The sequence below is a fragment of the Dermacentor albipictus genome, chromosome 3, assembly GCF_038994185.2.
Source record: "Dermacentor albipictus isolate Rhodes 1998 colony chromosome 3, USDA_Dalb.pri_finalv2, whole genome shotgun sequence".
Lineage (NCBI taxonomy): Eukaryota > Metazoa > Arthropoda > Arachnida > Ixodida > Ixodidae > Dermacentor > Dermacentor albipictus.
This window is the reverse complement of record NC_091823.1, coordinates 11412999-11557177: the sequence shown is the minus strand read 5'-3', so window position 1 is coordinate 11557177 and position 144179 is coordinate 11412999. Positions and strand designations below refer to the sequence as shown.

The 144179-nt window shown below is 44.8% G+C and overlaps 2 protein-coding genes and 1 pseudogene across 3 annotated transcripts; all 3 read right to left on the bottom strand.

Moving 5' to 3' along the window:
* Positions 1-7311: 7311 nt before the first annotated feature.
* Positions 7312-8468, bottom strand: LOC139057227 (receptor expression-enhancing protein 5 pseudogene; annotated as a pseudogene).
* Positions 8469-43729: 35261 nt separating this feature from the next.
* Positions 43730-93784, bottom strand: LOC139057122 (uncharacterized). The gene is made up of 18 exons (XM_070534896.1): positions 93649-93784; positions 91403-91629; positions 90524-90648; positions 90288-90394; positions 89833-90134; positions 87531-87643; positions 85498-85756; positions 82704-82894; positions 81783-81960; positions 74132-74186; positions 70712-70938; positions 68955-69079; positions 68714-68820; positions 64727-65028; positions 57133-57245; positions 55410-55668; positions 49985-50175; positions 43730-43938 (listed from the first exon to the last, which is right to left on the bottom strand). Exons 1-18 carry the CDS (start codon positions 93682-93684, stop codon positions 43760-43762), a joined length of 3096 nt encoding a protein of 1031 aa, XP_070390997.1. The 5' UTR covers positions 93685-93784; the 3' UTR covers positions 43730-43759.
* A 13153-nt stretch (positions 93785-106937) lies between these two features.
* LOC139057226 (cytochrome P450 18a1-like) lies at positions 106938-134127 on the bottom strand. 2 transcript variants are annotated; one of them, XM_070535082.1, is made up of 10 exons: positions 133973-134112; positions 128988-129078; positions 125379-125605; positions 123478-123602; positions 123283-123389; positions 118107-118408; positions 117133-117245; positions 111579-111837; positions 109092-109282; positions 106938-107687 (listed from the first exon to the last, which is right to left on the bottom strand). In XM_070535082.1, the coding sequence occupies exons 3-10, from the start codon at positions 125579-125581 to the stop codon at positions 107506-107508; spliced, it is 1482 nt and encodes a 493-aa protein (XP_070391183.1). In that variant the 5' UTR covers positions 125582-125605; positions 128988-129078; positions 133973-134112; the 3' UTR covers positions 106938-107505. The 2 variants fall into 2 exon arrangements, with proteins under 2 accessions (XP_070391183.1, XP_070391182.1); XM_070535081.1 differs by lacking the exon at positions 128988-129078 and having other exon boundaries at positions 133973-134127.
* Between the last annotated feature and the right edge of the window lie 10052 nt (positions 134128-144179).

The window sequence follows — 144179 nt, the reverse complement described above, 5'->3', positions numbered from 1 at the left end:
TTTATTCAGAAGTTGCCTCCCACGGCTGCTCAGGGAAGCAGTACCCAGAGGAGGTGCCACGCCTGCGCCAACACCACTAGGCAGCAAAAACTTCGCAAGGACACTAGGTACATGTGCGCTGAGTGCAACAAACCGCTCTGCGTGGAGCCATGCTTCAAGAACTACCACACGCTGGAGAAGTATTAGTGCAAAGTAACATTTGAGACTTGCAAAAAAATTTCGCGTGCGCATACTTCTTGTGTATTTTTCTCGTGTGGACATTGTGTATAATAATGCGCCAATTTTTTTTAAGTTCTTATAACTTTATTTGCTATTTTTTATTGTTTTTCATGAATAAACAATCCATATATGCCAACGCCAAACATTTTTTTCTCACTTTACGGTCACCCTAGAAAAATTACAGTAATTTTTTTCGAAATAGCTCCCTCTGAAGAAATTAAATGTGCAATAAAAGAAAATCGACCCTGGGCTGTCACATGTGGCGAAAAAAATCGACCCTCAAAGGGTTAAGCCTTTCGTTAAGATAGCGTCCCGTTAGGCCAACGTATACCTTGCTCCATGTAAGCGAAATCTCGTACACTGCAGTACTTTCATAGGCTAGGCACTCTTGCTTATCTTTTACGCTGCATGTTCCCTGCGCGTACTTCTTTTCTGAGTTAAGTTCCTTGCAGAAGCCTCTTAGGTTCATCGGCGCAGAGAAGAGCGCTGACATATTATGCCTTTATGCCATCTGTTTTAGACGGTGTAAGAGGTTGTGAATGTAAGGCAAAATGAGAGCTCGCTTACGTTTATCCTTATTCTTTATGTCAAACTTTCTCGGTTATGGGATTTGCAGTATCGTTTGCTAACAGATTTGCACGATCACGTTGTCAGGTTATTCCCTTTTCCTTATTCTATCAATTTGTGTGTTCAGGCTTTCTGCGACTGCGTGATAGCAGGATTTGTTAATGGTCTGTTCGATGACCCATTCTGCTATTCTTGTTTTTATAACCTTAGAATGGCTCCAGTCGTAGCGTAAAGTTTGCCTGTCTCTCGTTATACTTGGCCAGCATGTGGTATATTGTCCTAGGCTTATATTTAGGTCCAGGAAATGTATTCTCGAAGTTTCTTGTAGTTCGTACGTGAAAGGTCGATGCTACTGTGTGCCTCCTGGATCATGTTCAACGCAAGATTGACACTAATATCACTAAGTTCACTAAACCAAGTGCGCGCTAGATAATCATCACCGTATTGTAAGCAACGTGCTACTCTATTAACCTTGAATATGTCTGTCAATCGCCTGTTTCGAGCCGCAAGATATAAATCCGACAGCACCGGTTCTAAGCACGACCTTATGGCAATCCCTTATTTCTGGGGAAAAATTAGGCCCCTCAAATTAGATAAATTTAGAGTTTTGGTACGTTCCAGTAGGTAGAACAATGGCAAACATTCGCAAGCGTCTTGAAACTTTGTCCATCCACATAAGCTGAAGCGCTCTTCAACCGTCTTGATTGCAGCTTCCGTCAGCATGTTGTAACACAAGTGTGTGACGTCGATGGGAAGACATTGGATAGGCAGAGGCTTTTTGAGGAAGTCGATGACTTCCTGCGTGTTACTTATTCACGACGGACCGCGCTCCACCGCGTTCGCGCTCCCCACTCTAACGTCGTGTAACTTTCACCAACTGTCTTCGTTTCGTCCCTGTTAGAGTCTTCTGGCACATAGCGCAAGGAAAATGAACGTTGTATCATGAATCCAAACTAACTAGCCTGCCAATTTGCTTCAGGTCGCACTAACGTGTATCGGCTGATGTGAACGGTTACTGTTTCTGATAATTTGCCACCCTGTTACTTGTTACTTATTAAGTACATTTCTACGCGATGCATCTTGTTACAATCTATGGCACAAGCTGCAGAAACAGCGATAGCATCGCAGGCGAGGAACGCCTACGGCGACTCATATCTTTCGTGATTCACTGCGTTTATTCGGAACACGATAACGACAGCCGTGGATCGGCATGACAAAGTTGTAAGCGCATCTCATTAGGAAATCATATAGTGTGCCCGAACGCCGAACGCCTGACACTAGATATTTATTCCCTCGAATGACAATTTCATGTCATCAGGACGTCACTATACTATCTTACTCTGATGAGCTCAACAGAGTCAGCACTAAAGAAAGAATGCGCGGAGTTTCATATTGTTATTATCCTGATATAATACATAGACACTGTAACGACACGGTGGGAGTGGGGACTTTCACTGGAGTGTTTTTAACACCTTTTTCATTGTGCGCGAAATGTACACGTTTCAATAAGGAAACTACTGATAATAATTTCGTCGTGAGCGCTTGTTTCCTTTTTCCTCATTTTGTTCATTTCTGCTACGCAAGAACGAGCAGCCGTCACAGTGACAAATAGACTAAATTGCCGCCTTTTAATGTTACTAGAATAATAGAAAATATTTCTGCACAACTTATGTACTTTAGGACACATTTCTGCAAGCCTATTACAGATGGCTGTAAGGTACGCACTGTAAGTGATTTGGAAACACTGCATGGCTCTCAAAGGTTTGCAACTGCAAATAAATACCACAGGAAATTATTGTTGCACGTAAAAACTCAGGCATTCATCTCAAGTAGTCAGCCATCTTCTATTACTTTGCATAGTATGCATTGTCTCCTGAAGGCGCAGGCGTTACACCTATTCCTGTGTAATTGCCATCTGACTTATTCTGAAACGAAAATAACACATGCAATGCTTCCTTTATTCAAGATTCCAGCAGTGATACTTTTAGACAAGGTTTGCAGCATGGAAAAAAGGGGTGGCCGTCAACACTTCACGTTTCCCGCGCTCTTGCACACGAGGCTGCGCAAGCCAATAAACCCGGCAATTGTCAAGATTGTTTGCCGGAACCCCGCGTTCTTTCCAGAATCCCACTATACTCCCGAAAGCTGCCAGCGAAACGATCGTGTTAAGTGCACTCGTAGTTCCCCCTCCAGACAGAGAAATTTGCATCGAATCACTGGGCCAGAAACGTTGCCGCGTGTTGGTAGAGGACGGATTAGAGTTGTTAACCACTTATCTCTACAACATGATGGAAAGAAGGCGAAGCACACGACATGACATTACTAAGCTACTGTCCAAGTGCAGTACAACATCTGAAGGTGTTTTGTTTTTTTGATGACATAATTTTATAGGAGAGATTTGGTCTTTAGGTGGCACTGGCTACTCGTCTTCGAGTGGCAAACAAAATTAAGTCGGAAAATGTGGCGAAAGACAGCGACTGAAGTGAGAGGACTTCATAGAAAATGTGGCGCAGGAGTGAAGGAAGCCACGGCAGATAGTCAGGCAGCAAGGCACAAAAGGTGAACATGTGCAATTGCGTAAATAAATATACTTGAAATTCTTCGGGAACAAATGCGCAACTTCACAGTTTTTAGACGAGTGCACGAGGGCTAGTGCACAAAGAATATTCCTTTGAGGTCAAATTCAGCACAGACTTTGATTTGCATTTTTATTTCATACCCAATTATGAAAATTAATGGCATGGTACTGTAAGGACGCCCGCCAGTCCATTTACGCGTCTACGCGTGCGACCTCCCAATGGATGGGAATACTTATGTTCTACCGCTCCGAATGCATTTACACAAACTATGCAAGACTGAGTGTTAGGTTGAGTTATATAATTAGACAAATTAGCGTGAAAGCAAACTTTGGAATAGGAAACTCAGGAGGAACCCTTTGAAGACGTTTCGCTGCGCGTTTTAACAGGAAATTAAAGCACTAGATATCTTGCGCACGAAGTTCGAGCCAGGCTGAATAATTCAAACATTGCACCGTCTTCATTCTTGTTCTTTTCAACGTATTATGGACAGCTTGAGATACTCGAGCTAGAGGTGAATAAAATACATTCACAGATTCGAAGAATATTTCATGCATTAAATGTTGGAGTCTTCAGTAACCATGCCTTTCTTTGTGTACATGTTTAATGTCTGTTGAGAAAACTTCCGAGCTTATAATCTTCGCCTGTTTTCGAATACCTAATCATTCATAAACGTTGCCTTTGAAATGCTGCTGCAGATATTTTTATTCCAGAGTGACTGCGATAACCATACTAATACCTCTACGTTGATTGTACGCAGTCGTGTTTCGCCAAAACATGGGCAATATATAATCAGATTCTTTCAAATCATTTGGGAGGTATGCCTTTCGAACTCTTAAATATTGGTCGTGACGAGTGAAATTCCTCGCGAAGTATTATGCCTAGCCGAGTGCGTCACTATGAAATACAGCTTTAGATGGCTAACTCTAGCTGGATACACTACCCGAAATAGCTTCTACGAGGCACAGGCTTACTTAGTGGGCCTTGAAGGTCACTGTCAAACAAAGGTTTTAACATTTCGGCAAGAGCTGCAATAAAACGCTTTGCATCGTTCTCTTTTTGAGTATTTCCTGCAGCCCATCTTCAATTTCTTGTTCTTAGGCGCCGTTTCTAAATCTGCCGAAGAACAGGATTGGCTAACGTGTTTTATTGAATACTTCAGATTGTGGTCATCATTAGTGCCAGAGGAACTTCGTCCTGCTCTATCGTATCATCTTTCTGTGCTATGCCGCGACAAGTCATTTCGGCGTATTTCGGGCCATTTCATGTGTATGTTATGTTTTGCTCTACTCTTGTCCTACTTAGCAGTCGCGTAGCCAGAAATATTTTTCGGGAAAGGGAGGGTTCGGTGGGCACGCACGTAACCATGGGTTGAGGGCGGGAAACGCACGTGTTGTCGCATGTCGTTTTATGCTTATGCGGCACGTGCCCATGCAGTGTACACTCCCCCACCTCCTCCTCCCTCCTGGCTACGCCCCTCATATTTGGTTGGAAATCACTTTCCAAGTTATGAGAACATTGCTGACGCTCATAAAAGCAGTTCTCGTCTGGCCAGAAGGTTGCTGCTTTGAAAGTGCAATAAATAGTTGCACTTCTTTCTCGTAAACTCGTTCACGATACATTTTCATCGATAACCGCATTGTGCTGACTCGATGTATGACTGTTGTTTGTAAATTTGAGTTTTTCGCTTGTCGTTTCATTCACACGTCTCAATAACAAGTTTTTTTGTTATTTCTTTCTCTTTGCATGATTCTGACTATAGTGTTTATATATGTTTTAGCTGTCCCTATCCCCACCCACTTTTGTAATACGCCGAAAGGGGTCTTTAAAGGTTTAATAACTACTGATTATGGGGATAAAAATAATTGCTAGATAACATCACTTGTGATGAAGTCGTGTCGGTTTAGAGACTAGTTTAGAGATTAGTGTCTGACGTATCTGACCCATTTATATTATTTCTCACACAACGAACAAACATCAAGTAATAACATCATTCCTGATAACTTTACCGCAGCCGCTTAGATATCTGTGTAGCTTGCATTTCGTGCTTTTAAAGTAAGCGTCAATGAAATTTTCTATTAAGGCAGAAACGACCGATTCACTTGCGTATAGACTAGTGTTGTTTAAATAGTGGTTGTAGTATTTTTGTTTTTTCTATTCTCAAAACTGAGTACATTGTCCAACCAAGGCTTTGCGAGTCACAGGCGGTTCACTGTCCGACACTGATAGACACTTGTAGACACCTAGAATGCGTTGCGCTAAAAAGAAACCGAATTCATCCCATTTTGTTCGATGTGGTAGCTTGTCCGTACGGATAATTCAATCAGTTATGGCGTTCCATAGTCCGTAATTTGAAGGCGCGAGTAGCGCACCTTCGCGCAACACCTTATAGGTAGTATTTATTGACGTCATCAAGGAGTACTTGCACGCTGAGGTGCTGCGCAAACAAGGAAAGTAACAGCCCAACAGGCGTATTTTGCGCTGAACGAGGAGGAGGAGGAGGAGGAGGAGGAGGAAAAACTTTAATCTGGTCCTGTACAAGGTGTTGCCACCTGCCTCGCTAGTTCCATGTTGGGACCGGGAGGTCAAGCCTCCTAGCCCTATCACGGGCGTACTGGAACGACCGACTGATGGGAGTGATAATCCCGGGAAAAACGGTCACCATCAAAAAGCAAGACATTGTACGCGTCAATGTACAGCGGTGCACTGACGTCATCGTGGCTGCGATGCTTGAGTACTAGCACGGAGAGAAGTCGAGTCCGCGACGTCACATCCAAACTATCTACAAGGCGCTTGTTTCGAAAGATTGACATAGATATGGCTGCCGAAGCATTACGAAGGAGAAAAAGTGTCCGACGATTACGATACTCCCTAATGCGGAACTTGAGTGCAGCTCGATACGCGTTTTCATTTCGCAATATATTGGAGCAAAGAATTTGAAATCACCGCACCGACTAGCAGTGGGCCAGTGCCGTCAGCGCCTTCACAAAGGGAGAGGCAGTGTGGGAACGCTGGCATGGGGGGCGGCATTGGAGCCAGCTGTGGACGACGACGAAGTGCGCGAGCAGTGGCGCGAGCGCGTTCGCGCGGTTATGCCGAGGGGCGCCGATGCCCAATGCAGGAACGGGGTCCCAAGAGCTGCGCTCTAAAGAAAAAGCACACGACATTTTCTTGCAAAAAGGATGCTTTTTTCGACTGAGCCGTTGTGCGCTTTGAGCTCCGCAGTTAGAGTAGCCTGCTGGTTGGCCGTACCCGAAATACAAGTTTCCCTCTTGCTAGCCAACACGTTTGTATCACAATTCGGCGTCCTTTCGCGTGCTTCATTCCTTATATTAGCCGTATGGTAAGTTGAGTACTGTATATGTATATCGTTCTACACTTCAATAACAAGGTAAGAAAATATATGTAGGTTAAGGCACAAACTGAGTGAACCAACTAAGCAGGCCATACATGGTGGGTCCTCAGAAAGCGTATAGCTAACTGGTCATAAAATGGGGAGAAAATCTATCGAGGGACGACTGTCGGTGCCAAGCGACAGCTTCCAGTTAGACCTGCTCAGATATGCTACAGGGGACACTTAGTGGTTACATTTGTTAGTTATAGCTACGAGGAATGTGGTCTATGACATTGCAATCCTTACAGGGCCAGCCTGTGTTACAAACTACATTAAAACGCTTACGAGGGTGCGTATCATGCCCTGGTTGATATCAGGACAGGCATAATAAGTCAGCACCGCTGATTAGCCTAGGGGATCGGCCCAGCTCAGATTACGCTGGATCCAAGAGCGTTGCGGTTGATTCGGCTAGACAGTCATCCGCGCAAAGTGCAAGGAAGAGCCAAGCAATGCTCCAGTTTATTAAGCTACGAACTTATTGGCCAATCAACACCCAGATATTCTATTGAGGCTCGAGTATTTTGAAGCGATTCAACAAAAAATGAATCTCGGAGCTGTACCGAAAGAAACACATAGGATGCATGGTTTATTCTGCCATGATTAAAGTATTCTCTCCAAAACGCAGAATTTGGTTCACTCGGAAAATGACAAACAAAACAATAAATCGGAGTCATGTAATCAGACTCTTAGCATACAGTGACCGACTGCACGCTTTAAACACAAGCAGCCACGCGGTAAAGTTTGTCCATGTCTTGATACGTTGTTTGATAGCAGCCTCGCAACTTCTTTAGCAGACATTGTAACTCGTACTTTGATCTGAACCGGACTGCCGTGGAGAAGATGAGCCGTTCCTGCCTCATCTGTTCACATAACCACGCATCCTGCTGAAGATAAGACGTGTACAACAATCAGCACGACGCTTTCAAGAGCCTTAAGCACCGAACCATCACAACCGTGTTTTAATGTCACTTAAACGTCTCACTGCTGCTTGCCGGCAAGCGAATCCTTCAATGCGCTGTCGAAGGCAGAGGACGCTTTAGCGGCCATCTTTGCGTATGCGCTGTCGATCTGCCCACTGCTCTTGAGGAAGTACGGGCGAATCAGGCAGTTGTAGATGCGCGACGAGCCGTTGAAGCGCGCAGGCAGGAAGCAGTACACGAGAAAGACTACCTTGACGAGCCAGTAGAAGGGGAAGAAGCGTAGGATGCCGTCCGCGAAGAAGTCCAGAATGGAGAAGCAGGCGTACACGACCCAGTAGGTGAGCCAGCGGGTGTCGTCGTTTCTGTCCGCCGACTCGATGGCTCGCGTGGACGCGTACGCTGGGTATACGAGGCCCACGATGTTGCAGAGCAGCTCGGCGAAGTAGCCGAAAATGAAATAAAGCGCCGAGAAGGCTCCCAGGACCAGCATGAAGTAGGCGCGCTCAACGCCCGTCTTCTCCTGGGCGAGGTCGAATACTTGCTGGATGCGCTCGGGCAGGGCCGCCACTACAGCCTCAGCCTTCTGGCAAGCACACTTCAGCACGGCGGACATGTTTTCGTTCGCGGTGGGCGACTCCCGTTCGAGCGAACGCGCTGCGTCCTTTCGGCTGCGATGGGCGAGGAAATGTACTCGAGTCTGCGTCGTGTTCGGGGCGGCGGATTTATCTTTGCGCGTGCTCAGATAGGGAGCGACAAGTATAGGTGGCCTTCCTGATTAGAATTTTTACGCGCTTATCTCTTGTCCCCCGGACCCAAGTACACGTACCCTACTCGATAGGCGCGACTATACGCCTCCTTTCTCGTCGTCGGTGTGGCAGAGTTCATTAACCGCGACACATTGTTCGTCATGCCCCTTATACTGCAGTCTAGTGTGAACTGCGGCATACAGTTCCATAAAGTGGAATCCATATAAGGTGCCATGATTTGACCACGGGCGTTAACCTCTGTGCAATCTCGCGTGGGATTTCAGCCACCTAGCTCGCTTACGGCGCCTTGGGAAATGCGTAGTAACTTCAAGGGGATATTGCGCAGCCACGCAGTGAAGTACGTATAGTAATAAGAATAGTCAGAATTGTCCTCGATGTTTCATTTATCTATATTCATGCTCACTTTTCGGAAGCTTCGTAGCCGCATTAAGCCGAATGCAATGTTTGTTTATTTGCATTTTACGCACTCACAATATCGACCAACTTTCAATAAATTAATGGTTATGTGTAGTTGTCAGGGTGTGTTGCATTACATACAACGGCAGGTAATGTATATAGCAGTGGCGAAGATGTCAAGGCTCGCTGGAAGTAATTGCGTTTTATCTATTGATACAGCTCATTGCCACCTCGAGGCATCGCATGTGCCATGACGTAATATTGACGCATCGGGTCATACGATATTGAGCTTACTGACAAGTTACTGACACGTGCGCGCGTGCGTGCTTGCGTGTGCTTAATTACCCTCTGCTGTACGGTCGGTGGCTATAGAGCGGGTAAAACTTTTAATTTTAAAAATAAACTGAACTTCAGCTCTTCATTATCTTACGTTGCCAGAAACACCAATCTATATACGGCGTCTCTGAGCGTTGATGACGGCTTCTATTACTTGAAACCACACGCGGGCAGGGTGAGAAATTTTTGGCTATAAAGTAGTTGTGGGGTCGGGCAGAGGAGTTGGGAGAAAACATAGATTCATGAACGTAACGCCCTTAACGCGGTATCGCTCTTGCGCCTAAATATCCTTGCTGCCATAACGGACGCAAATTTCAGACGTAAGCGTGCGATTAGAAAAGAGCAGTACAGACTCGACATCACGTTACGTCAACGATGGATGGTTTAGTGCGTCGAATGCGTGCGCCGCGATTCCGACATATCAGTGCATCTTTAGCCAAAGCCAAAGCAGCCATCCAATGTGACGATCATATATAACCAACAACTTATTGCTTTCTTCGTCGCCGGGCCGCGGAAGGAGAAGCGTTATTTTCGGATGGCGTCAGCAAGGTGGCAGGAATGCTGCACAGACACAACGAATCGCGCCTTCGATCAGCCAAACAATCTGGCAGATGTCGCTACACGCTAGCAGTAATGAAATGCTGCCGCGGCAAAGCGAAACGAAAGACATTTCACTGTTATCACTTTTTTTCTGTCTTTTTTCCTGTTCAGGCGATCATTTCGCTTCCGCCTGAGCTTGTCCTCGTCTCAAGCAGCAGCACTCAGCAGTATATACATTGATCAAATACGTCGTAAATTAGCGTGCCGTTCTTTGTTTTTTTATTTGGTTGCCGCCTCCGTGAAGACCAGTGAACGAAATGCGCACGGTGAGTGAAGCCTGACCGTGTTTGGCAGTGCGATGGATCTTATCGAATTCTTGGAGTGTCATGGACAGGGATACAGAGCGGCGGGCCCCGCCTCGCGCGTGCTCTCTTCCGTTTTGTTTTTATTGGGGTTGGCGTATTCGAAGTCGGGATGGAGGCTTGGGGTTGGTTGGCTGCCGCATCTCCGACGGGCGTGTTTGGTAGCGCCGAGGCCTTCTCCCCAAGCGGGTATACGACCTCCTTCAAGCACGCCTCAGCCCGGCCGGTTTGCTAACCGGGCGGCGAGTGGTAAAAGCATCAGCAGGAGCCCAGCGACGGCAGCAGAGTGTTCCGAGAAATAGGCTCTTCCGCAATATCTCGCTCCAGTGAATGAAATAGCCTGTCTCGCGTAGTGTCGGCCAGCGATGCCCTCTGCTTCCTAGTTCGTGTGTTTCTTTCCTTCAGTCTTGCTGGGCCGCCGAGATATCTAGGCTCCGGCGCAGATTTTGTGCCTGTATATATTTACTGTACTTAACCTCCTATACAGGCTGCATCTTTGCCGAACAGCATGTTCTCGTCGGAATTCTTAGTGACATGCTACATTTAGAAGTCTGTTGACGACGGGAGCGATCACTGTTATAGAGACTTGAATGCACAGCGTGGGATCACAAACTCGGGAGGCATTTAGGGCATATGGTTTGACCAAAGATTGGCTTCCGTTCTAGAACACGTGCGCAGGCATTAGAACGTGGACGTGGATGACGATGACGAAAACATCTTTATTGACGGAAAAAAAACATTGGGAAAGGTCCCCTAGTTATGGGTTCCTATGGCGTCTTCAGCGATGGCCCGTGCCCGTCGGAGCAGTGCCCGGCGCACCCAATAGGCGCCGTTGCGAAGGACGCCTTTCCACTGCTCTGGGGCGCGGGAGGTCCGAAAAATGCGGGAGAAGAGAGGGAAGCAGCTTGCGGGAAAAAATTACAGCAGATGGTCTATAATCATTGCTTCACATCAGAAGCTTCTAGTACATTGATTCAATAGTCCCAACATACTTGCTCGAAATTGCAGGGCCGGTGTCCTTTAAGGTATCTTGAATTAAGGTGAGTGGGGCGCGGCAACTGCTTTTGCCCTATTGACGCGAAGAAACGCTGGTTTGCACTTGGGTCGTTGTGAAACAGGGTGAAGTATAGAGAACAAGACATGCAGTGGATTTCGGGGGTAAAACGAAAGACCCGTGAAGAGTTGAAACGGAAAGCAACGGGTCGTAGAAGAATAAGAACATTTGTCTGGTGATGCTTGGTAAATGCACCCGCCTCTGTGAAAAACTGCAGCGCGTTATGGACTAATGGAGCGTCGCGAACATGCCGTGTTCTTCCTATAAGTTTGGAATTGCGGGGGCGGTGAGTGGGAAGACAGAACTGGAGGGGAATGAAACGATCGTGCATTTCTGTTGTACGAAACTGTTTCATATATATCTCTGAGTTTGCTTACTCCAAACCGGTTGTAAAAGTGTCGAATGGAGGTAATTTCTTCACAAAGGAAAGAAAAGTAAGCGCTATGACTTTGTTTTCGCTACCGGAAAAGATAATTTGACTTGTACGCCGTGATCGACGACGTCATGGTAAGTCGATGGAAGATGTCTTTATAGTTCCCCCTTTATTACACATATACATTGCTCGCATTGGGTGTAATATTACGATCCTGAACTACATTGTAAATATTAATATGATGTGATGACAAACGGCTGTGATGCTTGCCAAACAAGCACAACGAATTCTACTACCCAGGCTTCAAAAGATAACTAAGTTCCCATTTCCCAAGTTTACGTTACTACAGGCGACAACTTTTTCAATTGAAAGCATCAATCACGTAAGCCGGTTCTAAAGGTACTACGCTCTCCCCCCTCCTCCTTCTCCGCCCCCGCTCTTCCCCTTATCAAGCTTTTATTGTTAATTTACCAATATTATGAGCTTGTACTTTTACCTTGCTGCCGCTTCTTCTGAATGGTCTGCGTGACCGAAATAGAAAAAGTTGCTTGGGACTGAAAAAAGCTGAGATGTGCTCCACTCTAAAGGTTCGTCTTGATCCATGCCACTGATCTATGCGGTCGTTATCTCGGTTTAACCACGTGATCCTTGCGCACCGTTTGACTTGGAGGGAAGTATGTGCCACTGTATACAGTGTTTTCACACGGCTGAATGGCCGCCTTCGTCGATTCTCGGGCTCTCACCGTAGTCATTCAGAGCCCCAGTGCAATGAACACGAAGCTCAAGATGCTTTTGTTTGTTCTCGGTAGACAAATACCTTGCACAGGCAACAAAAGAAACAAAGGAAGAAGAAAACTATTGCAAGTGAGTCGGTGAAATGGAATGGCATCCAAACAGAAATCACACAGCGTGAGAGTGCAGCACTGAGCCTCAGAGGCCGATGATTACACCTCATTTTTCGCCGCCTTCGACGAAAGGCATCGTCGTCAATTCATGAACTCGCCACTTGAGTTTGAACTCCGGTACTGTTGCTTGTTTTCTTTTCTTTCTCCCCTGTTTGCTTCTGCTCACTTTCCCGAAATAACCCGTTGCTTGGCGAGATATCCGGAGCTTGTCGTTGAACGTGCGTGCGGGTAATTTGTGCCTTGCAGTCGGGGGATACCGCGTATATAGATCTATTTCTGATTATGTGCAGGCTGCATGGTTATCGCGCCGCAGGGGAGATCGTGAATAGATGTGATGCATGGCTACATTGCTGTGTTCATCGTGTATTCACATACATGTTAATGCGGAGCCGAAAATAGGGAGGGTTGTAACTGCCGTACGAAGAATATGTTTTCCTAAGGTTATATTCCTTCGTTGCAGAAGCGTATGTTCGTGTTTGTAGTGGGGTCTGCCTGAAGGATGGGAGGTAGGTGATGAAGAGGCCCCAATCGCGCCTCATGCCGGTATATACGCAGGTATGCACGTTGCCCCATGCCCCCCCCCCCCCCTTGCTAAAATAGGTGCTGCTGATCAATGGTATGCCTCAGCGCAGCTCTCTGTGTAGGTTGTTAAAAGACAAAAACACACAATTTTGCGGCCTCATGGCTATGGAATAGCGCTGTTAAGCACGATGTCGCGGAATCAATCTTTACCGCGGGGACCTCATTTCAATGGGATCGAAAGGAAGTACATCGGGTGCACGCCAAAGAACCCCTGGCGGTTAAAATTACAGTATGTGCACGTAAATAATGCAACCAAGAATAGGACGTGAGTGATGACTTTCGGTCACTCAGAAAAAGAAAAATTATATACATTACGAATTTCAACGCGAAGTGATGCCATAAAGAAACACAAACCACGTATTATAAAAGTGGATGGTCGCAGGTCTTTATTCTATCCAGGGAACTGCCTCACGAAATAAAGTGAAAGGACAAGTATTGGCGTTATTGTTACTGTCAGCGAATGCGGCGTCGTATTTCGTGACACCCACCGAGGTTATCGGACAGGCAACGCTCCAGAAAAGCCCGCGACGCAATCGAACTTGGCAAAGCCTTTCGCGGATTGCTCATTGACCCACCGCGTGACATCGAAGAAGGCTCATTTGACGCGCCTGTACAACAGCGCCAACCATCATGCTCAAGATTTGGAATGGCACAAAAAAAGAAGTAAGGAAAGAAACAAGAAAAAACGCGTTATATGTGCGTCAGGAAACTGATTATAACACGAGACTTTCCGAGGCCGGATATTTATTTCAAAAAGAAAAAAAAAACATCCCCGTCATATTTGCGTAATTATCCTTTACAGCGTGCCTCATAATCAGATCGTGTTTTTCACACGTAAAGCTTGATAATTAAATTAAATTGAAAGGACGCACGTCATAAACCCCGACAAAATGTTGGCCTTAACTCTTTGTAACAGCAATTATGGTTCATTTCTTTCTGCGCGTTCTCAGCAATATTGTAGGTGAACTTCTATTTCATTCGTGATAGACTTCGCTGTATTATGTCGCTAGTAAGCATCATTACATTTTTGTCATGACTTCCAGCATCCCGGCACGCGTACATTCAGAACTTAGGCAAGCATAGATGAATGACCTGTAAAGGCTTTTCTTGAAGCGGCAGGCACACTGCGTACTTAAGCGGCAGATTGCGAAACGAATGACGTTCTGGTTCGTGTTACTTGAGCACATCTCTCGCACATTATACTGCGCAAAAGTCTGTGCGGACGTATCTGGGTACGAACCAAGTAACACTAGCATGTCTTAGGCTGGTCGCAAGTTTTATAAGGGTAGAAATTGTTGTGCATGAGGAGACACTGATTTTTTGAAGCGTTCTTTATTGTGTGTCCGAGAAAAACACTGTTTTTCTATATATTCTACATTATTGTGCTTCTATTGTTTCATTAGGCGGCAAAAAAGAGCACTACATTTTGTTGACATATCGATCTAAGAATATTAGTGTATATCCTGAGGCCATGGCTATCATGCACCACCATGATGTGGACGAGTTTAAGTGCGATTGGTAGAGACAGCAATAGAACAGGACGAACTACAACAATGGCTCCTTACATAATTTCAAGCAAAATTCCTCGCCAATACTGCTCCTCCTCCTCTTAACTCTTCTTGACGATATGCTCTGCGTAAGCAATCATAAAATCAACAGCGACGATTACGGCGGCAATACCTAGCTACAAGATCACGTTTCTTATGAATAATGACTAATGTATTTTTGAGAAGGCAATGACTACGACCACGACAACAGTGGAGTGTCTGCTCGCCCCTTGAAAACTAGAAAATATTGTATCGAGGTGTTGCACGAAACACAGAGCATATGTCAGCGTCCATTATAGTCCTCGCTGTCGCTGTCACAGCTTCTAACTTTTAGCGGCGGTATAGCCCAAATTCTGAAACCTCATTTAGCTTAGTGAGGAAGCCCTCATAGCGGTTAGGCAGCCTCATGTGTGGCTTTCTCCGCGGGGAGGCACCTCCGCAAGAAACCTTCAGAATCTAGCAGGTAGCAAACCAATGCGCTCAGATCACTATACCAGCTGTTTCAGGTCACCGCGCAGGTAATTCTGAAGGCTTTCTCACTTCGGTGCTTGTAATGGAGGCTTCCTTGGGGATCCCATACCGTCAGGAAGCACCGAAGCTACCTTCACGCTTCATTTAATTCCTCGCTCTTTTCTCTGAACGAGGGTTTCTCGGGAATGTTTGCCTACGAGATGGTCGTTTGCACACGCGCGATTACTTAGGCCTTGCTGACTGGCAGGCGAGATAAAAAATGTTAAAAATCCGGCGGCTGCGACTTCCAACAGACGGGATCCTCCTGTATGAGACGTTCAAACTACAACATAACTTCTTTGTCTATGGCCTCCGAGATAGTGTGGTGTGCGTTGCTTGCCGTATGCGTCTCGAGGTCTTGTTCGGCTAGTACAACCCCTGTCGTTATTCCTACAGCACCGAAAAAGTTAGAACCGATATGTGGAACAGTGCCCAATTGCCACCACCTCCCTGCCTTTCCTTCTTCCCTTCTCTCTCTCTCTCTCTAGCTGTCGAAGCATCATGAGAAAAATCTAAAGTGCAACTACGAGAACGAGAGGGCGAAACACTCTGGGCCGGGTACTTGCTTGTATATACAAGCGGTCGGCACCCCTTTTTATGGGTGCCGCCACGTTACCCTCCGCAATATGTCCGTATGTGCGTTAGTGTTGAACGTAAATCATGAAACAGCGTACGCGTTTATGTGTTAATTATTTAACGCAAGAAATATTTCTCTTTATTTTGCTGAATAAAGTCGTTCGCATGAGACGTATGACAAATGCCTTCGAACCCAGGCGGACCCGTTCCTTATTAAAGAAAGGGTTCCTTTCGTGAGGACGGGTGTAGGGAGCTTTCAGAACACAATTGTTTTCGATAAGTACATAACGTCCTACAAATGGTGAATGCAATTATTAAACGCAAATCCGACCTTACGGAACACGATCTAGCCAAAATCCCGGAGGCAAATACCTATTACAGAATTATGTACGCGTATCCGTATCTCCTCCTCACCAAATGGCAACAAAATAAATTTTAACCCACGACACCAAACTATACTCACGGAAAACAAGATTTTGTGTATGGCGGCCGCATTTCGATTGGGACTAAATGCAAGAACGCCCATGTACTTAGATCTAGGTGCACGTTAAAGAGCCCCATATAGTCTGAATTATTCCGGAGTCCCCCACTACGGCGTGCGTCATAATCAGATCCGGGTTTTGGCACGAAAAATCCGATAATTTAATTTTTTTGACAATATTTCTTGCCCATGACTCCGGTGGGTGATCTGGAGTGAGCTCGTATCAGGTTAAGGAATACGAATGGCACACGAATGACCATATTCGGTATAGACGACTCTCCCACGTTCGCCCGAGATGGCTACCTCACTAAAGATACTGGTTCTTTAAAGCAGAGTCGTAAGACACCACGTGGCCAGATTATGTACGAGGCATAGGTCACGTGCCTTGTTCTATTCCAGCCTTTGTTAGAATAGTTGTCTCTAAATGTTGTTTAGCAATTACTGTCAAAGTTCCGATAACACGCGAATTAATTAGTCTGTGGCCTCGCAGTTTGTATACATAGAGTCAGGTAGAGGTCGTCGTATAATCCATAGCTGTGAATTTTGCAACGCAGACGACAAATACTATGGGCAGAGGTCGACCTCTGCCCTCGTTACTGTTACTGTTAAAGCTGTTACTCGTTACTTGAGTTGTTTTAGTGTATCGCGTCGAAAATACATTTCAGATCCTTGTGCTAGACACACACTCTTCGGCGTGTTCTATGCACGTTATCTTCATAAGCGCGAAATTGTAAACCAAGCAACCAAGCATAGAGAGGAAAAAAGAAACAGGAATAGCAACTTCGCTCACAACTGCGCCTGAAAGGTGTCGAACACCTGTCTATACAATTCAGGAACGATGTCATATGGAACTGAAGACAAAATGGAGGGAAGGAAAAGGGCAAGGAAAGAACAAGGTGATAAATAACAAAGACTAAAGTAAAACAATCACAAAGGAAACAGCCTGCCAATGTAGAACATAACCAAGGATCACCGTATGTAGCGCTAATTCCAACACACACACACACACACACACACACACACACACACACACACACACACACACACACACACACGCGCGCGCGCGCACACGCACACGCACACAAACAGACACACACACACACACACACACACACGCACGCACACACGCACACACACACACGCACACACGCACGCGCACGCACGCACGCACGCGTACGCACGCACGCACGCACGCAAGCGCGCGCGCACACGCACGCACGCACGCACGCACGCACACGCACACACAGCATTTCGATAGGGGCGAAAACACCCGTGTACTTAGATGTAGGTGCACGTTAAAGATCCCCAGGGGGTTCTTTAACGCCGTAGGCTTTAATCGCCGTAGTCTCCCACTACGTCGTGCCTCATAGTCGAATCGTGGTTTTGGCACCTTAAACCTGATCATTTATTTTTATCAAATTTACCGTTGTAAGTTGGAGGAATGTTTTAAGCCTGCTTCACCTCCGCCGAGTGTTGGCTCGGTATTGCCCTATCTTCGGGATCGGTCTACGGTTTTTGGTCTGCGGACGCCGAGTCCGCTGGAAACTAGCTGCATTCAGTTTCTCTGTAATATTGATTTATATACTGTTTATACAGCTTTGCTGAAGTCGGGAATTCCAAATATAGTGACGTTTAGTTGATGACAAATGGTACCTGAAATGTTAATTTCTGTTTTCCGTAGTTAGTCTGAGTTATAGGTCCTAATTTTCTACGTGTTCGCAGATGGTATATTACGGCAGGCCTGTCTGGTAGAGTGGCAAGTTTATTTTGGTGAATATATCGCACTAGACGATAGTAATACATTTGATAGTCTGGTAGAACAGTATAATTCCTGAATAAGTGTTCTGTAGGAAGATCCCGCAGACTACCATGATAATATTTATGTACTCTAAGGGCTTTTGTTTTTGCAATAGAAGCTACCTGTTTAAATTTCAAGAAGAAGTAGTCCCCACAAAAGAATACGATATGATATTTTGGAATAAAGAAGAGCATACTACGTAGAAATTTGGACACGTGTGGTGATTAACTTAGTAATTTCATATAGACATCCTATACTTTTACTGAAATATTTTACTAAATTAAATACATGCCTATTCCATGAGAGGCTTTCATTAAACCAAGCACCTAGAAACTGGGGATTGGCAACTTTATGATATTGTTTTTGTATTTAATAATTACACTACATTGTTCGCTAGTATTGATCGGCCTAAATATTGTGTGCGTAGTTTCGGTAAGATTCATGCTTAGCTTATCAACACATTCCCCAACGCATTCAAAAAATTATCTTTATCTATAATTTGGTAAAGAACATTCACTGGAAAAAGTATTGGTGTCATCAGCGTACGTGACCTGACCATCTTATTGATATTCGTTATATCGTTAATATACACTTTGAATAATAATGGCCCCAAAATTGATCCCTGGGGAACGCCTCGTTGTGTAACCATGGTAACTTACGAGCAGTGACCGACTCTTACAAATTGAAGCCTGTTCCACAAATACTTTTTTAATAAGAAGGAAGGTTTACCACGAACTCCATAATCAGCCAACTTATGCAATAAAATATAAAGTCATACATAGTGAAAGACTTTTCGAAAGTCAAGAAATAAGCCAAGAGTATATTTCCGACACTCAATATTATCACTTTTCTTTTTAATCGACAACAGTGCTTGTTCAGTAGACCTTCGCTTCATAAATCCATATTGCGAGATCGGTATATTCGCTAATTAAACTATTAATTATATACTTTGCGGCCTATATTGCAATTTACAAATTGTAGCCGTTGAGATTTCAGGGCGTGTCCACTTGAAATTAATTTCCACGATACCACAAGTCTCGAGATATTATTTCCCAAAGTGTGTGACGAAATACATGGGTGTTCCAGTTACGTATGTGCGTCAATGCATAAAAGAGCGCTTTGGTAAAAAACTTAGTGGAACTGCAGTAGATTTTTACGGCAAATTTGATGGCTCATATTTCCAAACTGGCGTCATTCTGGATGTTCATTGAGTGGATACGCCTTGCAAATTCACCCGCTACAATTCTTGAATTGCAATATGGGCTCTAAAGTAATTAATTCAGAATAAAATTAGTGATGTTCTTTTTAATTTGTGGAATAGGTGTTTCGAGTTCTCGTGCGAATAATGTCCGCCTCTCTAAATAATCCAGCACGAGCACTAGAATTATGTCATCCGCAACAGGTTATTTTTAAAAATTCCGTAAAAACTTTAAAATTATCACCCTGTATATTATGCCAGGAAAGGGCGCTCTTGCAGAAGACCACAAAAGAACAGCCTTAGCGGTTGGCGCGGTAGCTGTGGCGTTTTGTTGCTCAACACGATATCGAGGCTTCGATTCCCCTGTGGTGGCGGTCGATTTCCTGCAGTGGTGGAAAGCAAAAAATGCCACGGCGCTCGATTGTCAGTTGACATTTTTGTCGATAATAGTGATGTGATTCACGGAACGACTGACCGGACCGTGCAGTCAGCCGCAGCCAGACAACCAGCCTAACCCAACCATGCCAAGGCATGGCACTTACGAGAAGGCCAACTGATTAATCGATGAATGACTGGGTCAATACATTTTCAAATGCGTGGCCTGCTATGGCGTCGACAGCTTGCTGAATAGGCCGAACGCCGTGGAAGCTAAGATGGGGTGACGTAGCATCCTGTCAAAGCTTTGTAACAACGAGTCCTGTTTTGTTTGTCCTTGCGTCATGTGAACATAGTGGAGACTTAGTTTTCTTCTTTACATTTTTTTTCTCTCTTTGTGACGTGTTTCTGAGCAAGAAAACCAGGGCAGTTTATCACTGCCGGTCGGAAGCGTTGTCGTGAGACGCGGCTCGTGTTTTCCGAGTCGGTAGTGCTGGAGGAGGTGCGTATAAGTGGTGAGACGCGTGGGTGCGTGCTTTCACGTGCCGGCATGTGTACGTGTAGTTTGGGCTTAACTTTGTACGGCAGGCAACAGTTTACATTATTCGAAATGTATGAGGGGCTGCCAGGAAAATTTGAAGGTGTACCTAGAAAATTAATTTAGAGGAATCTTTGAAACAGCTCTATCGTGTTCGCTGTCTGGTAGGTGATGTGGCTTAGTTCATAAATGCCACACGTTTGTCCGTGCACAATCACTATACACTCCTTTGAAGTGAGTATAACTACAATATTACTTTTCTGCCTCTGAGGCAGAATACTAGGATGTGTCAGATTCAGTGCACCGGCTCTAAAATCTGTTTTACCAAAACCTATTTTGCATTTTATTTTTTCCTAGGCCTTGCTGCTACTTTTTGTAGGTGTTCGTTTTCACCTAATTCTCAGTATTAATAATTGTCGCTTCGCGCGAGACGCACATAAAGCATTCAAAATTTATTGTTCATTGTCGCCAATGTTATAGCGAAGGAAGAGTTCTGAATCGCGTTGTACATTCTCGAATGAATACGCGATCACCAGCGATTGTTCTGGAATATGTAGGGTGACGCATGTAAAGGAAGCGATCGAACTCGACCCATGAGATTATATTCGACGACCGGAGACTCTGCTCGCCGCTTTCAGAGCGATTCCGTAGTCTGTCCGTTTACAGAGCATATGCTTCTCTTCCCCGAAGGATTGTGGGGGTCTCTAACGTGTTCTTGGGACAAAGGAACGACAACTTATTAGTGCAAACAATCACAAGGGCCTTTATTGCACCTTTCATACACTAATGCTTGCTAGCCGACTCACAATACATAGAACGTGTCGATGGGCGCGCGGCAAATCTGGGAAGTCCGACTCACCGCGACCGGATAGCGAGCGAATATGTTCGAACTGTGCTGGACAGCAACGCCTGGTCGTTCTCGTGTACGATCACGTGAACAGTGGCGCGTTCGAACGAGGCCTCGCGAGACGGTCTTGCAGACGCATGGACCGGCGCACGCGCGGAACGTACGCGCCGCTTGCCGAACCGGAGCCGAAGAGCCCTTTGCGCCCAAGAAAACCCCGCCGTTAGGTCGCGCTAGCAGTGCAACACTAGCACCATCTCTCGTACTGCTCTGCAAGCACACCGACCGCAGCCGTAAAGCCACGCAGTGGAGCCGGGTTGCAGGAGACGGGAGCTATGCGGAGAAAACAACATGTGGCAATGTTAGCGGCTTATTTTCTATTTTTCTGTTAAAGACTCCCAACTTCCTTCAACATTCGCACCTTGTGTATTTTGCGCTGGCGTGGGAGATAGAAGAACACGTGAACTAGTGCCTCTTGAAGGGCCCTCCTTGAAGTCTTCCGCCAAACATTTGCCGGAGGTGCGTCGATGAAGGGGCTTTAATGCCCCATCGACATGGTGCCTCTGTCTCTCTTCCACATTTAAGGTTAATAGCTTTGTTTGCCTCTTTCGCCCATTTTCGTCGTTGGGTGTTTTAAGTGGTGGCTTAACTTTCACCGCCAGATGATGGGTTGATGGAATGATAGGCGGCCGGAGCGTACGAACGCGCGTCGCATGGGTTTCGCTTCCAACAATCGTTTCCCACCATTTTTTGAATGTGGCACGCTTTCGACGACTCGAGAAGGAAGACCTCGACAAACGTCCCACGCCAAGACCAAGTTTAAAGTCATGAATCTAGGATTTACCTTTCGATGGCATTTCGAGTTTCATAAGAGAGGCGATCGCGCTAAACCCTAAAGCGCATGTACAGACACCCATAGAAACGCATATGGTGCGCTAGGCCTAGGTGTGGTCATGCTTAGCCACCTGTGCGCCACTATGGTAGTCGACACTGCCGAAGCCATGGATATTCAACGACCCCCGCTTTTGAATCCAAGTGCTCCCAATAGGGAGAAAGATGATGGAGATTATCAAGTCACCTTCTCTTTCCGACAGAGGAAACTGCTCGCCAAACAGCGAAAAGCCGAGTTGGCGTTGAAGTAGCAGCAGCCTCCCTGAGCAGCTACCGCCCTGCCCCAGTCGACTCCAGCCAAAAAGACGAAGAAGAGGAGGCGGAGGCACCTTCCCTCCCTGCCAAAAGAAAATTTAAGTATTGTTATCCGGCCACGCCAAGCGCTACCCATCAGAGACATGACTGCGCCACTGCTCTCTGAAGCTGTAACCGGAGCCTGTGAGCTCGGCGTAAACCAATTTCTGCTGCGCCCGAAGCCGGGATCCAACCTCATTATTGTTTCAACACCCAGCCAAGAGGCACGGACGCCGTTCACCACGTAACCCGGCTCAAGGTGAGTGGAACCCTGCACGAAGAAACCGATTACGTCACAACTGGGGAGAATACGAATAAAAGCGCGGTATACGGAATCCCGCCTCACAATTCACCACAGACGCTCGTCGCCAACCTCTGCAAACGCACGCAGTGCGTGGAGATCTTGCGCACCCGAATGCTCGACGAAAGCAAGTCGGCGGGTATAACCTTCTATGCCGCCCCCCCCCCCCCCCAACTCCAAGATTTGCATATAACATGGGCGACGAACTGACCTGTCACCTTTATAGGAGCACTGTGCAGTTATGCAGTACGTGCAAGCAGGCGGGACCCCACCTGGATGTGTGCCTCCAGCAGCACCTGCCGGTCCGCCAGCAGCGCGGCGCCAAGGAGCCGCAGCCGGAACACGACTGCACCTCCAAGTGCAGCCCGAGTGGGGAAGAACACTTGACCGGAGCCAAAGAGTGCCGGAAACGTCTCAAGGCTCCACCATCTCAACACAGCCTACGCCGCAGCTCAACAAGAAACCGTCGCAGGAGCTGCCTCACCCGAAATGGTTAGACACCAACACCAAAGACGACGAGGACTGGCCCCTGCCAAAGAATCGTTCAAGATAGAGATCGATATATAAGGCGAATATGATCCCGTTCGAAATCCCGATTCAGCAGCGGCGGCAGGAAACAGCTGGTCGTCAACAGCAACAAGCAATCAGCTGCCCCGGCGACCTACGGTGACAGCAACAAGAGGAGCAACAGTGGCACTCGCCAGAGTGAGCTGATCTGGCCGAAGACCGTTTCTCCCAATGATCCAATAACCGAAACCCCCTCCTACGAGAAAATTATAAGTGGGCATAAACAGCTGGTCGCGGAGGAAAAAACAGCTTAGAGAACATATTAAAGAGGGGCACGGAAATTCCCAAAAACTCATAGCAGTCCTAGAGGCCAGACTTGACGCTCTAGGATCACCGGGCCATCACCGGGCCCAGTCGGTGATCGAGGCGAAGCCCCAACCACGAAGCCCCAGCCACAACCAGCATTGCAACGCTGGTTTCCAAGGCCGTCACGGCCACGCTAACCCATTACGACACAATCGAAATGCAGTATGAAATTATTGGAATTCTACCGCAAAAGCGGGGTAAGGAACACACGCTCGTGCTAAACGTCTACAGCCCGCCCAAAAAGAGACGTGGAACTTTTGCCGAAATCTTAGCAGAGGTCAAGAGCATGGCGGGCACCAAAGCTCAAGCGGTGTTGGTGGAAGACTTTAATGCCCCCAGCATGACTGGGGGATAAATGCAAGACACTTCAAGTAACTCTCTCTAGACCTCGACGCGGCATACGTAGGATACGAGCTCATTACACTGCCGTTGGGGCCCTCCAGTGTCGGCAACATCGTTACCAAAGTCACGAACGCAGACCTCACGTTTACACTCAATGACAGGCACTCACCTTGGGTGAACCTAAACGAAAACCTGGACAGTGATCACAACATTATTTGCGTTTCGGTAGCATCACCAAAGATTCGCCGTGTAATGAATGGCGACGTGGTACTGTCGGACTGGACACCTTTCCGCACGCGCTCACTCCTGGAGCAACCGCCAGAAGATTTCAAAGACGGGCAGGCTCGATCCGCGTCTCGCACAAGGCAAAGTCTAAAAAGATTAGACGCACGATGGAGGCACCGACGGTCAATCCGAACCGGCTTCACCTCTGCGAACGCAGACGAAGCATGCTAGAAATGGCAGAGGCAGCGCCTCAACCGACGGCTCTGCAAGCGAATAGCCTCTGTGTCAGAACAGGCAAACGAGTGCGCGGCAAAACTTGCCGCCGTACAGTTTTGCGGATCCCTCAGAGGTACCCTAGGTACCGCCAAGACTTGGACGATACTCAGGAGCATGCTGGAACCGGACAAGATGTAGTCGACAGCACTCATAGAGCCCCGCTGTAGAAGAATAAGAGACTGGACTAGCGCCATCAGGCATATAGGCTCGACGATGGCAGCCGCGACATCAACGCAGTCATCTGTTTAATAAATAGCAATTCTTTGTGTACCTTCTGTTAATACAACTTGGTCACTCGGACGTGATACCACATCACTAACGGTATACATCAACCAAGTTTCTCCTCGACGCCATGGAACCGGCTGCCGAAGAACGACGTCTCGAAGAAAATGGAACGTCTTCCGTCTAATTTAAACTTCCCAATTTCTGGCCCAAAGACTGTGAACTCTGGTTCATCCACATCGAGGCGCAGTTTCGCCTTCACCGAGTCGCATCTCAGGCGGCCAGGTACGATAACGTCGTGAGTGCGCTTAACCCGACCACTGCAGCTTTGGTCCGTGACATTTTGCTAGCTCCTCCACCCAATGATCAGTACGATACCCTTAAGCGGGAGTTACTACAACGCACCACTGACTGTGAGTTGCGACGGATTCATATAAACGCAAGCCAAGTAAATCGTTCCGGCACTGACTTCGTCCTCCTCGCGGCCCCTCAACGCACAGACCGTGAACTTCAAAGACTCCGGTCTGCCAGCGCTTCGAAGATATCTTACTGCCTGGCTGGAAACGTCACAGTGATATGCGACATGTCTAAGCGTCATCCTCAACCGTACGTTCCACAACAATGTCGGCAGCAATTTTTTGACCCTCTACACCCCTTATCGCACTCGGGAGTACGTGACAAACGTTTGGTCACTTCCCGCTATCTGTGGCCGCGTATGAACCCTGACATCCGTTGTTGGACTCGGGCAGGCATACAGTGCCATCGCGCCAAGAGCGGGCGACACACTATGAGCGCGCCTGGTCATTTTCTCCAACCAGATGTTCGTTTCGGCCACGTTCACATTGATAACGTTGTCCGCTACCACCGCCCTTGAAGCAACGATACATACTCACTTGTATCGACTGCTTCACACACTGGCCTGAAGCAATGCCACTTTCTCACATTACTGCAGAGTCCGTAGTCCAGTCTATCTTAAATACCTGGATTTCTCGTTAGGGCGGGCCACACACCATAATGAAAGACAGAGGAATACAATTGAGTCATCCCTCGTTCAAGCTCTCTCCCGCCTTCTGATGTAACGCACATACGAACGACAGCTCATCACCCAAGTTCCCATGGCATGATAAACCGCTTCCATCATCATCTAAAAGCAGCACTTCATGCACAGGACTCCATGATTTCATAGACAGAGCGCCTGCCTTTGGTTCTACTAGGTCTTCGCACAGCTCCCAAAGCAGATGCACAGTGTTCCTCAGCAGAACTGGTTTTCGGCACGACACTTCGCATACCCGGTGATTTCTTCGCCTCGCAAACGTGATCTCCTTACCTACAATCCTATAGGGCAACCACCTTCGCATTACAATTGTCACTGTTATACCACCGCCGCTTCGTAACAACTGCAGAAATGTTTACATGAGGCCATCTTTACATCATAGGAGTCACGTATTTATCCGTCACGACGCTAATCGCGCTCCTTTACAAGCTCCTTGCCACGCTCCCTTCAAGGTCCTCAAGCGTGACGCGAAGTTTTTCACACTTCTTGTGAGCGGACTCGAAGCGACAATTTCCATAGACAGCATGAAGCCAGCTCATCTAGACTCTTGCAGCGTCATCTCCACAACTGAAACAGCTCCTTCTTGAACAGCTTCAGCAATTAAGCAGTGCCTTCATCGCTAGGGGATGGGGGGTGAGGTCTATGTAGTAGACAGTACTCATATAGCCCCACGGTTAAAGAAGATACTGGACTAGCACCATCAGGCATTAGGCTCGACGATGGTAGCCGCGACACCAACGCAGTCATCTGTTTATTAAATGGGAATTCTTTGTGGCCTTTTGTCCCTACAAAGACAAAATCAGCCATAAACAGAGCTTTTCAGTACATTACAGATTCCTTTCCACGCACAGACAAAAAATTGCTACAGACACTAAAAGACAGCTGCGTCAGCAGCGCGGACGTCCCACCTTGCCCCCTAAAATTTGACTGATCCAGGGAACGTCGAACTCAATGCCCCTATAACGCTACAGGAGGTTTACGCAGTGGCACAAATGGCCAAGCAAAACTCGGGCCCAGGATCGGGCTGCGTAACTAGCGCAATGATTAGGAACCTCGACGAAGAGATTTTAGATCGGATTGCAATGCTATTTCACGACTAGTGATGGTCACGAGGTCACGTCCCTCCGGAATCAATAGAGGCCAAGATCATAACTTTTTTAGGCTTGTAGCGCAGCTCCGAACGAACAAAAAAGGAGCGTTCTTAGCTAAACTACAAGCCTAAAAATGTCATGACATACCAACTCGCCCAAACTACTATGCTTTTGCCAAGATCAAGACCATTCCCAAACCGGGAAAGATTCCAGCCATCGGGACTCTGTGACCCATCTCACTCACGTCTTGTATGGGAAAAATTTTCGAGAGGGTGGCGTACACCCGGCTCCAAAGGCACATTGAACTGCAGAATTTGTGTCCCACCACGATGATTGGATTGCGACCCGGGCTCTCGACACAGGACGCCTTCTTGATGAAGTAGCAGGTCCTGAGTCGAGTCCCTGTAGAGGTTACAGGACTCGAGTCCCTGCTTATGTATAGGTTACCTTCTCGGAATTGAGCGAGGTGGGCTGTGGCGAACGGATCTTCAACTACATAAAATCTTGTTTCCCGGTCGGACGGCGACCATTGGTATCGGAAAGACGAGTTCGGACCCTTTCCTCATGTCCAACAAAGGCACGCCGCAGGGAACGATCGTACCACCCCTGCTTTTCAACATCGTAATGCATACGCTAGCTCGCGCTCTAGACGAGATCTCAGAGCTTGGCTACACGCTGTATGCAGATTACACTACGCTTTGGGTGACGAAAGGATCGCTAGGCCAAAAGGAAGAAACGCCGTAGAGGTTCGCGACACGGGGTCTCAGCGCTTGCCGGGAGCAGCGGACTTCGCTGCGCGAGGGAACAGTTGGAGGTCATCCGCGTGCAAAGCTGATACTACAGGAATAATTGAGAGATAAACCTAAGCGTGGACAGTCACGCAATCGCTGAAGTCTCAAATGCCTGAATCTCGAGCTCTTGAATCCAGAACAATGAAAAGGTCACGCACACGATCGCTACACTAAACACCACGTCAAGGCAGATTGCCTGAATAACTAGGAGAATTACATGTCATAAGAAAGGCATGAAAGAGGGAGTCGCCATCAGGCTCATCCAAGCATTGGTCATGAGCAGGATAACTTACAGCTTACATTATTACACGCTCACCAAGACCGAGGAGAGGCAGGTGCATGCCATCATCATCAACGCGTACAATGCAGCCCTATAGGCTGCCGCGTTACACGCCGACAGAGGAACTGCAACCCTTGGCTTACGCAACACGTACACCGAGATAAACGCGGCGGTATTGATCTCGCAGAGGGACCGATTGAGTGTTACATCTGCGGGTTGAACAATCTTGAGCAAGGTGGACATCCCGCCACATCCGCGGCATCTAGATGAGGTGCTGGTGGACTTGCCGAGAGAAACAAGGAAACACATTTCGGTGGCTCCGTTACCGAGAAACATGCGTCCAGGAAAGCGCAGAGAAAGATGAATTGCCAGCATATAGCGGCTCCGCATACAGATGGAATTGGACCCTAGTACCACGTACGCCGACGCGGTCATGTACCACGAAGGCCGATACCACGTCTTGACAGTTGTGGACCAAAATCTCAGCTTCCCAATGAGTTTTTCGACGCGCACCACTTCGTCGGCGGGGGCAAAGTCCACGGCCATTGCCCTGGCCATCAGAGAACGGTAGCGTGAAGGAAGGTCGTCCATAATAATTTAGATTTGGAAGACGCATGCCGCCTTTTTACGGCGTGTCGCGTGCCCGTAGCCGCGGCGCGACTGCTCATACCTACCATCACCGCTTGGTCTGCTGCTCGGGCCAGGTCGGACTACAGGGCAACGAGAGGGCCCGAGCCGTGGCAGACGGACCGTCCCCATCGCCCGCGATTAATATATTATTTCGCACTACAGAAATTTTGGAAAAATCAGTGTTTCGAGCGTCAAAAATACGAGAGTCCTCACAAGTGCCTCTCAGGGGTAGAGGCTGTCAATCTGAGAAAGATGCTGGTGTACGGTTATCCGCGTTTGCTAAAACTACACGTGCTACATCCGATGCTATACGCAAACGCGTGTCCGTGGTGCAAAGGTAGGAACACACGCTACCACATTTCGTAGGGGTGTTAGAGTGAACTCAGAAGTCTAGATAATTACCTATGTAAACCATTAACCCACAGTTTAGAGAAATAGGAGGTACAGTTCGCCAGCGCGGACCTAGAGGTTCCGTGGGCAGCCGAGGACAGTGGAGCCCAGTAACTGGGGCCCCAGCCATAAAAGCTCCAGGAACATTTTACTCCTTCAGTAAACGTTTTCAGCACCATCATCATCACCGACGATGCAAAGGGCGCGTGACACAAACTGCGGGGCCGCGTTCGGGGCGAACGCCAAAACTATTTGGGACGTACGGGCTCTCGCGCAAGAGTGTTGGGTGTCTGACAGTTTAGACGTTTAGATGCTTTGGTAGAGTGCTTGCAAGGGATAGCCCTCCTGTTTTCCAGCCATCCTCTCTCCCTGTGGCGGTTCTGGCAAATAAGCTTATTGTATAGCCCCCTGTACTGCCGCTACAAATGTGATGGTTAACCCCTCTGTTCTCTACAGAATTACACTCTGATACAACGAACGTTCTCATGCAACAAAAGTAAGCCTTCAAGCATATAATTCTTTTAACAAAGTGATTGGCTTTCTAGAACCACGTGGCTATTCCTTTACACTGGCAATAAAATAGTGCTAATTTCTGCATATATTTTCTTGCTTTTCCCCCTAGAACCGGAGTTGAATAGTGCATAAGCACAGTCTCAACTTTGTTGCGCACCGAAAAACTAGCCACAGCTATAACCAGGGCCTTGCCTTTTGCAGTAACCCCTTTCACAAGCTCGCGATTGGCCAGTGGTCGCGCTTACAAAACAGTATGAAAAACAAGCAGAAACATTGCGCAGTTGTTTGGTCAGCAGGCTCACAAAGAAAGACGGGAGATACTGTTATATGTATAGCTTCACGCTTTCACTCATAACAATACCTGAGTACCTGCACTTGCTCAGAACAACACCTTAAAACGATGAACAACCAAACAGGCTATTACTACTGAATCCGGTAAAGAAATAAAAACAAATCCTCTCTGAAAAAGCGGAATGGCGTGCAGACATTGCTCGTTACAAGACGGCGCGAAACCGGCATTTATCGCCCATCAGTATGGTTAGAGTTAGATGCTCGTACATAAAAAAACATAAAAAGCACAGTATGTTGTGTAAGCAGAAAAATGGGCGATGAAAGCCGCTTGACTCCGAACAAAAGGAAACCTGTTGCCGACGCAAGCTCTTGCCTAGAATGCTGGGTCGGCAACAAGAGCTAGCGTGCATAACTGTTTCGTCAGCACCTCTCTGGGGTTGCCAATAAGCAACACGAGATGAAATCATGAGAAAATAACAATGTGTTTGATATTGGCTACTTCTTGCTTTCGTTTCCTTCTCGTGCGCAGCCATTTTGGTTGTATTTTGCATCCCTTTGGTTCGATCTACTTTCTTGGCTGCAACCGTGTCCCCTATGAACATTGTAATGGGAGTACCTACCCGTCTACATGCGGTTATCTCTGCGTATGCGGTGAATGGTTCCGTGCCTGTGCGTGAGCGTGAGCCGGTCGACGTTCGTACCCTTTGGGGCAAGATGAGAAGGAGCACACAAGCTGCTTTCGAGTGGCCTTAGTGGTGGCCAAGCACACATTTTCTGCATAAAAATGTTCACTGACTTCAAATGTTCAACGGGAAAGCCACATTTTACATATTAACATGCCATATCCAAATCCACACACTAGATTTAGCGCAGCGCATAGACGAAGACAGCAACAACCCAATGCGCTGCATACAGGGTTCGACAGAAAACGTGTCGAGTCAACATACCAGGCTTATATTTGTAAGTGTTGTTCATTTAAACGGTATCTAGTCGGACTGAGCAAGAATGGAGGCGGGCGGTGTCAGCTCGACTGCGCAAGGTAGGGACTCTAGCCGATACACCAGCAACACGCATGCAAATGCCGACAGGTCGGGTCGGTGGTGCCCTGCCGGCAACGACGAATGGAACGCACTGTCTTCTCTCTCGCCTCGTCGCAAGCTGCCGCAGGGATCTCAACCAACTTTTCAGTGCGAAAGTACCATGTGCCCCATCACACAAAAGTTCGTTGTAGTCGGCGGCGTGACCGATGGATAGTACCAAAAATGGCCGAAGGGGCAATTATTTAAGACACGTAGAAAACGTTATGATTGACGTCAAATTTCTCAGGGAGGTCTTTTTTGATTGAACCGAAAACAAAAGAAAGACCTGCATTCACCCTATAATGGGCATGGCTACTCCTTTTCTCATAGCAGAAATAACAATGTATAAAAATTATCTAGGGGGAAGATTGAAAGAAACGACTTCACAGGGTTAGAAATCGAAAACACACAGTCCTATAGATCCACGAACATATAGATATAAAAGGCGAAGGCAAGTCGCACTACATTGAGTTTGTAAACGAAGACACAAAGAAAGTTACAGAAGTGGCCGCGATGTAGACTGCGAGGAGCATGTGAACAGATGAGGAATTACGAAGTTAATATAATACACGCACAGAATATGACAGTCAAGAATGAGTCTCAGCACCGAATACAAAAGAGTATGACACGTAATACACAAACACTAATAATTAGAAATACTGGAAGGAAGTTGCAGTTACATCGTGTGTCTATTTAGTGCGATGTCCAGGATTTGTTAAGGATGCCTGTATATTCGTAAAAATGTTCGAGTGCATTCAATGCTTTTCTCTGTGCTATTTTCGATGGTCATGGGCCCAGCAATTTTGCGAGCGACAAAGTTCGGTGGGGATTAATGGAGTGGAGAGCTTCTTCTCGCTGCCGTCGTTGCGTCGCGTATATAGGGCATTCGAGGAGGAGGTGGCGAACATCCTCATCCTCGTGGCAACAAGAGCAAGCTGGGAAAGAAGCCCATTTTATTCGATATAGGAAATGTTTGGTATATGCTGTGCCAAGGCGCAGTCGATGAATTAGTGTCCTGGCACTTTTCGAAAGTTCAGCATCCGGCCGGTGTTTGAGTTGAGGGTCCACTTCGTAAACAATCGATTCCTTAGTACGTTCATGGAATTAGGTTCTCATACACAAGTCCTTCTTTAGTTCCCTTAATATGCGTTGCGTGCCCATTGGTGTTAAAGGGGTGAGTTGAATGTCTGCATCATTATGGGCCGATTTCGCCAACGAGTCCGCTAATTCGATGCCTGCTATACCAGCATGTCCTGGGACCGGCTGTAATATCTCTTTATGTTGTCTTTCAGTAGCCTGAGTTAAACTCTTCAATACTGCGTATGTTAGTCGTGCGTTTGGTTGGTTGTCATCGATATGTTTAAGATACGCTAAAGCCGATAAGGAGTCCGTTCAAATTACCCACTTTTTTGGTGTCTCATATGTTTTGATAAAGTAAGGCTTAGAGGATTGTCACTAATTCCGCTTTTGTTGGTGACGACGCGCGTCCTAGCCGACATGCGTATTCTACCTGTAAGGATGGTATAACATAAGCTGCAGTAGCGCTTTCTTGGACCTGTAAACAAAGTAAATTAATGGCTTTGAAAATAAGATTTGGCAGATTTCGGTCAGGGTGGCAATCAAACCCGGGCCTTCGGGTTGCGAGACTAGCACTCTTCCCCGACGCCATGGCATCTCCATGGTTCTGGCTAAATAAAGGTGTACCTAGTGCGTGCATCACTGGGCATGTGACAGCGCAGCCAATGGGGATGAGGTGGTTTCGCCTTTTGAACGTACAAAATGAGTGCGCCGCCTCCACCACGTCACTTGCTCTTCGCATTTCATCGCTGCTGGGTCTGCTGCGATGGACTCTCGATGCTACGGCATAAGTGTATAAAATGAGCCGGTCTGTGGCAAATATATGCGAAAACGCACACGCCGAATCAGCAGAAAGATCTTTAATGCATGCCAATAACATCAATCGAGAACATTTCACCAAAGGGACTCCAATGCTTTCGCACTCCTCAGGTAAGCAGTATTAGGTTTGTCTGCAATTTTTTTCTCGTTTTGATTGTGTCTTTTTTCTATGATATTTAATTTCTATTACCTCTTGCCCCAGTACAGTGTAGCCAGCCGGTATACACTGGCTAATCTCCCTCTCGTTCTCTCTCTCTCTATCTCTCACTCTGCACCCATTGGGTGCATGAACTCGTGTAAATGCGGTCACGTCGGGCTGTCTGAGTCCTACTTCTGAATCGACCTGCTTTTAGTGGATAAGGTAACCAGGCGCTATTGACGAAAGACGGTGAAGGGAGGAGTAGATTTTAATGAACAGAAAGGAGGAGAGGTCAACCTGGAGAGCGTGTCTCTAGCCTGCTACTCTTCACTGTGGAAAGGGGAAGTGGGAAATACAGGGAAAGGTAGGTGGCGGGTGAATATGTTATGGTACAATGAGATACTATATACACGTTGTCCAATATACGGGTGCGCACTGAAGGCGCATACACGTAAGGGTAATTTTGTCCATACAAAAAGTAATATTGTCCCAAAAAGTTATTGCGCAAACACATTTCGTACTGACTGCATGAGATCGTCTAGACCAGTCTCACTTAAAAAGTTCAAAAGTGATTTTATGCCACGTTGGGCACAGTGAACACTCCTCCACGCGCCCAAAAGCTTTTCTTCTGAAAAGGGGCGGGAGTCCAAGCTGTCAACTATTGATTTGAGGGTTCGTTCGGCCGCATATTGAGGGCACACACAAAGTACGTGAGATATTGTCTCGAGAGTGTGACAGACGCTGCATTCAGGGTCCCGTGCTTGTCCAATCTTGTGAAGGTATCGGTGGGTGTACGCCACACCCAGCCGTAATCGATGAATGAGTGTTTCCTGGCTTCTCCGCAACCGAAGTGGAAGCCGGAATTGTAATCCAGCGTCAAGTCTATGAAGGCGCGCTTGTCGATGTTCTGGGTTGTCCCAATGTCGTGCCGTAGAAGTTTTAAGGGAGGTATGGAGCAAGGCGTTAATGTCATACCGGGAAAAATGAATTTTTATAATAGTTCCGTCAGTGTGCGCCTTTTTTGCTTCCGCGTCAGCCTGTTCGCTTCCAGCTATTCCACAATGGCCAGGAATCCACTGCAGAACGATGGTATGCCCGGAGTGAGACGCCTCAGCAAGTAGAGACATGATGTCATGAACCAGAGGACTATATGTGGTTCTGTCACTCATATAATTGCTGATGAGTTGGTCTCAACGCGGGTGCCGATGCGCAGTTGTATTTTTGGGGGGAAGGCGTCCAGTAATTTTAACGCGTCGTGTTGCATGACGCTGATGTCTTGTATCTTGATGGATGGTTTGCCGCCCGTATTTCATTTGCTTGCTTTCGCACTGCCTGGCACATGCGTATTGTTCAGGCACAACCCTTTCCATTGGGTGACATTGAAATATCTGGCAACCGCTTCGCCACGAGCCTTTCCTCCTGTGTGGCTGGTGCGAGCCGCCACGGGGCTGCTTAAATGCGTTGCTGTCACCTGCTGTCAAATGATTTGGCGATCTTTTAGCTAGTTCTCCGAAAGATTTATGTCATATCACATTCTGCAAGGTCGTCAGGGAACCACTGTTTAGCCTTTGGGTGCAGCAGTTACTATACAGTCAGACGAGATTCAACTGGCTCCGCAAACATACGACACCAATCATTAACCGCTGTGCGTGTCGCCAAGCATTAGAATGTTTGCGCCATCCACCGGCGTATAGTTCTCACGAATCTTAAGTCTACTACGCTGTGCTTACGTTGACCTCCTGTAAGAGGCCAACATAGGCAGGCATAGGCTCAACACAGGGATCACTGTATTTGGTACACCAACATTATACGTAACTTGCAGAAGGGTTGAAAACCTAGCTTGTTGGTACATTTTGAAACTTATTTGGAGGAGCTTATATACTGTACATAAGCATTGGGCATCTGCATTGCTTCTTTTTTCTGCAAAGCAGTAATATCCACCGGGGATCACATGAAAAGAATGCAATGGCTATTCGGGCAGACACAATTTCCACAAAACGGTTGACGGCGTCGTGCACAGGCCGAACAAGACCCGAACAAAAAAACCGGGCTTTTATCCCTTGATGCACATACATTTAGGCTCGAGCCCATGCTACCGCGTTCCTCATAATGACATCGCGGTTTTGACACGTAAAACCTTAAGATGTATTTTTTAGCCGTTCCTTGCAGCTTGTACAATGTGAAAGTGGTCAATCGACCGATTTTATCGGCACCTTTTATCGGCCGGCTGCGCATGCATGCATAATTACCACATGAATGGCGCATACTCTCGTTGTGGGTCCCGTTTAGTCACCTTCCATACTCACGCTATGGTCCGGTTAGATATCACTGTTTTGCAGGGCAAAGAGGCAATGCAAATGCACAAATCTTATGTAGAATAAGATCCTCTAAATAAAATTCAAAGTGTACAACAACCTAAGTTTTCAACCCTTCTGCAACTAATGTATAATGTTGGTTTACCAACCACAGCGATCCCTGTGTTGAGCCACGCCATGGCCTCTTACAGGAGGCCAACGTAGGCATAGCGTAGTGGTCAGGTGTTTACCAGGGCACCACCTAGTGGTTGCTATCCTCCTTTTAGCATATTTAGGTTTAGGCATTCCCACCCTAGGTTTACGCCTTCTTTCTACGTATGACGTAGGGGCAATGGTGATGGCGGATGGATGAATGTTTTGCGCCGGCGCGCCTATTGTTATCGTGGGCAATGGATCGTTTGTCATTGTACTTCGGATAGTAGCTATGAACCGCGCGCACGCTGGCTTTAAACTGCGCATCGCGCATTTTGGCCCTGTTTTGAGAAAATGTTTTTCTTGCTTCACACGATATTTTTCGACCGACTCGACATAGATTACTACGCATGAAAAAAAAAAGTAACATAGTCTAATGGCGCAATACGACCACGAATCATCATGCCGCATATTCGGTCGATGCGTTATAGAACGAATACATGTATAAGCCAGCAACTATCGCTAAGTGCCTGCTTCGGCCGTTCGCGCCGTGCGCAGCTGGCTACTCAGTAGAAACCACGTACAACGAACGAGGTATTTGCGCAATTTAACTGCACATAATAATGTGAACGCTTGTCAAATAAAACAGCAAAGCTAATTTGACAGCAACCCGGGTCCATAGGTGGGCGTCCTCTAGAGTTAAAACACGAACGTTAAAAGCTATGCTTTTGCTCGTTGAATGCGGAAGAAGTGATTTTGGGAGCCGGAAACACGTCTAGACGTCGGGTTTTGGACACCACCTATTCGCGGCGCCCAATAATGAATCAACGAATAAAATTCATTCAAAATAGATTGCCTGTGTGTACTATTTCGGGGTGCAAGAAGATGGGTAGGGTGTAAAGCAGAGGAGCGAGGGTGAACATCAGCGCCGAAGATGAGACGCTCCTAAGAACCTCCGGGGACAACAACAGCAGGCCTCGCCAGTCTCTTGGGCGAAGTCCCACATGGAGGGCAGCCCTAGGCAGCACTGCAGGCGGATCGATCTACTCCTCCAGAGTTCTGCAGAGTTTGGTAGTTACGGGCGTCTTGGAGTCCTGGACAATCCCAGAGCATGTGGCGAATATTGGGCGGGAGTCCCTCTTGCCAAGTCGAGCACGTGACCTTTGGGGGATGCGACTGCGTGACGTGAATTTGGGCCTGAAGTGATGCGCGCTTCACCACAGGCACGGAAGACCGCCGCGTGTCGAGCACGTCTTCGGTGAACGGAAAGCTACTGCGGGATTTGGGAGTGAGCATTTGTGCACCTCTCGGGAGGCCTTTCGGTAACTGGCCTTCGCTAGGTGCCACTGCGTCCCGTAGCCTCATGTACCGGGCGGCAGAAGCTCTAGCCCACTCACAACCGGGATATCTCGGCAGAGGAGGGGTAAAAGCGGTTGGTACTGCACCGGAAGAGCGGGAATGCATCAAGTCGCTCGCCACTGCATGGACAGTATCATTGCGTTGGTTGCCCGCGAGGCCCAGCATGCAATCTACCAAATCCCGGCTCCCAGTTTTTTCTTCGATCTTCTTGCAAACGTACTTGACGGACTACGCATTCGTGCGTATTCTTGGTTAGCTGAATAGTAACCTTATAGTCTGAAAACAATTAGCGTACATTGTTTCGCCAACGGGTAGAATTAAGGATGACTCCCATCAATCAGATACCATCTTGATCGCCAGCAGTTCGAGCTCTGCAAAGGCTAGTGAACATTCGTACTTAAAGAACAAAGTTGTTTACTACCTTATGTTTCCATGACAGGTAAACATCGCCGTGTTTCCCCCTCTAAGGCTTTGTCCCATTCCATGTCAGTGTGGATGACAGTCCCTTGATATGCACCGTCCTTAGCTTCATTTTTCTCGCCTGGCTGTGGTCTTGCTTACTAGTAGACTTGAGCAGCGTCTTCGGCGTACGTACGTAGACGTCTTCTCATGTACACGTAGCCTTAGATGAAGACCATGCGAAAAGAGGTGGCGTATTTCTCTTCATCTTATGTTTTCCTGAAGGTAACATGTAAACTTTGCACAGACAAGATAGGCTACATGTTCCATCTCCTATAGTTCAGTCATTTATATTTCGAGAACGGCGCAGGTATTCAAAACACTTTTGGGCATCGTTGCTAAATAACGTCTTCAATAAACCGCAATTGACGTTGGAAAAATATCCCAAAAGTGCTGCCGCCGTTCCTTCTTTCCCTCTGTCTCTTTCGTTCATTGCCTCGCCTAATGGCGGGGTTATTTCGACTAAGTTTTACGAACAACTCTCTATGATGTATGGGATTAACACTTTTGCTCCGGTAAGCAACCCATAGCAGACACCATGCGTTAGAACCCCATGCCAGAAATGGCCAACAATGTCTGATTCGCCCAGCCTCAAAGCGCTCACGTGCCTGTCTTAGCGATCACGTAGGACAGTGCTCTCACCTGGGCTACTAGCTATCCTCTTTGGACCAAATAGGATCGAGAATCAGTGCCGACAAGAGTGTTTCTTTATTATAAGTACTGCTTTTTTTCTCCCTCTAAGGATAAGGCACACGTCTTTATACAGCACCACATCAACAAAAAGTGGAAATCATGACGCTGGCAAACTACACTAAAAATAAATAAAGAAAAACGAAGGAACGGCATTGCTTTTTCTCCCCGCACAGGCACCGCCCAAATCAGAAGCTGTCATCATTGCTGCCTTGATCTGGCGGCCTTGTACTCATCTGCCTGAACATCGTCCGTTGCGTGAAATACCCTATTGCTTGTGGGGAACAACAAAGGCCTCACGATTATATATTCAATTGTGCAGATCATCGCTGTTCCTTCTGGCTATGGAAATTGATCCGCTCATGTTTATCGAAGCGAAACCAGGAGACGATGCTTGTGCAATTGCCTGAAGTGCCCTAACAAAATAATAATAATAATAATAATAATAATAATAATAATAATAATAATAATAATAATAATAATAATAATAATAATAATAATAATAATAATAATAATAATAATAATAATAATAATAATAATGATGATGATGATGATGATGATGATGATGATGATGATGATGATGATGATGAAAAGGAGAAAAAAGAAGATAGAAAGACAGAGAGACAGAGAAAGATGGACAGATAGAGGGAAGGCAAGGTCTACTTGTTATTTTGGCGTCTGTAGCATCCATCGCGTGCGCCCACTAGAAATTCGCACAACCAACTGATTATACGCGTATAACTTAGTGGGAAATTTCGCATATAAGACCGTAAATAGGACCCATTCTAGAATACACTAAGGTAGTATAGCACTATCACACGGTGACAAACCGTTACAAATTTGATCGAGGCCAGCGTTTGGCTGCTAGATTTATCTTCACCAAATATCGCCACTGTCACTCCCCTGCTGTAGAGTGCCACGCAACGCAAACCTTCCTGCTTTAGAAATAAGGGCAACAGTTGATGGACTAAAATTTTTCTTTGTCATCATTCGCAACGAACTTAAAATTAACGGGTCAGATTTTTTTTATTATCACCGAATGAGCACTTCACTCACACCCATAGCGTTTATATAGAACCACCATTAACGTGTAATGACGCTTTTAAATAGTTACTCTCTTAGGGAAATTAAGGAATGAAACTTGCTTCCCGATTCATTGATTTCCTCCCTTCGTTTAAAACATATCTAAATGAGTTAGGTGCATTTGTTTATGGAGGCCGCGCAGCGTTCTTCATTCATTCAAATAAGTTCATTCGGTGCCCTGCGATTTGTTGGGGTGGGCCTGGACCCCACCTAGGGATCGGCCAAGTGTTGTTGGCCCTTGGCGGCTTCCTCGGCTCGCCCGACGGCCCAGAGTTGGTGCTGCAGGTCCGAGCTGAGCAACGCAGGCTCTCAGCGCGCGCGGAGGCTGTCGCTGTTTAAGGCTGCACCACAGTTTGCCTATATTACAGCCGTACATTCCCATAGAATATGCTCCAGCGTAGCTCTAGAGTCGCAATGTCTACACTTGTCCGTCGTGTATAAATCTGGGTGCATTAGGTGCATAATAGCTGAACCCGGACAGGATCTGGTTTGTAACTGCCGCCATTAGACAGACTGGTCTTTGCCTAATTTCGGGTGCGGCGGCAGGAATGTATACGCTTCTGCAATCTATGGTGTTGTGTAATTTCATGAAATGTGGTCATTCGATCTCCCCACTCCCACTCATCGGTAGTCGGTGAGGCGGGGCTAACCGAGGCTCGGTTCGTAAGTTCTCGAGCCATGTGATGCACCACCTCATTGCGACCGTCTGGTAATGTGTGAGTGGGTGTCCAGATGAGATGGACACTTCTGTCGTGGTTATTAGCTAGTTTTAGGAGCCGTAGTGCCTCTGGGGAGATTCGACCGTTGGCGAAGTTTCGCATGGCCGTCTGGGAATCACTGATGATTATGCCCGCTTGTGTTTGTGCTATGGCTAGCGCAATAGCTATTTTCCTCTGCAGTTTCTTCGTGTAACGTGTTGATTGTAGCGCTCGTCGTGCATTTTCCCTCCGAATTTATTACCACTGCTGTGTAGGCGCGCTTGTGTCTGTATCTAGCTGCGGCTACAAATGTGGTCTCCTTACTGTTACCGAATTTCTTCTGTATACTGCGTGCTCTGCTTTCCCGTCTACCCGGATGGTGGGTAGGATGCATATTCTTGGGTATTGGAGGGATGGTTATCATGTCTCTGATATGTCTGGACATATCTACTCTGACGCCATGTTGGGTATGATACCTTATACCTAGGCGATCGAATATCTGCCTACTTGTTTTAGTTTTGGACAGGCGTTCATATTGTGCTATTCGGTGTGCCTCGATTAGCTCATCCAGTGTATTGTGGAGACCTAGCTGCAAAAGTCTATCGTTGTTGGTGGTGATGGAGAGTCCGATTGCTTGCTTGCAGATTTTTCTGATTAAGCAGTCTAATTCGTGTTTTTCTGACGAGTACCATCGTAGGTACGATGCCACGTATACTATTCAGCTTATTACGAACGCTTGGACTAGTTTAAGCAGATTGCCTTCTTTCATTGCACTATGCCTGTTGGCTATTCGTTTAAGTAGCCGCATGATTTGAGATGTTATATTGTCTAATTTGCGTATGGTCTCTCCCTTGTAGCCGTTACTTTCAATGATGAGGCCCAATGCTCTGATCTTGTCAACCTTGGATATGGGCGTACCATCTGCCGTAGATAGGTGAATTTGCAGATTGTTTCGTTCCTCGTAGTTGCGTGGTTTTCAGCCACGTCACGATGGTACATAAATGAGGAACTCAGGTTTCTCTGCCGAAGACGCCAGTCCGGTTTTTGCTAGGTATTGTTCAACTGTTTCTATTGCACGTTGTAAGGTGTTTTCAACCTGTCCATCGTTGCCATCGCTAACCCAGGGGGTGATACCGTCAGGGTAGATGGTATGATTGAGGCCATCGATTTTCTATAGCTTTGATGGTAATCCGCTAAGAGCCAGGTTAAACAGCATCGGTGATATTATTGAACCTTGGGGCGTACTTGCGCTTTCGATCTGTAGTTCTTCGGAGTTAAGGTCTCCTATCTTAATGTGTGCCTTTCTGTTAGTAAAGAAGTCTCGTATATAAGTGTATACTAGCTGGCGTAAGCCTAGCTCATTTATTCTGTTTAGTATTGTTTCGTGGGTAACACTATCAAAACGCTTTCTTTAGGTCCAATCCTAGGATAGCTTTGGTGTTCCGACTTGTGCCATCTATAATTTGATGTTTAAGTTGGAGCATTGCATTCTGTGTGGACAAATTTCTCCGGAAGCCCAACATTGTAGGGGGAAGAACGTCGTTATCCTCGATATAGTTGGTCAGTCTCGTTAGGACAACGTGCTCCATGAGTTTGCTCACACAGGACGTGAGTGAAATGGGTCCCAGGTTCTGCAACTGTATACGTATATAGCCGCTTGCCTGGTTTAGGTATTAGAATCATCTGGGCCGTTTTCCATTGTTGTGGTATTGTACCGGATTGCCAGCATTCGTTCATATACATGGTAAGTTGTTCTAGAGAGGCTTCATCGAGATTTCGGATCGTCTCGTTTGTTATTTTGTCCATTGTTCTTGATGAAATTCTTCGATAAGCCGTGCAGTGGTTACGACGAGTCCCGTGCGTTCGGCTTATTGCGGTTCGTATTGTATGAGAAATGGGTAGTGCAACCTTATGTCAATGGTCTTTTATTTTATTGATGTGCGCGTAATTATTTTTGACAGCTCTTACTATTTGCAGTTACACTCCTGTTGTGGCCCCTTTTTAAGGCTAACAGTATCAATAAGCAAATAAACAAATACCACGAACGTCGAACAGAAGGGGAGGCTTAGAAGGACTTTAACTTTATTTTATCAAAGCAAGTGTTGGTTTTCTTTTTTTGTTGCGATAAGTATATACACAGTAATCGAACGCTGCTACATTTAAAGGCCATCAGTGAAAGTACATACGGTTAATGTGGGGGAGTCGGTCCTGAATTAGCGCGACAGTACTGGTATCTCATGACGTTCTGTGAGCATCTTTTACTTAGTGGCACGCTCAAATGCCAACGTAAGCAGTTGGGAATGCACGCAAGATCACGTGGAGTGGCCGGGAACACTTGCTTCCTGCTTCTTTATCTCACTTTTGAATTCGATGTATATGCGGACACAATATCTGCTACACTTTGTTAATGTTCGTGCTTAAAGAGGTTGAAACGATTTAAGGCAGGGGTCTCCAAACTACAGCACGCGGGCCGCATTCGGCCTGCAGGGCCTTTCGACTGCCCAGTGGCAGGCCCGCATGCTAGCCGTCTTGCCCGCAAAGACTCCATTGCGCATGCATCTGAGAGCGCTTGTTCCTTGGAGCCTGCTTCATGGAAGTTACGGGATTACGCCACCTCGTCCAAAACAGCACCAACGAATCGAAAACCTCACCATCGCGTGAGGAGAACGCGACGCTTCGAGCGGCCGCATCAGAAGACGCTTCGACATCTTCTCGACTTTACCCACGCGCGCTGGGCCTGCAGAGCTTTCGCCATCTTTTCGCCGTCGAAACCGCTGCATGTAAATAGCTGTATAGCGTAAAGCTCGTTTCCTCGTCCCTCGTTGCGCTGTTCATGAGCTTATCATAACTTGGTCAGCCCCGGTCGCGCAAGCTAAGATCCCATCACCACCTACAGCTCCTCGACCTTTCAGGCATTCTTTACCTTGTTTTCGTTCCTCTTTCTTGCCCGTATGAGGTTTATAAGCCAGCTTTCACGAAATACGCCTTTCAGTTGGTATTCAGGTTAGTATGATGCGTCCTCCCGTTTTGTAAAGCCACTTCTTGTTTTGTCTCGTTTTTAGCGCTGTTTGCTTCCGAATTCTCGTCCAAGCGGATAACGGGGTGTAACTCTGGCTACACCAGCGACGTTCAAAGCCTCAAACGGTGACCTCAAGGACGAGCGTGAAGCTAAGGAAAGCCTCATAACTGCCTTGTTCTTTAAAACTGATAATTTATTTGGCATTTTTAGCCATCTTCAACTAACTGGTGGGGAATTAACTTATGCTGACGTCACGTGGCCCACGTAACCACGTGTCGGGGCGCGTTATCTTTCAGCAGGCGGCGATGGAAGATTGCCGGCGGCAACCAACGTACGATTAGGTTGGGGCCCGTTTGTCGCCAGACGCCATCTTTTACGTAACTCTCGATCTGTTGATGTAACTCGTCTTTAAGGAATAAACATTGTCGCAATGATTATTGTTCAGAAAACATATCCAGAAAATACAGGGAATTAAAGTTTCATGGCTGCGATCGCAGAATATATAAATAAAAAAAAATGGGGCAGTTTTTAAAACGCGAGTTCGCGCAACATCTTTATGTCTCACTTTATTGAAATAGGCCTTAACTTCAACTTACACTAGTCGTCTTGTTTGGTAACTCTTAAAACTGAAACACCTTCAAGCTTGAAGTAGCACAACACACAGGACAACAGGAAACAGCACGAGCCCTTTCGGCGCTGTTTTGAGCACTGTGCTATTCTTGACAATGCTGCGCCAACCGGTGCGTGCTTCTCCACTCGTATACGCTATTCAAGCGTAAACACTACACACAAAAGTCAACACATAAGCATGAAAATTCTAGAGTCCGACACACGATACACCAGCAAAACAAAGGGCGCTTCGTAAAGAAACGGTGACCTTTGCCAGACCACCTTAATCTCTTGTGGATAGCTGCTTTGTACAGATAAAACGACTGAAAAAAATATTTTAAAAAAAACATAAGTGCTATCGGTAACAGTAAGGAAGCTTCTTTGCACCACGAACGGTTATTAATACTTCAAATCAATATCCTCACGGAGACTATGCAGTAAAAGCTAAATTACAATCCTAATGTTCTTATTTTGCTCATTTACTGAACTTTATTCCACTAGGCAAACGCAATAAACAAAGGAAAAATAGAGAAATTCTTTCAATGACGCATGTCAAATTATTCAAGTGACATTTCAGTCTACGCCCACTATTATCATTTAGGTTTACACATTTATTTCCCCTCATTTTTATTTATCTCTGCATTGACCGGCTTTATAGACGCCACCACTGGTCACTTATGTGGCCCTATAGCCGAAAGTTATGAGACTTCTGATTAAAGTCTCCGAACTTATTTCTTTATGTCTGAAGTGGAAGTCGAAGTCGAGTTTATTTACATCGCCTCCTATAACTGTTTTGATGCCTAAGTAAAATACTTTGACTTTGACTAAGTGACTAGTTGAAAGTACAAGTTAAAAATGAAAATGAAATGAAGATGACAAATCAGATTCACCAGTAACATTTAATGGAATCTTTCCTACAGTTTCTCACGAAACCTTCAAAGCAATGCCGCTAGAAATATTCAACGTGAGATGAAACGCAAGGCTTGCGCGTCGTTCGGCGCGGAGATGAGGACCTGCTGAATATCGAAAGAGACTGTAGTGCCCTGCTTCGGAAGCACCTTGAACTTTTGGAGCACCGTGGTCACGTATAGGAAAATTTCCATAAGAGCCAGCGATTCACCTGGGCACGCGCGTCTTCCTGTAACGAGGAGAGAAGGCACAGTGATGCTTTAAGTGCATATTGAAGTCAGCTTGCCATTCCCACAGATATCCATATACCATCGGTATAGCCCGGTAAATGGAAGCAAAAGCCAATGCACGGTTGGCATTTGCTTTTGCTTCCATATACCGGTGGCACGTTGGATGTGAGAAAACGTTCAATTTCCGAGCGATTAGTGACAGCAGTGAGCAAAACGCTGCAGCGCTATTTTGTTCACGTGCACAAGTGCGCCATTCTGTTCACGTGCAATGGTGCTTTTCTGGAAATATATAAAAACAAACCAAACTCATTAAATAAAAAAAATAATATATGATGTTTTACGTGCCAAAACCGCGATCCGGTTATGAGGCATGCCGTAGTTGGGGGCTTCGGAAATTTGGACCACCTACGGTTCTTTAACGTGAACCTAAATCTAAATACACGAATGTTTTCTCATTTCACTCCCATCGAAATTCGGCCGCCGTGGCCGGGATTCGATCCCGCAACCTCGTGCTCAGGAGCCCATAGTAGAACCTATGACATTTCATTTCCCGCTTTTCGTTATCAATTTTTGAAAATTCCTTTTAAGACAATCAAGCCCTATCGAAATTGCGCTTCCAATAATCACTAGAACTTAACTTTCTCTCTCTGAAATGCAATAAATTTCATTAAAATCGGCCAATGGTTATCTCCGAAAACCGTTTCTGCGTTGTACATGTATTTCAATAGGCTGCATGGGAGTTCGGCCAGAGTTAAAGCTTCCTCTTAAAGGGTCCCTGAAACAGTTCGGACAAACTTTGTAGGAGCGTAGGGTACAGCTAAAGTTAATCATTCACACCCCAATTTGTGTGAAGCGTCTCATATTAGAAGAGCTACGGAGGAATGCAAGTTACCCTCCTCCACAGCCATGCATTTCTCCTCAACTCGTTCGCCAATTGATCTGGGCTAAGCTCCGCCTTCACTAGATCTGCGTCGGGACGGGACGCCGTCTCGTCCACTTCCGGTTGTCTTGGAGCCAGCGCGAGAAGCCTCTCCAACCTCTCCGCCAGCCGCCTGGCAGTCGATCCCAAGCGAGAGCTATCGAAGCAGCATACGTTGCGAACGTTCTGTTGTAGCGCCGAGCTTGTACGGTATTCCGGTAACCACAGAGGAGCTGCGCGTTTTGACGGATGGGTGGAGGCGTAAACTAAAGCCCCCTCACGATACGTACTATTGCTGTGATGGAGCTTTAGCGTAGACCATACGTGAGCGGCCCGATCGGCCTAGGCGGTCCAACAACCTGGTGGCGCACAGCTTACCAAGCCAAACAAAGAGCTAATATCACTGTAACCAAGTGTAAAACATTTTAAACATTAAGAAAAACATGTTCACGATTACGCTCCTGCCAAGATTTTACGCCAGCAGCAAAGTAGAATTCACCTCGTTATTGTTATATTAGTTCTTTGTTTGCTTGAGCTCTGTGCCACCAGATGGCTGCACCATGAAGACCATTCACGTTTGGAGAGGATAGGATAGGAATAAACTTTATTTGTAACTCCGTTCATATCGTGGAACGCGCAAGCCCAGTCCGCTTGCGCTTATGTTTACCCGAATACCGGACATGTGATAACGATCTATTGAGGTAGTAATCCTCCAGTGCAAATAGGCGGCCGCAAGCACGCTCATTCTGGCACGGGTCGGATACTGACAGCCAGGTGCGCTGTAGAGCCACTCCGCTCGTCTGCGGCCTTGCAGAGGGACCCGGTGTCGCAGCTTTACGTGTTGCCAATTGCTGCGTTTGCAGCCCACAACGTAACAAGAGGAACCATGGTGCTCGCGAAAACAAAGATCGACACTAACACTGAGCGCTGAGCTCTCTTCAGCATGGAGCATGTTATAACACAGGCAGGCTGCACTTGCTGTGTGCTGGAAATTCTTGTGTATAGTGATAAATTGTCCTTGTGCATCCTCTTTCTGTTACTTTCTTTTTTATAGAAGCAAATTAACATTCCAACTATTACGAACAACATTTGTTCGCCATAAAGTTGAAAAAATTATCGGTTGTGAACCCTTGGCAAATTAACCGGAGAGCTCGCCCTACTGGCATCATATGCCCCTTCGCATCACCTGGTCAGGGGCGACTGAAAACTCAGCCGTGTGGCGCGCTGCGATCGGTAGCGGTGTATATTTTTAAAACCTTATAATAAATTACACGTTTTATGCAGAAAACTTAGTTGCGTCAATTAATGATCACAAGGACCTGTGATAACGACTTAGTACGTTTGTAAAGTACCTTCAAGATCGCGGTCACCGCAAGGCTAGAGGCCTTAGGCATGCATAACACGATCGAGGAGCTCCTGGACGCTCACCACACAGCCCAAGTCCGTCGTCTCTCGCTAACCCCGGCTGGCCGCACAGTCCTCCGGAAGCTCAGTCTCGAGGCTATCCCCGAAATTACAGAGTACGTTACGATTCCTCGAAAGGTGAGGGGGCATATTTATGCCCCACCTCTACCCCGCAACATGGACCCCGAGTTCCATCAGGGCCGTCGGCAGGCCCGTAGTGAAGCCATTTGGCGACGCTATGGCTCGCACAATGGAGTGGTCTACACAGACGCAGCCAGACACCCTCGCGGCGACCTCATGACTGCGGTGGTAGCTGATCACAACGGAGGACTGCTAGAACATACAACAATCACGGCTGGCCGAGTGGTGGAAGCGGAGGAAACCGCGATTGCCATGGCCATGCATGCGGACGCAAATACCGTCATCAGCGACAGCAAGCAGGCCATCGGCAATTTCGTCCGTGGTAGAATTTGCAAACAGGCGTACCATGTCCTCACACGACGCCCCCTAAGCGGCTTGAAAACCCTCGTGTGGACCCCCGCTCACGCGTCTGTGCCCGGCAACGCGTCGGCTCACAGTTTGGCTCGAGATCTCGCGCGCCGAGCCTCGTCCGCGGATGCGGACGGCGTGAATGAGGAGGAGACACACGAGGAACCCTGCGAGACTTATTATGAAATAGCCCATCGGTATCGCTTGAGGCGTCGCGCGCTCCCACCACCGGCCAAGCAACTCGACAAAACGCTAGCGGTCGCGTTTCGGCGACTTCAGACAAATACATACCCACACCCAAAATACATTAACAAAATCACAGGGGGCAGGGAAAGCGACAAATGTAGGCTCTGTTCAGAAACAGGAACACTCACACACATAATATGGGAATGCACCTCGCTCCCGTTCTCTCATCCCCCCGTCAGCAGCGAGACTGACTGGACAGCCTGGCTCAGTTCCGGGGACGTCGACCGACAATTGGAACTGGTGGACTGGGCGGAAAAGGCCAAGCAGGCCCAGGGCCTTACTTGAGCCCTAGCGCTCAGCCACGTCCCTCTTTATCCTTCCCCCTTTCAATAAAGTTTATCACCACCACCTTCAAGATCACTTCAGAGTCCATTTAACTGATCTTACGTTCCACCTCGATGTTACTTTGCTTTATGTAATCGAGAGTTGGACGGAAGCCCGTCTTGTTGGGATGAGACATGACAAAGAAAGACGTCTTGTCTTTAAGTTTTACTTAGTCGGTGTACGGCTGTCTTTGTCATACTTTGCTTTATCTATTAATTGCTTATTTCTGCGTACAATTTAACACATGTTTCTCTAACTGTCCCCCCTACGATAATGCTTTCGAGCTGACATAGCTAGGTATTCTGTAAATAAATAAAAAAATGAATAAATATAATAAGCCCGCACTTATCAAATAGATCAAACAAACGTGAGATCGCCATTTCTAACTTTATTCTTCTTCTCTATCTCACGGCTCCCTCTGATGTTCTCCGACTTCGCTTTCGGCACCCTTCATTAAATAAATAAATAAATAAATAAATAAATAAATAAATAAATAAATAAGAGTACCAGGCTGAACGCCCAGACTGTGGAAATATTCAGCTTTCTTTCAATCCTTAAACGTTTGATGCTGACTGTACGCTTGACAGAGGAATAAATCAATGGCTTTCAGCTGCTCTAGTTGGCTCATACATTCCGGGAATTCAACAAACATTTATTTTAACAAAATCAGCCATCTGTCGCCTTCTTTGCGTGTTGTCGAGATAAGCGTCTGCTGAACTCAGGGAGAGAAGTCAACTTTACAAATATAGCAAAAAGGATAATGCGACATCTCTATGAGAGGGAAACAACAATTAACAGGGTTGTCACAAATTCTTTCGTTCCTAAATCAAGCCATTTATGAAGAGGCGAAGTACGTTGCCGTTGCATACAAAGCATTATTCTGTTCGTTCTAGCAAAATTAAAATTGGTCTGCTGTCCAAGGCCTAAATTCTGATCAGTTATCTTGATTTAGTTCGCTCTCAACTTCGTTTCGACAACTTCACGTTCCAAAGATTTATGCGTGTGGACTACACCTAGCGTTTTCGCAGTGCCTCTCGCTGCTGTGGCATTCGAACTATGCTTAACACCAGACCACGTATGTACCACCTGCACACGGAATGTAAGATATGCGCTTTAGCTTTCCACCTGCAAATATTAAGAAATGTGTTTCTTGATCCCAGCGGGACAACATCAATTAGAATCTAAATTTATCACACTAATGTGTCAAACGCTTGCTAAATTCAGCATTTCTACTGTACTGAAATTCTTACCATATCGACCGGTTTTAACGTTGCAGTTTATTCCGTTCTTCAGTTGTGCTCATTTCAAGTTAACTTGTAGTCTCTTAAAGGACTACTGGGACTTGTGTTGAAATTTGGTGCAGTTCTACCATACGCTCATAGCAAATGAAAGGATGGCATTTGGCTAGTGTGAAGGCTAAGAAATATAAGATATTTTATATTGATGCTATAGTTGGTGGTGGGGAGAGGGGGGGGGGGGGGCAGGCCATACGTTGGACCTGCAGTCATCGGCATCATTGTGAAGTCCTGACACACACAGAAATTCGCTAACGCCATGCAGCAATAACAATAACTAAAATAACATTCGTCATAACAAAAAATAATGAGGGCTGCGCTCGCGCGTGATAGCCACAAGGATCGCATCAAGCAAGAGATGACGTCATGACACTGCGCCAAGACGTCATGCTGCATCCACTCCTGCGTACCAAATTCTGAAACTGATTCTTAAGAAGAAAAAGAAAACAGTGGATGTTCTGAATTATTCAGGACCCTATGACGCTTGTCAGTATGTTTTATAGGGTCGACATAGGGCTTGAAGCTTCACTTACAGAGGGAAAAGAAACTCAATACATGATAAGTCGAAATGGCACTGCAGTACTTATTTAACGTCGAAGAGAGAGAGAGAGAGAGAAAAGGCTCGGATGTTAACCAGAAGGAAGTCTCTCGTTTGATAACCTGCACGTTGATTGTAGAAGAGGGGGTTGTAAAGAAGGGAGTAGGAAAGAGCGGAAATAAAAAGAGGAAGTAGTATAGGCGTTAACTAAGTCTCGTGGATCGCAAATATCATAACAATGCTTAGATGTAGAGTCCTGTCAACGTAGGACGATTATGTCGTCCGGCAGAGGTTAGTCGTCGAAGTTGTTTAAATTGTGCGCAATGCTCGCTTTGAGACGTCCGTCATTGCTAAACCGGCAGCAGCAGCAGACGAAGACGGCGACTTTATCACGCAAGTGCGAATTTCTTAATGTTTGCCATGATGAGAAGAAATTAATATCAACATTTTAATGTTACCATTCCCCTTACTCGCTTGCCGCTTATGCATACCTAGTACATTAAACGGAACGCGAGTGCATTCTGCTATTCCAGAGAGTTGCTATTCGAGTAAACGCGTAGTGTCACCACGTGAACATTTCTATTAATATTTCGCGGCCTCTGCGCTCTTGTATCTATGTGCAAGCCTTGAATGCAGCGCTGTGTACAGCGCTGTATGTGCAGCACATCTCTCGTGTCCTTGTCTTTTTTTACGCTGTGTCCGTTGTCCATTGAATATAAGGTTACGCAAACCATCAATATCGAGCGCCTGGAGTTACAGCACTAATTCTACGTTCAAACGCAGGATTAGTGCTGTCAAGTAGCTATTCCGAAGATAAAATTTCTACTCACCCAGACTGAAAGGCATGAACGCCGGAGGCCTCTCCTTCAGTTTCGTGCCGTCAGTGCTGAGGAATCGCGTGGGATCGTACTTGGACGGGTTGAGCCAGCATTCAGGATCATTATGGACGGCCCATAGGTTTGGCACAATTAAGGTGCCAGCGGGAATGTGATACCCTCCAATGACAGTGTCCCGACCTGCGCTGCAGTTAAAGGAAATCACGAAGTGCAATAAGCTTCAGAAGAATCGCATGGAAGAGAAGCACGGGCTGATTTCACGAAGCTTTTCTCTCGTAAGTGATCATTTACTTTGGCTTGCGGCCTTCACTCATAATATATATTGAGCACTGCGATTGCTTGGAATTTGCCCTTACAAAGAATTCTAGCGTACGAACGTTTCGTGAGTACGGAGCAACATCTTCAGCTCATCTACTGCAGGTATATAGTGGGTCTAGTTACTTTCAATGAGAGATGTGTGAATGTATACCCATGCCACAGTTATTGCGTAAGTTTTAGCGTGCATTCCCAAAACAGAGTGCGCGATATCACAGCGCGTAGCACTGCTTTATGATCTTGCTTGACTTCTCAAGCGAGCAGGGTTATATTGTATACCTCGTGGAATAGCATGATGTCCGCTACCCTTTTCCACGTAGTCAAACAATGGAGCAAGAAAAGGCAATTGTCATCATCATAATCATCATTGTTAACCTATTTTATGTACTCTGCGATACAAAAACTTTTCTCAAAGATGGCCAGTTACCCCTGTCTTGCGTCAGCTGACACGATCCTATGTCTACAGATTTCCTAACTTCATCCCCTAATTTTAGGCCGTACAGGGTTGCGCTTCCCATCCCTTAGCACCCGTTCTTTACCTATAGACCCTTTTCATAGCGATCCCGTGGGTTCCGCCATGTTTAATCACGTGATCAAACATGCTTGCCTCAGCTGCCTCCGTGTTTACAAGGGATATACATGACGCCAGTGCCGCTCTATTTCGGCGGATATTGTAGAGGTGACTGTGTGGACGAAAACGAAGCTTTCGCCACAGCTTCAGAGGGCATGCAAATGCTTTCATTACGCCTTCGCCAAACGGCGCGAGCAGTGTTTACGGTGCTGATACAAGAAGTGGGCCTAAAAATGTATATTACAAGCTGTCCAGACGTTCCACTTGTGAATTTGGCTAATACGATGAAGTAGCGGATTGTCATGTTTCTGACTTGGTATAATTCATTAGTGCGGTCGCTATCCGATTGTTTTTTTTTTCTTCCTGTAATCTCTCGCGGGTGTGCTCAGCTGCGATAGATAAGTTCTTGCTGCGCACAAGGCTTGGAACGTAGATGCTGTGAGTTTTGTAATTGTTTGTAGCAAAGATAGATTATCGCTAGTCACTCGTCTACTCTATATGGACTGTAGCGAAATGTTCAGCCTCGAACATTCGTGTGCTTATTTTGTTGAAGCGCAAGCTAAACAAGGTCAACAAAAAGGCACATCGGACACACACACATCTCCTTGTTCAGCTTGCGCTGCAACAAAATAAGATATGCTGTACCAACAATAATAATATTTGGGGTTTTACGTGCCAAAATCACTTTCTGATTATGAGGCACGCCGTAGTGGAGGACTGCAGAAATTTTGACCACTTGGGGTTCTTCAACGTGCACCTAAATCTAAGCACACGGGTGTTTTCGCATTTCGCCCCCATCGAAATGCGGCCGCCGTGGCCGGGATTCGATCCCGCGACCTCGTGCTCAGCAGTCCAACACCATAGCCACTGAGCAACCACGGCGGGTGCTGTACCAACAAGCCCTTATAGCTATCCTAATCGAATTGTTGCGCTGTCAGTGTAGTCGCCGTCACCCATGCTTCGAGAGCATCGATTCAAGTGTGCGCCCATTCACTTATTCCTGATATGTTGGCGATAGATTGGGCGAAAGTTTTCGTCGGAGTTGGGGTGGATCTGTGTAAATAACGTGCGAAAAACTTCTTATGCAGGAAGCGGCGCTATTGTCTTTGTTACTGCGTAACGAGTGGTATTCACTCTTGCCGACGTTCCGCCTTTAAAGTCATTTTTTTTTAATTCAGTGACACGCCGTTGGTGGATAAGTGAATTTGTTTATCCTCGGGCAAAGTCGTGTATCTCGAAAGGCCGGCAACACAGGCAGTACAGCGGTCCATGAACTTGGTGCCACAGATTCATTTAATTTCTTGATATGACACGCAGTCACTGTTTTTGCAGCCAGCTACTGCACACATCTTCCCTCTACCATTCTACATTCTGCAGCATAAATAGAGCACAAAGTGTTAGCGAACATCCACTTCCTTTTCCGACGGCTTATAGCACAGAAGCAGGGCACGCATTCAAATCATATTGTATTCGTTGGCTTTCGCTAAGGCAATGTGCACCCCGCTGCCGAAAGCGCCATCTCGTTGCTCCTGAGCAACGTGTTCCGTGAAAAGAATCTATAATAGACCACTTGTTATCTGGCCTACGCGTTACATAGCTTGCTTAACTTCATTTCGTCCTCTGAAAATTGGCTACATTATCTGCTGTTTCCCTTTGCTCTCTAATAAGACCACTTCCTTCCTGTCTCTTAGCGTTAGATAAATCAGACGAACGTGGCAGGCATTAGGAAGTCATGAGCGGCAGTTTACCGCTTTCCTCGAAAGGAAAATTGCGAAATAATTGCATTCTGCCGGTGCTAACATCTGGCGCAGAAACCAACAAAAAAGCTTAAAACGAAGTTGAAGACTGCTGAGTGAACAATTGAACGAAAAAAAGGCACTGTACAGAATAGTACTTTTGAAAAGTGAAGTGAAGAAATAGAATAGTGACGCTTCGACTTTCCTGCGGAAACCTTGTTCACAATGTATCGTGCTCGTTATCGTACTACGTTTGTATTCGACCAGGGGAGCTTTCGTCAAACTCTTAACTTCAATTGAACGTTAGCAAACATAGGGCGGCTAATAAAAAGAAAAAAAATAATATGACAGCATGTTCACACTTATCTAAATGTGGAAGTTTATTTCATGTGCAATACTGAGCATGAGCAGTGAAAGAAAAAGTTGCTTTTAGGCATCTTGACGAAGCTCTCACTACCTGTATCTTTGACATGGGTCAGCATTAGGTCACGTACCTATTCAATGTACGTACATCAGGTGGCGTGCTACATGCATTCAATTCACTGAAATGGGCAAATGTGCACGCTGTAATCACATATAAGAGAAGTATGAAACAGCTACAATAGATATCTGCTATAATATTTCGCATGATTCATTTCAAGGTACACAAATAAACATATTACTATGCACACGCAAAGAGCTTACAAAGAAAATAGAATGAAGTGTAAAATCAGCCCTTCATATAATACAGCCTAAGTTGGTGGAGTGTGAAATACTCTATATTTAAATTTTGTTCGTAAAAATTATTTAATATTCTAGGAATGATAAAATACATCCTGTCTTCACCGTAATTAGTTCTGATGGGACACATTTCCCAATATTCGAAACGTCTACTGTTATATGTATCTGCGCTTACTGTTTAGGTTACACAGAAAGCGTAAATAATAATATTTTTTTTCGTTTCATTTTGTAGCGCATAAGAGAGCTTAAAATAATAGAGGCGGTCCAAACTAATTAGGCCACACTTCTTAATTAAGGGCCGAGCCGGATGATTGGGAGTGGCATTAGCAATTACTGTTATTATATTGTTTTGAAGTCTTGAGTTTTAATATGTTTGTAGAAGTGGTGGTTCTCCACACGAGTCACACGAGAAAATATTATGCGATGTAAGACATAAATAAAGAGTGATAAACTGAACGCCTACTCTTTGTTGGTAATAGGTCCTGGTATGGTATGGCAAAACTTTATTCTGGTCCTTCGGAACGCACGTCAGCACGTAGCGGGCCGCTCCCACGTCGTGGCGGTAGATGAGTCTTAATGCACGAATTGCCTTGTCAGCGATATAATCAGTATGTGAGCCCCGTGACATATGTTCAGTAAATGCAACACCAATAGTTTTTGATGTTATTAACGACTTCCGTAGGGCTTCCGTTTAATACGAGTGGACGGGGTTGTGCAAAGTGCTTGCTTTTTTGCCTGAAATACAACTTCATGCGTATTGGAAACATTGATTGCTAGCCCATTACACGATGCTCATTCGGTCAGCTTAAGAAGAACCTGGTTTCCTCGTTGGCATAACCTGTGACACTCTTCGTCGGCTATAAACAGGCTCGTGTTGTTGGCATAGATATTATATTTAACATTTCGGTCCACTTTAGCTACATCATTTTTGTATATATTGAAAGAGGTATGGTCCTAAGATATTAACTTGCGGCACTGCAGACGATGGGCATTTATATGCAAATATAGTGTTATCGATAGAAACATATTCCTGGCGGTGGCTAAGGTAAGATTGGAGAATTTGACGAGCTGCACCACGAAGGTTGTAGAATTATAATTTCTGGGTGGAAAGGTTTCCATTAAGCGAATAAAATGCATTTGTGAAGTCTATAAAGATCCCTAATTTATACCTTTTCTACTCAATTTGTTGCAGTATATATTCTTTTTGATTAAGGTGTGCCAGTTACATGGAATAGTTTTTACGAAAGTCAAATTGAGATTCTGTGATTATGTGGGGTTTATCGGTAAAAGGCGCCAACCAAGAATAAAGAGGTTTCTCGAAAGTTTTGGAAAGTACAGGCAGAATTGAAATCGGTCTGTAATTCGCTAGCTCATTTCTGTCCCCCTTATAAAGCAAGGCACTAACTTAGGCCTTCTGCAGTTTACCAGGGAGTATGACATATGAAGTACAAAGGTTGCTTACATGGGCTAGTTGATTAGCAATTACATCTGCGACAAATTTAACGGGGTGCACCGCAATTCCAAGGACATCACAACAACTACTATTTCTTAACTGCATAATTAGTAGGCCATTCTTACAAGCTTCACACCAACAGGCTCACTATACTGTGTCAAAGCACACGCAATATACAAAGGAAACCAGGGCGCACTGATCCCCGCTGGACCGGATTTGTTATTTCTCATGGGCCGTTCTTGCCATCGCAAAACCTCAAATAAGAGAGCAAGGATGAGAAAACCCGTATGCCTCATAATCCCATATCAACTAATCTTACATGAAACATACAGTAACCTATATAAAAACCCGTATGCTCATACATGTCACATGGCATTATAGTTTATGGTATTTGTGGGACATTAGATTTTTTATAGCGTTGTAGCGGTGGTTTTTTATTGCTTTTGTGACGAACTTGTTCTTACAACACTAGTCCGGTCAAAATACATCATTGTTGCCACAAAGATGTCTTGATTTCCGTCTGTTAAATGGGCACCGCAACTATTCGCGTTGGCGGAAGAAGTTTTGTGACGTGGTCAACGCCAGCGGTGCCATACGTTGTACTAAAACTCGGTAATAACTCACGCCCTGTGTATGCTGATGGGGGCCATAGTTCTCCAGCGCAGAGTCTCCAGTATGGAAGCCATCGTGAACGGCATGCTGTACCTGTCTTGCCACTGAGGCGATCTCTTGTGGCCTACGACGTTGTCAATCTCACGCTGCAGTTGTTTCTGGTGGCCATCTGGATCATTGGCAGCAATATATAGGTTCCAGAGTATGGTGCTCCTTACGGTGTTGGTTGACGCACCATACAGGTTGATTGTGGTACCTTCCAAGTAGCGTACTGCAATGAGCAGCAAGCTCACGTCAAGGCAAAGAATACTCTTCTTTGTGGTGCATAGAAGTAAGACAACATATATTTTATAAGTATTGCAGTGTGGGGAGCAAGATAGTTCACTGGACGTCTTCGTGGCTCTGTAACCAAAGTGTACTTTCTAACGAGCATAAAGAGATGTCGGCACACTGACAATAGACATAAGAGTAAATTAGAAGAGTCGACGGGTACTGCTCAACATACTGATATTTCGTTGTTGAATTCATTCAATGAATTAGCAGTATAGTTGACACTCCTTTCCTCAAACGTAAGCAAAGGCAACGAACAAATTGATCGCTCGTATCTCAATACCAAATGAATAGCAAAGGACTCTGTCAATATATTGTGATTCTCGTGCAATGAAGCGACACTGCGCTGGTCACGCAACTGCGCTGATCACGCATGCGCGCGGAGGCTCGTCATTCCAGCCGACTACACGTTTATACGCCAGGAACACGCGAACCAGTCGTTGTAACAGGGAGAGATTCTTGTCCGACCGAGCGTTAGTACCCACTACGTACGCGCTGGGCAACAGCACCCGTCAGAGGTAAGTTCCTGAGCGTTGAGTGCGAGGTATAATAAGAAGGAGTTGATTGTAGGCCACGAAGCCGCTTAGTTTTTGCAAAAATGTGCAGTCAATTAGTTGCGATACATATTTTTACGATACAACATAGGTGTAAGAGAATAATTATTATTATGTGGAATTATTATTATGCTATCACATGAACACATCAGCGTGTATTCTCAGAAGTTTTCAAGATCACGGTCACACGTGTGCATATAAAGGCGAACAGTACATGCATCATGTAGGGTTTATCGCAATGGTCATGTTCAGTGATGACTATAATGGCTATAATACCACCTTTCATTTAATTACTTCCTCGAGAATTTTTCATTAATTTAGAACCTGAAGCAAGAAGAAATGGCGCATACACGTCTGAAGTGGCTTCCCCTTGGCTTCACAATAGTATGACGGAGAAGTCTACGTAGTTATTCACTTTATGTAAAAGTCTACGACACCATGCGAATACTTCGACCAACTCTTGGCGAGATGGCGAACTAAAACTGATTTAGGCACCCCGTGTTCTAGTACACGTCCCTTTTGCTTTGTTGCATTCGATTAGTAAGGGCTCAACATATATATTCTGAAAATGACCGCCTTACCGCAGAGAACTTCAATGCCTAGCAATATTTCTGGCGCTTAAGCAAATCCAAAACAACTAAACAACCATCCTGTTATAGTTACATTGCCTAAACAAATGACAGCTTTACTAACTTGATGATTATCTTGAATACTATAACGAAGACAATATTACCTACAATGACGTGGCCTCTTCGCCATTCTGCTCGTTGCACTGCATTACGCCTCATTTAGAGTAGCCGCGTACCTAGTAAGGTGGCAATGTTATTTGAACCAGGTCTATAGTTACTTACTAGAATAGTGGGATTCGGTGCCTTCATGATCTTGAATCTTCCTCAAGTATCCGTCCAGAAAATCCCGGTCCAAGTGCATTTCCATGTTTCCTTCTCGTTTTTCCACCTCCTCCCTGAGAGACAGAAAGTTTAAAGTCAGCAGATCTCGAACTGAATGAAGTTCATTATTCCCAACCGTGCAGCTTGACCTCTTAGCGGAAACGGCATATGTCCAGTTGTATGCTAGCAGACATGCTAGGAAGTTGAAGTTGAAGTAGAAGTTTATTTTTCACCACCAACAGTACAGTGTGTTTTACACAGAACAGTTGTGGTGTGGAAAGTGGGAAAAAAGCTCCGCTGATGCAGCTTGACTAGCCCCACCTCCCATCTGTAGAAAGCAGCAGAACGACAGCACAGCAAACTTCATACAGTCTTAACGTATGATAGAAAAATAAACAAAAGAAAGAAATAAAACTTGTACGATAATTGTCAAGTAGACATAATTATATGCGCTCTTGGGCGACTACAAGTACATCAATCATTCACGCACAAAAAACCAAAACCAAAGACCAGACAATTGCTGCAGGGTAACGTTACAGTAAGACATACTGTAAGCAGAAAGGAGTGCTTTATTTCGACAGAATTTTTCTAGGCTTGTAGCGGATTATGTGAACATGTTGAATAGCTCTCTTCCTCAAAGGACATGTAAGTGATCTTCTGTAAGCTTGAACATATTGGGTACATGTGGAATGGTGAATTTTAACATTTAGAGTCCGTAATTCGTTCGTGTTCGGGCGATGTGCCCGCGTTCAGAATTTTGGGTGGGACGCAATGAAATGTTCGGCTGTAAATTAGCCAAAAACTCTTAAGTTTAGGCTATTTCTGCGAATTTCAGACCTTAACGACAACGATTGATGTTCATAGGCAGCACTGAATTTTAAAACCTAAAACTTCACAAATAAACGAGATGTATGATCTTTATAGCCAAAATATGCAACAGCCAGCAGTGCACATTGCTGAAGTGTATATAACTGTCTCTTCAATTTTTGAGTTCCAGATGCCCATACCAACTGGCAGTAGCGTAGGTGGGAACTAAAAAGCGCATTAAAAATATGAAGTTTCTGGGGAACCGGCAGGAACGACTGACACCTCCTTGGCATACCTAGGGCTTTTCATAGCTTAATAAGTAATTCTTCAATGTGGGAATCCCACAGCATCTGTTGATGAAAGATAATACCTAAAGTTTTGACAGCCTGTGAAAGTTCAATTTCAAAATTATTTTGTAGAAGTTTATGCGAGTATGTGCAAGCCGTTCCTTTCGCGCGGAAAAGAACGGCCTTCGTTTTATAGCTGTTGATTTGTAGCGAATTACGACAAGATCATTCCGATAATATGTCTAACACTTCATTAGCTGCTTGAATCAACTCATCTACGTTTGTTCCTGTAAAATATAAGCTCGTGTCATCTGCCTAGATAATGTATGTTATTGATCGATTTATGCTTACAATATCATGAATATAAAGGTTAAATAAAAGAGGACCTAATATACTTCGCTCCGGTACACCAAGTTTGATCTTTTGAGTCATAGATATTCCCCTATTTATTGACACACACTGGTACCGGTCGTTAAGATAGCTCTTTATTAAGTCAAGTGTAATGCCTCTGATGCCATAATAGGGCAATTTTTATAACAAAGTTTGGTGATCAATCCTATCAAACGCTTTTGTAAAATCTATGAATACGCCTAGCGTGAGCTCTCTTGCTTCAATGTTGCCGAGTACGACCTCTTTCTGATGTAGAAGTGCTGTCAGTGTCGATAAACCTGACTTGAAACCGTATTGTGCCGCTGTAATCGCTGAATGCGTGTCCAAAAATTTTGAAAGTCTAGTGAAAATAATTTTTTCCAGAGCCTTTGAAGATATTGGCGATATCGAGATTGGCCTGTAGTTACTCATTTCGTTTTTGTCACCCCTTTTGTAAAGTACCGCGACCTTGGCCTTTTTCATACGCTGAGGAAACAGACCTGTGCTTAAAACACGATTGTATGTTTGAGTCAAACAAGGTACTAATAAATCGATGACAAAGTTAACCGGTACCATTTTGTGCCGTCATTGTCTTCGCTTTTGCTTTTCTTAAGTTTCATAAAAACATTAGTTACCTCAGATTGTTCTGTGGGGCAAAAAAATATCGAGGGTGTTATTGGCGTTGGTAAAACAGGTAAAGCATTCCTATCGTGAGTACTGCCGCCTTAAATCTCATTCCATGGTGAGTACTGCAACTAAAGTGGCCATTAAACTTATTGGCCAACGTTTTTCACCCAAATATATGTTTGTCGATTTTAATTTCGTCGTTACGGGGCGCTTGTTTGAGCAAAAATATAATTGTGTTTAAGGTATTCCACATTTCTTTGGTGTCTATGATGCCGTCGAAGATAGTAAAGTAATAATTACACTTGGCTTGCGTTAATATTTTGGCAAGATTGTTTCTGTAAGTCTTAAACATTTTTAGTGCATCTAAATCGCGATTTTTCAAGAACACCTGGTACAGCCTGTTTTTTGTACGTATCATTTTTAAGTGACTTATTGTTATCCAAGGTTTGCGTGCATGTTCTGGCTTTGTAAGGAAAATATCGTTTATAGAGAGAGGTAAAAATTCAACGAAACGCTCATATGCGGTATCAGCCGAAGAGCACGCAAGTACCTCGTTCCAACCAGTCGTGACGAGTTTATCTCGGAACTGAGACAGTGCAACCGTGTTGATGTCCTGATATATTATTTCCGCAGTGATGTCTTTTGCCGTATGATACGTGTCAGTGACTAAATAAAAGGGCGAATGGTCACTAAGGGTTAAATTAATGGTACCAGAAGATAGGCCATCAAGTGATAGGTTGGTAATGAAAAGGTCTATAAGTGTTGCGCTGTTTGCAGTAATACGCGTAGGGGTGGTTATTACATTAGACAAAAAATGAGAATCGAGGATTGCAGATAATTCACTTTGCTTAGTAGATTTTACAACCATATCGATGTTTAAGTCACCTCCTAAAATTAAAGTGTATTGATTTGCATTAACAAACGAAAAAACAGCATCTGGGCATTAGAAAAACTCTAGCAATTAGCATCAGGTGGTCTATACACCACAGCAAACAGAAATTTGTCGCGTTTTAAACAGATAACTTCAATATCGGCTGTGGACCATGAAATATAATCTAGGAAGTCGCAGCTAATACACAAAATTACAAACATGCAAATGCCACCACCCCTTCTCAATTTCCTATTCAAGTAAACATCCCTGTATCCTTCCAAATGTATGGTGTCATGATCAGTGTACTATGTCTCAGTTAGCATTATAACCGAGAAAGAAGACCCAAATTCATGTAAAAACATAGAAAAGTCGTCATATTTTCGATGTGCTGACTGCATATTCAAATGCACAAAAGTTAAAGGCGATTTACATCTTTTCACAATAACGAACATCAGAGTGGTCGGACTGATGCAGGATACACTCATTGATTATTTGCATGGTTCAGAATAAAAGTACATACAGTTTGATTTACACGAAATATTATGTGAACATGACACTGCAATAAATACCTGTATTTATATATAGCAGCATACGGCGAAGTAGGGAACAGAAAAACGAAGGATATGGCTTTACCAACAAACTTCATCAGCAGTGACAGAAAATGAAACCATGATTTTTCCTGACGCATGTCACGATACAAGTAGACATAGAAAGCATCCTGACAAAAGACAACGGGCCAACTACAGAATAGTACTTCGAAAGTTAGAAAATAGAAGATAAAGAAATAAAAAAAGTAGGCAGCAACTTTTGCGAAGAGATCAAATGCATGGCGAGCAACTCATGCCTACATTGCCTTCACTCCCTTTAGACTATCGGACAGTGAACAGCTATGTGTCCCCTTGACACATTTGACCGGCCTGATAAGATGCGGCGTATAGCAAGGGCCGTTCTTCAACGCTTGCAGCGCTGCCATATATAGGTCACTTTGTATACCATGCGCCGCTGCCGCACCTGGGCATGTACAGTGTGCCAGAAATGCACAAAAGAATACCTTTGTTTTAATCTGCAGTATTTTTTGTTGTTGTTGTTGTTGATCTTGAAAGCGCTACATTAGGGTGCATGGCTAATTCGTTCTTTACGGCATACATGTAACCACCCGCGGCTTTCAAGCAGGCGACCCAAGATGTAGGCGGCGCTGATACTTCTTGCTCGCCTATACGCAGTGCCTGGGTAGGAACTGTCCCAGAATCCAAATGAAAAGCGCCCAAATCAAGTGAGAATACTTTGAAATCCGCGACGTCATTATAAAGTATCAGTTCAAGGGTTAGGCCTAAAAATTCAAAACACAAGCGCGAATTCCCGATTTTGAATCACACGAACCACAGCATCATTGCTTTCATAGAATAATTACTAGGAGCAACCTGACTTTGTAAATTCATAATTTTCAACAAAGTGCTGCCTAAAGAATAATTACGGAAACAATATTATTATTATGCGATGGGAGGATTCGAGCACAGGACATCACGCATAGAAGTCCGATATTGAAACCATGCGCCCGATAATGTAAAACTATTCTAATCTCTTTTTATTCCAATCTCCTGAGACCAAACTTACGTACCGACCCACGTAAGCATTGCGCGGTAACCCACAGCGTTGTTTTAAAAGCACTATCAAACGCACTCCTCGTTTATAGGCGGTTCACTTTTTTTTTTGCTTTCAAAGCGAATACTACTGCCTAGATTGAGCAGACTTTCTTTCAAATTGGCTGACAAGAGGCGAGAAGCACACTGAAGTGGGGAGGGTTCCAATGGAGCCGAGCCAGCACAGTGAAAGAATATAACCAGACGAAGAGGGTAGTGCCGGAGTCTGCGATTGGTCCGCTTCTCCCTTACTTAGCTTGTTTGGCTGGTCGAAAATCACGGCGGCGTGTAGCGGAATGTTAAAAATGCCGTCAGAACGGATCCTCAGCCAGGAATAGTTGCCAGAGCGATGTCGTATACGTTCCGAAAGAGCTCGATAACGTTATACTGCCACGTAAAAATTTCTATTACATGAAAATAAATCCATGCTCCCCGGCAGCTCCTAGTGGCCGGTGCCAGAGCGATTGGCGGGCAGCCATATTTTATTCCTTTCAGAACAGGGCAGACTCCAGCCATTCAGTAAAAGAAATCAATTTCGTTCGCCATGTTAATGCGTTTTTAACGCGTGCATGTCACTTTGACGAAGTGAGTTTTCGCGCTTTTGTGACATCGCGTGACAGTCAGTCAAAGTGGGCGCAGCCCGAAAACTTTTCGCCAGTAGCAGAGGGCAAATGGCGATAAAGGCGACGAACCAGAAATAATTATTTTTATTTCGGTTTGTTCTAAACACGCCTAATCAGTGTGCACGCATCATATCAGAACATATCAGTTCTCGGGGTTTTCAGGACGTTGCGTGACAGACAGGTGAAGTGGGGTGGCCCCGAAAACTTCTTGACCAATCGTGGAGAGGAAAAAGTTTGAAATGGTATAACTTTACATTATAGCGCCCGTGCTACGCTTTGTTCTCCTTCGCAACAATGCGCACAGACGTACAAAGCAGATCACTTGCTACTAAACAATGTGAACGCATTCTCTGGCTAGACTGTACCTACTTAAGATGTCTTGAAAGAGGCCAGCACTGATACCAAACCGTCAAGCTCCTGAACGCCATGGACGCATGCATCGACAAGCGGCGTAGAATGCACTTACAGCAGCAGTAGTATCAACTTCATTTATTCTTTTTAAAGGTAAAGGGGCAGAGGGGTAGAGGGAGGGAGGGGTCTACTTGACGTAGTCCTTTACCACCCTCTAAGCGCACCCCAGGATGGCCTTCTGAACGTCGAGCCTGGAGCTGCGCAAGGCGGACCCCCACTGCTTCTCACTAGTTATGAAATTAGTAAGGGAGTAATGGGTGATGAGGGCATCGCCACATAATGTGGTTGAGATTTGCCTTGGCTGCTGAGCAGAAACGGCAGGGAGGTGCGGTGTGGAGAGGGGGGTGAATGTCGTGAAGAAGGTGAGGGTAGATAAAGGTGCGATTCGTAGCTGTTGCCACAGCATATCGTGTTTGTGCGCAGATTTACACGCCAACGAAGGAAATGGCAGACGACCAACTGTATAATGTGCGCTGATGTCGTGAAATCTAAGAAGGCGATCACGCGCGGAAAGCGGCGTCTCGAAGGGAACGATTTGCGACTCGGCTAATGCCTGCACCGGGTCCGTTAATCCTCGGGCACTGGTGTGAGCCATATCGTTGCGGGGGAGACCCGCCTGTGCTGGGGTCGAAATGAGGCCTATGTCTTGTATGGGCGGGTGAGAAAGAATTAGGGGAAAAGGCTGGCCGTGAAACCCTGCCCACTCCGAACTTGCGGATGGCTGGTTTTGAGTCTCTGACAATGACGAAGAAATTTGGAATAGCTTAAGCCAGTGCTATGTCCGCTACCTCCGCCTCCTCCGGAGAGTAAGCATGGACAGAGGCGGCCGTAGATAACTGGCCCTGCGAATTGATTACTGAGAGGGGATATGTCGAACCAGTGCTATTTTCGGCGGCGTCGACAAAGAGCACGTCGGTTGAATTGGAAAATTTTCTTTGTAGGGCCTTGGTCCTTTTCCTCCTATGTAGGATGGGATGTATAGGGTACATATTTTTAGAAGGTGGTGGTATATGTATATTTGCATGTATGTGGCATGGAATGGTGTGTTTGCGGTGAGCGAGAGAAGGTGAGGAAAGGCACAAGGAGTTAAGATTGTGTCGTTATAGGTTTCTCGCGGGCAAGCCAGCGCGTTTCGATTTGGCTGCCTAAGAGGCTGAACCGCAGCAATTAGTAGCGATTGTGCGTGTTCGCTGCGTTCTTGATTTAGAAAAGTGTAACTTTTGCTGAAAGTTAGGAAAACAAAGGCAGATAAAGCGCAATAAAAGAAGCCATAAGAAAGTATCAGTCCATAAGCACGAAGATCAGACAAATCCATCTACTACCCATCATTCCCATGGTGGCTCAACGATTGCAGAGCCAGAGTTTCCTCTTTAATTACTGTAGGAAACTGTGTGAAAGTTTTAGTATGACGGGACGGATTTGAATGTATTTTCACTTGCTATGGCCGCTTTTGTTTTTGTTTCTGGGAAGGTTCTCGAAGTTCACTAGGTACCGTGCTGGGTACTTTCAGGATAAAACGTAACCCTTCTTTATCGACAAACTGTTAACTATAGGGCCGATACCCACCGTGGTGGCGTATTGACTTTGGGGTTTGGGTGCTAAGCCCGAGGGCGTCGGCTCTAATCCCGACCGCGGCTGCCTCATTTCTATGGGGACGAAATGCAAAAACGCAAGTGAATGGTGCATTGGGTGCACGTTAAAGAACTCCAGATGGTAAAAATAAATCTGGAGTCCCCTGCTACGGGATGCCTTTTGGCATCTGAAACCCAGAATTTAATTTCGCTAGGGCCGAGCACACGCTGTCCAATGCTCATAATATAAGGAGGAGCTAGAGTATGAACTTTAAGCCTGTCGTTCTTGTTGCTTCTTTTGTAGCTTACCGAAGCTCCGCACGTTGTAAGACTTGCCTTACGGACTCACCTCACTAGCTGAGCGAATTCTTTAAAGAGGTTATTCGTGATGTACGTTCTCGTGTTCGGAATGTACGCAGTGATGAACCGAATTGCTGGCAGGAAATCCACGAGCGATAGGAAGCTTGAGTGGCGCAGAAAGCTGGTGAGAAGTTTCTCGATGAAGCGACCTTCGGGATCTTTCCGGTTATACCGCCTCCCGAACACCAGCGCCGAGATGTTGTTGGCCACGCTGGCCGCGACCGTCTGTCCCACCAACGTCGGTCGACCGTTCTTTGTCAACAGGTAGTCGATGAAGTCCTGCACCTCTTCCTGAATACATGAGACAGGAATAAGAAGAAAGTTCAGCTTCAGGCCAAGTCATATTTCATTATTCGATGCATACACCGCATCTATAAGAGCGCATGGCCTCCGATCCGAAGCGGCCGCTTATCTTCCCGACATCAAGCGTACCGCAATCAGCTTTACAGATGCTAGCGGCAACTAGAATGGTTGTTTGAGTTTTCTTCACTCGACTGTAGGCATGGTTCGGCATTTGTATAGTTCTTCCGGTTGCAAACTCTAGTAGCTCTCAAACCTTTCCTATAGTTGCCTGTTGGCGGCGCCATAAGCCACCGATATGGTTGTTTATGGTGACAGGCATTATTCTCGACCGCTATACATATGTATAATACGTGAATAGCACGAACACTGTAGGGGAATATTATCGGTGCCCTGTTTTATAGGTAGTTTGAATATCAATCAATCAATCAATCAATCAATCAATCAATCAATCAATCAATCAATCAACAATTTATATAATGTGCCCAAGAACGTCACTGAGGTCTGAGTGCTGGTGCACAGAAAGCAAGAACAAGAAAGCTGGAAAAACAACTAACAACGAAATAATGAGACTGTTCAATATCTATCATTTCTGTTTTTAGAAGATTGTCATATTTTCGGCAACCTTTGCAAAAAAAGTTTAAGAGCCTAAATCCAGGATCTGCTTCCAACTCTGGAAGAGTTTATTTTGTGTAATCACATGAAAAATCATTTTAGTGAAGGCTGAGCGAAATGATTTCTAAATTGATGTATATGTGACGCGAGCAGGAGGTTGCGAACGGAGACAAACATGGTTGACCGAACACTGTCTTTATTCTTCGTCTACCTCTTTCTCCACTACTGCACCGTACCATACTATTGTGCTGTTCGTCACACGCTTGCCCCTCCCGCCGAGAGAGTCGTAGATACAAGGGCGGATGTTATCGTCATAATGTCCTCGCATATGGACGATGTCAGTCTGGCAGTCCGGTTACGTCCAGCAGTGCTCAGGTGTCTAAGGCTGGCTGTTGCCCTCCGGCGACATATGCATGCCCCGATGAAGGAAATTTTCGATGCATGGGAGCCGTGGGAACTCAGGTGTCGTTGCGACTTGGAGACACGTGGTGTCTCCTGCTCGGTCCTTCGGTGGACTGGGTCATTATGACGACATACACCTGGAAAATGTCTGTTGTCTTTTTTGTACTTGTGCACAGAGTTGTCGCAGGAATCCTTTGCTTGGGAGCAGTCTTGATAGGTGGTGCTGAAGGTGTGTTCGGCAACGTTTCTTTCTTGCAAAATGTCATATTCGTTGCATTCGTCTCGGGCTTCGTTGCCTTGCGCAATGACGTTTTCCTTGTTGCATCTGTGCTTTCGGCGACGCTCTCCGTCGTCGTCCGTGTCGAAGTTGTCTTCTCGGTCGCTGAAGTTGTTGCTGAAGTTGTGGACGTTTATCCTTGTGATGTTGCGACAGTTGTTGAGGTATCATATCTATCGGAATATGCTTGTGATTACTGGTGCTAATTGACGTAGGGATGAATGAGTAGTGCGTACACTGCCCCTTTTGGTGAGATTTGTCTGGTGGCGAGTACAGTGTGGCAGCCTTCTCAGAAGGCTTTTCCGAGGCTGCCGCAGCGACGTGATGAATGGGGGTTTCAGGAATTCCGCAGTGCGTGATGCTGCTCTGCGTGCGTGACGATTCTGCACTGGTAGCGTCTTGTTGAAGTGTAGTACGCAGATGGCTTGAGAGTCGCGAAGCAGCTAGATCTCTAGATGTATATGACTCCAAATTGTCTTCGCCTTGAAAGGTATGCGCCTTGGTGCTGGCACTTGTATTCTGATTTCGTCCTGGCAGTAAGGAAGTTGACTTCGTTTCATCGGCATAAGTAACAGCTGCGCTTGAGATGGGGCGTTGTTTGGCAGCCGTTGAAGTGTTACGTAACGAGAAACCTGGTGGCGGGCCGCGCGTACGAAACGACGGTTTGAGGGCGTCCCTCTTCTCGGAAGGATAACTACATGGGAACGTTGTCGACGATTTGGTCATACGGGACTTTGGTTGGAATTTATTATGATTGCTACGTGAAGACTGGGGGTGGCTGCGGCAACCCAAATATAATGTTTCCAGCTGTTGGATAATGGGAGAGTCTGGAGCGTACACTTTAAATCTACCGGTCATCTCTTCCTTGATTTTCTCCCACGATTCATCGTTATCAAATATATGCGTTAGGTAGAAGCGAAATGTCTCACCGGTGACATAGTCATTGAGGTTGGTGACCATGCCCTATTCCAACCATGATGCAGCGGATGCGTGGCGCTAAAGGAGGCGAAACAAGTCTTCCACGGGCTCATCGTCCGCTGGTATACGGTATACTTGGGTATGTCCAAGGCGTTAGGTGATGCGGTCATGATGCTGGTTGGTGTCGGTGGTGAAGATGTCCGCTCCTGGCTTACACCATAGTGTTCAGTACTTGCATCATGATGTGAGGTCGATAACGTGGCTGTCAGGTCTTTATCCTGCCGACTTGTGTGACGCGAGCAGGCGGTTGCGGACGGACAAAAACTTGGTCACCAGAACACTACCTTTATTATTCGTCTACCTCTTTCTCCACTATTGCACCGTGCCGTCATATTGTGCGGTTCGTCACATATATTTGTAAGATATTCAGAAGTTTAAAGCTCCTTCTTAATGCAAAAAAGGGTAAGGCGTGCAGACACGGACACAAGACAAGAGAAGTGGACAACACGACCATCCACTTCTCTTGGGTCCGGGTCTGCAAGCCCTACCTTTTTTTGCATTATAAATCCTTGTCAACTAGCTCAGCTTTCTGTCTTTCTAAGCTCCTTCTTACAGCGTTATGCGAGCTTTGAGTGTGTGCTTAATGCGTAGACGTATTAGCATCTTTCACGATCGGGCCTAGAGCGGATCTTTATGTATAGAACGCTGCTATAAATAATTCTCCGCTTTCATTCCTTAATATTTTTTTAGTATTTCATTTGCAAAGGTAACAAATTTCGCGTTGTCTGTCCCGCAGGCATTCACTTGAAGTATTAACACCGGACATGTCACTGACGTAGCAAGGCGGAGGGGGACATGCCTACCATATGACACTATGTCCTGTTTAATCCTGCTGGCCGTAATTGCGGCAGCGCTATTTGAAAATACCGAAATAAATTGCCCAAGAAGCCGAAGATGATATAAAGTTAAATATACTCGGCTATATGTGCAGTGTGCCGAGGGGTTATTAGGGATGGTATCTTGGCTCAGCCTTGCATGCCTCAGACCTGATTGCTGTAAAAAAAAACTCCTCACAGTACATGGAATGTTTCCTTATGAATACATCTGAAAACAGCACTAAAAATTTTCAGTATGGTTTAGGTAAATAAGAGAGAAATGCATTTGCTCTACGTCGCACCTCTGTGAGGTCTCGGATTCATTACTTAAACTGTGTTCACCGCATCGCAACGTACTTTTCAGGAGCTCACTCGCCACCCATCCTGCCTCTTCGAGAAGCGAAGTGCAACTGACTATGGTCAGGGGCAGACCAACCCAATTAAAACCGAAAACGCAGTTCTGTATCTTTTTGCCTTTTGTTTTGTGGCGAGCACTGTTTGTTCTCCAAATCTGTTCCTACCAAATTCCTTAACTAGTCTAACTATGATTAAGGCAGTTTATTTGGTATGTCGATACATAGTTTCTTACTCGGATATGTTCCTCCATAGATTTCTTCGCAAATCCAAGGTTCCTCAGTACATGAAAGGTATACCTTCTGTTCACTTGCCATGGTTCTCCGTTCATAGTTAAAATACCTGTGAAAAACAACCAGCCATAAAGTTAGTACTTTCTATAAAATCGGCCAGGAATAATCTGAGGTCTGCAGCGCTGCACAACAAAGAAAAAACATAGAAGCGCGTAAATGCAACTGTAGATAGTGCTAGTTAACCTCTGACTCCCAGGTAACGAAAGATGAAATCGTCGGGCCTGTAGAGCACGTCGGGATTTGCCAGTCCTTCTCGGATTGACGCCAGGTCGTTTAGCACTACCACATCCTTGGACCCAAGGCGAAGCCTGCAAATGTTGTGTTTTTAGACTGTTTTACAACATTCCGAACTGTAGGAAGAAACAATGACTACGTCTTGCTTGCTTTCCTTTTTAGGGACAGATGTTAGGACACACAGAGGCCGTTACTTGTGCCGTTCGGATAAACGACCACAGTGCGAGAACAGACACATCCACAGGATTCAATTAGAAGGTGAAGAAGAGGAAATCGCTGTGTTGTTGATTAGCTTTTCTTTCAACTCCTGAATTACTGCATACCCATACTTACAAATATGCTTATGGTAGTTTGCATATGTGCAATTTTATACCGTAACTATATATAACTTGCACGTGACCTCACAGACGCATCTTTCCACCACGACGGTTCTCCAAGATGGCACTTGCGCTAGCCATCAATAATGTGCGTCTATGAGATGTGCTGGGAGCTGAGCTCGAACGCTATGCCAACTCTTAAAGCCGATGTTTTAAGGTGGCACCTACGCTTAATGAACGCAATTTCGCTCTGCCGCTGGCGTTCTACGCCTCGTCCTCCTCCACATGCTCCGGATCTGTATTTTTTCCTCTTTGCTCGCTCCGCGGTGCAGGTTTATTCAAGTTTTCTGCGCGATCACGCACTTTCGAAAAGACTTCGGCCATCCGGCATACTTATTAGGGTCACCTCATGAGACCTTGCTGTGGTGCATCTTATATGGTAACTCGTAAATAATTGCAGAGAAAGGAACCATTGCGCTTGTCACCTCTGAGAGGCTAGTGCAAAGTGCTTATGAAATTGGACATTGCGTTTAAGAATCGGCGTAGCTACGTTCAGCACCTAAAGGGCCCGTAAATCAAGGGACACTGCGACTCGGAAGTACCTATGATTCCGTTCTCATTGACTGGTTATTTGGCGAGCCACGCGCTGAAATCTGGAGTCACTATAGCCGGTAAGACATCATGTATACCAGGATTATAAGCATTTCGAGTCGTTTTACCCGTTGCCTTCATAAAGCACTCACACAAAATGACGCAGAGAGCTCACAACACAGATAGATTCCTGCAGCTGCGTTTTTCTCCCTGTTTTTATTTTATTGACATGTTAGAGACGCGTTGGCGCAGAATATGCTGCGTTGGCTGCTACTTGATTCAATAACAGTTCTAGTGGATTGCACATATGCTGCAGTACATGCTCATACACAACTCTGATACCCTTGTACATGTAACGTACACATATAAAATGTTATATACATATATATATATATATATATATATATATATATATATATATATATATATATATATATATATATATATATATATATATATATATCTGTATGTATATGATATATATAAAGAGTAACGTTAACTTTCATGATCTAGGTATATAACGTACATATTATTTACTGCGTATTCATATACCATGCACTACACCGATTGACAGTCTACTTTTTACGCGAAAAACGATTCGGTGCCATTGGTTCAGAGGGAATCTCAATATCAGACATGAGAAACATCGCATAGAAAGTAGATGATGGCTTCACCGTCATTATAGTTAAAAGTTCTAAAATGTCGCAATGCGTTTCGCTAAGACGTTCTGTAAACTCTGTGGGTGCAGCGATGTGCTAATGGAGTACTACTCCTTACGCCGGATTAGGAAACACTTACCCAACAATCGGTCCATGCACTTTGCTGAGCTCATGGAAAATGACGTGAAACGGCTTCCGCATGAATGGAATGTAGCCGAGTATAGGTACACCCTTTGGGCCTGGAGGCAGACGCTTGCGATCATCTCGTTGACGTCCCGCTGTGAGTCGCACGATGAACAGTATACTCACGAGTATAGGCGCCAGCCACAATGCCGAGACCAGCCAGGTTGTTTCCCAAGTGAAGATCTGAAGGTATAAAATTTATTAACAGGGCTGAAGGCAAAATGCAGGATGTAGAAGAGGAGGAAGTAGGTTCGACTGTTCAGCAAGCGTTCAACGTCACCGGAACAGAGAGCCTGTATAATCCTCAAAGGGGACCTGATAGAAAGTATTCGTATCGGAAGAGAGACGGAATGAAATGAAAAGTCAACACGACCATGGGGACCATAGAAAATCTGCAGCGAAATACGCATCGTGGGCGCTGGGGATAGCAACCAAAATTGATAGGCAAGTTTGGGAGGTGGAACAGTTCAGAAGGGGAAGGCTAACGGAAACCAGTAATGCCCCCTCCAAGGTCTGGTCACTGTCCACTTACATAACCTATGCAGGGAAACGGAAATAGGCAGAAATTCGCGCTAAGCTCGATGGCCTCTAGACGCAGGACACTGGCATGCATCAATACAGCATAAAAACGAAAGGAATGCGGACATAAAATAGTCACAGTATTATCTTGTTCGAGACCAACAAACTCAGGCTGATAGAGATACAAGATGATGATAGTGTGTTCGAGAACAATGCGCCCCAGAAGAATTACACTCGTCGCAAGCAAGGTAAAATATACTGTAAAAGCGCGAAATGTTCGTGCATATTCACCTTTTTGCCACAGTTGTGAAGGACGTGCTACACCGCACTTTAACGGCGTAAGGGTTGACCGGTCTGTTATGAAAGCTGTTATGCAACCGGCTTACTTGTCCCATGACACTTTCAGCGTGGAATAGAAAAGCACATGGTTTGCATTTCTGGCAATACCAACTACATTAAAGAAAGCTACACATACAAATCAAGCCCACTTGAAGGCTCGGTCAAACGAGCGCACCGTAAGCGTTAGGCGCGTTCCAAACGTACTCCCTGGTTACAACCTGGGTTACAACCTGGGTTACAACCTAAGTTAGAGTCCTGGTTACAACCATATTTACTTTGATTTATTTATCTGCCCTCCGGCCATATGACATTATAGGGAGGAGGGGTAGCCCGAAACGTCGTAATGAATATAAACAGAATACGGTGAGTGTCGTGGCGCAATTTCTTCGTCTAATAACGACACTCACCGTATTCTGTTTATATTTATTACGACGTTTTGGGCTACCACTCCTCGCTATAATGCAATGTTAGCTAAAATGTCGAGAACATGTTTATTGTTACACCGATTTCTGCGGAAGGCGGTTCCAATTCAGGGTCAGGCACGGAATAAAAGACTGGGAAAAGGCACTTAGCTAGGGTTGCATGATTCAATTCCCACTTAGGAGTGATGATCGACGTGGTGTGACATATTTGGTGGACGAGTAATTAAGGCATCATGGAGAGAGGTGTGATGGTATAGCTTATAATATAAGCATAGCCGAGAGACCTTACGCCGACATAACTAGTGTGGAAGGGATAAGATAGCTTTTATGGAATTTAAGCTAAGGCTTCTTTTATAGTTAGAATAAAACGAACCGAATTGTCTTGGAGTAGCTCTAGTGGTGTAATGATTTTTTCTTAGCTGGAGTCCCAAACTGTTATGCGGATTCCAGTTTAGACCGAACTATAATAATCTTTTATGCAGCATTACCGTAAGAGAAGATGGCGTTTTGAAAAAGTTACGGCGTATGAAGCCAAACGTGCGGTTACTGTTACTAATTATATAATCTGTATGCAGTGCTCTAGTTCGGAGTAATGTAAGTGGCTTGAAGTTTCTACAAATTCTGAGTCCAAAAGTGTTCTGGTAAGGCATGTTATTTTAATTGATTATTTCTTATTCACTCGTGTGTACCGTAACGCTATATAACGCCATTAGCTAGGTATTGCACTATTCAGATATTGGATATAAATCAGTTTCAAGAGCAGAATAATCAGTCTATCTTTGAATTTCTCGAATTATAACGCAATCGTCAGTGAACAAATGGACGTTAGAATACAACCACGAGGAACGGTTTTTGACCAGAAAAAAAGGTATATAAAAAATAAAGTTGACCCGAGAACGGATCCTTGTAGCACCTCACATTGTTCTTTGATAACATTTAATCTAATATATACAGGCGCACAAAAGGAGCACTTACATTAACGAGAAAGTCATGCAGACCACGAAGCTTCATGTCCGAGACTCTGGTCTCACAGTGCGTGGTTTAGGATTTCGAACCGTTTAAGGAAGTTGAACTACGCAGCTTGGCACTAGGATTGGATGTAGAAGCCCCCACTACCTGTTACAGACCTCCTTGGGCGCTATCTCTTTCTTCACTCCCCCCCCCCCCCCTCTTGCACAGGAACAGAGACATTCCCAACATACTCCACACTTGCCTCAGAAGATTGCCTGCAATAAAGGACGGCGCATGGTGGTCGTAACACAGCACAGATGCTGATTTATGAGAAAAGCAGTGTTTGTTTTATCATCAGAAAAAACGCCAGCTGTTGACTGTGTGCAGAAATAAAGTAATTGTTTCTGTAGAATTATTGCTATTTACGTTAACATCGTGTTCTGCGGCTCGAATATTTCACCACCATTACACCAACTCTTTCCTATGAGCAGCGCGATTTATACTGCGACCGCAGTTTAGCGCTCGAAATTTGGTTTGCCTTGTCCGTCCGTCCGTTCATTCCGCTACGCTGACAGCGACCGTTGTCGTCATCGACGACACAGAAGACTTCTTTGTGTCGTCGTCTGCCCACCTCATCATTCCCAGCTTCGCCATTGGCACAGCGTGAAGAAAAAGGAAACTTCTCCGCTGGGATCTGAACCCATGTCAGTGGAGCAATGTGCATTTTAGAGTCATTGTTGTTGGGATTTCCTATCAAGTATGTTGGAGTCAACAAATGATTGAGGACCTAAACAGAGAGAGTGTAAGAGTGGGGTTGAATGTACATATGCAGAAGACAAAGATAATCATGAATAGCCGTGCAAGGGAACAAGAGTTCAGGATCGCCAGTCAACCTCTAGAGTTTGTGAAGGTGTACGTTAACCTAGGTCAATTACTCACAGGGAACCCTGATCATGAGAAGAAAATTCACAGAAGAATAAAAATGGCTTGGAGCGCATGCGGCAGCCATTGTAAGCTCCTGACTGGAAGCTTATCATTACCATTGAAAAGGAAGATGTACAATCCGTGCATTTTACCGGTCCTGACATTTGGGGCAGAAACTTGGAGACTGACAAAGAAGCTTTAGAACAAGTTAAGGACAATACCTTGATGTGGGCGAGTTGGTTTATCTTGACAGTCTTTAGCGCTTCTTTATAGAAGCTGTCGAGTTAAGGACTGAGCAAAAAGCGATGGAAAGAAGAATGCTAGGCATAACCTTGAGAGATAGAAGGAGAGCGGTTTGTATCAGAGAGCAAACGGATATTGCCGATATTCTAATTGACATTAAGAGAAAAAATGGAGCTGGATAGGTCATGTAATACGCAGGTCAGATAACCGGTGGACAATTAGGGTCACAGAGTGGGTGCCAAGAGAATGGAAGCGCAGTCGAGGACGGCACGTGAGTAGGTGGGGCGATGAAGTTAGGCAATTCGCGGGCGCCAGTTGGAATCGGTTGGCGCAGTGCAGGGGTAATTGCAGGTAGTAGGGAGATGCCTTCGTCCTGCAGTAGACATAAAATAGGGTGGTGATGATGATGATTATGATGATGATGAGGATGATGATGATACTAATTTTTGAGTCGAGAGCGCTAGGCACGGAGCTGTCGCGCAATCGTTCTACGCCCAAGCGCAACTGGCCCCCTCGTGAAATCGGCGGTTTGTCTGAAGCCGCCAAACAAGCAAACGAGGAAAGCGCCTGGGCCTCTGTGCTGGCTCCTGTTTGTCCGCAAATTTCGTCTGCACAGTTAGTTAGCACTATGGGCAACGGCAATGCAGAAATTTCAGGATACAAATTGTTAAGCGTCATTTACACTCTTTGAACTAACATTCTGAACACAAACTCTGACACGCACATGCCTGAAATTTCGCTGTTGAAATGTTTGCTGTTAATGGATAGGTAAAAATTTATTAAGAAACAGCCCCGCCTACTATTCAAGAATACGTTAGCATGCATTGGGAGATGGTTATTTGGGGCACTATATTGCACTCTGTTATGGGGGGTGCTCCCCCTCTTACCACCGTGCCTTACCCGCACGCGGAATCCAAGCGGTACTTCGAGCGCCACTTCCTCAAGTAACGCGTTCCAAACCCTGTGCAGCGCCTATAGCTGCCACGAGGGAAGAATGCAAGAACGCTCGCTTTACCACCGTGCCCCATGCGGTACTGAACGATACCACCCTGCCAGCGGTATACTATCCTAGGGTACGGTTACGCGCGGGCTTTACGTTGAAAGCGATCTGCTTTGGGGGCACAGTCTATAAAAGGGCCGAGGGCTCGCAGCTTTGCGTGCGCTGTGTTGCGTGGGCTTTGCGTGCGCTGGCGGCTGCTGCTGTCGTGTTTCCTCCCGCCAGCGTTTTGACAGCGAGTGTCCGCGGTCATCGAGTGTGCAGTGTTCATGTTTGCCTGTGCGCGCCGACCTCATGCTGGGTAATTTAGGTAGTAAGCGAGTGTTTCCCATGGGGCCTTCTAGTCTGGCGGCTGCGGCGTATGACGCGGTAGCACGAGCCCTATATTGAATACGATCTGCCATACGAGCAGTGTAGGCGCCTAGGCGCACCGAGGGCCGATAGCGTCGTGTGCCCCATAGCGCCCATTCGCTTGCGCATCACTCGCGTTCACGAAATGAAACGTATTGCACGGAAATAAAGTGTTCGACAATTAGTGCAAGGCTTTCCGCTCCATACAGACTCATAGAGCAGCAGCGTCAGCGCATAAATTTCGGAGGACCGAGCAAGCAATACTGTAATAGACGGAAGATTACCGCAACAAATTTAAATATCAGAAATTTATTCTTCCTAAATTGGAATAACCCATCTATTTCTTGGCCAATCTCCAGGCGCCACATACGTGATAGAAAGAAGAAACCATTTTCCTGGAGAGATGGGGGTATGTTTGCATGCAATTATTCTTTGTCGTATTCGTGAGAACAGCGTATGCACCACAAAGAAGGATAACACGACAATAATGATAATAAGCTTAAAACGTGGCACATGCCCACTTTAGAGGATGCGTCGCGAGGGAAGGTGGTTGGTGGAAAACAGGGTCGAAAAAATTGACAACGTCAATGCGAAAAAAGTGATGCCGTAGCACGGTTGCTCACAGGATTATACAGCTGCTCACGATATCCACATCCGCCAACTAGAATGAACGTCATGGGGCGCGGCGGAGTCTGGCTGCACTGTGCAGCATGGCGGATGCACGGAGGTGTCCGCGTCCCTGCAACCGCTGTATTTGTTTATTATCTTGCAGTGTGATTTTGGTCTACGCTGTTTTGTTGAAGGAAAGCGAGTGGTTGACGCCGAGAACGTCATTTTAGTCGGTATACGAGAGGTGGATGGTCACGCTGTGTGTGCAAAGACTACGGAGTGGCGGGGGAACTCGTACGAGACTCTGATGATAGCACGGATGTGTTCGGGGACCCATTGGTTGTGGATGCAAAATACTCGTGGATTGGTGGGTTGTCAGAAAAGTGCAAGCATGTTTTTACTATTTTGATTCGCTGTTAAGGCGGAGATTTATAGTCCGGCGTACCGAGCATGTGAGGCAGCGGCCGGCGAAGTCGGATACGTCACGCCGGCGATGCTAGGATTGCCGAAAGTTTCCTACCTGTGCAGTTCGGTGCCTACAGCAGCGAGCTCATCAGCTCTATCAGCTGTTGCCGCTGTGCATGTGCATAAGTGCGCGGCGAGCGAGCGCTTTTTTTTCCTTTGCACGCTATCTTCAGTCTAGAGAGTGAGCTAATCTGAAACCGAGCCTTTCATCATATTGGGAGACCTATATTTTCGTATGCGCGGCTTGGCTACAGTGGCGAAGCTTTTCGCAACTTTCACGTTCCGAAAGTTTCTGTCAGCTATATTACATTCAAGATATGCGCAAGGTGACTGCTACTTCGCTTAGCCGTGCCACTTGCCATAGGTTTCCTATTGTCTCTCTCGTAGAGAACAGAAACGAGAAAAAAGAAACAGTAGGATCTGTTTACAATAAAAACGGGCAATTTTAAACCCTGTGTATGTTTGGATTGTGGTTCATTGCCTGATCCTGAATTATTACATCCCGCTCCCTCCGTATCACCGCCTATAGATGGCAGTTGTGTACGCTTACAAACCAAAATAATCTAGTTATGCGTACATTAACGTTAATTCGCCTCTTGCACGAACGTAAAATAGGTTTGCATGTTTTGCATATTTTTGTTTTATAAGCAGTTCGTTGATTTCCCAAGAGGCGGTAATTTTTAACCGTGCTCGGAATTTTCGCAATCATCCAAGTAGGAAGCAAATATGGTGGCATCCGGAAGAGGCGCACGCTTCGAGAGATCGCAGATCTCGTGATTCCGCTGCGTCTGCGGCTCATTTTATCGATGAGCAGCAGCTAATCTGAGGATGCTGCCTTCTTTTAGGACTTACGACTCTGAGAGCGACGACGACGAAAAGCAGCCCGGAACATCGGCGGCCACAGCCCGGCGCGCCCAACTGTTGCGCTTGCAGTTAAATTTGTGTATTGGAAAACCTAGGGCGCTCAACGTAAAGCTATTCCAAACTTTTCTATTCCACTTCTGCAATCAGCCCTCCGCGATTGGTCAAAAACATTTTGGGACCACCCCTACTTCGCCTGTTTGTCATGCGAGGTCACGAAAGCCGGAATTGCTCCCATTCTGACATGACGTGTACACACTGATGATGCATAATTCACCCGAACAATAGCAAAATAATTAGTTCTGATTCGACGCCTTTTTGGCATTAGCCATCCGCCATTGGTCAAAAGGTTTCAGGCTGCATCCACTTCACCTGTCTGTCACTCGACGTCACAAAACCTCGAAAACTCATTGCGTCGAAGTGACATGTGCGCGTTAAAGATGCATTAACATGCCGAACAAAACTGGATTTTTTTCTGAATAGCCGGAGACTGCCCCGTTCCGAATGAAATAAAAGATGGCTGCCGCCGATCGCCCACGCACTGGCTACTCCCACCTGCCGGAGAGCATGGGTTTATTTGCGTATAACAAAACGTTTTGCGTGGCCGTATAATGTTACCCAGCCCTTTCGGCACGTATATAACATCGCTCTGCGAAGTCTTTTTTGCTGAGGATCTGTTTTAGCGGCGTTTTTAATTGTCCGTTAAATGCCGCCGCGATAATAGACAAGCCATGGCAAGCTAAGTAAGGGAAAGCGGGCCAATCGCAGACGCCGGCACCTCCGTCTTCGCCCGGTTATATTTTTTCAGTGTGCTGGCCCGACCCCATACAAACCCTTTTCACTTCACGTGCTCATCGCCTCTTGTCAGCCAATCAGAGAGCAAAAACCGCTCAATGTAGGCAATTGTATTCGTTTTGAAAGCAAACAAAAGTGACTTCCTATAAACGACTAGCGCGTTTTGATTGGGCTGTTCAGTCAACGCTGCGGGTCACCGCCCGATGCTCGCGTTGGCGGTTACGTAAATTTGACGTCATGAGATTGGAAGGAAGACATATTGGAATAGTGTTACGTTATAGGGCCCCTGTTCAATAAAGAAAATTGATTTTCTTCGATAGCACCTATTAGACGGCAATCCATTTTGTATATCAACATTTTTGTTACATATTTTTCTTAGTAGATACAAGCGGGTTTTTAGAAACTTTGTTCAATCCTATCACACAACCTCGAGGCTGGCAATTTATATCTTTTTATGACATATATCTCGTCAATAAAATTTTTATGCGTGAAAAGTGAATTCATTCTTCTTTTTGTTTATGTATTACATAAAATATTCAATGCAGTTGATATTTTCAGAAAATATATCTGGCATAACCTACAAAGACACATATTTTCCCCATGGTAGGGAAAGAGTTAAGGTAGTGGTTAGGTCGGCGAACGTCCGCCGCAAAACCTCACCGGGCGACGACGTCATAGCGCGTGCCCGCACCGCTTCACCGTAGCTTACCCTCGCCGCGCCGTACGGAGGCCGCGCATGCGCAGATGCGGACTTAAGTCGTGACGTCACCATACAGGTATAAAAGCAGCTCCGCTCCGCCGCCGCGCCGACAGAACAGGCGGGTCTCCGACGAACAAAGAGATGGGGCGACAGAACAAGAGCGTCACTCCCGAAGAAGAGGATGCGCGGGGCGAAAGCCGCCAAGCCACCACTCGAGAACGGACGCGAAGACTTCGGTCCAGTCCCAAATATCGCGCCCGTGAAGCGGCGGCGAAACGTCAGCGAGTTGCAGAAGATCCAGAGTTGCCTGCGTGCAACCAGACGCGTCGACAAAATGATCCGGGCCTGCGAGTCGGGCAGAACTTTCAGTGGCAAGGTTGGTCATCCATGGGAGATGCCGACGAAAGAAATTACTGAAAAAAAAACATTGTACATACTTTAATGACCAAGCGTCCATTACCCTTTGGGGGGCTAACGACGACACCACGCAGAAAACTTGACCGAGTCTTGAAGCACGACTACGCAGAAGAGTTGGCCGAGTCTCCAATCATAACCATGCATAAACTTAGCCGAACGAAGAATAGCCGAAGAATAGCTTAGCCGAACGTGGGGCTCCTAGCTTCGCTGTTTGCCGAGTCTTCGCGCCACTAATGCGGAGCTTCCCCCAATTGTTTTCTGTGTACGCACTAGACTCAATGCCCAGCTTATCAAGATAGAGCAGAACCATAGATTATATTCTTTCGCGATATCATCGTAATTTTAAGGATTCCAAGTTGGCTGTCCTAAGCAGAGCACTGGCTGAAGTCTGGTGATTACGCAAGCCAAATAAAACGAGATTTTTGCTGTAGGCTCTCAAGTTGATTCCCACTGCCATGAATTTTTCGGTGCTCGTGCTCCCGAGGAGACCGAGTGCCGCCTTATACGCCTTGCGTATGGTGGCGTCTATCTTGTTACGTTCCCTCGGCCCCCAGTTGTGGAAGGCGGCCACGTACGTTATGTGGCTAACTGTGAAGGATTGAACGAGCCTAGTCAGGCTCTCCTCCTTCATCCCTGCTCTTCTTCGCGGAAGTAGCGAGGGACCAAGACCTCGAGGAGCACAACGCACGAGACTGACGTAGTGGCCGCGTCGCGGTAAAAACTTGTCCTCCCTGAGTGGAGGGAGCCTAACCGATTTTGCAGGCATTTTTGAATAAAATTTTTCTCTCTCTCTCTTTCTCTCTCTTTCTCTCTCTCTCTCTCTCTCAAGTTGATTAATATTTTTCTCAGTGAACGGATGCCAATCCATGAAGGTGTGTTCTAAGACCAGCAGATTATATGTGCTATAATCCAATAATCTTCATGGTAAAATTTCCAGCGCGCCATAAATTTCACTATGAATACTTAGCAACACGCCCAACTACCAGTTCTGCGCCAATAATCTTATATTTCTTGTGTTGACTGGTGTATCCTGAGGTACGCAGGCTTCCTCGTGGCTTTCTTTTCAAGTGATGTGGTCATTCCACCGGAGGTGCACAGTAATTTTATGTCGAGGTATTTATAGTTACACACAGCAGTAAGACAATAACCGATAATTGAATACGGGTATATCAGCGCCTCTTTGTTTTGTTTTTGTTTTGGCATTGTTACTGAAACTTTTTTGTTGTTGTTGTTGTTTTTCTTGAGTAGAACACGTTGCTGAGTGAGTTGGTTGAGATCTAATGAATACATCGTTGCGCCAACAGGAAAATAAAGACTTAGGAAGACAAGTAGGAAACGATGTGTTTTGTGCTGAACTCCAACTGATTTTATTCTTACACTAGAGTAGGGAGAATCAACAAATGCGCATGAGTACATTAGTGTTGTCTAGAGCAGTTATACAGTGACGTTTCTTAACAGCTACATCTCGTTGTCAAACAGAAAAACAGACGTATCACTAATGCAACTCGTGCCTCTCTCTTTTATGTGATATGCCTCCAAAAGTTATGTTGCTAACATATCCCCACTCCAGCCAATTGTCTTAATCTCACGCAGTAGTGACTGACATCTGCCTGCTAAGCAAACCATGCAATGCGTACATAAATGCTCATTACCCTTGTTTATTATACACGATTCTCGGTCCCGTGCCTGGTCATTCACGCATCTGCCCCTTTGACCCACGTAGGACTTCCCACATTTCAGCAGTACCTCGTATATAACACCCGTCGCGCATTTCACGTATGGTCTAGTGCGGTTTTTCAGGCATCCCGACTTTTTTTCAACGCGCTTTATGCGCGTACACAGTCCAGCCAACTTGCGTGGCACCTAGAACCTGCCACACCTTCGAGTTGTGGGAAAGTTTCTGGATGTATGGCACCGCTTTCCTATAACATTTATGTAGCAAATTTTGTGTACCACATATTGAGCAATAGAAAGCTGTATCGGGATTTTTTCATGTTGCTCTACAATTTTCTCATTCACACTTTTCATTTAATTATAACATTTGAGTAGTTGATTAATTAATTAAAACTGATTATGTAATTAGGGGAAGTGCAAAACAATCGTCTGAGTATCTTCAAGGGACGGCAAACATTAGTTTGGTTCTTTCCAGATACGTGGCATTTGGATAACCTTATATCTGGGTGCGTGATAGTTGGGACGCCCTTTATAAATAGAACTACACCGGATACAGAACCCTGCAACACATGGTTGCGAAGATACTGTTAAGAGGTGAAGCCATTCTTTATCCGGCCGTTCGAGCACGAATAATATACAAAAGAATAGAGAGCGCTGACGCAGAAAATTCGGATATTATACCATATTTCTGTCAACTGCTCCTATTTTAATCCTAAGTCGCCATCACGAGATCAATTGCGAGCGTTTAAGAGTTTTAGGTTATCGTGATAAGAAGCGAAGCCCTTGCGTATCGTCGACCACCGTCAGGAGAGCACGCTCAATGTTGAGGGAGATATTTTTTCCTTCTTCAGGAAGGACCTTGAACTTCTGGAGCACTGTGGTGACGTATAGGAAGACTTCCATAAGAGCCAGAGTTTCACCCGGGCACGCCCTCCTTCCTGTGAAACGCATATTACGAAGACAAAATCAGTGGGGGGACCGTAAAAATAAACGTGTTGTCAGAGAGTATTGTTGGAAATTCATATACTATAATATAACAACAGTATATCCTCAAGGAGTAAGCAACAACTCAAACAGAAACAAAAGGACAATGTTGGCACTGTCATTCGACGTGGCCACAGCAACAACCCTATAAGCCATGTTTCAGGCATCGTCTATTTCGCCAATATGTCGGCCTTTGCTGTAAGGTTTAAACCCACATAGTTCTTTTAACATCTAAGCACTCGCTCTCAGTGCTAGCGTAAGCGGGTAATCAATCGTCCATGAACACAACGGTAGTTCCTGGAAGCATGTTGCCAGGCTTCATCGACATACAGAGCTGCAAGAACGCTACTGCAGTCTTGCAAACTCCTGGAGTGTGCGGTCACATTTTAATGCGCTATGAACACTTACTTGCAGCTGTGAGCAGGTACACATTTACACCCAGTTCTCTCCTAACTTTTATGCTAGCATCCCTTTTCTAGTCTATCTCTCCCTATGTCATAAATAAACACGCGCGCACGCACGCGCACCAAATAATCCCCACCGATTCGACATTACGGCGGTACTGCGTAGCGCGCAAATGTAGGAAAAAAAGGACCATTACTTTCAGCTTCGATTTTATCGTTTAGAGCATCCCTGGCGTCAACTTATAGAGTCCCTGCTAGTATTCTAACCAAAGTTCATACAGTTGTGTACTTACCCACACTGAAAGGCATGAAGGCCAACGGCTTTTCGTCCACCTCTGTGCCATCTGTGTTAAGGAAACGTGTTGGGTCAAACTGGGATGGGTTCCGCCAGATTGCCGGATCGTTGTTCAGACTCCACATGTTCGGCACGACTAAAGTGCCAGCAGGAACGTGGTATCCACCGATTACTGTGTCACGCCCCGCACTGCAATATGAAAGTGAAGTCATGTTCAAAACAACTCGCTGGGTGCAGGCACTCGCGATGGATGCAGAAGGGGACGGGTATAAAGGCGTCACATGTTCACAGATGACGCATAAGCCCTGGACTTGGTCTTGTATATCGCCTCGATTTGTTTCCTGTATAAACTATGAGTTGCGCACGTCGGCTCATCAAGACTGCTTTTATTTTATTTTACTTTATTTTATTTTATTTTATTTTATTTTATTTTATTTTATTTTATTTTACATTTACCGTCTAACTTCATCGCATCGGGACCCGCCGGGGTGGCTTAGCGGCTATGGTGCTGCTCTGCTATAGCACCAGGCTGCGGGATCGAATCCCGACTGCGGCGTCCGCTTTTCAATGGGGGTGAGATGCCAGAACGCGCATGTCCCGTTCATTGGGGGCAGGTTAAAAATCTACAGGGGCTCGAAATTAATCCGCCGCCCTCCACTACAACATGACCCATGATCATATGGTCGTTTTGGCAGGTGGAACCTCAGAATTAAGTTTCTTTTTCTTCGCATCGGACACTTGCGGCACTTTACTGCTGATAACATCACACGACTTGCATTTTTTAGAGCGCAGCTCTTTGGCGTCCGTTCCTGGGTTTCGCGTCGGCGTTGTCGTCGGCCTCGTAACCAGCTCCGCCCCCCTTTCATCCCCCCAGCGCTAGCAGCGACCGACTGATACCGCTGGATGCCGCTGACGCCGCTAGAGATTCAAGATAACGTGACTGCATAGAACACCGTCGCCGCCATGCAGAAAGAGGACGAAAGGGTCCCCCCCCCCCCCCCCCCCCTGTTCTTGTGTGGCGGATAGGGGTTGAGTCACTATCGGCGTCAGCGGCATCAGTCAGTCGCTCCTATCTCTTCCTTCCTCCCTTTATCGTGTTGTCCGCTTGCTGCGCGCGCTTCTGCCCCCATCGTTTGCCGCTGGGTGTACACGCCGCCCCCCTCCCCCCTCTTCCTGCGAGTCTCGGGTTGTGGGAGAATGCGGGAGAACATCCCGTTCCTCTCGCTCGTAACGCGTCCCACGGCTGTGACAATCTCGCGAGGCACTTGTATAGATCTCGTCTTTGAGAATCAAGCATTGGTGTACCAAGTCGAACATATATCAGCCTATTTCTCCGACCACAAAGCTTCCTTCATGACTGTCAAGAACTGTTAGTGGAGTCTTTGTTAAAGGAATACGTGTGAAAAATAAAAAAAAAATTCTGTGATAGCGCATACATGTGTTGCTCGATTTCTTTGCCTCAATCTATCGAAAAGGTGAAACAGCTTATTTGCTGCGCTCAAATTTCGCATTAGGAAGTAACGTAATCGTCGGTAATTTTTCTTTTCTTTTTCTGCCCACGTTCTTCTAGGGCCTTTATTCTCCTTCGTCCCAATGCCTGCAAAGTTGCATGTAGGCGGAGATACACTCGCTAAACACTTCATTTTCATTATAAACATTCACTCCCTCTTCACAGGTAGAAATAGGGGTATTGATAGGGTTAATGGCGTATCAGCGTATTGACAATTTTTGCACTATGAAGTGAACAAGAAGAAATCAGGGGCCAGGAGACGCCATTCTCACGTTTCTAAATCAGATTAGGTGAGAAATTAGTGCTCTCTTGCGCTGTGGCTTTAAATATCTAAATAATGAGTCCTTGCAAAAGATTGGTGCAAGCACAGAGATAATGCACAAGGACTCTTGCTGCATTTCACTGAAGGAATCAATTTTTCGCGATGAGCTTCCACTAAAAAAATGCAACCCAGCATCAATTAATTCTCGGTTTATCTACAAATTATTTGTTCCTGTTCTGGACTACAATAAAGCTGTCGATCCATAGCGCGCAGGTGACTATGTGTTAGTATGAAATACTCGTGGGCCTGTTGCTGCACGTGTACTCTTCATTCACAGGAAAGGCAATATCGAAACCTTGCGTAATCCAAAATTTTCTCGCTTAACTATATCCCTATATCGGTTCGGCAAGCTTTGCACCATTCTAAAGTCTCATTTCATGCGGGCATTCAATTTCCTTTATGAGGCAGGTATGTTATGGCGCGAATGAATGCTCCCTATACAACTTATAATTGCTGCAAAGAAATCTCGAGATTTACTGACGTAAATCTCCGTTGGGTTACTGTACACGGTGTTTCCCTAACCAGTGATTTCATCTAAGTAAACTTTTCTAACCACGCATACACTTCTCCTACTTCACAAACTGGAATTAGTACTTCAGTTTGTATATATATATATATTTTTTTCTTTTTCAGAAATTAAACAGTGCGTAACTGACACGCACACCAGCTAGCGTGCTCTTTGTGCGCTCTTTCCGCTCGAGCCTCCCTACTAGACTGCTTGCGTGGCTCACCATTCGCCTGAGTATAAGCCTAAACACTACCCAGTCACGCTACTCTAATTTACTATGTACACCTTGTATTCATGCTTTACGGCATTGGGTAGCTGGAGCACGGGCAGGGCAATTGCGGGAACTGTTTGACCTAAACCCGCCTCCACCATGCAGCCTATACTGATCCTACTGATCCTAATGTCCCCTAAAGGGCTCCCTTGAAGCTGCACTGGCCTAGCGTCACACTTACACTCGGTGCAGGCTGAGAGGTGACGAAGTCCTCCAGCGCAGCGTCTCTAGAATGGAGGCCATGGTGTACGGCATGCGCAGGCGGTCCTGCCACTCTGGCGCCCTGTGGCGGCCCACGACGGAGTCGATTTCACGCTGTACTCGCGCCTGCTGGCCATCGGGGTCACTGGCAGCGATGTACAGGTTCCACAGGATGACCGTCCGCACAGGATTGGTTGATGGACCATAGAAGTTGATCGCGTTACCTTCCAGATATTTCACTGAAACAAACCAATGCCTCCTTTACTGGATGCCTGCCGCGTTGTCCGGTAGCTCGGTTCCCGGCCCTCTCTCTTTACTCTCCTCCGAGGAAAGGCAACGAGCGCCTCTCATAGCAAACGCCTGCAACTTGCAATCACGTGCTGTGGCCTCTGAGATTAACATGGCATCTCTTACCATCTCGGAGGCCCGCGATAACGCTCGCTAACAGGCGCCCGCGCATATAAAGCGCCGGCGGATGCATTCAGCCACCGCTGCCACACCCGCCGGAAGTTGAAAAGGCAACGAGCGCCGCCTCACGGAATTTATGCTGAACTAACTTCAACTCAGGGAACCGCCGCTACAATGGGAAAGCGAGCAACGCGGCGGGCATATAGTAAAGGAGGCAATGAACAAACCTCAAAGCCATTTCTACAACAAGAAGACATTTGTTGGTATTCGTTACGTTAATTATTACGAACTCAAAAGTAACAGATTGCAATACCATGTGTGTGCGTGTCTGTGTGTGTGTGTTACCAGTAAGTGTGAACGCCCGCGTGTGTGTGTTGCCACACACACACACGGGCGTGCAGGCTACACGGGATTGCCTCTTTGCTTACATTTGCTCACCTCATTACCACCAAACTCTATAACACATAAGAACTATACTGTACTGATAGCGTAAAAACGATTTTCGTGCCACTGCATATAAGCGGTTTTGTTTTAACGATCTTACTAATGATCTTACTAATGATTAAGATCTTACTAATATTTTACGAGTTTTTCTTCGGCACCAAAGCATAGGGCAAATTTACGATTGCCAAATTATTGTGAATAATACACAATAACTTTTCTAGGCGTGAAGAGTAAAAATATATTACCCTGCAAAAAATACAGGTTAATATTGACACGCGCACCTCTTTATCCTTTTTCCGATGGCTATTTCACCCGCTAACTTCAGTGCAAGACGCGTTTGGATAACTTGAACTTATTGGAATGTTATCTCTCATTCTGTGTGTTGCCTACGTTCTCGCCGAACTCTATGTACTTTCATTGCATGCGCGCGACACAACTTGTGTAGTACTTTCTGGAAGCCACGCGGGTACCAATGATTGCACTGGAACGTTTTACGAGGGCCGTACAAAAACGAATACGCTTGACCCGCAGGCCAGGCGCAGCTTGCACGAACATCTAATAATGAAAATAATAACGAATTTAAGAATGCGTTCTCGTGCGGACTTGGCGTTGTCTATGGTACATTGAAGAACGCGTTCTTAAATTCTTTATTATTTTCGTTACTAAATGTTGTGCACGCCGCCCCTGCAGGTTTTCGACGATTGCCGAGTGCGCTCGCCGCTATCGTTGGGCTTTGAGGGCGACCCGTTTTTCTGGGCACAGCTTCAGCCAGTAAAGAGTTTCGTGATTCACTGTTATTGCTGTGTTTTTCACCGTCACTACAACGTCAAAATATGCGGCAAAATAACATAAATTATGGCGTAGAAACACCCGGTAAACCAATTATTAGCTTACCAGGATTGCTTACTTGTATTATAAGAAAAGGCGAATACTAACACACATACTCAGCAGGCCCTTGCCCTTTCTATACTTCATCTGCGTATGAGTTCTAATTTGCACCCTCTCTTCTAATAGCTACGTTTCACCAACCTGACAAACAATTACACTTACTCGTAGTCCAAAGTTCGACGAAAACTCGTCAGGCGAGAGTGATATGTTGTCAAATAAACTGGCACTTTATTCCTTTTGACCTAAGGCTCAAAAGGAATAATGACAACTTACTCGTATAGTGACAATCAGTTCCCTTGTTTTCCTGTATCTTCCTCAGGTATCCATCAATGAAGTCTCTCTCTGCGTAGTAGTCCATGTTTCCTTCATGCTCTTTAACTGCGTCTCTGAAAAGTAAAGTGCCATGACCAACTGATTTCTGTGAAATCGGTGCAGTTCCCGCTACTATAGTCTTGTGCCTGGAGGTCCAAGCACTCTATGTGAAAGCATTACGTTTTAATAAAGACGAGACAATGTTATTTCTGCCTGGAACGTCGAGGAAATTAGTGCATCCATGAATGAATGTGGCTAAAAACCAAGACGCAACGGCTTCACTCCGTTAAAATCGCCGAATACACTCTGAAGTCATGGCAGGATGTCTTGTGAGTCACTTTAGCGATAATGCTTTCCGTTGAAATGAAGTCCCGCAGCTGAAAAACTATTCTGCGCCCACCTGACATTCAAATTTGCTCTCTTAGGCAAACAAATATATTGAACGGCACTTTTCACTGCATAGTTTTGATGCTTCCTGAATTTCTATGACGAGAAAGAAAGAAAATGTTTGGGAAGGTGAAAGCTGAAGTCGACGTTCATCAAATAACAAAAGAAAATATACAGAAGATTGAACTACGACCAGCTGTATTAATCCTGATCGACGACTGCTACGAAATACCGCTGAACCAGATTTTGCCTATTACCACGACGTTGATGGTGGGTGTCGGTGTTGTAAAGAGCGGGAGAGTGCTGTAATATTTGAAGTGGCAAACGAGAGCGAGTGCCAACCATCTCTGGCGATACCTCTGTTTACTCTCACTATAGTGTAAGTACGATGGGATGCAACGGGAGTAGTACGCCATAATACTGCCATAAGCCTTGCGGCGTGGCGTCGTTTTCTGTGCTCTGGTCGTGTCGCTGGGATGCGCAAAACATGCGCGGCGTACTCTCTCTGTGTGCATTGTCGAAATAACACTTACAAAATTATGCCTAGTCTGCTCAAACCACAACACATCTAGTGCTGTAGGCAGTTCAGCGGCCATGTACAGATTAGGAAATAAATCTGGGAGTTCCAGCGTATGTTTAGTCGAATAGGCCACAAAACAATATATAGAAGCGTTTCCTCCACTCTCGGGCTTCTCTAAAGGACCTTTGCGATACAGACGTTTCCGCTTTTTCTTGCTGCGTCTCTTCTGCCTGGCTCGGTGTCTACGTGAGAGAGGCGAGGCGTTGGTATTGGCGTTAGTCCCCGCAAACTGCGAGCTACTGTATTCGCATGAAGCGCGAAGCCAGTGCAATGCACAGTGGCATTGAGGGGGAGGACAAAGGCATTGAGCCGTGGCCTTCGAGATTTGCACTGAGCAGAGCTAATTCTCCCGAGCAACGCTTGGGACCGCTGATGTCGCGGCGCGCGGATGCGTAATCATCCGGCCATTTTCATATTTAGCGCGTTTTTTTTTATAACGCGGAAGAAATAATTACGCGTGACATAGCAGACTGAAAACAACCAAATCAGGTGTTTTAAAACACAATTATTCCTTTTTTATCAAAGTTCGCGTACTCAATTCAATCATTTAAAAATTGCTTAATTCGGTTATGAAAAAATACTTCAAAAAGTTCAGTTATGAAAAACACCGCCAGGTGTGCTACGTCACGGGTCACTTTTTAAGAGCTTGGCTAAGGTTAGCTGGGATACTATATATATATATATATATATATATATATATATATATATATATATATATATAGTGACAGAATTTTTCAACGGGCCAACTGTATTTAGAAAGATGAGGGGCACAAGCCCGCGGTTATCATTGGTTTATTTATCCAACAGTAAAGGTCGGTGGACCGAATTTTGCCACCTATATATTTATATATATATATATATATATATATATATATATATATATATATATATATATATATATATATATATATATATATATATATATATTGCTGCACGTGAATACGCTACAATCTTACATGCAAACAATCATTCATTTGAAGTAATTTGATGCAGAATAAAGCGCATACGCGCATACTAACGCAACGAAGTCGGCAACAAATTGCGGACAACTCAGATACAATAAAAGACAAGGAAGCACGTATAGGGTCATTTAAGTGTGCTACGCTTGGCTGATTGAGCCGCTTGTGCGTACTACGTTCGTGTCAGCTCTATTGTTTACTGCGGACTCCAGCTCTCTCCCTCGCATTTTACAAGACAACATCCGCCGGCACCAGTTGGGCATGAGGGTGTTTTTACCACCACTCGTAAAAGTGTTTCTCTATTCCCTTCTGGACGTCTTGACATCAGCCTGCTCACCTGACATGCTGCGTCAGCTCCTTCATTACGTAGTTCATGATGCGCAACTTCGAGTTTGGAATGTAAGAAGCCAGTGTGCGAACCACAGGAAGAAAATCCATGACACAGAAGAAGTCTGCGTTGCGCAGAAACATGCTGAGCAGACCCTCGAAATAGCGACCCTTGGGATCCTCCAAGTCATAGCGCCGCCCAAAAACCAGTGCCGAGATGTTGTTGGCAACACTGGCTGCGAGTGGCTGAGCTATCCGCATTGGTTGTCCTTTGCCTGATGCCAGAAATTGCAGGAAGCATTCTAATTCTTCCTGAATATTGAAACAAAAGGCACAATGATACACATGCCGGCATCAGTTCAAGCTCAAAGAAGTTGTGAGGTTACGGCTTGAGATTTCAGTACTCACAAATAAGAGAAAAATAAAGAAAGGGACACCAAGAAAACGCCCCACCGACTTTCTTACGTGAATATGTTCTTCCATAGATTTCTTGGCAAAACCCAGGTTTCTCAATACGTGAAAGCAATATCTTCTGTTGACAAGCCATGCTTCGCCGTTCAATGCAGCAATGCCTGTTTAGAAAAAAATTTTAAGAGTTGTGACATCAAATTTCGTGTACTGCAGCCAGCACAGTTTCAAGACTCGCATAAAGAAACTACAGTAATGAGGATGAGGACATACGAATGTATTGAGTCTCGTACCATTCACGTCGAGGTAATTGAAGACGAAATCGTTGGATCGATAGAGGACGTCAGAATTTGAGAGTCCTTCTCGAACGGACGCCACGTCGTTCAGTACAACCACATCCTTGATTCCGAGCTGAAGCCTGCAAACGTCAAGTTTTAATGATGCGGTGTCACACTGCCATGCTTTCGTTAAGCAAACATGGAACCTAATTCCTTCGCAGGTCATTTACGAGCTCAGCGCATTCCTTACTATCGGTAGCCTTTCCTCTTTCGCGGATGGAGATTCTCACATTGAGCTAAGTCCTGCCGACCTATCGCACAAAGCCGGTTCATTGATATCAGCAAGGGCAGAGTATTTGGTGTCAGAAGTGCAAGATCGAGTGAAATTGATTGTGCACTTCCGTTGGCAAATGTAGCACATTTTGTTGAGTCTTGTGCCTTGCATGCAGCCTCAATGTATGAGGCAATAAGGTTTCTTGTTTTGATTTACAAGGCCAAATAGTTATCGCTTCGGAGGACACGCAATTTCCTAAGGAGGAGCAACCCTGTGAGTAAACCATGCAAAAATCCATGATTGATATATGCTGCGTATAACTGACCGCTGCGGAAAACATTCGCGTGCCAGTCCAAGTCGCTGTTTTTGCGACAAGGTTGCTGTTGTTCATGCAGCCATTCCGTAGGCGCTCTCGCTCAGGTAAATAAATAATAGAGATTGTGTCAATAAATGAATTGCGCAACCCCCTTCATAACCCGACACAGCTTGACCTACTAGGTGTGCCTAACCTCTTGGGGAGTTACTTTTGGTTTCAAGCAGTCATTGGATGAATTTTGGCATTATTCGGAGGATGTGTTGTAGCTGATCAATGTCGAAGTATGTGAGTAAAAAAACAGCACCTTATGATTGGTCCATATTTCTCACTCAGCTCTTGGAACACCACGTGGTACGGTTTCCATATGAATGGAAGATACCCAAGTAGTGGAATCCCTCTTGGGCCAGGTGGCAAGCGTTTGTCCTTTACGCGTGGGCTCTTTGAAGCAAAGTTCTTTATCGTCAGCAGCCCACCAAGTATGACAGCCGAGCAGGCCAAAATTACTGACCAGTTGCCTTCCCAAGCAGCAACCTGAAATGAAAGAAGCAACCAAGCAATCACTAAATTAAAATTTGTTGAACTGTCTCCGCGAGAAGTCTTTAACCAACAGAAAAATACGTGACTTCCACATAAAGACCAAATCAACTTGTGCAGTTTAACGTTCCAAAGCAACACACATGTTTGTAAATGTCCCTATAGTTCTCTTCTTCCTGAATAAGATTTCGAAAATAAAATTATGGGGTTTGTCTTTCCAAAGAACATTAGAAGGTAGGAGAAACGCCATCGTGAGGTGCTCTGAAATATTGTAAACTACCTGGGATCAGCTAAAAGCGTGCAGCGAAATGTAAACAGGCGACTTTTCTGCATTCCATCCCCTTCAGAATGTGGCAGCCAAGGCCGGAAATTGAGCCTGCGACCTCGAGCTCCACAGCAGAACCTCACGGCCACTCGCATTTGCAAGTGTACGTTTGTGTAAGGGTAGCTCGAAGAATTATATAAAGGCAATTGTGGGGATATGGAGTTGGTTTCTTTCAGTGAACTTTGTGGACGTGATACGAAAACGTTCCTTGACGCGCAATAAAAACCTTTATCTGTGTCTGTGTCTCTTAGCTTTGAAAGTGCGACGTCCTTATTTTACGCAAGCTTACAAAGCTGTTTGCGCAGCAAAACTCTATCTTCAACTTCTTTGTACCGTAATAATTGAAGCCGAGCAATTTTTTCCAAGTGCCCTAGAAATTCCTTCTCCAGAGCTCCACTTTCCAGTCGAAAGATGATGACGCGCAATAAGCTTAGAACTTGTGCATCATGAAATCATGGCAATAGGTTAAACGGGTGTTATCATGGTCTGTACAAGTATATTGAAGGTATTCGCTTGCGAAGCCTAGCTAGCAAATGACATTAAAGAACCCACACTCTCTTTATCATGGCTAAGCTCGACGTCCAGGTGCGTATTTAACGTTGACTTCCTGCGCTCAAATGTATACATCAATACGTAAGTACGTAGTACGTAACTACTGGAACTCTTGAACTGCACCCTATTAAATTTAAAGAACAACTGTTGCGAAATAATTTGTTGTTGGCATGTACCAGGTGTGAGGAGTCATGAGCGAAATGAGCAGGTGTATAAGGCTTTTATAACGCCTTTAAGCACTCGTATAAGGTTGTTTTTTTTTCTCAAGACACCGTAATTAACTCACAAATTGTGAACATTGCCTGCAGATCAATCTCGGCATACCTTGCCCTACTATTCTCCTCAAATGACAGTTTGGTGGCATATTCAATTCTCCGTAACAATCCATCAGCAATTCTTTCTAGCAAGCTAGCAACATTGTTATGGCCGGTTGAAGTCGAGAGCCTGGTGAAATCTCGTCTCATCGGGAAGAATCATGGCGAAAAACGGTACGAAGTGAACTAGTACAGAGGGGCCACCAGTGCCCTTGCGGAACATGCTGACACAACGTGTCCTTAGATGCTTCGGCAAGACGCACGCGTCCTCATAAGTGAAATAAAGTTGAGGGAAAGCCTTCATCTTCAGTCGCTACATATTCGGACAACTGCATGTAATTTGCATCGAAACGATGGAAAACTTAACCTGATAATACGCCCACACCTTACACCATATAGTCCACCGCACATAGCCTCACACCCGTCCTGCTTCTTAATTCATTGTGAACAAGGCTCTCGTGTGGCATCGCAAGCATCTAGATTTTAAAGGCTGTTTTTCAGACTATTGGCAAGTGTATGGCAATCTTTCCGTTTCATTAACGAGGATAGCTTGAAGCCTGACATTCGTTCGTCTAACGGTGCCAATGTGAACTTGTGTGTGGACGCTCCCGTCTTTCCTAGCTAGCTTTCTCATTTCAGCTATCATTGCGCTTCTGTCAAAATTCCACGCAGCAGCAGAGATTAACAATGTCGCTGTGTTATGCAAAATTCCTCTGCATCAGCAATCACTTTAATTCTGGGGAAATGCAGCGATATCAGAGACAAACTGTGAAAAATTACGTGCCTGTTACGTGCAGTTGATTTATAGCAAAATAATGTACTTACCTTGGGAAAAAATTCCTGAAAAGCAATGTGTTTCATATCAAAATCTGCAAGTCTGGCCTAAGTCTGGCAGGCACCGCATAACCCGCGTCGTCCTTTTCTCAGGCGTAAAGGCAACCGCAGTGGAGCCCGACCTAGCCTGCCCGCGTTCTTATCTACAGACGCCATTACTTTGTTCTTCTGCACCTTTCCATGTGATAAGAGCGAGTTAAGGACCTTAAGTAAATATAACTAGGCCCCACTCGAGGGGCCTTGAACTGCTACAGTGCAAGACGAAACGATAGCTTGGAAAAAGGTATTGTGATACCCGGTGTTCAACGCTTAGAATCGGGTAGCCCATGATAGAATTTTGTTACCATATCATACATGGTGTCTGTAGCCAGAGTACAGCTACTGCGCTTCTGCGTTATTCTACAAAACGTCTAACATTTTTCGGCAGCTTTTGAATGGGCGAAACTTTAAGAGAAAGGTTCCTTCTGATCTCTGTGTGATCTGTAACGACTGAAAGAAAAAAGGCCTCGAGATCTTGTTTTAAACTTCAATGAGGAAAATGTTGCTGCTGTTTTGTAAACTCGCAAGCAACGACGCGCGATATCGCAAAACGCTTTTCTCTCTCAATGACGTTCAATCTGTTTGCAGTGAGCATAGTCTATTGAGCAAACCTAGAACGTTTGAATATGACCATCTCTTTCGCCGTCCCACTCCCCGTTCCCATTCCCCAGTAAAGTGTAGCAGGCCAGAGTAAGCCACCGCTTAAACTTACTTCTCGGCCTTGCCGCTAATAAATTGCTCTCGTTCTCTCTTCTTGAAAATTAGGTGTTATTCGCGACATACCGCTAGCGCCCAAAAAACTGGCAGAACGCACATCACGATGACTGTCGACGGTAACACGTTCAGCATTGATTCAAGATAGCAACAATTACCACGTCGAAACGAGTTACCGTGCATACTCGTGTAATGGCCGCATTTTTTTTTTCGAGATTTGGTGTGAAATAGGAAGGTGCGGCCGTGCATCACACGGAGAAAAAGACACAACATTTCTATTCGTAACTATTGTCGGTGGTATTTCTCTTTATTGAACAAATGTAGTCGCTTGTAGTGGCTCTGGCTATTCTTGATGATGCTGATGATGATAGTAATGATGCTGATGATGATGAAGAAGGTGATGTGGATGATTTGGCATCCCCTTTTCAAACGGGGCAGTGAAAATAATCGCCAAGCCTGCTTATTTTATTCACGTATGCTATACATGTTTTTATCTAACATTTATGTATACCTCTCCTTTTCTTTCCCTTGAAAATCTGGCTATTCCCGTAGCGCGTCTCCTGCCGGCTGGAATAAATGTTGACGCCCAAGAGACCAGCTACGACAGCGTCTCGGAGGCAGCCATTAAATCTCGTAGGCTGTGCTTTTGCTAACCGGAAGCGCCGCAAACTCGGCACGGCAGCCTTGTTTATCCACTGATTAAAAAGAAGCTTCGGAATTGTCGTACAACACAATAGATAACACTGTCAACCTTCTCAAAAATCAAGGGTGCGGCTTATACATGGATGCGACCATTACACGAGTATATACGTTATGTATGAGGCCTGTACTCCAACGGCACTCCTCTTTCGCGCTTTCCTAAAACACACGGTGCCATCTAGCGCCGCTGCTACGAAGCCTGCGCTTGGCTTCCGAAATGCACGGCGCGCCGATGCAGGGCGAACACTTAAAAGCGCGTCATGCGGCAACCTCGCCCCTCTCTGGCGCTTCTTTCTTGACATGTTGCGCCACCTAGGGGTGCGGCCGAGAAGTCCGTGTGTGTCTGTGAACGCTGAGAATTTTTCTCTAGAATTCTGCACACCCAGGAGAATATACTCACTGGCACAACATGGTGAGAGGTCCATTTTAGAGCGGCATGTACCCAGTTCATTCATGATGCAGCTCGCCAAAGCAATGGCGTGAAAGATGTTCACTGAAAAGCAGCACATGGCCAGTGGATTTGTGGCGCAGCCTGCTAGAGGGTCACTTTGGTGTCCTTGAGAACTTATGACGTGGATTTGATTCCGCTCAGCCTCGGAGAAACTTAAGGAATGTTTTTTGTCATTGCAGAGCGGTGCATTCCCCGTGGCGCACATATAGCGCGGGAAGGACGACCGACAAAGACTAGACAGGACAAGTGCTAACTTTCAACACAGCGGAGGAGCATACATACGCAAATGATTCTGTTAAGGGAAAGAAGAACATAAATACTTAACAAAAACGCCACATGCCGTCATGCCATGAATTTGAGCTCTGTAGTTGATAACGCCACAGACGCCCTGCTGAGGCACAGATCACCTGCCCGTGCTATCTCAGATGCTTCCTTGATTTCTCTTGTCAGGCTCTTGCAGTGCCGGTATAAAATGACCGTCTTATCGAGCAGGGGATGGCAAGGTGGTTGTGCAACACACTTTGTACAGTGGACCGCCAGATGACCGTCTGTGGAAATATTGCCCCCTTTATTACCGTGCTCTTGGAGACGCACATTCAAACATCTGCCCGTTCGGCCAATGTACAAATTCCACTCTTGTGTGGAGGGTACTACATTGGTACTACTATATTACTGTATAGAGTATCTCAAGCAGAGGAATGTGATCTATCCACTTACAGCTTTCACAAAATTGTTACATTATTTATTTATTTATTTATTTATTTATTTATTTATTTATTTATTTATTTATTTATTTATTTATTGTACATACTTTCAAGGCCGGCAGGCACAACAGAAAGGAGTGGTAGAGTACATTGCTTGCAGAACGAGAGAAAAATAACAAAAATAATGAAGGAACTATAAGGCACTTTGAACAGCAAGCTTGAAATTGGTGCTGTCACAAATGGTGACTAAGGAGGCGGGAAGGCGGTTCCATGCAGTGGCGGTTCTTGGTAAGAATGAAGAATGGTATAAATTAGTGCGGCAAGTTGGCACTTCAACTTTGTGTTGATGATAGATGCGAGATGAGATGTAGCTGGGTCTGGTGAAGAGATTTTCTTTCAGGAAAGGATTGAGGTAGTATATTTTATGAAAAAGACAAAGGCGAGAATGTTTGCGACGTAAGGAAAGGTCAGGTGGACCTAATGTTTTTTTCATGGTTGTTACGCTAGAATGACGTGAATAATTAGAGAGGATAAAGCGCGCTGCCCGTTTCTGAATGCTTTCAAGTGAATTAATGAGATTGGAATGAGCAGGGTCCCATATGACACACGCATATTCTAATTTTGGACGGACGAGCGTTTTGAACATGGTAAGCTTTAGTGAGGTCGGAGCGGATGCAAAGTTACGTCTTAGATAACCTAATGTTCGGTTAGCATTGTTAGTGATATATTCAACATGCATGTTCCATGAAAGATTGCTAGTAATATGCAGGCCAAGATATTTATAAGAGTTAACAACCGACAGGACAGTACCATTAATAGAATAGAGGGGCGGATCAGAAGGGGTAGAGCGGCAGGAGACACGCATATGTTTGCATTTATTTGTGTTAAGCTGCATTTGCCATTTGTTACACCAATTTGATATACTAACCAGATCATCTTGAAGCTTGCTGGAATCATTAAGGTTAGTTATTTTGTGGTAGATGACGCAGTTTACGAAGTTTTGAAAACTTGTAATCAAAATTGGTGGTGTATTTCAGAGCAGCTTGTACTACACTAATTTGTGTCCGCTTAAGATTTTTTATTAGGTACAACTTACAGCATTATAATATCGTGTTATTTTATTTGCTCAGATGCAGAGCTGAAAACTGGGTATTTGCGATTTCTGAATTTCCATGTATTCAGATAGAAACTCCATATAGCTAAAGCTTGCTCTTAACTGTTGAGCAGGAGTTGCTAGCTGAGAGTGAAAAGACTGTACTATCGTGGCCCGGCGGATGTCATGTGGGGCTAGTGTAATGACACTTCAAGTCAGCATATTTCTACGCAGCTGTTGGTGGAAACGTAGAAGCGAATTCCTCGGAATAAAACATAGAGTAGCACGACCTATCTCATCGTTTCACTGAATTACCAAGCCCGCGTAAACGTACCTAAGGAGTAGATGTCCTTGCACGCTTTCCGTCAATCACTTGAGTGAAGGAGGCAGTTATATTGTAGCCTGGTAATTTGCATCCGTATCTGTTTCGCGAAATAGCTTTTATTGATAACGTCACTTGTTTCACAATGCGTTTTCATTGTTTTCAGGTGCTTTATTTCATATTCTAAGGATACGTCTTTAGTTTCTAGGTCGTTCAGCTATATTTCCTGATTGCCGCGCTTTCCTATTTTATTTGGCCTTGGCTATTACTGTGTGCGAACTGAAAATATGATCAACCCTGCAACCAGCTGAAAGGGAGTGATGCCGCCATGCGCTGCCTTGTTGAGCCTCGGTACCATTCCTATACACGCCTATATTTAACTAACTGTTCCAAGCTTGTTAACTCGCATCCACACTGAAAGGAATAATGGCTGATAGTTTCTCGCCCACCACCGTTCCGTCAGTGATTAGGAAACATGCGGGGTCAAACTGGGACGGGTTATTCAAAGCTGCAGAGTCGTTGTTAGGACTCCACATGTTTGGTACAGCTAATGTACCGGCAGAAATATCATAGCCCCCGATGATTGTGTGACACCCTGCTCTGCTGCTCTGCAAGTCAGGAAACAAAACAGTCGCTAAACGAACATTTCGACAATGGCTTGTCCCAATCGCACTCGATACATATATATATATATATATATATATATATATATATATATATATATATATATATATATATATATATATATATATATATATATATATATATATACGCATACTAAAGCAATCGCGCATGCCGGCACCGACGCGAGACAAGTAATAAGTGTTGGACACTTATTTCTCCAATTCCGAAGCATTTCGTTATGATTCCTCATATGCACTTCCTGATCACTTTGGCACTTCTAGTTGAAATAACTGCATGTAATCATACACATGAAATCCAGATAACAGCTCCGCAAAAAAATATCACTATTATGCATCATTTGCACATTATTTTGAGGTGCCATATTCAGCGTTCGCCGAACCGTTGTGGCAGCATTTCACAAGCTTTTGGGCGCACGCACGCGATTACAAGACCGACACAAAGAACAAGCACGCGCAGTTACGACGGCGACAGCAAGTAGAGAACCTTCACGCAAGTCATACTTAAAACAGTGTTGCTCCCTATGATGTTGTTGTTGTTGTTGACGGTGACGATGATTATGATGACGATGATGGTAATGACCTTTTTTGGCATCGCCCGTTCAAAGGGGGTGATGACAAATGGTCCTCCAGCCTGCTTGAGCTAATCAAGTATGACGCAATATGTGCATATAGCTGTAGAGCATTTTCCTTACCACTCCTATATCTTTTCGTGTCTTCATTAAAACAACTATATTTACATCGAACAGTTCCCTATGACTGGAACGACTCCGATTCTGATCCCAAATCGTTGTTTTTTTTTCACATATATTGTAAATGTCTCTTGCTCAACTCGACTGCTGACTAGTCCATCCGCTTTTATACCGATCGCTTCCGGAAGGTGCGCGTTTCCTACTTGTTCTTGCTGGGAAACTATGTCCACTTTACATTAGGATGCGCTAAGTCGTTTCCGGATACTTTTACTGCAGCAGACAAATGCCTAATCCTGTCGCAAACATTCGCTCCGGTATGTGTTTGTCTTCAGGAAGTCAAATCGAGGCTTAAATAGCAAGGCTTTGTGCTGCCGTATAGATTTTCCCCCCTCATTTATTTCTCAACAGCAAGCCCCAGCACCAGTTTTCATTAGGTATTTCGCCTGAAGAACAGAAAGAACATATTTCAAGTGATGCAGGAAGGAATATAACTGTGTGAGCGCGGCGCGTGGAGGGAGTGAGGCAGGCTGGCCGGGAGGCACGTGGAAGTCCAAATAGACATTCCTAAGACATAGGTTCGTTACTGTCTTCCACAAAAATAATGACACCTTTCTTGTTAGCACTGCTGTATAGCCTTAGATTAGGCAGCTTTCCATAAGCAAACCCTGCGTCTCCAGAGACGCCATTAGGCCACGCAGATGTGTATGTTGTTCATTCTTGGCACATTTCTTCAAGTTATTTCAAATTTATTTTTAATTATTTATTATTATTTTTATTTATCATGATTTTTTACTTATTTTTAGGCAAGTGTATTCGTAAACTACATACTTCTTCGATGAAGTACGTATAAGATAGTACAAGTATTAAAAAAAGCGTGGCGTTATTTTTTCGTTAAAAATTGTGCAGCTTCTCAAAGGTGCAAGCTTTAAATAACAGCGCTAAAATGCTTCGTAGCAACAAAAATATTCTTCATCATCATTATAATCATCGTCCTTTTTTTATTTCCAGTGCAGGACGAAAGCCTCTCCCAACGATCTCCAATCACATCTGTCTTGCGCTAGTTGATTCAAGCTTTCAACTGCAAATTTCCTCATTTCATCACCGCACCTAACTTACTACCGTCTTTGACTGCGCTTCCATTCCCTTGGCACCCATTCAGTAACTCTAATAGTAGCCTGGTTATCAACCCCACACTTTACATGACCTCATCATCATCAGCAGCCTCTTTTACGTCGACTGCAAGACGAAGGCCTCTCCCTGCAATCTCCAATTGCCCCTATCCTGAGCCAGCCGATTCCAACTAGCGTCCGCGAATTTCCTAATTTCATCGCTCCACGTAGTCTTCTGTCGTCTTCGACTGCGTTTCCCTTCTCTTTGTACCCATTATGTAACCCTAATGGTCCAACGGTTATCTAACGGGCACATTACATGACCTGCCCAGTTCCATTTTTTTTCTTTATGTCAATTGGAATATCGGCTATACCCGTTTGCTCTTTGATCCAAACCGCTCTCTGTCTCTTAACGTTATCCTGCACGCAGTGAATAGCACTGGAGAACTTGTGTAGATATTTTCCAAGGTATTTAAATAAGCGTTCTGTACTCCTTTTTACGAAATGTCTCTATGACAGCTGGTATCTCTGCAGAGTCAAATGCCTTTTCATAATCTATGAAAGCTATATAGAGAAACTTATTGTACCCTGCGGATTTCCCGATAACCTGATTAATGACATGGATGTGATTCATTGTAGAGTATCCCTTCCTGAAGTCAACCTGTTCCCTTGGTTGACTGAAGTCCAGTGTTGCCCTTATTTTATTGGAGATTATTTTGGTAAATATTTTATATTATACTGGGAGCAAGCTAATTGGCCTATTTTTTCTATTCTTAATGTCTCCCTTTTTCTGGATTAGTATAATGCTTGCATTCTTCCAGTTTTCTGGGACCCTTACAGTCGAGACACTTCGTATAAAGAGCTGCCAGTTTTCCAAGCATGATGTCTCCTCCATCTTTGATTAAACCGACCGTTAGTCCATCTTCTCCTGCCGCTCATCCTCGTTTCATGTCTTTCAAGGCCCTTCTGGCCTCATCCCTAGTTTTAAGATTCGTTTCTGTATCCTGTTCATTATTGTTTTGAATAGAGTGCTCTTGAGTCGTCTGGGTACTGTAAAGGTCAGTATAAAATTCTTCCGGTGCTCTTACTATATCTTCGAGATTGTTGATGATAGTACCCTGCTCATCTTTTAGTGCATACATTTTGGTTTGTCCTGTTCCAATTTTCTTTCTCACTGATTTCAGGCTGCGTCCAATTTTTACGGCTTCTTCAGTCTTTCTCACTATATAGTTTCGAATATCACTTTTTTTCGCCTTGTTGATCAGTTTTGACAGTTCCGCGAATTCTATCTTATCTCTTGAGTTTGACACTTTCATTCTTTTTTGTTTCTTTATTAGGTCCTTTGTTACTTGGGAGAGCTTCCGTACTGGTTGCCTTCGAAGGTCCGCTTCTGGTGAAGCCTTGTCACAAAGCAGGCTCTTACCTCAGAAGAAAACTGTCAGTGAAGTAGTGAACACTTATTCTACAAAAAAATGTTTTATTCTGGAGTTTACGTGTGAAAACCACGATATGATTTTGAGACACAGCGTGGTGGGAGACCCTGGATTAATTTTGACTATGTTGGGTTCTTAAACGAGCACCCAATGAACGGCACATGGGATTTTTGCATTTCGTGCCCATCGAAACGTAGCCGCTGTGGCCAGGATTCAGCCCCGCGCCCTGAGTCGTAACAGCGCAATGCCAGAGCCACCACGCTACGACAGTGGCTGTATTGATTCAGGCGTGCGCCCATTCTCTTATTCTTGATGCATTGGCAATAGAGTGGGCGAAAGCTTGCGTCGGAACTGGGGTGGATGTTTGCAAATAATGAAAGAAACATTCTATCATCCTTTATTGACAGACTCGTAACATTTAACATCCCAAAGGAACACTGCGGAAATTAGAAGCACGGTGGTGGAGGGTTCTGCATTAATTTTGAACACCTGGCGTTCTTTGAGGGGCGCCTGTATCTGAGTGCTCATGAGGTTTTCCATTTCGTCCCCATAAACATTCAGCCGCCATGACCGGGGATCGGTCACGCGACCGCGTGCTCAGCAGCAACACGCCATATCCACTAAACAACCACTGGGACTATCCTATTACCTAACGCCGACTTCTTTCCTTTTTAGAAAACAACGGTCCAGTATCAATTGTTTCAAATGAAGTCAAGTACCATACGATAATAGCACGTGGCATCACGATTGTCATATAAATACGTTGGCGGCAAAAGATGGTCGGCCAAGTCATCTGTTTGGTTCATTTTATTGGAATGAACAGACATGCCTTTTGTGTTAATGCAGTAAACCTAATGGGTGTTATGAAACAAAATGACCACTACGGACTAAGAATTAACTCCTTCGAAAGGCTGATAACATTCAACATGGAAATCAACATACCCCACCAATCCACCTGTAGTGGAAAACTTGAGAAGTATCGCACTGATCGATAGATGTTAGTACGTATACATGATATGTTTCGTTTGAGCGCTGATCGCTCCCTACCATTTGCATTAACCGTTAACACTGCACTATTAGTGCAGTTCACGAAGTTGAAAAAGGTGTTCATTCGTTTTATAGCCTAACTATGCAATGCTCGAACAAGATGACTACATCTTTAGCAGTGAACATTAGTTTTTTCATATGCTTAATAGCCACTGGAAAGTAAATCTGTCTTGCTTTGCCGTAGATCTATTCTGTCAAGTTGTGCCGAAGAGGTAAGTTGATGTTCTGTAGTTAAGCCAAACGACGTAAACTCTCTGGTGTGTGTTAGGATTCGGGGACACTGTTTTAAAGTTCCATAATACAGCAGTGCTTCTGATTATTCGTCTGGACCGCTGTAAAATTGCCTTGTTGCGAGGTCATCTTGCGATATATCATGCAACCTAGGACCTGACTTGAAAAACCTTTCCGAGAGGCGCTGTCCTGGGAACTACTCAGGCATATATATAAGTACATATAGACTGCGTTCTGACATATGCGCCACCTTCCACGCTAACCTACAATGCGCACATGCAGTAGCATTGAAAACTTACACCCGACTTCGCCTCTGCTACTATTGGCGCGGCATGTACATACCTCTTCGTTCGCCGCTACATACGTTCTTGTCTCGCTTTCCAGCGCCGTAAGAAGCCTCCCTGCCGTTGAGCCGCTCTTCTACAGCTGACATATCCTGCGCGCCCTTTTGACCGCGTCGACATCGACTTATACGGACCTCTTCCCATCACTCCTACTGGCAACCGCTGGATAATCGTTGACATCGACCATCTCACGCGATACGCAGAGACTTCGCCGTTGCCATCTGTATCGGCAAGTGACGTTGCCTCCTTCATTTTAGAACGCATCATTCTACGGCATGGTGCACCACGTGAGGTGCTTAGCGTCCAAGGGCATGTCTTTCTGTCGGACGTTGTCAAAGGGGTTCTGAAGCAATGCCACGTACTTCACCGAACTACCACTACCTACCATCCTCAAACGAACGATTTGACCGAAAGATTTAATGGAACATTGGGTGATATGGTGGCAATGTTCGTCGCTTCCGGCCACTCAAATAGGGACAGCGTTCTTCCCTTTGTTACATACGCCCATAAGACTGCTACGTAGACCACCTTTTCATACTTCTTACTATACGGACACGAGGCTTCCTGCACGCTAGACAACATCCTTCCGTACCACCCTGACGTGAGTGAGTCAACGACAGTCTCTCACAGCACTAGATACGCTGGAGAGTGTCGCCAGATTGCTCGCTCCCTCACCACTGCTGATCAGCGACGCCAGAAACACCATCGCGCTGTCTACAAGGTTCCAATGTTTTGTTCCTCCGACTCACTTGTATGGTGCTGGATCCCGTCAACCAGCCCCAGTCAGTCGAAGAAACTTGTTTCGAAGTACCACGGCCCTTACTGTGTTGTCAAGCAAACTTCCCCAGTGAATTACGTCGTTGACCCGCTTGAGCCATCTTCAGATCTACTACGCCGAGGGCGTGAGATAGTGCACATAGACTGGCTAAAGCCCTAATATAACCCTGCTGTCGTGTTCTGTTCCTAAGTCGCCAGGATGACTCTTTTCCGGAGAGGGAAGTGAATGTAGTGAAGAGTATTATCGATACTTGGAGAAGCAGTGTGTGCCGCTCATGCAAAAGCATGACGGTCGAGAAGCTCGAGGCTTTTGCGCTGTTCCCTGCCTTTGTGTGTTCACTGACTACGACGGTGTCTGTTTCATAAAAGGAATAGATTCCAATCGCCCCTATTATAGCTACAATGTCGCTTGCAGTCTCAACACACGCTGTGCCAGAGATGCAATGGGCAGGCCGCCCACGTATCAAGGGCAGATACATTGCGTGCGCACGTCACGCACGCGCGCACGCACGTTTGCGAAACTACAGCACACAACCTTTATCTTGTAGGCTCTCCGCTTAGCGCAAGTGCATCATTGATCTAACTTAATTCCTCAAGGTGAAATGCGTCAGAAAATTTTTAAAGACTGAGACAGAACCTGCAGACATGATAGCATGGGATTGTAATTTGGTTACACGACAAAGCAATTCGACTATGCAAGAAAACATATTTCTCTTACGCGGAAACCCAAACACAAAGCCCTTTTCCAGCTGCCGTTTGAGGTCTCTCTGAGTAGCCGCAGCCTAACTAGGTGGTGGTGCTGTTTTTTGGGTGAGAACCCCAAGAAACTTCCGACCAACTAAAGGCCAACAGCTTCACTGTAATATCTTTAGTGTGACGCTGCTCCTACCCCATTTACGCGAGAAATGATGCAATAAAGTGCGATGCTCAGTGACTCCACCACTATGTCATCCCCAACTCGCTTAGGAAGGCTTTGTCTTTCATAGGCTTCAAGTAGAGGTTAAATCGCCTTCCAATTTTTCCGTAGGATTGGCATCAAACTAAGAAATTTTGCGGGCGTGAAACATTAATTCTAATGCCAGGTAGAATATGGTCTACTTCTCGCAGTTAGAGGTGAGGTGGGGGGCGGGAAGGGTTAGGATGTCTAGTGAGGGTACCACCTAATTTCATCATTTTTATTGCATGAGCCTTATTTCTCTAATTTTTTTTTCTTTTGCATCTGTATCTAAAAGAAAAATATTCCCTTAAATTGGGGACCAAATTTTACGCACCTACGCACTCCACATTCTAGGGCAGTAAGAAGACTACCCCGAACAACCTTTGTTCGTTCGTTGTTCGTTGTTCGTTCGTGAACCTTCGTTGTTCACTGGAGCGGTTTCCTCCACAATATGACTACCTGATAGGCTCTGTAGATAATACCAAGACATTTGTTGTGCGACATCAGGGGGCCATTACGACCTCGGCCACAGAAAGGTCAACTTAACGACACGTGTACGATGCATTATGTAAGTCGGTGCCGTTTATCTTCACGTGCGCCATAATATACGACAATCTTTGATGTTAACTCGTGCAGTAAACGTCGGCAAAGTGGTCTGGCAGAGGGCATCGTTCCAATATAATTGTTGTTGTTTTCAGCGTCTTAACTAGCTCACGTTGATGTCTGCCAAAAAGCTGCTATGTTGCTTAATACATAATCTTTTACTTCTACCTGGAACACATCCGTATATCCCGGGACCAGCTCTGCCAACGTTTTAGAATTTGTTACTTCAGGTGTTCATTATTAGAAGAGTCCAATATTTTTGTGAACAAGCGAATATTATTATATGGGTGTGCTTAGCTGTTACCGGAACTTGTTTAAAAGACGTTATATTTGTTTTCATTCACTAGCTTCAATAGTTCTCAAATATGTATACACTACAGATACTTTGATACGTCGCACTTCAGGAGCGTTGAATTCTTCAGCACTGGCTTCATTGTTTCGCGCAAAGATACCAACGCATACGTCTGAGGCAAGGACACCATCATATCTATACGGCAACCCGAGCAATTTGTGGCTGCAATTCCGAGCAGGGCAAGAACCCGCTAAAGGAGAATGTGGCGTTTGCTCACATAAATGACCATCTAGTTATCTCTTGTTTTCCAACGGATGGGCTCTTCTTGTCTCCCCAGAATGCGTCCTCCAGCGCGAACGAGCGCTCAGAAAAACGCGAGTTTTCTCTAGGCGGGCCCGCATGTTTGTGTCACGGCGACAGGTCATGTCAGTGTCTGCAGCGGTTAATTGAAGGGGTGGAACGGTGTTTGCGCACAGCACTAAAGAAGAAGGCATGTTGTTGGGTCGTGAATTCGTCAGATTTTGTGAGAGTGAAAGGAGGAATAGAAGTTTGCTGAGTAAATGCGTTCCTCGGCAGTGAGTAGACAAAAACACACGACAGCGACGGCAACAAATCAGCATATGTTATCCATGTTTCTTACTTAGACCTTGTGAACGTTTCTTCTGTCTTTTTCTTTTTCGACCATGGAAGCGGTTTCTGGCTAGGTATCACGCAGGCTTCCTTTCCACAGAAACTACGTCATGTTCCAACGTGGTAGCGTGTAGCTTCAGGCCAAACGAGTAGTCATTTCTGGTTTCTGTGCCTTTTCCACGGCACGTGCATTACTTACGCTACTCTTCATTTCAATTCGGCAGCAAAGTTCGGAAATTCTCCCAGTGGCCTTCTCGAGATTAGTAGTCGATAGAGTAAGGCGAAACTTTCTTGGCAAACCCTATGAAAAAAAAAGTAGTCGTACAACCAACTGGCTTATATGCAGCCCCACATGTACTGCGTCTGCTAATGTGCCCTTTGCCGGCTGTGTTCTCTACGAAATTACTCAGTGAAGCCACAGACGGCATCTAAATTCTTTGCTCTAATAAATATATTTGATGGAGCATGGTTTTAAAGCTGAGTTTTGAGGATCGGACACAAAGAACACACAGAGGACAGTCGTCGAACTTCCACAGAGCTTTACTGCGGAAAAAAAATTACACGAGCAGCAGTTGCTGCGCAGAAACATTGGAAACAACCTTGCCACAGTACACATTGTCAGCACTAAAGTAGATCTTGATGTGTCACATAACTACTGAATGTCCTGATCTGCGCAGATCAGGACATTCAGTAGCTTTGTGAGACGTGAAGATTTGATGATCTCACTTATCAAACCACCTCGAAAGCAGCATTTCTCACATAATTTTTCTTCTTTCGCAAGATATTTCTTGTACTGATCACTCTTAAATTGTACTGGCCGAACGCCATCGAAGTCATGGAGCTGTATAATTTGCTTGGCTCCATTGTTGTCAATCACGGTTTCGGGCTTGACTTCCTCGTAAACTCTCCGTCTTTGTTGCTTTGCGTGTATCGGCTCTATTTTTATAACAGATCTATAAGCATCTTTTGCGTGTATTACATCTAGTGCACAACAAACCTAAGCAGCTTCCTTTAGTTTGCCCTAGATTGGTGTATAAGAACGCATTAAATTGTCAAATATATAAGTAATAGTCAGATGGAAGCACGCTGTTCACCACCGCGGTATAAAACGCAGTCCTTGCATATCATTCACGACAGAGATTACCGCGGGCGCAGTGGCGAGAGAGATGGTTTTGCCTTCTTCGGGAAGAACCCTGAACCTCTGAAGCGTTGTAGCCACGTACAGGAAGACCTCCATCAGGGCCAATGTTTCCCCCGGACACTGTCGCCTTCCTGCAAATGAACAAAGGACGACGACAAAAAAAAAAAAGAGTGCAATGCATGTAACGCAAGAAGAATCATCCGACGTCAATTAAAAGTCAGTCTGCATGCGCAGAGTGTTTGTGTGTCTCAGTAATTATTTACTTGCTGTGTTTGCCAGTGGCCAAGACGCGAAGGGCGATGAATTTTCAATTGAGGAATTATTGACGTCCCGCCTACTTTAACTGTTCAATGCTTAGCATTTGACGACGCCATGATATCGCTTTCCAACTGGTGAATGGTTTTGCAGTGTGCAGTCAACACAAGCACTCACGGAGTCGCAAATTTGACGTCATGAGATTGGAATAAAAACATATTGGAATAGTTCTACGTTATATGGCCCATGATTACGACACGATAGTACTTAGACGGTGCAACATTAGCAACTGTGCACTATGCAGACTGCTGTCTAGCCTAATATACTTGTTTATACACATAAAAGCATTATATGACGGTACCCACGAAGTGGCTTATAAAAACCTTCTATGCTGACCACGTATGTCTCACTCTATTCTGGGTAACAAAAAACATAACTTCACATAAAACCTCAACATATATGGCGAAGAGAAGGAAACATAGGGGCTCAATTTTTATTAATCACGATCACGTAAGCAATGAAGCAAGGAAAGCATAGGGGTTATTTACTGTCGTTGAAATTGAAATGTAGAAAGTAATCAAGAACAGACGAACTAAAAGGGAACTAAAAGATTCCTTGTCGCTGGTGGGGACAGCCCACACGACACAACAGCACAATAGCAACTGCGGAAGTTTCTAACACGTGTTGCGAACGATTAATGCGAAGGCTGTAGGTTGGGTTCCCACCGGCGACAAGTTATCTTTTCGTCCATTTTCATTTCACTTTTCTTTAGTATTTTCTACTCAGTTTCAACTAAGGTGAATTATCCTTATGTTTTCCTTGGTTTCATGGCCTGCTGGCTTTATGCAGTCCTGATTAACATGTAATGTTGGCTCCCGGGCATCTCTAAAGCACATCGATCTGTTCATGAAATGGTGAAATGTATGTGACGAATTGTTCGGTTGCTTTATTTACGTAGATGTTGCCACTCAGTATGTGCGACTGGGTTCATTTTTACGCATCGCCGTGAGCTGCAGAGCCTTTATTAACCGCTTTACTTATGTTTCGCTTCCCATAGATTCACACATTGGGGTTAGATCACGCAATAATTTATCGTCATAACGCTCAGATACTGCATTTAGCACAATGTTTGCTTAACTTTGGCGGTGCCCCGCTGGCTTTCTGTAGCAGTGGCGTGCGGCGCGCGTTGGCATAGTATAGTACGGCATCACTTATAAGAAACACGGGTGACACGGCTGTTTGAAATCCGTTATGAAATGCCTGTCACGATGTGGCCTTACCCGCTCCAAAAGGAAGAAACGCCGCTGGCTTTTCTTCCACCTCGGTGCCGTCAGCATTGAGGAATCGCGTCGGGTCATACTTGAGGGGCTCGCTCCAGTGGACGGGGTCGTTATGAAGGCTCCACAGATTTGCAACAACCATTGTGCCGGCAGTAACGTAGTACCCGCAGATTTCCGTGTCGCGGCCTGCGCTGTAATGTAAAGATCCATATTTCAATTGTCACCATCAGCTGCATTGTTTAAACGATAAACAAATATCTGCATCTACTATATAACAATTCACTTGTGAATGTCGTAGGAGGTAAAAAATTGCATTATTTATTTTTCTTTTAAACGCAGTATATAGCTTTAACAGGCAGAAAAATTTATGTAAATCAATGTAAGATCTTTGGCTGAAAATTCTGTGTCGGTCTAGGTCCACTAACGGGAAACGCTATAGTGGATTAACCGCACTTGTATTTAACATTATTTTTGTTGCCTTTTCTCAACTCAGGGTAGCTCAAGGAGCGGACGTGCGTCTAGTAGACTTATCTATGCACTTTGTATTCATTCGGACGCCCCAACAACTGGGCTTAAATGCGCATTGTTCGACAATGTTTTGATCACGCGAAGCTCTACAACATACAAGGTGCTAAACGCATTGGCAATGCAAAATGAAGGCACAAGCAACTATCTACAATGTATAACATTTGGCTCAAGAACTACGCTTCGCATGCGGATTGCACAATGACCATTTCGCCCTTAAAGCACAATTACGTTTGCTGTATCTAGAATATATTGGCCATTGGGTCTCATTACGAAATCTAAGACTCCTTTTTTTTATTTCTGTGCTGTGCAGTCTCTGTTTGGTACTCAGTAGCATGGCCCATGATTTGTTGTGTTCTCCTTTTTTTTTATTGAAGTGAATGTTAGGAGAGGTTGGCGCCTTTATGTGGTGGCACCGGCTACTCCTTGTCACTTGGCTGACGAAACAAATTTACGCAAAAAGGGAGAATAGCGACACTAAATATAACACTCAGTAGAACACCGGATCAATAAAAAATATACAGTCCAACAGTACATGAGTCGCAAAGGTCTGTGCATGAGTTCAGTCCACGTACGCATATATGAAATCCGATGTTTTGAACAGCCAAAACACACAACAACACTTCAATACACTCCAAGTACAGGACAGAATTATACGCATTGCGTAAAAGTTGCGATCACCACATAAACCAACTATGCACCACGAACAACGTTTATGTAACTAATTTAGCGTATTCGGATTGTCCAATACTTTATATTTTCCCAAAATGTTGGTGTCCTCTAAAAACGTTTTCAGAGCAAGAAGCACTCTTTTTTGAAGGCCCGCAGTTGGCCATGGGCCAAGTATCTTTTTTAGAGTGAATGGTCTTCTGTCTAATATAAACAAATTAGCTTGCAGCACCGTTCTTTGTGTATCGTATTTCGAGCACTCGAGAAGAAGATGATGCACATCTTCGTCTGGATGGCCACAAGAAAACTGCGGACTAGAGACACGTTTTATTCTGTACAAGAAGTGTCTCGTAAACGCAGTACCAAGACGCAGCCGGTGTACCAAAGTTTCAAATTTTCTGTTGTTTCTTAGAGTTTCCGGCATTGATAAGTTTATACATGGGTCTATTGAGTATAACTCCGAGTTTTTAGTTTGCTGGCCAAACCAGGTAGTTTTGCTGAGACGACAAGAAATCCGTCTCAGGATCAGACGGACTTTACTACGCAATAGGGGAAGATTGGTGGTCTCTGCGTTATTGTGCGCTCGATTCGCAGCTGCGTCCGCTGCAGTATTGCCAGGAATACTGCAGTGCCCAGGTATCCATTGTAATGCAATTACGTGGTCCATTGCGTCTGCTTTGGTAAGTTCTTTGAGCGTTTCATACAATAGCGAAGTGTTCAAAGAATTTTTCTTATTGCTCTGTAGTAATGTGAGAGCGGCTTGCGAATCGCTAAAGATAACCCATTTTTGCGAATGTCTTTCTGATGTTATGAAACGCAAAGCACACAGGATTGCAAATAGTTCTCCTTATTTTATATTAGTGTTCTCCTTATATTTGATCTCACTACTCAGCCTGCAGACTGCAATTCTCAAGTAATACTTCTGGCAGTGTTTCTTTGTCCACCGGCCTTATAACGTCACAATATGTAGAAAGAATTAGAGCAAAATGAAGGTGGCTACTTGGGCAGTGCACCATTCAGTATACCCCGCAACATCCTTGCGTTTTCAGATTCTTTCTTTGAGCTGTCCGCGTGCGTGCATGCATTCAGGGCATTTTTCCTTCGTCTTTTTTATTCTCGTTATGCCCTGTTACCCTGCTCACGTATGGGGCAGCCAAACAGGCGCGTTTCTGGGTAACCTCCCTGCAATCTCTCTCCGTTTTCTCTAAGTGCTTACCGGGTAAGCTACGCAAGTACCGGCACCGCAATTCTAATCTCAACGTCATCGAACACTGTTTCCATTAAAGCACTTACGCCCTCTGCACGCCGAGAGGCGCCGTGGTCCTCCAGCGGAGCGTCTCCAGAATGCACGCCATAGTGAACGGCATGCGACGTCTGTCCTCCCAGGCGGGCGCCGCCTCGCGTCCAATCGCAGCGTCGATTTCGCGCTGCACGCGTGCTTGCTGGCCGTGGGGGTCACTGGCCGCTATGTACAGGTTCCACAGGACAGCACTTCGCACAGTGTTCGTAGATGCGCTGTAGAAGTTGACTGTGTTGCCCACGAGCGCTGACACTGCGGTGAAACTCGTATGCTCACATACGTTGATCGGCGTGCCTCATGGAAGGATTGAGTCTGTCACTTATTCCCTAAAATTTCGTGGTAGCCTAGTGAGTATGGCGTTGCGCTGTTGAGCTCGTGGTCACGGGTTCAATCCTGTACGCCCATGCAAATACGCTCACGTACCGTGCATTGGGTGCACGTGAAAGAACCCTAGGGGGTCAAAATTAATCAAGACACATCCGCTACGGGGTGCCGCATAATCCGATCGTTGTTTGGCACGTAAAACCATAGCATTTAATTTTTTCCCTATGGAGCGGCTACGAAGTAACGATAGGAGCACAGTTGCTTTTAATAATTTTCAACAAGAACGGGTCGTCCACTTTCAATTTAGCTCGACCTCCAACATAACAAACGCACGGACATTTCCTTTGTCATGAAAAAATAGAAACGCATGATTGCAACCATAGAACGCAATTTGGCGCTGCACGATTCCAGGGTAAGCGAGGTCAAGAACTCAGAAAAGTGGGTGAGATGTGATGAAATAGTTATAAAGGACTAACTGTAAGCTCTGCACCTAACTGCTATCGCAACTTGTGTACTGGTTGCTGCTGGAATGAACAGAATGACGAAGACCCGTAGTTTTGAAACACATAGAGGTCAAGCGAATGGCATCGTGTCTACGTTGACCATACATTTTCTGGAAGGAGTGGAGGAGTGAAGTTTATTGTTCTTTTCAAGGAAAAGAGGGCACTGAGACAAAAGGCGGTAAGGCCTGACGAGGCCCCAGTACCCATACAGTCGGCAGTAACAATATAAAGTCGAAAAAATGCACATGCAAGGCCCGATAAATATGTCAAAAGAACGCTACAATGCACACAGTGAAACTTAATTTGGGAAAAATACAAACGTGTGCAAGGTAATATGCAAGCACTCAAAGTTATACACGTAGAAGTACAATGCGTACATGACTGGTAAATTAAGACACAAAAGCATGCAACTGCAGCACTTGTCCGCAACAAAACAAGGGAGATGCATTTTCTTACATTCGAATTTCGCCTTCAACCAAACGTGGTTTCATGTTTTTCTTGAACACATTTTGAGATAAAAAGAAACCATCTCTAAGCGAAAATTTGTTCAGGGCGTTGGGTAATTGAAAATTTAGCTTTTGTTTACCATAATTCGTGCGCGTTCGTGGTACGCGTAGTTTTACCTCACGAAGGTTGTTATTTATAGTACTGTCAGCAATAGAGTACAAACTGTTTCTATGAATGTATCGCAACAGCCGTAGATAATACACTTGTTCAGCTTGTAGTATGCTATGTTCAACAAACAAGGGTTGTGTACGTAACTTATGGGGTGCACCACAATAGCCCTCAATAGCACGCAAGGCTCTTTTTTGTTGCAGTAGTAGTTTATGGTAATTTGAAGACGTAGTCGTACCCCATACAAGATTACAATATGACAGTTTTGAGAAAAACAATGCGTTATACATGGACACCTTTAACGAAACAGGCAAAAGTTTAGAAATCCTAAAGAGCAGACCAACAATTTTGCTTAGTTCAGAAGCAAGTTTTGAGATATAAACAGACAAAGACAGATTGTCGTTAAACCACACGCCGAGACATTTTTGAGAAGAAACCTGACCGATTTGTGTATTGTCAAAACAAATCTGGATAGAATAACGTTCCACGGTGTTGATAGGCTTGAAAACAATATATTTTATTTTAATTATATTTAAACTAAGCTTATTTACGTGTAACCAATCACGAAGCTTCAGTAAATAAGTGTTAACCATACTTTATAGGGCGGGTAATGAGCGGGAGGAAAAGGAAAGATTTGTGTCGTCAGCGTACATTACCAGATCTGGAGAATTATATGTATCGGCTAGGTCATTGATATATGTAATGAATGATAAAGGCCCTAGTATTGATTGATCCCTGCAGGACACCATGCATTATTGTCTGTGTATCGGAGGAGATGTTATTTGTTCGTACATATTGGGACCTATTACTCAAGTAACTTTTCAACAGGTTCAGCGCAATACCGCGAACCCCGTAGTCACAAAGCTTCTTAAGGAGAGTATTATGATGTACGCAATCAAACGCCTTGCGAAAATCTAAAAATAGACCAAACATATATTTTTTACATTCAATGTTATCTATTATTTTGTCTTTAACAACTAACATCGCTTGTTCCGTGGACCTATTCTTTATAAACCCATACTGTGAATCTGCAATGACATCGTATTTATGGAGAAAACTGGCTATCCTTGAATTAATAACGCTTTCAAAAAATTTTGATAGAACAGGTAATACCGAAATAGGTCGGTAATTAGACAGTTTATTTATGTCACCACCTTTATATATTGGAAACACTCGGGCGAATTTTAATTTGTCCGGAAAAACAGCTGTTGACAACATAAGGTTTATAATGTATGACAAGACATCGCATATAACGGTGCATACATACTTCAGGGGAATTACTTTTATATCGTCATATCCAGCGGATACATCATTGTTTAAATAAAATATTAATGTAGCTACTCCTTGATGGGTTGTTTGTGCGAGTGCTATAGAATTCAGTAATGGAGTGGTGAGGCCCATAAAACTATCAACCGGAGTATGCATAAAAAGATTTGGTGAACCGACATTAATGAAGTAGTCATTCAGGGTGTTGGATAGCTCGCGGCCAGTTAATTTACGATTAGCTGTAATTATTTCACTAAGTTGTGTGCATTTTGTTTTATTCTTCATGTTGCTAGCCTCTTGCCAAACTTTACAACTATCATTTTGAATACGAGAAAAGTGGCTTGTGTAATAATTAGATTTAGCATTTTTTAGGTCTTTGCTAAGTTTATTTCTAAATTGTTTAACTTGAGAAAGCAGAGCTAGATCTCTGCTATGGAGAAACTCATGACACATTTTATTTTTATTTCTTAACTTTGCGTAAAGTAATTTGTTCATCCAAGGCTTCTTAAAGTTCTTAACATTAATTTTTCTCTCTATTTGTGGGAAAGCTGCGTCATATTGGGTTAAGAAAATGTCAATAAACTCAGTATATACTGTATGAACTTCAGATATCTCGTATATAGATTCCCAGTTAGTACCTTCGATTAGCTTACGAAACTCGTTGAGAGCAAAATCATTAATATCTCTGGTCATATGCGTAACCGCATTTGTTACTCGGTTTAATCTGAAAGGTATAAAACAATATATGGGCAAATGGTCACTAATGTCTAAAGCTAATAGACCACATTCAGTGTGTGGAGACTGAACATTTGAGATACAGATATCTAATAAAATAGCCGTGTTGCAAGTTATTCTAGTAGGCTAAGTGATATAGTTTATACATGCGTAAGAAGAAATGAGGCTCTGCAATACTTGAATGAGAATCATCTGATAATAGGTCAATGTTTAAATCACCCATTAAAATGAAAGGTAGTTTAGTAGAGTCGATAAAAGTGAAAAGGCTTTCCACGAACTCAAAAAATTTTGATTCCTTACCCTGAGGGGGTCTGTACATAGCAACAACGATTATATTCTGTAACGATATAGCTAAGCACTCAACGTTGAGATTTGTGACTGTAACATCGCTAACCACAGAGTGCGAATGACATTTTTATGCGAAGCATATTACGAGAGCTCAACCCAGCTCCTCAGGCGCGGCGGTGTCGCCATGAAATCACGTGACACCGTGACGTCACGACAGAGGAGAAGTGGCTTTGGCTCAACTCTTGCAAGACGGGCTGGGTGGGAATCGAACCAGGGTCTCCGGAGTGTGGGACGGAGACGCTACCACTGAGCCACGAGTACGATGCTTCAAAGCGGTACAAAAGCGCCTCTAGTGAATGCGGTGTTGCCTTAGAAACAAGCTGTTTCTAAGGCGTGCGTCTCTTGCTCAGGCGCACATTTCGTTGCCGCGCCGAACGCTGCTTTGCTCGACGCTCACCGCGTCCAACGCGGGGCGCGTAGTCGCTGCCCTGTAGCCCATTGTCTTACACCCCTTGGCGGGTCGACGGGAACGCTGTCGCGTTCCACTCTTGAAGGCGAAGAAGTAATGCATGAGTTGTTTCTTCGTCTAGCCGAACCAAATATAGCCAAGCAACAGCAGTTCACCAGGCTAAACAGTGGTTCAACAACTAAAATAAAGGCTAGTATGCTTCGCATCCTGGGCTTAACCTTACCTAAGCCACAGCCATTTTTTTTATCATATACAGCAAGGCCACCACCTCTTCCATGGCACCTTGATAAACCATTGTAAGTATAGTCATCGGAACAACACTCGTCACCATCAGTGCCGAACCATGTTTCAGAAAAAAGCGTAACATCAAACTTCACTGACAGCGACCCTAGAAATAAATCAAGATCATCGCGCTTGTTTTCCATGCTACGGATATTTAAATGAAAAGCCGAAAAATGCATTTTGCTGGTACTTTTAAAGCTAGAATTAAAATGATCAGTATTGTATCTAGTGGAGGTAGGTGGAAAAAGCATCGTGACAAATCAGGAATGATGAGCATGTTGCAAAAGCATTGTTATTATGTAGTCTTCTTCGCCAGATCAGCCAGATCCTGAATCCTAACAGCGTTCATGTGTTCATCCTTCCACGTGAAAACCTTGTTCCCGCTCGTCCGGACAAACTTCCATGCCACTTCTTTCTTGCGGGTAATAGCAGCGCCAAGCAGCTGTTTGTTAGCCTGCGTAAGATGCTCGTTCACATAAACGCTGTCGGTCCCAGATGAGCCTAGCTGATCATTTGTAACCTTTTGCTTCCTGGCCTTAGCAAGAAACGCATGACGCTTATCTCTCCGCACAAAGCGAGCCAAGATATTGGTCTCGCCTGGCTTGCGCGTTGGGATCCGGTGACACGTGTCAATGTCATGGCTAGCAACTAATAGCCATGACATTCAAAGAGGCAAGTAAAACAAATCTCTGGTAGAATACAGATGTAATTTCCTGCTAGAAGGCCCTTTTCCGCTCGACTGAGCTAATTGGTGCTTGGACGACATGAAGATGGTTGAACAGTTAAAGCATGGCAAATACTTAACTTTTGACAGCACAGTACACATCGCTAACTATGTTATGTCATTGGTAAGGTGCACACGCACAAACACATTGTTGAATTCGTTTCACCAGTTCATGCCGGTATTGCTGTGCTACGCGCGTTACGTTGCGTGCGCTCGGTTCTCAACTTATTCTTCTCGTCGAAATCGATCTATGCGCCATGATTTTTTATGTAAACCTACACTCCACATTATCGCTTATTGCATTTAGCGCTCAACTATACTTGAGGCTTATGAGAACTTACGAGTGAAGTGGGAATCTTTCCCTTTGTATTCTTCAATCTTCCTCAAGTATCCGTCTATGAAATCCTTGTCCGCATGTTCCTCCATAGTGCCTCCACGTTCCTGCACTTCTTTTCTGCAATACACGACGTACAAATTACTCGAGTTTTTTATCTCAGGTCCAGATTCGCGGAGTTCTTGCACATATTTGCTTGAAAAGCAATGTTTTCGGTGCTGGGAATTTTCTATTTTTTACTGTTATTGATTGAGAAAGAAAACTTAAACACCGCGAATACTCTACCATTGCAGTAATTGCTATCCTACTGCACGTGAATCCTACAACCCACCAAGAAAGCATGGTGCTGACGCGCCTTCTGCATGGCACCGCTCAGATGCTGAGTACCACAATAGTGGGGCCGCATGATTGTACAAGCCATCCCGTCAGCGCTGCATGCCTTCTAATTGCAAGTAGGCGACGGCTGATTGTCGTCGCACTGAGCACTCTGTTCAACTTCCTTTCTGCTTCCTCAACGTCGCACTGGCTGAGGCCACAACAGGCTTTAAAATAAAGAGACAGGATACAAACTTCCCAAGTTGAGCAAAATTCTCATTTTTCAGCTTTTTAGTTGTATTTGTGCCTTAACGACTGTGGCGTAGGATATGCCTCTACAACAGCAAGTCACGGTGCCAGGCTCGAAAAATGTTTCCGTCTAGAGAACCCAGAACCCATGCAGGCGCTATGCCACGCAAAACAAAACTGGGACATGACAGCTGGCACGTTTCCGTCGAAGGTATTGACGACAGCAAAATAGCGCAAAAGGCGGCACAGACAAAGGAGACGAGACACATGGCATTTAGCTTATTGTGCTGACTTGACCTGAAACTGTCAGTTTGTGCCTGTGTTGTTCTTTAGCCTGATTTCTCTTTCTTTTGCTTGTTCTGCGAGAAGCTATTAACCTGTCGACTAAAAAGGCTTTAACTTTGTAAATGAGCTCACCTGATAAACTGCGCGAGCTCTTGCAGGGCAGATTTCATGGCATACAACTGCGTGCCTGGCAGCCGCGCAGCCACAAAGCGAAGTGCAGGTAGAAAGTCTGTGGGGGAAAAGAAGTGTGCTTTGCGCAGCAATCTGCTCAGCATGCCCTCGACGTAGCGACCTTTTGGATCACCCAGCTCATAGCGTTCACCGAAAACCAGCGCTGAGATGTTGTTAGCCACGCTGGAAGCGAGCGCATGGGCCGCCAACATGGGCTGCTGCTTGCCTGATGCAAGCACAGCCATAAAGCACTGCGCCTCTTCCTAGCATAGGATGAGAGACAAAATAAATCGTTATTGATCGTAATCATCTATAATGCTGCAAGTTACACGCGAAAGAAAGCAGACGTAAAACAGCTTTATGAGCAAGATTTCCTGTTTAGCTTCAGTGGAAATGGTCTGACGGGAAGATTCAGAAACAAATTAAGCATACGGTTTCCGAATTATTGACAACAGTGGGAACTTAAACATGCACCATAGGTAGCGCCTTACGTCACATACTCGTATAGGCAACGCAAGGGTGGACTCGTTAGCATCACTTTCTTTTGCATTTGCATAGCTCAGTCTACTGTCAAAAAGAGGGTGCCCACGCCTGGTCTTTAATGGTTTGGAGCCCTATACTCTCCTGCCAATTATTTAGGCTTCGCTTGCCGTATTTACTTAACAATAAGGTGCGCTTTTTTTTCGAAATAAGTTGCTAAAAGATGGCATGCTTGTTAGATTTTATTGCGGAGCCCAGACAACAATAGTGACAAACTATTGTTTTCATTATAAATTACTCTAATCCAATCAATTCACAAATCGCTGCGGAGGTGTCATTCTGGAAACTTTCAAATTCGACCATGTTGTTGAATTCACCATCTAGCCATCGCTGATTACCTCAAAGAGCGGGCACGCCAAAAATTCGATGGCATAACGAAGTTTTCCAACGTCCAGAACAGCACCCTGGATGTAGGACGAATTGTAACATTCCGCGAGCTCCGAAAGCTCACGGGGTACCACGGTCCGCGAGGCGCTTAGGAAATGCGGTATCAGAGGAGGAGGAAAAACTTTATTTGCTCTAATTGGTTAAAAATTAGCGATGGCAGATGTGGGCGGCCATCTTCACGGTCTTCTTCCCCATCTGCGCAGGGTCGACGCCCCTATTCCAGGGCACCACTGAGGGTGGCTACTCGGTGGGCGTGCCTTACTAGTCCATGCTGGACTTTCGGGTCGCTGCTGGAGAGCACCCTCTCCCACTTCTCCGCACTCGGGTCTTTTATTTGAAGGAATTGTTGATTCTGAATGCATCCCCATGTAATGGGATATAAGGTGGGCTTGGCGCCGCACCAGGGGCAAATGTCTCTATACTGGGTGGGAAACATCTTGCTTAGTGTTTTTAGATTTGGGTATGTTCCTGATTGCAGCCTCCTCCAAGGGGTTGCTTCATGCTGATTTAGGCTGTTGTGGGGTAGAGGGTATTTGATTCAGACCCCCTTATAGTAATTCAGCATGTTTGAGTAGCTTTGGTTGACTGGTATGGGTTCCTCAGGGTCGGTTCTTGTGGCCACTCGGTTTGTGTGGTCTCGAGCTGCCTTGTCCGCCCTTAGGTTCCCTTCTATTCCAGCGTGTCCCGGTACCCAGAAAACTGTATGCCTGACTTTGTTGTTAGCCCTGCAAGAGCGGAGGATGTGAAGCGCTCTGCGTCCTATTCTATCGTTCATATATTTCCGACACGTAGCTTGCGAGTCGGTGAGTATTGTTACAGACCTTTCGGATCGGTAGCCCTCCACTGCCGCTAGGGCTACGGCTATTTCCTCAGCTTCCGTTACCGAGCAGTGCTTCATTGACGCGCTGCTGATCTCTTTGTAGTCCTGGCTTATTACTATCGCATCTGTCGTTACTATGTTTGTGCCTCTTTGCTTGGCGTATACTGCAGCATCTGTGTATACTGTTGTATCTTTTCTGGCCAGGTACTTTTCGACGTATTTCGCCCTTGCGTCCCTTCGCGCCGTGTGGAAGTTTGGGTCCATGTTTTGGGTAGGGGGCTAACAGTGTATGTTTTCCGATATTAAGCAGGAATCTCCTCCGTTCTTTGGGTTTCTTTGATTGATTCCGCGAAGCCTAGCCTTATTAGCAGTTCCCTTCCCGTTTTGGTCTGCTGGAGTCTCATGAGCTGTGCGATATTTTGGGCTTCTTTTAGTTCTTCGAAGGTGTCGCTTAAACTAAGTGCCATTAGTTTCTCTGTCGATGTATTGTTCGGCAGGTGAAGTGCTGTTTTGTACGCTTTGCGCAAGATGGTGTCTGCTTCTTGTATTTCCTGTTTGGTGCAGTTGAAGTACGGGAATGAGTATGCGACCTTGCTGACCACCAGGTTGCCAACCAGCTTAAGTGTGCCTCCTTCTTTCATCCCATATCTCTTTTGTGACACCCGCGTGATCATGCATGCTATTTGGGTTGTTGACTGCTTGAGTGTTTTCAACGTGTGGGTGCAGCGCTGGTTGGTTTGCACCCACATTCCAAGGATCCTGATTTGTTGGCTTTCCGGTATCGGCTGCCCCTTTAGCCGCATGTCAAGGCTTTCTTTGCTTTTCTTGCCCCGTGTAATCCTCAGGAGCTCGGATTTGTCCGTTGAGCACTCAAGGCCTCTTTCCCCGACGTATTCTTCCACGCAAGTGTCTGCTTCTTGCAGATTGCTTTCTTTTTGGCACAGCGAGCCTTTAGTGACCAAATAACACAAGGCAGATTAAGATAAGATGCCCTGGGGGTTGTTGAAAGTGTTAAGCAGGCGTCGGACAACTAGTATGATTGATGCCTGGTTCGTCCTAGCCTGGTTTGTTGTAGCTCAGTGCTGTAAATATTGTTTATCCAAGCCAGATCATATCGTTATGACTGTCACTCTAACCATGAAATACTTCTGAGGGGAATATGACGGGCATTTCGTTTATAATTTCTTAAAAGACTCAAAATCGGGTATCCGCTCCAATCGGGTGTTTGTTTCTTATTTATTTTTCTGTTGAATAATAATCTCCTAAGTATTGCAAGAATGTTTCTCTAGATGGTGAGTGAATTCAGATGTGTGCCACTTCTCCAATGTCAAAGAGTGCGCTAGCTTGCCTAAGTGTTGGGCTGCGTCGGTCCGCGATAAAGGTATTGAAACGATAAAGGTATTGATAAAGGTATCGCTTGCATTCTCTCGATCCCTCTATGCAACTGCGGCTGTTACCAGGTCTTCCGCGAAATGAGGAAACAGTGCTGTGCCGCTTACGTTTGGGAGTCGCATTCAGAAATGCTTATGCATTTCTGATTGGAATGGCTGATAGCGCCAAGTGCAATGCCTGCGGTGTCGAGGAAACCATAGAACACCTACTGTGCTACTGCCCATCTTATGAAAACGAAAGGCAAGACCTCTGCACAGCTCTCAATCAGTTGGATGGGAAGCCGTTCACCTTGAAGAAGATCTTGGGACCATGGCCTCGCATATCGCAGCTACAAAAGGCCACAAAAGCGCTGCTGCGATATTTGAAAGCGACCGGATTGAGTGAGCGCCTGTGATTCGGACTGAGTGACCGACTGATATCTCCAGTGGACTTTCTCTTCTTTTCATCTTTCCGTCCCCCTTTGCCTTTCCCCAGTGTAGGGTAGCCAACCGGGCTCAGTCCTGGTTAACCTCCCTACCTTCCTTTTATCATTTTCTCTCTCTCTCTCTTTCTCTAGAAATGAAGAGACAACTTCGTTTTTAGATTTTATTTCAATACAGAAATATGCGTCTCTATTGCCCTTCTAGTACAATGTATGATGGCCACATTTCGACCAAATATATCACCGCTGGGCTTTAAGAAAATGTATGTTTAGGTTTCAGTGGAGAAAAGTAAAAACCAAATAATAAACATTAGTGAAAATTCTGTCTTTCTTCCACAATACCTTTTAGAATTGGCTTTACTCATAACACTGAACGGTTGCCTGACGAGATTTTGTTGAACTAATTACCTTATTTGAAAAGGGCGTTAGAAGAATGTTAAGTGAGCAAGACTGGATAATCTGATCACAGGGGCTGCCTTAAGAAACACGCCTTAAGAGGAAGCTTTAGTTCGGGTGTTCCTATCTAGAAACATGTAAAAGAATTCGTTTTTCTCGGCATCTACTACACCAAAGTTGGCTCGGTTTGTTGCATTTAAAAGAAAAATTTTAAATATAGTGACTGTTGGTTTCGAATTTTCGATTTAAGTGGTCAATTTTTCACTAAAGATGGGCAAAAATTGAACATTTTTAGAAAACGAAACTATCAAGTTTACTGCTCATTAACTCAGCAAGAAAAAACGGTATCACAATTTAGTGAATTGCATCTGATAGTACATCTAAAGCGGACAAAAGTGATGCGTTACACATGAATCTAAACATAGTCAAAAATATGGAAATACAGCTTCTTCCGAACCCTTCTAAACAACGTAACAAATTTACGTATGATAACTATTGACACACTGACTTTGTCCGCTTTGAATCAGCTAACATGCATGCCATTTACAGAACCACGATATCTGTTCTTGACGCGGTGCTATTAATTTGTAAACTTCGTGCTTCCATTTTCTCGCACTTCTGAATTTCTGAAAATTTTTCTAAGAAAATTCACACCCTAAATCGAAATTCCGCTTCCAACAGACACTATAATTTATCTTTCTCTTTCGAATACAACGAATTTCATTAAAATCAGTCGAGGGGTTATCTCAGAAAAGCGTTCTTGCGTTTTACACGTATTTGCATGGGCCGCGTCGGAGTTGGGCCCCAAGCTAAAGCTTCCTCTTAAGCAAATGATAGAAGTTGAGCGAATGCGTGCGCTCTAACTACAGTAGTCACAGTGGTCATATATTGGTTATTAACACTATGAGGTTATAATATGAATGGCACACGCCACTCTGCCAATCATGATAAAATCACTGTACGGATGAGGCGACATTTCCTTTCTCAATGAGAGTGCACACCGCACAAGATGAACGTGTAACCTAATAAGAGCAATAACTAACGTGCAAATAATAAGACATCCGTCATTCACACTCAGTCTTACGCAACAGCTCTTCCTTCACATCAAACATGCTGTATATGTTATTACTTTCGAATCTCTCACTTAATGCTATATACAATTCTGAAAAGACAAATCTTACTTGGATATGCTTCTCCATAGACTTCCTTGCAAAGCCAAGGTTTCTCAACACGTGAAAGCAGTACCTCCTGTTCACTTGCCATGATTCTCCGTTGATAGATGCGACGCCTTGCGTCAAGCAAAAATGACATTCAAATATTCCAAGCAAAGTATATAGACAGCGGCAAAAGACAGCTATCTGTCAATATAGCCATACCTTCTATTCCAAGGTAACGAAATATAAAATCAATGGGCCGATATAGCACATCTGGGTTTGACAGTCCCTCCTTGATGGATGCGAAATCATTCAGTACCAGCACATCCTTGCAGCCAAGCCGAATCCTGAAAAAATTGCAATGCATTGACGACCTGAGTAAGACTTCACTGTCTCAAGCAGATGTCGCCTGTTCTGGCTTCAGATTGTCGTAGACGGCCATATTCTGCTCTAAATGGCTGGTTTTTTTTCTGCAAGCACGTTAATAACAAGAGAGAAAATATTTCTCGTAATAAATTAAGGGTAGAATATTAAGTCTCTATCACTGCTTCAGTTAGTGAAATAGTCAAAACAGTGATGTTCTTAAACAGTCCGCTTCTCAAACTGCTAGCACTAGCATAAGACTGTCATATAACTTGCGATCTCTGCCTGTCCTCAGTCACTGGCGGGAAATGTGAAATCTCATTAGACGTAATATGTCTCGATGTTTGTCATTTTTAGTGATGCTTATGCGTAATAATACGCACTATGGGCCGCTACTTTCTTTAAAACACCATCTAAGGATCCAGGGAGACATCTTGACAATTTCTGCACGTGTTTTATGGACACTACATCATCTGAGCTTAACTCTGAAGAGCGGTGACAGACGAAACACGTATTTCTTGCAGTCTACTAAAGCCTCTTATTTTCTATGGTTGTTCAATATCCCCTTGGCTCTTCTCCTACGTGCATGTCGTTTTAGAAGGTCCTCGATCACATTGCCAATAAACGCGAGCATTTGACTCTGAGTATCAGTGTACAAGTATAAATGTTCACATGTGATAGCATATGGAAGTATTTCTGTAACTGTTACTGGCGGAGACATGCACACAGCTCCACTTTTCCCATCATAAAGATTTTATGAGGCTTTTTGTTGTCTCTGAGCGTCCCTCTGATCCTTGTTTCGAACTGCCAGTAGGAATGCGCAAGTTTTCACAAAGGACGCAAGTTTGAAGAACAACGAAGTATGAGACACGCGTCCACATAATCTTTCAGCCGCTTCTTGTATGTGAAGAGTATACCAGCGTATATATGGGATATTGAAACCAGGATGGCACATCTATTAGAGTAACTACTCATATATTATCCGCGGCCATAATGTTTCGGGTGTATTGCTATACTTACGTTTGTGAGTCATGTGGCTACATTACTTTTAGAACTCAAAGCAATGCCTGCCAAACATGTAGTGTAGTAGTTGGACCACGCACTCCACGCAGTGACCCAATTTGGGCGAATCCCAGTTATTGCTGAGCACGAAGCAACCGGTTAAATTCCTTGCCGCGGCGGTCGCTTTCCGATGGAAGTGAGATGCAACAACATCTGTGTGCTTAGCTTTAGTCTTTCTCTAAACGAATTCCAGCTGGTCAGAATTATTCCGATGCCCTCCACTGCGGTGTCCCTCATATTCCACTGTGTATTTTGGGACATTATTCTTCACAATTAAATTTAGTTATTATATACCTTACTTATGGATTGGTTCTTTGCTAAATTACGGCTGCCTCCCCCGCCACCCCCCCCCCCCCCCCCGCAATGGGCGCGTGCCATACTTGAGGGAGAACAACTCACATGTGGCAACGTTCGCTCGTCATTGCGATTGCAGATGGCCGGAGGCTGTGTTTTTTGTTCCTCACTTGCGTCTTCGACATTTCAAGATAATAAACGGTGGGTAGAAACTGAGAGCAACGTTTGTAAATACTAAAAATCTTCAATCCTCAACCATCCGAAACCATTAGGTCCACGTTTTACAACCGTTAAGTACCACCTTAGCTGGACGAAAAAGAATATTGCGCCACATATCAATAAACCGTTCATCAATTTCTCTCTCTTATCAACGACCAAAAAAAAAGGCCATCGACAGTACTTACTTGATTATGGGTCCGTACTGTTTGCTTAGTTCCTTGAAGGTTGTGTGGTAGGGTTTTCGTAGGAATGGAAGATAGCCGAGAATAGGCACTCCCCCAGGGCCAGGCGCCGTAAGCTTATTCTTCTGTCCTCCGTTTTTCTCACGAAAGCTGTTAACCGCCAGCATGGCAGCGATGATGATAGTAAGCCAAGTAGTAAACACCATCCAGAAAGATCCCCATTCGAATATCTGAAAGTGGCAAATGTTTTACAAAGTTGCCGTGCTGCTTGGGTGTTAATTAAAACCATGCCCCCCTGCTTGTCATTATTTTTATCATCGTCGTTGTCTTCGTCGCCATCGTAACTATTCCCTGCAACCGTAGACAGCTCATAAAGGCTTTTTTTGGACCTTTAGAACTTCGGCTTCGTGAGCAAGTACGGCCTACCATCGTCGTCATCATTCTGTGAACGTCCTGCTTCGGTAAACACAGATTCCCAGTCCTTTGCCAGAACTCCTACCTCTCACTGAGCTTTTGGAACTCACACGCCGGTTGAGCCACCGAATGATAACAGGCACACTTGCGTTAATTACCACCCACCGCGTCGACTTCACGTCAATGCTTCGTTGCGATACCGGCAGCCCGACAAGCACGACAACCTCACAGCCCCGCTGCTGTTACGAGTTATCATACAAACATCCGTAATAGCTTTGGCTGCACATCTGAAGGCTACCGTTCATGAAAGCGCACTTAGCCGTCAGCAAACAAAGTTCCGTAAAGCACTACACGAAACAATGAGCGCTCGATGGAAACAAAGACCGAGCTAAAGAACATGTCACAGCGAATGCGAAAACACCCGTGTGTCTAGATTTAGTTGCACGTAAAAGAACCCCAAGTGGTCCAAACTTCCGGAGTCCCTCACTACGCCATGCCTCCTAACCAGATCTGGTTTTGGCACGTAAAGCCCCATAATTTGATTTTTTTTACAGCCAATCAGTCCATAGAGCCTATAAGGTCCCAACGCAATCGCCATAGCACCTGTACTTGTCGGGCAGTCAGAACCCATTCGATATAAAGAAACCTCAAAAATCTATGTAAATAAAGTATTTTTGTTGCTGTTTAAGAGGACGCTATGAATAACACAATAAATTAGTGGAATCTGCTGTCTTATAAACAGTTTCTGTCCAAATGAAGAGCCATTACAGCGCCAAGGTGATTGCGCAAGGAGACATAGGTATGATTTCGCTTCTGTATATATATTTCGCTTCTGTGAACTCGCTTCTGTACATCTTACATGACAATCATAAGATATGTTGTGGGCAGTGTGTCGACAGAGAGCTATGGAGCTTGTGGAGTGATTAAATGCAACGCGGTAGCTAGCTGTGCGAGCCGGCAAGTCTGCATTAAAACTTACAGCGGGCACATCAAACACGGACAGAGAAGAGAGATGTAACACGAGCGCTGACTCACGACTAAATGTCTATTGCTTACAAACAGTCATATAAATAGTAAAACACACACATGCGTACACCCGCGCACCATACATTCCTTCAACCAAAAGCGAAACAAGACAGAATAGGTCTAAAAAAGGATAGTGGGATATTTTCAACAGTTAGATACTTCTAAAAAAACATTCATCCTTTGTGTGTAGTGTGAATGGCGCCTGGTTTACGCACCTGCCACCATATTTACTGATTAGGTAGCCATCTGAAATGAAGGAAGATAGACCTCTGAAAAAAATATGATTTTTTTTAATTATCCAACCATTAAAAATATCCCATTATCTTGTTTTACCGCTCTTCTGTCTTGTTTCGCTTTTGTTAGAAGGAATGTATGGTTTGTGGGTGTACGCATGTTTGAGCTTTTCTATTTGTATGGCAGTTTGTGAGCAATAAATTTTTATTCGTGAGTCAGCGCTCGCGTTACGTCTCTCTTGTGCGCGCCGTAAGTAATAGTGCAGATGAAATATAACGCAGCTGACAGTCGCATCCAGCGAAAGACCTTTCCGCTCTATTTCTACAAACATCACGTTACTTGAAAATACACCTATGTGTTTTCCGTACATTCGGTTCTGTTTACTCTTTCAAATTTCCACAACGCGATCTTGAATCTCTCGTCCACTATTTGAATAACATAATAATTACGTGTTAAGACTTGCCATGTGCAGTGCTATGTCAAAGATAGAAGTTCCTCTGCCAAGGGGAAACAGACAACTCTGTGCCACTTCTCTGTGAACTTTGTGTGAACTCTGCTCAACTGCATTTCTCATATTTTTTTTACGTTGACCTTTAGGTATTCATCACGTGATTTCCATTTTTTGAAGAAACCCTTGACAACTACTTCTTCTTGCATGGCTCAGAGAAGACAAGAAGTGGCTGGCATCCCCTATAAAATATCTCCTGCGTACTCACAGCATAAAAAATAGAGTAAAATCTTCTAAGCACCCTATGAACAACTTGGCACATATTCTTATGAATAGACGGAGACAGCGAGAATGTACCTCTCGCGTGGTAGTCTGGGTTTCTGCAGTATGGTTGCTTTTGAAATGCAACACATGTGCTCTAGGGTTTGGCGAAAGCTTGCCTGATTGTGTCTGATAATGGCACAGACGTGTGCAGACATGGACGTTTAAGAAAGAGGGGAAACTAGATAAAAAACTAGAAGGTTAAGGAAAAAGGAAGATAAGGTCTTTTGTTTGTTTTTACCATTGCGTTCAAACACAAGGCCTCACTTTTTGGCCATTGGGTAAAGGTACCGTGCTATCCTGCTTTTTTTTATATTTTCTACTTTATACATATACTTGTCGGTACACATACAATACCCATGTCCAGGAATTTTAGACGTAGTCCCGTCGGATAATTGTTAAGCTTCACGGCAATACACCAGCGTGACTCAGTTGACAACATTTTCAAAAAGATATATTTCAAAAGATTAGTCGCGTCTGAGCAAGTTTCAAATACCAATATCGATAGCCTACTTCTTTCTAATAACACAGACAATTACGGCACTCATTCGTAACTTTGCTGCTGCTTTATAGCAGTCTTTTTGTCAAGACCAAAACGCTGCTATAGCGCCGCTACACAAAACCGACTCAGCTTTAAAAATACCTATGCTATTAGAAGGAACGGCCGTTTTGAGATTGCTGACAAAACCTTGTCGAAACTAGGTCAATTTTTTGAAATATAGTTTTTGAAAGTGCGGTCGATTACAATACGCTGGTATGTTGGAGCGAAGTTCAAGAGACTACCAAAGGGGTAATGTCCAAAATTTCTCGGTATCAGTGCACACTCAGGCGTGTTTTTGATGCCTCGGCCCCTGTGTAGCATTACCCAGTTTGTTTTGTCTAAATCCACAAAGTACAAGAAGAATCGTGGAAGGGAAAACTAGAATCTGTCTGACTGTATAGCACAAAACTATGGAGAAAACCGTCACAGATCTCACAAAAGGAGCTGCGCTGACTGCCGTAGCAAAATTGCTCCCGGTCCGATTATCCTACCAGGCATTACGGCGTAACCAGGTTTGTTCTACCAACTAAATTAAGCAGGGGCTTACAGTAGCCGGTATTTAGAGGCCGAATTATTCGGCATCTATTCGACACTTCAGGCAGCAGTAGCAGCGGGCGGTTCTACTTACATCGCCTGGTTGTCATCTCGCCTATTCGCAGGATCTACAGAAATCGGCCGCCATCCACGCATTTCGTAAAGACTCCTGCAGTGCCGCCTTCCTAGAAAAATAAGTGACATGACCCTTAAACCTGATATAAGCTCGGCGCTACGTGGGAATCAAGTACATTTCTGGCAGCAGTGGCGGTGTATGGTTCTACGTACATCGCCTGACTGCCTTTTTGCCTATGCGCAGGTTTTTTTGTCATTCCAATCTTTGCTATAAACGGTTCTACTGCCGTCTTACCGCCGCTCCTGCTGCTACTACTTCCCTTTGCAGTGTTTACAGTGTCTGCAGCTCTTGGAAGATGAAGAATGCTATGACTTATGAGAAGTGTAATCAATTTTTTCTGAAAGCGAGGATTTCATTACATGTGCTGAATTTCATCAATGATATCACATTGGAGAATTCATTGGAATAAATGGACGCATCCACAAAAAAAGACCTAAAAAAGCTAAGAAAGCTATAAAATGTCAGACCTGCTGCGTGCCGCCAGCCCGTAACAGCTATAAGGCCGATCAGTCGGGTTGGTCCGAAAGCCTGAGCAGACAAATGACACAAATAAACAAGCGATTGGCTGATTTTGTCGTAAAGGTTGATGAATTAGAACAGACTGGGATCAGTATTGAGAAATACGTTCAGCACATGTCGGATACGCATTACATGCTTCCATAAATTAGTGAAAGACTCAGCAAGGAGATTGAAAGCCTTCGGAAAAGAGTAGAAATTGATAAAACCAATCACTACAAAAAGAAATTATCAGGCTAAACCCGGACCTAAATGTCCTTCAGCAATACAGACGCCGCTTGTACCTAGAAATTCATCGCGTGCCTGTCATTGAGCAAGATGTCCTGCCGAAAGTTCATAAGCTTGGCAAGAAGCTCGATCTACCTTCCCTCTCCCACTGTGAAATTGAGTGCATGCACAGATTGCCTCCACATCAGGGGAAAACCCCGGTTATATTGATGAGATTTGCTCGGGCATACAGTGAAACATGCATGGATTGCGAAACGTGTCGAGCTAAGGAGAAGAAACGATGGCATTCAGATTTTCGATAAACTGACTGCCTTAAACGAGAAACTTCTTGGGAAGGCAAAGACTAAGGTCAGTGAGCTGGGTTACAAATTTGTCTGGTCGTCCGATGAAAACATTTTTGTCAGGAAGGAACCCGCAGTACGTGCGTTCGGAATTTCATGTGAATATGACTTAAACACCGTGTGAAACCTTTCCTCAGTGACCATCTCATTTTTTTTTCTTCGGCACAATTCCATGTATCACAACCCCGAGTCTTTTAATAAATAAACAAAGAATGCTGATTTCCTTCCTGAACAGTAATTTTCCTTCTATCATCTCAACATGCACAGTATGAGGAATGAGGGTGAGGAAATCGAAAGTGAATTAGTACATTTATGCTTTCATTTTGAAATTAGAGGTTTCACAGAAGCTTCGTTTTTTTTAGCGCTGAAGTACTTAACTTTGAAGGATAGAACAATGCATCTGTCTTTCGGAGTGGAAAACGTGGTGGGGTTGTATAGTTGTATATTAAACAAAGCCTTGCTTGTGAAATTTCGTATGATGGTTGCACAGTATGCAGTAATTAAAAAGTAGTTAGTGTGATACATTGTAACATCGCAACATATACTTGCATACCGACCCGTGATGGCAATACTGATACATTTATTGATTATATGGAAACTCTTATTCGATGTGCGTCTTGCAACAAGTGGTTTGCGTTGTTATATGGTGACCTAAACGTAGACGTTCTTAAAAATAAACCCTCTCATATAAAAATATTGGAAATTATGTTTTTGTATTGGTGTGAAAGTATTAGTGATTCCACTAGCATAAGTCGGACATTATAAACGCCTATAAATGTCTGTTTCACAAATTTGTTGGCGGAAACTGCTTCGACTGGAGTATATTCATTTGGTGTAAGTGATCACTTGCCGTTGTTTGCGCTACTGAAAATGACTGGACGACACGACCCACCAAGCTATCTGCGAAGAGATATAAGTGATACAAACATTCACTACTTTCATTCGTTAATGCTTGACTGCAACTGGGATCACAACTACCAAGTAACTGACCCCACGAACACGTACAACTTGTTTATTGAAAAAATTGCTTGTAATTACAACATCACCTTTCCATATGTAATAGTAAAGAAACACAAGAAAGCAAAAAATAATGGGTTGCAGTAGCGCTCCTTCAGTGAATAAAGATGAAAAATGAGCTGCGTTCACATTTTTTGTACGCTTAAGAACCAGGAAACCTTTTAGCATATAAAAAAATTTAAAACAAATTGAACGTGAACCTGAAGAAGGCAAGAACAGATTTTTATGCCTATAAGTTATCCAAAATGTTGAATAACTCAATGTTGATTTAAGATTTGGTTAATGATTTGATAGGTAGGAAGAAAGCTACCATCACCGTGTAGTTAAATATGAATCCTGTTCACTAGATTGCCAAGTCACCAGGTAAGTTTAACTTGCATTTTCAGGATCCCGGCTCAATAGGTAATATGGCAGAGATGATTCATATTAAACTTGCCAAGTGCTACATTCATAGTTCACTACCTAACTCTGCCCTTCTTATATCTTGTTAGTTAATTCGAAGTGGGGTCTGGCATAGGCTTACTGATGAACGAAAGTTCTCCAGGCGATGATGTTATTACTACTGCTCCAATTAAAGTTGTTATTGATTCGATTAAGGAGCCATTCACTTAAATCTTCAATCGAATTTTTCTGACAGGTATTTTTCCAGATGATATGAAAATAGCCTCTGTAAGAGCAATTTTTAAAGGAGCTGAGAAAGATGAATAAATAATGACCTTCAAATATCCATACTGCCTATTTTTTCTAAAGTTGCTGAATGCTTGCTATAACAGACTCTATACTCATTTATTTCAAAAAAACAATGTGATTTTTGAGCACCAGCACGAATTTAAGTTTGGTAGGTCGACCCAGACAGCACTACCACACATCAAGAATCACATACTTAGTAATATTAAAGAAAAACAACACTGTGGGGATCATCCTTGATTTCCGCAAACTGTTTGATTCCTTAAACCATAATATTTTAATTAGGAAGCTCGAAGTTCTTGGTACACGTGAAACTGCGTTTGCTTTAATGAAAAGCTACCTGAGCACTAGAAGACAGTATACAACGATTCATGATATTAAATCTGACTTGGGTATTACCAAGCATGGTGTACCGCATGAGTGAATCCTCGGCCCTTTGCTGTTCATTCTATAACTAAACGACATAGTAAATATTCATTTCATTTCCCATTTTGTCATGCATGCCGTTGATAAGAACGTTTCTTTCATAGCGTAAATTTGCAATATGCAGAGGAAACATCAAATCGCGGGTCACACGAACACTGTATGATATACAAACTATCTTGTTTATTTGTATTTTCTACGTCGTACTTGGTTGTTCGTGTTATATTTGCTTTTTTCGTACATTGAACTATCATGCAAGCCGGACGCGCTTAGGAGCAAGAGCCCCGTCAGGCCATATGGCCTTTAGCTCTTGTTTCCTCTTTCTGTAACAAAGAAAGAAAAAAAGTTCAAACTTCAAAAACATGGCTTGTAGCCAATCAGGTAGAATTATAAACATAAAAAAAACAAAATGTGTACAGTTCCGGCCGAAAAATTAGCCAGCAAGTTATAATATTTCTTTGCAATTTTGTAATGAAATCATCCCACAAACATTTGCCTAATTTGGTGCGTACATCTTCCTCAGGGTAGGGTTAAAAGGCAGCTGCCTTTTTCCCTTATTCATTCCCAAGCGATTTACTGCATTCTGGTCTTGCGATCGAAGCTGGGACAAAATGGATGCCGACAAACTGTTATCTCTGCAAAAGCTTGCTCTACGCCTAACACACCCGACAACCCAACACGATTTTACACTGTTTTGTGCGCAAAATGTGGTGCCCTATTTAGATTGTTATGAACATCAACTAGCAGTGCTAGCTAGTATTGCGGAATATAAAGCAAGATTCCAAACTGTTGTATCATATCTTCCTGAGCAGAAATATTTTGCATATTTGCGTTCTGTAGCACTTTTCCAGCCAATATGCCGCCCAAACTATGAAATGCAGTCAATAAATAACTAAATTATTTCACTATGCTATAAACATCCTGAAGTCATGAAATATGCAAAATAAACCAGTAACATATTGGAACTATATAGGAAGAATTTTGGCTGAGTGTTAAAAAATCGACTATCTGTATGTAAATGGAATCTGTACAACAACGTATTGTCTCGGGCCATGGGTACCAAATTAAGTGCAAATCCGTATTACCACATTTGTGAATATTTCGTTGTATTTTGCTAATTGCTTGCTTTTATGTATACATGTGTCAGGCGTTTGACATGCATTGATGTATAACTAACACAATCATTGTGTGTGGTTTAAAGAAAAGAAATGGTTTGTGTGCTTTATTGTTTATTTTGTTGTTGTATATGGTGCTGTACGCACCATATTGTTTGTTTCGTGTTCTGCTTTGCTATACCTGTCCAAAATGCACAATGAAGAGCAAGCCAGTCAGGAAACAGAGTGTCTCCTTTTGTCTCTGTTCGTGGGCATTTCCGGAAATGTCTGAATAAGAACGAGAAAAACGGGGGAAAAAACTAGAAAGTAAACTAAAACGTTAGACAATTTATCGAGGTAGACGTCAGCTTTACTTTCTACATGTGCATTATTACAGCGATCGCTGGAATGGGCTTTTACGAAATAGCATTGAAGAATGCTAGCGACGGAGGGGAAAATATTGCACTAGACCTATTTATGAAGGTGAACAACCCACGCTGCAGTGTGACAGCCACTGCGATTTATGTTTGTGCTGAAAATGAGCACTGCGTGGAAAACTTGTTTAGTGGGTGATTTCGAGGTAATGAAAGCTAAACAGTATAATGAAGTTCCGGGTAATATAGTTTCCAATACTTACGTATGAAATGAAGTTCTGTACTCTCCCAACGTTCATGTCCATGGATGCTGGAATAGGAAAAATCTTTCGAAGCGTACTGCTGCCTTCTCCAGGTCGTCACACTAAAAGAAACAGCAGCGAATTGTTATCGGGAGTCGGTGTCATTCGTCGTCGTCGTGGAAACCTCACAGAAAAAAAGTGGCATGCCAATGCGATTATCCTTGAGCACACCGCTATCTCAGGATTGTCCTCCCATGGTAGTAAGAGAGGAGGCTAAATATTGTCACATGTACTTGTTTATCTTTAGTGGGTGACTGCGTTTCGCGCTCTTACATATGTTATCGCTCAGTGCAGGACGCGCCTGCGATGTATCAACCTTACAACACCAAACAGCCGACGCATAGGCAATGCTCTCAGCTATGTACAAAATGACCCGCCATGGTTGCTCAGTGGCTATGGTGTCGGGCTGATGAGCACGAGGTCGCGGGATCGAATCCCGGCCACGGCGGTCGCATTTCGATGGGGGCGAAATGCGAAAACGCCCGTGTACTTAGATTTAGGTGCATGTTAAAGAACCCCAGGTGGTCGAAATTTCCGGAGTCCTCCACTACAGCGTGCCTCATAATCAGAAAGTGGTTTTGGCACGTCAAACCCCATAATTTAATTTAATGGACAAAATGCTTTAACTTGGTAGAGACACAATTCGCACTATCTCTTTCTACTTGTGCTTTCTACTTTCTACTCAACCTTTGAGCAAAACTATCTCTTCATCGCTCAGAGAGATAGAGGGAACCCTGGTGCATTATTGCTCCAAGCACTTGAGCAGGAGGAGGAAAAGGAGGAGTGCATAAAGAGAGAAAGCAGGGATGTTAACCAGAATTGCGTCTGGTTGGCTGCCCTAAACCATGTCACCTTGCACTGCCTCCTTTGTCGTTTTGTCGTGGTGTACCAAAGGCCAACTGGCCTACCGATCTTTCGTTAACTTCCAACCCCGACACGCACTCAGTGTTCACTCTCTCCCTTTTTCCTCTTTCTATTCCCCTTTCCCCCACCGCCAGTGTAGGGTAGCAAACCGGATGATCTTGTTGACCTCCCTGCCTTTCCTGTCCTTGCTTTTTCTCTCTCTCTCTTTCTTTCTCTCTCTCTCTCCAACCCCGACTAGATATCCGATTTTAAGCAGAGAATGGCATTTGCGAGCGTTAGCGCTGGCACCATTACTCCTTGCAGATTGCACGCAGCACCTTATTTATTGTGGCCACAAAGTGCTCTATGTTTCATTATTGCTACATTCCGATTCCCTTTTATTTTCAGATTATCGTGGTGGGCGCTCGAGTAAGTCTTTCCTTCGTTTATGCATACGCCGAGGCATTTATATTGCTTCACTATGGGCATGACTTGCTCTTGAATTGACACCGTGTTATCACTCGTCTCTTCCATTAAACACCATAATTCCCAATTTCTCTGTGCTATACTTAAGGCCTAAATTTGTCGCTATGTTGCCACACATAATCGCAAGTGCCTGTAAATATCTTGCGTTGTCCGATAGTAGCACTATGTCATATGCATACATCAATCAAGGGACCTTCTGTTGCGCCATTTGTCCATTACAGGTGTACGATAAATCAAATCCTATTTGACTGTTGTCCCGTTGGGATTCAGTGCTCTTAACATAAAGCGCGAACAACAATGTAGGCATAGGACATGCCTGCTTCAGTCCATGGTCAATTTGCACCACTTCATTAGCTTTTCGAACTTCCCATATACTTTTTCTGTATATCTCCCTCAGCAGCTCCCTGAAATCGTCCTCTATGCCTTCGTGCGTAAGAATATCCCATAACAACTCCCTGCCTACGTTGTCGTAGGCTCTCTTAATGTTTAGAAATGCTATCCATAACGGTCTATTCTGAGATACTGAAACTTCTATGCACTGAGTTAGAACGAAAATATCCTCTAAGCGTCTGCCTGGTCTGAACCCATTCTGTAGTTCCCCCAGTACATCATTTGTTTCCGCCCATTTCGACAGCTTTAATTTTATGGCTTGCATTACCATTTTGTATAACACCGATGTTGCTGTAACTGGCCTCTACGAGCTCGTCCTATTCTTATCGCCTTTGCCTTTGTAGGTCAGGTTAACCTTGCTTTCACGCCGTTCCAATTGGAATTTTCCTCGTTTTAATGACTTGTTCAATGGGAGTAATCAGCAGTGCTTTGCTCTTCGGACTGAAGAGCAAAGCACTGCTGATTACTCCCTTGGTTACCACCTTGGTCTTTCGCGAGCCTCGATAGTTCGTTGGCAGTTCCTCACGTTCGTGCTAAGCGGAGTTCTCCTTTGGCGGCAACGCGTTCGCTCGTTCTGGAACATCTTGAAACGGAATATGCACGTCATCTTCAAATTTATACTGATGGCTCTGTGGACAAGGTCAGAGGATCTAGTGCAGCTGCTTTTCACATTCCCTCTTTGAACTATGATTGGTCCATTCGCTTCACTGCGTCGTGTCCTCCACAACGGCCGAAAGCGTTGCCATTGAGGCAGCTCTCAAAAAGCTACGGTTTTGTACGCCTCAACCTGTTGTCATTCTTACAGATTCGAAATCCGCCCTTCAAAGGTTAGAGCACGGGTTCCCTACTGATGCCTTATCTCTAAGCTCCCTACGTTCGGTGCAAAATCTCAGTGTCAAAGGCTTTTCCATACGATTACAATGGGTGCCATCACACATAGGTATCATAGGCAACGAGATGGCGGACAGCCTCGCCCATAGAGCGCTGTCTGGGAATCGTTTGAGAAAAGTGCCTCAAGAAGACGGGAGACTCTTCAGAGAAGCGGTGTCGTGCCACTTCAGTTCTTTGTGGAGCTCACCTCACAAGCCATGTGTGATCAAGGGTCTCAAAAGAAACCAAGCCACCTTACTGCTCCGCGTTCGCACGGGCTCTGCTCGTACCGTATCGTGGATGTTTAAGACTGGCCTGGCGTTATCACCATTATGTTTAACGTGTGGTGTGTGCGGTGACATCGAACATTACCTAATGTGCTGTACTGTGTATAACGCGGAAAGGAGGGTGTTATTCGGGTCCCTCAAGAACACAGGACTTCCTCACAGTTCGCTTCAGGACATAGTTTTCCCGCGCGGGAACCGGTTGTGTAGGAAAAAGGTCTCTCGCCTTCTGTTAAATCACCTACAGGACACGGATTTGGCTTCCACATGGTGAACTGAGGAGTGAACATTTGTAATTGGGAGGTCTGTGTCGGATTACGTGATTTAATTATTTTAAGTGCGGCTACGGTGGAGCAATTGCCGGCAGCAACTGCAAGGATAATCCCACCAGTAGCCTACAACAACTCAACTCAACTCAACTCAACTCAACTACGGACTGAGGTTTTTGATTTCGCTCAGTCCTGCGAGGGTGTCATTAGAGACATTTTCTTCTGCTCCTTTCCACTAAAAGCTTTATATGGTAAATTTTATTCTCTCAGGCTTCCATGTTGATGCAGGATCTGCTGGAGTGGGAACTACGCTTCCTTTTTCACCGAAGTTATCCCTAATAAAGTCTCTGATATCTCCTTTGAAGATGTTACCGTCTTTATCCCTTATAACCATCTGAAAATATTTAGTTAGAGCTCCCAGTGCTGTTACATGGTTCCGGAATCTTCATGGTGCACCTTTGTCTCTTTTACAATTGTTATGCACCCAACGTTCACTTGTGTATTTAATTTTCTCTTGCACAAGCTCTCTCACCACCCTTTTCTTTTCAGGGTATTTGTTCCATCTAAGGAGCAACTCTTCTTCGTATATTCCTAACTTTTTGGCTTCTCGATGATACCTAGACACCTGCTTACGCTCTTCTATAGCTTGCTTTCTTTCCTTGTTCTACCAGATAAGTGGTTTCCTCTTTCCTATCCAACAGTTTCTTTCCTTGTCTGTCTTATCTCATTCTGCATAAAGTCTACCGGTTCCTTATATTCACAGACTGTTGCAGGATATGCCTCCATTCTCTTCTCTATGTTTCTTGCAATCTTTGTTATATGCTTTTTATTGACATTTAGAAATTCTGATGCTATTGGTTCGTGTTTTGTGTTAGTATCTGTCCCAAATCTTTAGGCTAAACATTTATGATCGCTACCCAGGCTATTTTTTCCGTCTTCATCTATCATCATTTGGTCTAGAAGAAAGGAAACCGTGAGGCTCGAGTTTTATTGGTCATTTCATAAGAAGTCAACAAAGAAACACACCAAGGACAGCTTAGGGAAAATTACTTGTACTCTGTAATTGAATTAAAAAGCAACAAATTAGCGGGAATGAAAGTGGATGAAAAAGAGAACTGGCCGCAGCTGCGATACGAATCCACGTGTTCGCATTACGTGTCCGATGCTCTTACCAATTGAGCTACCGTGGCGCCGTTGTCCTATCCACGTTCAGGGTGTTTATGTTTATCTACTAGAACTAACCCTGGGAGTGTTAAACAGCGCCCAGGCGGCGCGTTTGGAACATCCTTTCTGCCGAAGGCGTCACAGTAACCGTCATAGTAGCCGTCATAGTAGGCGTAACCGTCAAAGGCGTCCCAGTAACTGTTGTTCATAAAGGTGGAGACAAAAACGACCTATCAAATCATCAGCCAATTTCTATTCTTCCGATTTTCTCAAAGTGTTTTGAAAAGATATTGTATACGCGAATGTCTAGTTTCTGTGGGAAACTTAATATACTAACGCCAAGCCAGCATGGTTTTAGGAAGAACTTTTCGACAGAGACTGCACTTCTAACCCAAAAAGATCTAATCTTAGAGTCCTTTGAGCAAAAGCTTTTCACTCTTGGTATTTTCATCGATTTCTCGAAAGCGTTTGACCGCATCGATCACCAAACAATGTTAGCCAAACTCGAACACTACGGTTTTTGCGGAAAATGTCTTGACATAATTAGATCCTACCTCAGTTCTCGCATCCAACAAGTAACAGTAAACAGCGAACTATCAGATGTTAAACATATTTCTTCTGGCGTTCCGCAGGGAAGTGTTCTGGGACCTCTGCTTTTCCTCCTTTATGTCAACGACATAGTCTGCTTAAGTAATATCCCAACATTTGTGATCTACGCAGATGATACCGCTCTGTTCTTCCGAGCAGCACATGTACGAGATCTTGAACAGGAAGCTACAGAGTGTCTGCGCCTACTTCGTGAATGGTCTGAATCGAACTCGCTAATCATAAACACGAAAAAAAGTAAAGCTGTATTATTTAGGCCTCGTAACAAGATTGCTTCTACTCCACAGATCTGCTTTAAGATGGGTTCGTCGTCCATTCAAATAGTTCCCGTGGTCAAAAGTCTGGGTGTTTTCTTTACCGAAAATTTATCATGGGACGATCACGTTGAAATGGTCAGGGGCAAGTTGTCAAAGGTTGTTGGTATCGTGTCCCGGCTGCGATATTTCCTACCGAAGCGTGTTAAACAAATGCTGTAAAATGCACTGTTTTCTTCAGTCCTTAATTATTGCATCTTGGTCTGGGGCACGATGTCATTTACCAATATCAGACGGCTGCACATGCTTCAGAAGAGAATTGTTCGAAATATTGTTAATGCTTCGAGATGTGAACATACCGCACCGATCTTTGCGTCACTTGGCATCACCCCCCTTCCCAAACTGCATGAAAATTTACTGTTAAGGCGGTATAAAACAAGTGTAAGACAGAATAATACATTTATGTTAAACCTGGCAATATTGAAATCCAAGGAACTTAACTATGCTACCCGCACTGGCTTCACGTGGTTTGTGCCTAAAACGCGAACGAATTATCGTCACCGAATGCTTAGCTATATTCTTCCACAGACGTTAAATAACGCGCTGTGAATTGACGTAAATTTATTTACTGCTGAAACTCTTGTCATAGTGCTCAGTGCTTGCTTTTTTTTTGCCTGTAATGTTAAAATACCGTTTGATTTCTGTAAATATTACTATTGCGAATGTTTTACACATGCTGTATGATACACTGCGATACTGTTGCCAAGTCATTGTAGGGTGCGTCGACCTCTGTCAAGCCTTTCTTCTGGCTTTTTGTCGACGCACCCAACATCCTCATGTTGATGTTGAATAACGAATTGATTGATTGATGTATGTGAACCTTTTAGGTGAAGGAAACTAGTCAATAAACCCACGCATGCTACCTGAAGCCATCTATACTGGCACACAAATGATTTCAGAGTAGAGGCTTCATGAAACGGCATGCACAAACGATGCAGGTACAACTTGATATCACGAATAAAAGAAAAACACACAGGCCACATTCGTATCCCAACTGCGTTCAGTTGTTTTTTCATCAACTTTCATTTCCTATAATTTACTGCCTGTTTAGATCAATTATTAACTACAAGTAATTTTCCCTATGCTGTCTGTCCTTGGTGTCCTTGTTGTTGGATTTTTATAATATGACTCATAAAAATCGGCTTCCTCAGCTTCCTTTCTTCGCGTTCATTCCATAGTGAGGGTTTCGAATCCGGCAGCATTGATGCCTGATGTGGTTTTCGATATGTGCCTTGAGGTAAATACTTTCTTATTATAATTAGTAAAATTTTATTAATTAGTCAATTGTGCATTTCGATTTATTGTGCAAGCAATGTCGGCCTTTTCGAGTAATCCAGTGGTGTAACTAGATTTGTATATGCCATGGACTATCTTAAAAATTCTGTTAACCTAAAAAGCACTTTCATAAAATTTATATGTAAAATAATACAAATTAGAAAATATATAATATAAATTTATACCCTGACTCGAGGCATATTTTGGTTAGCCGGCAAGGAGAAGAGAAACTAAGCTAGGTATGACTCTATGAAAGCCTCTCATGGCACGTTAAATGTCTCTTTTACGTTAGCCCATGGGCAATCTAGCCTTCGAAGGAAGTAGCTTGTGTTTGTCCCGGATTATTGCCCTTGGTTGTGCTTCCTCAAAGGAAAGCTACATAATAAATATTGCGAGATAAAAAGCGTGCCCTATCACGTCTCGCACCAGGAGTATGAGGGACAGGGGCAGAGAAGAAGCCCCTGCTTTGTGAACCGAGCAATTAAGGCACGTGCAACGAGCAAATTGGCGCGAACCAAAAGTAGCATTTTGTGCTTGCCAACGCTGAACGGCGGAAATGCTAGCGGCTTTTTAGTGATCTCTGTGCCACCAGCGCTCAGGAACTATGTGGGGTCGTATTGCAGTAGGTTGCACCAATGAGCGTGGTCGTTGGGCAGACTCCACAGGTTGGCGATCAAGAACTTGCCGGATGGGACACGGTACCCACTGATGTCGGTGTCACACATGGTGCTATAACGTAAACTAATAACAGCCTTTCAGAGGTGAGCAGGCTACGTTAAGCTATGAACACCTTTTTACACAGCTCGCAGATGCCGGATCCGGAGGTGTGTGACTACAGGCGGTGAGAAAATGGAAGAAAAATGTTGCAAATGCAACCGAAAGCGCATCTGTTTAGCTGCCTTCTGCAACGAAGCACTTGAGGCTTCTCGAACTCCATTGAAACGAGTACACCACGAATTTATCTTAGTAACACAGAGTTTCACATAGCTTTGTCAACGTTGCAGTATATATATATGTATATATATATATATATAGATTGTAAGGAACCGCTTTATTCCAGCCAAGCTCGTGCCACTACCACTGGGATCAAGCTGTATAACTGGTGATTATACGTACATATGAAGAGGATTTACAATGGATGATGATATGTGGAGATGAGAAAGTTGAAAGTCAGGCATTTGTTGCGCTCACAATATCCTAACGTATAATCAGTCCAATTTTGTAATCCACATGTCGAAGTTCACTTAGAAGGTCACACTTTACAACTACGACAACGCACGGGCATGCTATAATTACCGTTTATCAGACATAGTAGCCGACAAACTGCATAGTAGCCGACAAACTGAGCATGGATAAGTTGGACGACGGCATGGGCCAGCTGCCATCTATTTTATACCCGAGTCCAACATGACAACTTGTTGCCAGCGTTGGTATTGACCTCCTAAATATTACAGCTTCAAAATGTTACCAACGCACCGGATCATGTACCAAACACATGACCCCTATGACACACATTTGCACTTCAAAGACAGGTGTGAGGACTCTTGCTGTTGCATGCGTGTGTACAAATGACCTCGTCCAACATGTTCACATTTAGTTGCTCCTTAGCGTTCTTGTATATACAACGAGCAAATGCACATTCAAAATGATGTTCTTAACTTAATGTTACATAAGTATATAGTCTGCTCGTATCGCTCCGAATGATCCACTAACGTCCTGTGTATGCCGATCGGCGCCGTGGTTCTCCAGCGTAGCGTCTCCAGCACAGCCTAGTGTAAGGCACGCGATGCCTGAATGGATGGATGGATGCTATGAGCGTTCCGTTCGGAACAGGGTGGTAGGTTGGGTCACCAAGCTCTCGTTATTTTACTGCCTAATGTCCTACCTATGTAAGAAAGAAAAAAAGAAAAGGAAAAAAAAACAAGATGAGTTATAACGAATGTTTCTGAATCCCTATTGCAAACTTCGTTTTCGTATGCCTCCGTGCTTGTGGTTTCCCTACTTTTCTTCCACCAGCCTTCCAATCGTCTCTCCCTAATCTCTATTGAGGACATGGTTACTTTCCTCCTGCTCTCGCTGAACCCCCCAATAGCTTCAAGCAGGCCAGTGATTCCTAAATCGACCGCTGGGCAGATATCTTCACATTCTAATAAGAGATGCTCCATCGTTTCCCTAGCTTTGCCGCAGCCAGCACATGCTTGTTCTTCCTTCTTATATCTCGCTTTATAAGTGCATGTTTTAAGCTATTCTGATCTCGCTTCTACAAAAAATGAGCTTCCTTTTGAGTTATCATAAATTGTTCGTTTCCTGATTTCGTTTTCCTGTTATGTAGTTACTCGTGTCAGGTTTCTTTTCCATTGCCACCACCCATGAGATTATCTTAGCCTCTCTGGCTTTCTGCTTGACGATCTTTGTCGCCATGTTGCTCCCCATACAGGTCGCATACTTGCTGGTAAGCTTCATAGTTCTTTTCCTGCTCTGTGAACCAATGTTATTCCTGTACAAATACCTGAACACTCCCCCAACCCATTTACTTTCTTCCATATCCCATATTCGTCATTCCTTCTTCATAATTAGTTTTACTGCGAGCTTCCCTCACATCAAAACTTGTCCAGCCCACATCATCCTGCACAGCCTGTCAGGATTGGGGGCTCAATCCCATCGCTCGTGATCCGTTGTCAAGATTGGCGTCCGGCATGAATTAGAAGGTAGCAGGCCCATGCTGTCGTCCAACTTATCCACGCTGAGGACGCTGATGAAGGGAAGGACTGTTCCTCATCGAGAACGAGGAATAAGGGTTTATTTACAGTATTTACATGCAGTTCATCAGTCTAGCATGACTCTGAGAGAAAGTACGTCAGTCTAACACTACTGCTTGAGACAGTGTCTCAGTCTAACATGACTGCTTAAGAAAGTGTGTCGAGCATCCGCACAACAGCGGCTTATAAACACTCGGACCCCCCTCGATTCCAAGGGGACGGAAATGCTCGTCCAGTCATTGTAAACACGCCGCCTCTCCCCGGGACTGCTTCCACACACACATGCACACACACACACACAGGTGCACGGTCCGGAGCCGACGTCTGAGGGGCTTCGTAGAATTCGGAACTGACCCGGGTAGCGCGCCCGGGTAGCCATTATCCTGCGTCTTGGTCGGCGCGGTGGAAGGGGTCCCCGACAACGTTCCTGCGGACTCCCCCGCTCACGGTGGACCCGGTTGGCGGTGTTGTGTCTTCTCCAACATAGCACAACCAGATTCAGTGGCCTGTTTTCGGGAGTTCGGCCAGCCTTTCGGAGAGTTTATGCATGGCAAATAGTAGCGGGGATAGGACCGAGCCCTGAGGAGTTCCACGGTTGCCCAGTTCGTTAGGGCCGCCCGAGATCATGCCCAGTCGAAGGAACGCTTTCCTTTCCGATAAGAGCGAGAGAGTGAAATAAAGGAATTTCCGCCCTAGGGTGAGAGAGGAAATTTTGTTCAAGTTCTGTTCCTGAGCCTCCTTATCAAAGGTCTTAGCGAGGTCGAGTGCAATGATTCTTTGGACGTCCCCCGTCTCGTTCCCGAATATGGATCTTTTCAGGAGGAGCATTGCGTCCTGCGTAGAGAGTCCCTTTCTAAAGCCTAATAGATTATGCCTAAATAGTTCGTGGTTTTGTATGTGTTCGACGA

Excerpts from the sequence above, each read along its gene's own strand:
- LOC139057122 (XM_070534896.1), bottom strand. The coding sequence starts at position 93,684 with ATGAAACACATTGCTTTTCAGGAATTTTTTCCCAAG. Across the intron at positions 91,630-93,648 it reads TTCAGGAATTTTTTCCCAAG|GTTGCTGCTTGGGAAGGCAA; the intron begins GTAAGTACATTA and ends CTTTCATTTCAG. Across the intron at positions 43,939-49,984 it reads GTTCATGCCTTTCAGTCTGG|GAAGACGCGCGTGCCCAGGT; the intron begins GTGAGTAGAAAT and ends TCCTCGTTACAG.
- LOC139057226 (XM_070535081.1), bottom strand. The coding sequence starts at position 134,014 with ATGGACATGAACGTTGGGAGAGTACAGAACTTCATTTCATAC. Across the intron at positions 123,390-123,477 it reads TCGTTACCTTGGAATAGAAG|GCGTCGCATCTATCAACGGA; the intron begins GTATGGCTATAT and ends GCTTGACGCAAG. Across the intron at positions 117,246-118,106 it reads GAGCTCGCGCAGTTTATCAG|AAAAGAAGTGCAGGAACGTG; the intron begins GTGAGCTCATTT and ends CGTGTATTGCAG.